The sequence below is a fragment of the Erinaceus europaeus genome, chromosome 4, assembly GCF_950295315.1.
Source record: "Erinaceus europaeus chromosome 4, mEriEur2.1, whole genome shotgun sequence".
In the NCBI taxonomy this organism is placed as follows: domain Eukaryota; kingdom Metazoa; phylum Chordata; class Mammalia; order Eulipotyphla; family Erinaceidae; genus Erinaceus; species Erinaceus europaeus.
Genome location: NC_080165.1, coordinates 7,651,981 through 7,780,403, shown reverse-complemented (window position 1 = coordinate 7,780,403; position 128,423 = coordinate 7,651,981). Strand labels below are relative to the sequence as shown.

At 41.7% G+C, this 128,423-nt stretch overlaps 1 protein-coding gene and 1 non-coding gene across 3 annotated transcripts; one reads left to right on the top strand and one right to left on the bottom strand.

Moving 5' to 3' along the window:
• The first annotated feature begins 14,793 nt into the window (after nucleotides 1-14,793).
• EPM2A (EPM2A glucan phosphatase, laforin) lies at nucleotides 14,794-116,100 on the top strand. 2 transcript variants are annotated; one of them, XM_007517845.3, is made up of 4 exons: nucleotides 14,798-15,155; nucleotides 41,980-42,154; nucleotides 101,528-101,769; nucleotides 115,124-116,100. In XM_007517845.3, the coding sequence occupies exons 1-4, from the start codon at nucleotides 14,867-14,869 to the stop codon at nucleotides 115,399-115,401; spliced, it is 984 nt and encodes a 327-aa protein (XP_007517907.2). In that variant the 5' UTR covers nucleotides 14,798-14,866; the 3' UTR covers nucleotides 115,402-116,100. The 2 variants fall into 2 exon arrangements, with proteins under 2 accessions (XP_060044706.1, XP_007517907.2); XM_060188723.1 differs by lacking the exon at nucleotides 101,528-101,769 and having other exon boundaries at nucleotides 14,794-15,155.
• On the bottom strand, nucleotides 87,006-87,114 carry LOC132538468 (U6 spliceosomal RNA). The gene has a single exon (XR_009549827.1). It is a non-coding gene; the product is annotated as a U6 spliceosomal RNA (small nuclear RNA).
• Nucleotides 116,101-128,423: the final 12,323 nt, after the last annotated feature.

Genomic DNA, 128,423 nt, shown 5'->3' with positions numbered 1-128,423 from the left:
ATAGTGTTGGCCACCCATGGAGGCAGGCATCTTGAGATCTTGACTAGGAGACCACGATGCCAGACCGTGTCATAGGCTGCTGTGAGATCAACAAAGACAGCACCCGTCTTTAAATTCTTCTGGAATCCATTTTCCACACAGTCACTCTGGGTTTGAAAAAAAAAAATGGAGCAAGTCCGAGAAGAGCAGGGACCATAATTAGAGCGGAGAGAATAGTCGCTGATTAGAGAGCTTCTCTTTACTTATTTATTAAAGAAAGGAAAATACTTGGGGAGATTTACACTTTCCGAGAACTTTCAGAAGGAGCTGCCTTTAGGACCTTTGTCATTTCTCTCAGTCATCCTTTTCTCTATCTCTTTATGTACAGTGAGCCCGAGTGTTAAGTAAATTTTATACCTTAGAAGTTAAATACAACTTGCCTCCCTCTGTCGCCTTCCTTGTGTTACCTTAGCATGTTATGTTGAGGATATCTCCCCTACTTCATTCTTGAGAAAGGAAAACAGAAAAAGAGAATACTTGGGGTGGGGGTGGGGGTGGGGGGAATACAGGTCCAAGAAGGATGACAGAGGACTTAGTAGGGGTTGTATTGTTATATGGAAAAGTGAGAAATGTTATGCATGTAGAAACTATTGTATTTTTTTAATATTTATTTTTATTTATTTATTTATTTATTTATTCCCTTTTGTTGCCCTTGTTGTTTTATTGTTGTAGTTATTATTGTCATTGTTACTGATGTCGTTGTTGTTGGATAGGACAGAGAGAAATAGAGAGAGGAGGGGAAGACAGAGAGGGGGGAAAGAAAGTTGGACACCTGCAAACCTGCTTCACCGCCTGTGAAGTGACTCCCCTGCAGGTGGGGAGCCGGGGGCTCGAACAAGGATCTTTATACCGGTCCTTGTGCTTTGCACCACCTGTGCTTAACCCGCTGTGTTACTGCCGGACTCCCTCAAACTATTGTATTTACTGTTGAATGTAAAACATTAATTCCCCAATAAAGAAAATTTAAAAAAGTAAAAGAGAATACAATAGAGAGTGTTTAACACTTTGGAAGTAGGGATTTCTTGAATGTCAAATTATATGCAGGCTGTTCCCTGCCTAGAATGTTAGGAAACCTTTTCTTTTTTTCTTTTTTCTTTTTATTTCTTTATTGGGGAACTAATTTTTACATTTGACAGTAAATACAAGTTTGTACATGCATAACGTTTCCTAGTTTTCCATATGACAATAGAAACCTTTTCTTTATTGATCTCAATCCCCTCTTACCACTATGCCATAGGGGGAAAGGGATTGGGAAAAGCTTTTATTATTATTTTTTTTGACATTTATTTAAAAGAGTATCCCAAGGCAATACACCATCTTGGAAAATCCAAGGAGAGTGAATCTTAAGCTACTGCTTATCATGGAGCCATTACCTTTGGAGAATAATTGGGGATATGCTGGAAGAATCTGTGTAATAAAAATGCTTCAGAGGCCAGGTGGTGGTGTGCGGGGTTCAGTGCACATGTCACAATGTGCAAGGACCCAGGTTTGAGACCCCAGGCCCCTACCTGCAGGCTGAAAGCTTTGCAAGTGATGAAGCTTCTCTCTCTCTCTCTCTCCCTCTCTATTTCCCTCTCCCCTCTCAATTTCTGGCTATCTCTATCCAATAAATAAATAAAGATAATAATAATAAAAAAGAAATGCTTACAAAATCAAAACACCACTGACATTAATTTTCATGAAGCAAATCACTTTCCTCCGTTATGCATGTGTCTCTTCTGGTGGGTTTGTCCAGCTGAGGTTACTACTTAGCCATTCAGGAAAGGGGTGAGGAGAAAGCATGCCAACAGTGACTGTGTGTTTTTCTCACACTTGTTTAGATTTAAGAAGCCTAGACTTATAGAGGAGATCACGTGCTTGAGAGCCTCAGAAAGAATCTTACTAGAGGCTCAATGTCCTCATCTATCAAATGAGGAAATTGTAATGTGGAGCTTCTTCTGGTTCCTAAAATCTTTAGTTCCTCAGCGGTGAAAGTGATTCAGTGGGAGAGTCAGGACTTAACACGCATGAAGTCTGTAGTTTGATCTTGGACACTGCATATGCCAAGGTGTTCTGTTGTTCTCTCGCTCTCTTTAAACATAAATATTTAATATTGGGAGTTGGACGGTGGCGCAGTGGGTTAAGCGCACATGGCGCAAAGCACAAGGACCGGTGTAAGGATCCCGGTTCGAGCCCCCGGCTCCCCAACTACAGGGGAGTCGCTTCATAGGTGGCGAAGCAGGTGTGCAGATGTCTGTCTTTCTCTCCCCCTATCTATCTTCCCTCCTCTCTCCATTTCTCTCTGTCTTATCCAACAACAATGACATCAATAATAACTACAACAATAAAACAAGGACAACAAATGGGAATAAATAAATATTAAAAAATTAAAAAAAATTAATATTAAAGAATCTGAAGTTCCAAATACAATAGTTATCTTTACTTTTAAAACTCAGAGCAGTGTGGTAGTGTTTGAATATCTGCTATGTCTACGTGATTGAATAATAACACAACTATGATGAGGACAGTTGTATTGTTATTCATTCTCCAGAAGGATTTCTAACTTGAATCATAGAATCAATTGCAACTCTACTTGGGACATGCAAATTTAATTTAAACCACACCTTCCTTCTTTCCAGTGAATTTAGTGACTGCAATGATTCTATCTGCACTGAACATCAATCAAAATTAAAAATTCTGAAAAAGCAACCCACTCCCAAGTGCTACTAAGTCATACTTTCTAAGAAGCATGCTTCTGCATACAAAGATATTTATTTTAAAAAGGCAAGCTCCGGTACCTACTCTAATACTTCAAAAAGGTTGATAACTGAATGAGATTATTAAGTGGATATTAACCTTGTCATGATTAATATTGTTTGTGTCTAGTGTATTCGCATACTGCTGATGGTATGAAGAAACAGCTGACAGTCATTTACAATGTGCTAATTTCTTCTTCTGTTGTAAAATTGTGTAATTCAACTGTGTATAAAATTGTGTAATTCAACTGTGTCTTTATGTTGAGCTCAAGTGCATTTTTAACAAGGCTGATATTGTTACTTTGGACATTAAGCACACAATTTCTCAGTTTTTGTCTATTTCTTTTTTTTATTGGATAGGACAGAGAGAAATGGAGAGAGGAGGGGAAGACAGAGGGGGAGAGAAAGACAGACACCCACAGACCTGCTTCACCGCCTGTGAAGCGAACCCCCTGCAGATAGGGAGCCAGGGGCTTGAACTGGTATCCTTGTGTGGGCCCTTGGGTGTCCTAGGTGTGTGATTAATCCAGTGTGTCACCACCTGCCCCCCCCTGTCTATTTCTTTCTTTCTTTTTTTAATAAAATTACCGTAACATGCTTGCTGTCAAAACATCATTTACACTATATATTGCAATACCTAAAACATACGAACTATGACTGGTGTATTAGTCTGTGCACAGTTAGGACAAAATCTAGGCCTGTCATATAATCATTCTTAAACAATTTAACTTTTATTTTTATTGAGTAATTATTTGTTTACTGAACATAGACAAAGAGAAATTGAGAGGAAAAGGGGAGACAGAAAGAGAGAGAGAGAGAGAAAGAGAGAGAGAGAGACCTGGAGAATTGATTCACTGCTTGTAAAGTTTTCCCCTTGCAGATGGGGGCCTGGGGCTTGAATTCAGGTCCTTATGCCTGGCAGTGAGTGCACTCAAGTGGCTATGTCACCGCCTAGCAACATCGCCCCACCAGATATTCGTCGGGATGCGGCATCATCTAAGTTCATTTTCCACATCTACGCTCGACCGGACCTGCCAATATACGCGGATATCTTCACCCACCCTGTCCAACGCTTGACGTCTCATCACCCAATCTGGTCCCCTACGCCTACACTGAACTTCTCTGTTCCAGACTCTTGGAAACAGAGCTGGCAGTCAGCTGAGGTAAAGAACAAACACCTCATCACAGACCCCTGCGAGCGTCAACCCGGCTTTGACCTAGCACGTTATGATCGGGCCCTCCTCAATCGCTATCGAACAGGCCATGGCCGGTGCGCCGCTATGTTCCATCGCTGGGGAGCCAGAGACGACCCGAACTGCCCCTGAGGCTCCAGACAGACTATGACCCACATAGTCAACGACTGCCACCTCTCCAGATTCAAAGGAGGTCTCGAAACTTTACATCAGGCTCAACCTGACGCTGTTGACTGGCTACGGAAGAAGGGCAAACGCTAGAAGAAGTACCCTCTGGTCATCTTCTCCTAACATTTCTCCCCTGCTGGAAGTACAGACCCAAGTCCTTTATAGGATGCAGAAGGTGGCTTCTGTAACTGCTTTTCCCCTGGACCTGGGCATTGGCAGGTCAATCCATACTCCCGGCCTGTCAAAACTTATCCCTTCTATCATTGCCAGTCTTCCTACTCTCTTTAGCATGTGGCAACTACTAACCTAGTTTCTATTTACATAAGTTAATTTATTCTGCACATTTTATGTAAAGTGAATAATCTATGTTTTATTTTGTGATTGGATCACATCACCTGTCCCTGGCAGAGAGAAGAAGACATACCTGTAGCAACCCAAGCTTCCCACTGTGGTGTCAGGACTTAAAACCTTGTACCTAACAAGGCAGGCACCCATCCAAGTAAGATCTCTTTCATAGGTGATTGACTTCTTTTACTTGGCAGAATGTTTTTAAAGATGAGCCATCACTTTTGGTCTTCCTTCCTTATTTTTAGTCAAAATAATATCCCATTGAGTGGGTCTACTACATTTTTCTGATTCTCCTTTCTTTTTTCTCAAACTCTTGGAAAATTTCTTTGGCAGTTTCTAATCATCCCTCTGATTACCATTATTTTTATTCCTAGGAGCTGAGTTAGCAAGTCTCTATCCTCTTTGAGAAAGGTGTTGACTCTCCTGTCTTTCACTTTACCCCAGACCTAGCAGATCTTTTTACATATGAAGGAAGTTCTAAACTGGTGTCTCTAATCTTAAGGTTCAGCCACCTGGCTTGGTCCTCTCCTTTGCCTAGGAACAGTCATTTGAGGTTACTGTATAACAGAACCCAGGCTTAATCCTAGCACTGTACTATTCTCTAATCTACTCTACCCTACCCTTCTCTACTCTACCCTACTCTTCTCTACTCTACTCTACCCTATCCTGCTCTACCCTTCTCTACTCTTCTCTACTCTACTCTACCCTATCCTGCTCTACCCTTCTCTACTCTACCCTTCTCTACTCTATCCTACTCTTCTCTACTCTACCCTACTCTACCCTATCCTGCTCTACTCTTCTTTACTCTACTCTACTCTTCTCTACTCTACCCTATCCTGCTCTACTCTCCTTTACTCTACTCTACTTTACTCTACTCTACTCTTCTGTACTCTACCCTATCCTGCTCTACTCTTCTTTACTCTACTTTACTCTTCTCTACTCTACCCTATCCTGCTCTACTCTTCTTTACTCTACTCTACTCTTCTCTACTCTACCCTACTCTGCTCTATCCTACCCTGTTTTTTTCTGCTCTATCCTACTCTTCTCTACTCTACCCTTCTCTACTCTACTCTTCCCTGCCTTGGCCTACTCTTCTCTTCTCTTCTCTTCTCTTCTCTTCTCTTCTCTTCTCTTCTCTTCTCTTCTCTTCTCTTCTCTCTCTTCTCTCTTCTCTTCTCTACTCTACTTTTCTCTACTCTATCCTACTCTTGTCTACTCTACCCTTCTCTACTCTACTCTGCCCTGCCCTGCCCTACTCTACTTTGCTCTGCCCTGCTCTACTCTACTCTACTCTTCTCTACTCTGCTTCTCCATTAAGATGAGTGGGATGTGGGGAAGTGTGGGTTTGGTAAGGCTGAGAGCAGAATGGAACATGCACACCATGGAAACCATGAAAACCAAGGGCCTGTCTCATAATCTTTTGAAAGGACACAGGCTTCCTAGTAATTTTGTACTTGGTACATTAAAAAAGGCCTATTATTACTTTTTAACTGTTTAAAAATTTATGGTTTATTTATTTATTGTTGACTAGAGACAGAGGGAAATTGAGCAGGGAGGAAAAGGTAAAAAGGTAGAGAGAGACTTTTGCAACCCAGCTTCACCACTCATGAAGCTTTCCCCCTGCAGGTGGGGACCAGGGGCTTGAACCCATATCCTTTCACACTGCAGTGTGTGTGCTAAACCAGGTGCGCCATCTCCTGGCCTCCCCCAAACACTTATTATCATTATTTTTTAATCTTTTTATTGAAGGGTTAAAGGTTTATTGTATGGTTATTGATACATGGGAACAATTTCTTACCTCACTCATATAGCTTTGCACAAAACACCCTCACCTCAAACTTAGGTCTTTTTCTAACCATCATGCACCAGGATTCCAGCATCCATCTACCCCTTGTTAATTTATTTTGATGCATTTCCCCCATTAAGTTGTGTGTGTATGTGATTAACAGTGGTTTACAAAACTTTAAGATTGCAGGGTATACTTTTACTCTATACTCATCACCCAAGTACAGTGCCCTCATCTTGTCTTAAATACAATTTGCCCAGAGTTCTTTGCTTTGGTGCAATATAGCACACCCAGTCCAAGTTTCACTGTGTGTTTTCCTTTTTCTGTCCTTGTTTCTAAAATTCCACTTATAAGTGAGATGATTTGTCCTTTTTTTTTTGGCTTATCTTAGTTAACATGGCTCATTCAAGTCCCCACCGAGATGAGGTAAAGAAGATGATTTCATTATTTTTAATGCAGCGACTTTTTCCATTTAGTGTTTTGGGCCTTTTGTTAAAAATTAGTTGTTTGTAGGTGTGGGGGATTATTTCTGAGTTTCAGTTCTATTCCACTGCTCTGTGTGTCTGTTTTGTTTCCAGGACCAGGCAGTTTTGATTACAGAAGCTCTATGGTTAGAGGTTGGGATGTATAATGCCTCTAGTCTCTCTCTCTCTCTCTTTTTTTTTTTACTCGAAATGTCTTGGCAATCCTAGGTATGTTTTGGTTCCAGAAAAACTTCTGTAGATTTTGTTCTATCCCTTTAATGAAATTTGATGGGATCCTGATATAGTATTAATTACAGAGAAGTAAACATGACACAACTGATGGTTGGTTGGTGATGAGGCCTCTTCTATGTCAGAATAGGGTGGGAAGTGGAATTACTGGAATCTCCAAAAGAAAAGAGGTTTTTTAATATGTATCAAAAAGGGCATACATGAATGCTGGACATAGTTGAGAAATGTAGAATTTTTTTGACAAAGTCTTGTCAAAACTCAAATCTTTTTATTATTCTAAATTCACAGTGGGATTTCAAATAGCCTAAGCTACAATTTGCTGAACAACACAGAGAAACAGCAACTCAATATGAAAACATTTCTTAGTTTCATTTGAATTCCCTCTAGAAGATTTTTTTAGGTTACAAAATTGGAAATAGTAGATATAGCACATTTAATTTTTAGAAAAAGTCTGAAAAATTAATAAACTCATACTTTAAATTTTTAAAAATATTTTTGTAAAAATTTTATTTATTTTCCCTTTTGTTGCCCTTGTTGTTGTTTTATTGTTGTTGTTATTGATGTCGTCGTTGGATAGTACAGAGAGAAATGGAGAGAGGAGGGGAAGACAGAGAGGGGGAGAGAAAGACAGACACCTGCAGACCTGCTTCACCGCCTGTGTGTGAAGCGACTCCCCTACAGGTGGGGAGCCGGGGCGCAAACCGGGATCTTTCTGCGGGTCCTTGCGCTTTGCACCACGTGTGCTTAACCCGCTGCGCTACCGCTGGACTCCCTAAAAACATACTTTTAATGGTTCAAACTACTTTGATAAAGTATAATTATGGTTAACATCGGAGCTTGTGTATCTATGTACATAATACTGTAAGGAAATATTTGCAATCTATCAATGATGAGTGAAAGATGGTGCTAGGAAACACAAAGGACAGGAGTTCTTTTAAAAAAATGTTTTAATATTTATTTACTTATTTATTTTCCCTTTTGTTGCTCTTGTTGTTTAACATTGTTGTGGCTATCGATGTCCTTATTGTTGGATAGGACAGAAAGAAGTGGAGAGAGGAGGGGAAGACGGAGAGGTGGGGAGAAAGACAGACACCTGCAGACCCACTTCACCGCCTGTGAAGCGACTCCCCTGCAGGTGGGGAGCTGGGGGCTCGAACCGGGATCCTTAAGCTGGTCCTTGCACTTTGCACCACGTGCACTTAACCCGCTGGGCCACCGCCGGACTCCCAGAGCACAGGAGATCTAACTGCCCCTGGTGGGGGGGGGGGTGGTGAGATAATTTTTATTAGAATTTAATCCTGGAATTCTTTATTTTTATTTATTTATTTATTTATTTATTTATTGGGGGATTAATGTTTTGCATTTGACATTAAATACAATAGTTTGTACATAACATTTCTCAGTTCCCCCCATAATAATACAAACCCCATTAGTTCCCCCACCCACCCCAAAGTCTTTTACTTTGGTGTAATACATCAACCAACTCCAGTTCAGGTTCTACTTGTTTTCTGTCTTCTGATCTTGTTTTTCAGCTTCTGCCTGAAAGTGAGATCATCCCATATTCATCCTTCTGTCTCTGACTTATTTCACTTAACATGATTTCTTCAAGCTCCAAGATCGACTGAAAATGGTGAGGTCACTGTTTTTAATAGCTGAGTAGTATTCCATTGTGTATACAGACCACAACTTGCTCAGCCACTCGTGTTGTTGGACACCTGGGCTGCTTCCAGGTTTTGGCTATTACAAATTGTGCTAAGAACATATGTGTACACAGATATTTTTGGATGGGTGTGTTGGGTTCCTTAGATAATCTTGGAACTCTTAAGTTACCACTTATTCTCCTAGAAATATTGTGGTGATATACTGGGTTGTCATTTAAGAAATGAAGTTCAATGTCAGCAAAGTGGTCTTTTAAGGTTTTTTTTTTTTTTTTTTAGAATTTTGTTACTCTATTGAGATGATTCTTGCTCTAAAAGTGACTGATAATTACAGCATTTAGAATCTGGCCTTGAATAGATTTCATTAAGATCTTTTTTAAAAAAATAAATAACCATGACCTTTGAAATGTAAAAAGAAATGGAAACAACTGACAAAACTCTTTACCTTGGCTTCTTCTATCTGTCTTCTCATTGTCAACAAGTTTTAAAAAAATTTTTATTAGTGATTTCATAATGATTAACAAGATTGTGAGACAACAGGGGTACAAGTCCACACAGTCCCACCACCAGAATTCTGTGTCTTTCCCTCCATTAGAAGCTTCCCTATTCTTTATCACCCTGGGAGTCTGGACCAGAATTCTCTTTGGGGTGCAGAAGGTGGAAGGTCTGGCTTCTTTAATTACTTCTCTACTGGACATGTGTTGATAGGTAGATCCACACCCCCAGCCTGTTTCTGTCTTTACCTAGTGGGGCAGGGGTCTGGGGAGGTGGAGATCCAGGACACACTGGTCATGTCATCTGCCCAGGGGAGTCAGGATGAGATCATAGTAGCATCTGCGACTTGGTGACTGAAAGATGGTTAAGATATAAAGCTGGAGAAATTGTTTAATAAACAGGAACCCAAAGGTAGGAATAGAGCAGATGAAGTTAGGGGTCTTTATGTGGGAAGAAGCTCAGAAGTCTATTTTAGGTATATTCTTTTTAAAAAATTAAAAAAAATATTTATTTATTCCCTTTTTGTTGCCCTTTTTTATTGTTGCAGTTATTATTGTTGTTGTTATTGATGTTTTCATTGTTGGATAGGACAGAGAGAAATGGAGAGAGGAGAAGACAGAGAGGGGGAGAGAAAGACATCTGTAGACCTGCTTCACTGCTTGTGAAGTGACTCCCCTGCAGGTGGGGAGCCAGGGGCTCGAACCGGGATCCTTATGCTGGTCCTTGTGCTTTGTGCCACCCGCACTTAACCCGCTGTGCTACCACCCGACTCCCTTTAGGTATATTCTAAGGGGCCTATGAAATTAGTAATTTCTGCCTGAACTTGATAGCTAATATGTAGGTGGACTAAAAATATTGTCTGGGAAAATGGTGTCAAAGTTGAGAATAGGACTAGAAAGTTGGATTAGGGCAGAGAGTAGCTCCCAGACATGAGGAAAATATATAAATAGCATTGACTGTTTACCCCATTGAACTGAACTAGGGCCCATATCTATTCCTATTTAGCACAGGAGCCTGTGTGACCTCTGAGTCCCTGTCAGTCTGAGCTCACAGTCCATGGTCACAGCTGGGAACATTCTAGGCTACTCTCATTCAGGACCTGTCTTCCTCAAGTGGCAGAGTAGGCTGACCAGCCTCCCTTCAGAGAATGGGGAATAAGACAAGTTTTTAAAGGCAGAAAAAAGAAAAAGCTGCTGATTTGTATATGAGGTATATGAGGTCGAATCTCTTCTAAATACCAAGACAGATCTTTACAATCTGATATAACACAGAACACATTAGGCTGTCACTAAGTGATCTGTCAACTTTATCCTGCACAATGATGAATTTAAGGAAATGATTACAGGAAGTTCATTTTTCACTAAGAGCTAGTGGAGAAAAGTTTATTAAGTTTCTTGAGGTTTGAATGCATTTCCTCACCAGGAAATCAAATCTATCAACTTACCTATCTTCTTATATCTTTAACTATAAACAGAATGGATGTCTTTTAGCACTGGCTCTGTCCCTTTCTAATGATGGACCATTTGCTATACATTTCTGTGTCAAGTTTCCCCAACATATCAGAATGGGCAAAATAATTAATAGTAGTTACCTTATAGGACTAATAAAAGATAGGAGGTAATATGAGTGTGGTAATTATGTGCTTGGCCCATAAGAACTCACAGGGTGTTGCCATTTTGATAGTTAATAAATGAGATAACTGACAGTCAAAGCATAGTATAGGATTTGAAATTTGTCCCTTTTTAAATATTTTGAGTGATAGATACAGAGAGAAAGATAACAGAGACCCGAGCACTGCTCAGTACTGCTTTATGGTAGTGCTATAGACTGAACCCGGGTCCTGAGTGTCAGGCATGAAAATCTTTTGTGTAACCATTATGCTGTCTCCCCAGGTCTGAAATTTGTCCTTTTATTATTATTTTGCCATTGCTTCCCTTTCAAATTGCATTTCATTTGGTGGATAATGTAGCCTATATTTAAATCCATCCCAGGCAATAAGCTATTTCCTTTTTTTTTTTTTTTTTGTTGGTGGGCTTAGAGGATTCCTTCCAGTAATTAGAATAATTCAACTTTACATTGCTAGGATGAAAGCTGTGTTCAACAGATACATTGTTTCAGCTTATGGTTCTTGTCTCCTGCACAGAATGAGCAGAACTCAGATTTTGACACTGGAAAAGCTGCCCCATTTTCCAATGCAGCCCTGAGAATGGTCTCTGGACCTCAGCCTTGAATATTGCCACTGAGCTGTCTCCTGAGCCCCGTTTTTTTTTTTTTCCCCTTCATTTCTTTTACTTACAGTTGGTGGAAATGAGAGACAGTGAAAGAGGAAAGACCCCTTAACACTGTTCCACCGTCCCTGGACCCACCTGGTTTCAGTTGATGGTGCTCTCAGGAGGTGTCAAGATCCCAACCCTGGCAGCCACGGGGAATAGAGCCATTGGCAAAGTACCCAACATAGGCAACCCTAGCAAAACACCAGGAGGCCCTGAACTCTTAGTTCCACAGACCTTGCAGTGGCCAGATGACTCTTCTGTTTCTAAAATTACTCTAGTAATATTTTGTAACCTCAACCTTGAACAAACTGACTCACATGCTATCGTGATTTAACATCTGTTTTACTACTGAATCATTTGTTTGGCCAGTTTTGCTAACTTCACACTTTTCTTTGTGTTTATTCTGAAGCTTAGCAACCAACCAACCATTTAGTGGAATATTAATATTTGAGAGTAAAATGTATTAAGTGTATTACTAGTTTGTTCATTGTTCCTTAGAGGGACTGTAAAATTCACATTTTTTCCTACTTCTTTCTCTTTCCCTTTAGATGCAGGAAAGGTTTTCAAATAATGGTAAATGGTTTTTACGTGTGTTTGTGAGAGATGAATATATGATGTGTTGGTAGATATACAAATACAATAATGTGATGATTTTACTAGAAAATGAAAAGTGAAAAATATATGTAAATAGGACAGCTGGGTTCCTTACTGGCAGCTGCAAAAATTTAAATACCTGGTGGGTGTAGATAGCATAAGGGTTATGCCAAGAGACTCTCATGTCTGAGGCTCCAAAGCCCTAGGTTCAATCCACACACCACTATAAACCAGAGCTGAGCAGTACTCTGGTAAAAAGTAAATAAATTAATTAAATGCCCTCCCCTGTGTAGATTATTTTTCTTTTCACCAAATAGCTATACTTCTGCATTTGATTAGCAAATGTCATAAGTTGAAAAAAAACAGTCATTCTTAGTGAAATCAAAATGTTTCATTTTTATGCCTTAAGTATGGATTCCTGCAGGGGAGTCGCTTCACAGGAGGTGAAGCAGGTCTGCAGGTGTCTGTCTTTCTCCCTCTCTGTCGTCCCCTCCTCTCTCCATTTCTCTCTGTCCTATCCAACAACGATGACATCAACAACAATGACATCAATAACAACAACAATAATAACTACAACAAGGGCAACAAAAGGGAATAAATAAATATTTTTAAAAAGTATGAATTCCACACATTTGTAAACAAAGAACAACAGTTTTACTGTGGAAAGAAGTTGAAAAGTATTTACTCCAAACTCATTTTACACATAGTGAGAATGCAATATTTTGGGGGAAAAAAAGAAAAAGAAGGAAAAAAACCATTGTCATTTCAGGCATCAAATTGGGCAAGTAATTTGAAAAGCAGGTAAGTGTTTTTGCATCTGCTGTAGGTTTTGAATGGTGCCTGCTCCAACAGTCACAGAACTTTTAGAGCTGGCTGGGTCTTTAACTATCACTACTTTGTATTATTAAAAAAAATCATTACTTTATAACCTCATTTTTTTACAGAACTTGAATCCCAGAGAAAATAAGCGACCTATTTCATGTCTAAAGCTCTCAACGTAAGTGGGTCCAGGTTATCTTCCCATCTTCATTTCTCTCTCTCTTTTAATATATATATATATTTTTTTAAAGAAAGTTTTTATTTATTTATTCCCTTCTGTTGCCCTTGTTGCTTTATTGTTGTAGTTATTGTTGTTGTTACTGATGTCATTGTTGCTGGAGAGGACAGAGAGAAATGGAGAGAGGAGGGGAAGACAGAGAGGGGGAGAGAAAGACAGACACCTGCAGACCTGCTTCACCGCCTGTGAAGTGACTCCCCTGCAGGTGAGGAGCCAGAGGCTGGAACCCGGATCCCCATGCTGGTCCTTGAGTTGTGCGCCACGTGCACTCAACCCGCTGCGCTACTGCCCAACTCCCCTCTTTTAATACTTTTTAAATTTGTTACTAATAACACAGAAAGACCCACACTGCTCAGCCTCCTGCAGAACCATGATGCTGTCTCCGCAGTCGGGGAGGCTGCTCTCTCTCTGCCATTCCTTTTATGATCCTCAGAAAGCTAAATCGGAGTCGTGTGAAAAGATGACTAGAAAATTGCAGGGCGTAGAGTATGTTTTCCTTTTTCTAAAAATAAAATAAAATAAAATAAACTTCATTTTATTTGCTAGAGAGACATTAGGAGGGGAGGAGGTGATAGAGAGGTAGACAGAACGACACCTGCAGACCCGCTTCACTGCTCATGAAGGTGGCGAGCCCCTGCAGGTGGCGAGCAGTGGCTGGAACCCAGGTCCTTGTGCATTTAACCAGGTGCACCACCCTCGCCTCGGGCCTCCTGGGCGCGCTTTCCTCCTCTTCCCGGCCCCGTTCACATTTTGCTTTCATCTCCACTGGAGGAGCTGGGGAATGCCAGAGAAAACAGTGGTGAGTCTGAAACAGAAAAGAGAAAAGAGAGAGAATGTGAAGGCAAAGAAAGAATGAACTAACCAGACTGTAGGGCGACCCCACCCAGACCCCCAGTGGTGTATTTTATCCTGACAGGTCATAAAGCTTCCAAGTCCTGAACCTCTTCCGCAGACACAGCTGTGCAGGGAAAGGTGACAGTGACGGAGACAACCAGACCCTGAGCAGTGAAGGTCCCCAGCCTCCGACCCTCACCGCCTCCGCTTCTGCGCTGAGCTGTCTGCTTGCAGGCAGCCTGCAGCCCCTGTAGGAAGAAGCTGCCCCTTCCCTTTGTTCAGGGCCCAGAGGCCCCCAAGAGCAGGAGCCATGGCCTGTTCAAGCCGGAGTTGCTCCTTGCTGAGAGCACAGGTCGCCTCTGAGCAGCCTGGGCCTGTCACAGTCTCTGGCTGGCCGGCCCTGGGCAGTGCAGCTGCGCTCAAGCAGATGGCCCTCCCCACCCCACCCTCTCCTCCCCGCCTCCATCGCCCCCTCCTCTAGCCCTCCTTACACCTCTGTCCTTCCCCACCCTCCTTCCCCCTCCCTTGTCCCTCTCCCTCCTCCACTTCCCCCCTTTCCCACCCTCTTCCCCCTCCCCCCTTCCCCACTCTCCTCCCTTCCCCCTCCTACCCCCTCCCTTCTCCCTCCTCCCCCTTCCCCGCCCTCCTTCCCTCCCCAAACCCTCCTGACCCCTCCCTTCTCCCTCTCCCTCCTCCCCTCCCTTCTTCCTCCTTCTGCTCTCCCTCCTCCCCTTCCCTCCTCCCTCCTCATCTGTTCACACTCCCTCCTTGCCCCTCCCTCCTCCCCCTCCCTCCTCCCCCTCCCTCCTCCTCCCTCCCACTCCTCCCCCCTGCTCCGCCCTTCTCCTTCCCCTTTCCCCCCCTCCTCCCAGTTGCTCACCGCCATTCCCGCCGCTTCCCGGCCGCCCGCCCCAGCCCCCCGGCCCCGACCCCGGCCCCGACCCCGACCCCGACCCCGACCCCCGGCCGGGCCATGCGGTTCCGCTTCGGCGTGGTGGTGCCGCCCGCGGCGGCCGGGGCGGAGCTGCTGGTCGTGGGGTCGCGGCCCGAGCTGGGGCGCTGGGAGCCGCGCGGGGCGGTGCGGCTGCGGCCGGCGGGGGCGGCGGGGCGGCGGGAGCCCGCGCTGTGGCTCGGGGAGGCGGAGCTGCGGCCGGAGCCCGGGGCCGGGGCCGGGGCCGGGGCCGAGGGGCAGCCCGGCCGGGTGGGCGCCTTCTGGTACAAGTTCCTGCAGAGGGAGCCGGGCGGAGCCGTCTCCTGGGAAGGTACTGGGCGCTCGGCGGGGCTTCTGCCGCCACCACCCCCACCCCGCTCGCTCCCGCCGCTGCTCCCACCCAGCTGCTTATTTTTTAAAAAAGATACACAGTTGATTTTTACTTATTTTTATATTTATTATAGGGTAGAGGCAGAGAGAGGTCAGCATTGGGAGGGGAGGGGGAGTAGAGAGAGACCGAGAGACTCCCGAAGCCCTGCTTCGCCACTCAGGAAAGCTTTCCTCCTGCAGGTGGGGGCCGGGGGCTTGAACCTGGGTCCTTACTCACTGTCACGTGTGCCCCTCAATTGGTTGGTCTTTGAGACGCTGAACTCTTCCCCAAGACCAGTACCCAAGTCTTTCCTCTCCTCTCCCTCCCCTTCCTTTTCTCCCTCCCTCCCTCCCTTCCTCCCTCCCCCTCCCTCCCTTCCTCCCTCCCCCCTTCTTTCTTTCCTACCTTCCTACCTTCCATTTTATTCATGTATTACTGGATACAGATAGAGAGGAACTGAGAGAGGAGGAGACAGGAAGACAGACACCTGCAGCCCGGCTTCACCACTCATGAAGCTTTCACCCTGCAGGTGGCCACCAGGGGCTTGAACCCAGGTCCTTGCGCACTGTAATGTGTGCACTTAACCAGGTGTACTACCGCCTGGGACCCTAGCTCTGATTTCTTAAACTATAAATGCATGCTTTTTATTTTAAAGGCAAATATACATGGTTTCTGCACTTTAAACTCCCTGCCTAGTTTCTGTTGTCTGTTGTCTAAGGATTTACCGCAATTTGTAAAGTACATTAAGCTGTATCTTGCGTCTTTCTGACTCTGTAAATATATTTCAGCATCACCATGATAGATGGCTTTCATTTTTCATTAGTGATTTAATGTTGATTTACAAAATGACAAGATAACAGGGGTAAAACTTCATACCATTCCCAACACCAGACTTCTGAGTCCCCAACCTCTCCACTGTAAACTACAGCAGTTCCCAAGGCTGCAGATACGGGTTACTATTTTCATATTTGTATATATTTCCCCCTTTTCTTTTTTCCTCTAGGGTTATCACTGGGGCTCAGTGCCAGCACTATGAATCCACTGCTCCTGGTGGCCATCCCCCCCACCCTATATTATTGGATAGGACAGAGAGAAATTGAGAGAGGAGGAGGAGGTAGAGAGGAAGAGAGAAAGACAGACACCTGTAGCCCTGCTTCACAGCTAGTGAAATGTCCTCCCTGTAGGTGGGGGGCGGGGGCTGAACTCAGATCCTTGTGTAGGTCCTTGCACTTAGTACTATGCATGTTTACCTGCGGTGCCACCTCCTGGCACCTGCCCCCCCCCCTTTTCCCCCTGCCTTCCCCATCTTCTCTTCCTGGCCAAGGCACACATGCACTGACTACTATATCAAAATGTCTCTTTTCCCTCTTCTCTCTCTGAGTCCTGATGGAATTGGAGTCCAGAGCCCCTTGGTCATTGCCTTATCATTTCTCCTCCACTGAGAGTATGGACCACAATTCTTTATGGTGTTCAGAAGGTGGGAGGTCCGGCTTCTGTAATTGCTTCTCTGCTGGACATGGATGTTGGCAGGTGGATCCACACCCCCAGCCTGTCTCTGTCTTTCCCTAGTGGGCCAGGGGTCTGGGGAGGGGAGGCTCCAGGACACATGGGTGAGGTTGTCTGCCCAGGGAAGTCAGGGTGGTATCTTGATAGTGTCCGCCAACTTGGTGGTGGAAAGGCTGGACAAGATGATTCATAAACAGGAACCAAAAAGTAGGAACGGAGCAGATGAGATAAGGATCTTAACACGGGAAGAAGCTGGGAAGTCCATTTTAGGCATGTTCCTAGGGGCCCAGAACTGTCAGAGTTTTTGCTTGAATTTGATACCTAACATGGAGTTGGACAAAAATATTGTCTGAGAAATGAGAGTAGCTCCTAATCTTGAAGAAAATTCGTGAATAAAATTAACTGTTTTTCCCATTCACTTGACCCAGGGCCCACGTCTATTTATATTCAGCACAGGAGCCTGTGTGACCTCTGAGTCTCTGTCAGACTGAGCTCACAGTCCATGGTCACAGCTGGGAACATTCTAGGCTTCACTCATTTCAGGACCCGTCTTCCCTGAGTGGCAGAATCCGCTGATCCAGCCTCCCTTTGGAGAATAGGGCTTTATAGTGAGGGAAAGTTTCTGGAGAGGCCCACTAGGGGCTTATGGTGACATCCCTGATGGAGGTGACCAGAGATAACGGAGAGAGGGCTCCATTAGAGCATTAATCTCATGATATTTGGGTGAGAATCCCTGGATTCCCAAATACTAGGGCCCCAGATGGTGGGGTTGTCTGGAATTGACCAAAAAGTCCATTATTAAGTGAGCCAGTCTCTTGCCCTTATCCAGCTTTTGTCATCCTTTTTTTTTTTTTTTTAATCTGATGAATTTAGACTTTCTCCCAGTTGCTAAAGTGTTGATTATCATTTGTTGTTCCCAACCAGAATTAGGTTTTTGTGGTCTGTTTTCTTGGGGTCTTTCTGTGGGACTGCTAAGCTAATTTTGGTCAAGTCTGATTGATTAGAGAATTATGATGCCCTCTTTAGGCATTCTATTGTGATTCCAGGCTTACTAGGTCTAAGTCTAATCATGGAGGGCTATTAATCACTTTTAATTTGAAGTATACAGTTGCCTCTTGCTTATGGATACACCAGCACCCTAAACTCTAGCCTGTATCTAGTATTTGTAACTTTGTTAAATGATGTGCCCTCTAACATGGATGTAGGAAGTTCCAGTTGTTAGGAAAGATCTCACCGGATTTGAGGAGTTGGGGGGTTGACACCTCAGGCTTGATATCTCTGGCTACAGTACACAGTAAGAATTCAGCAGTCGTATAATGTGGTGTGGCAGTACTAGGAGAGATTAGGTTGAGGTCAACAGAGGTGGTATGGTAGTAAGGAATCAGAGAGAGGAAATACAGAGACGTATGGGCATAGTCATAGTTTCTAGGACTAGGAGAAACAAGGATCTTCAAGAGAATGGGAAGGGTGTTCCTTGTAGTCTTCGAAAGAATTTAAAGTAGCAGTAGTTAATTATTATTATTACCAAGTTAGCTGGGGATTTGATTTCTATGAAAATCCGATGGTTAGTGTCTGCAGTAATATACTTGACCTCCCTTACTTTGTGCCCTTTAAGATATCTGGTCATCACAGTATCTTAGATAATGACAGGGCCAAATGGTTTTGTTATATCTGGCCTAAAGTTGTAGTTAACTTAAATGTTTAAAAAACTATGTATATATATATATATATATTTTTTTTTAATTATTTATTTTTGTTGCTATTATTTTTTTATTTAACCAGAGCACTGCTCAGCTCTGGCTTATGGTGGTGCAGGGATTGAACCTGGGACTTTGAACCCTCAGGCATGAGAGTCTCTTTGCATAACCATTATGCCATCTACCCCTGTTCTAGATAAATTGTTTTGCCTGAAAGATCCCCACCATGTTATCCCCTCAGCGCATTGCTAATTCAGTTAAAACCATTGCAACAGTTGCTAAGGATGCTTCTACCTTTCCCAGCATGCCTTTTGCCTCTCTCCACCCCCTTTCCTAGCCATTTCCATTTCCAACTTGCCACTTCCAGTTTTTTACCCTATAAAACCTGCTGCTATTCCAATTTTGCCCCTTTTTTCTCTTCCACATCCTGACCCAGAAGAGACCTAGAGAAGGGCTGGTGGGCATAGTGAGAGGCCTCCACTTTGCTAGCTCCACGTGGCCTAAACCACTGTGCTCACACCCAACTCGGGGCACCCACGGGAATAAAGAATTGTGTTCTTGCTCCGCCACGAGTTCCTGGTCTCTTCTCTCTATCCAGCGACACAACCCGACAGGTGGGGGTGGGAGGGTTTTCAGGTCCTGATGTAATGTGGAGGAGGACCCAGGCTGGGTGTGAAAATGTTTTCAGAAAACTAAGAAATTTTACACATGTACCAACAACTGGATTTACCGTAAACCATTAATCCCCCTAATAAAAATAAAAAAGAAACAGAACAGATTAAAAAATAAATAAATATAAAAAAAAAAACCAGAAAGAAGTCTTTCTAACAAGATGTGGAGAAAGAGAACGAACCCCCCTGTGCTGCTAATGGGATTGTGAACTGGTACAACCCCTGTGGAAAACAGCCTGGGTGGGAAATTCTCAGAACACTAGAAACGGACCTGCCTTATGAAGGAGCCTTGTTGGTGTAAGCCTTGGATAAGCCTGTAAGTGTTTTGAAAGCCTAACACTATCCTGGAGAAGGACCTAGGTTGCTATTGGGTATGGTGTGCAGATACCCCATCACGGAAAGATGAGAAATTGTGCTTTGTAACAACTGTCTTGTACATCATTATTTCCCTAATAAAACAATAAAAAGTAAGAAGACTTTAGTTGCATGGGTATTCTTCCCCCAAACCCTACTGGATCCCCTTCCCCTCATAACCTTTGTCAACCTTAGTTCTGCCCAAGTCCATGGTCTTCATTGGACTTGGCTTCTTTTCTGACTTTATTTCCCCTGCATGGATGAAGTCACTTTATATTTCTACTTCATGTAGAAATATACTTCCTATAGTATTTCTTGTAGGTCTGGTTTAGTGGTAATGAATTCCTTCAGCAGTTAAAACTGTTCCCACTTCAACCCTGAGTGATCACCTAGCAATGTGAAATCTTCTTAGGTGAAGGTCTTTTCCAATCAGAACTTTGAATACATCCTGTCGGTGTGTCCTAGCGTTTAGAATTTCTGTTGAGAAATAAGTTGGTAACCTTTTTTTTTTTTTCTTTGCCCCCAGGATTATCTCTGGGGCTCAGTGCACTACGAATCTACTGCTCCTGGCAACCATTTTTTCCCCGTTTTATTGGGTAGGACAGAGAGACATTGAAAAAGGAGGCGGAGATAGATACACACCTGCAGACCTGCTTCACCGCTCATGAATCGACCCCCCTGCAGGTGGGGAGTGGGGGCTCGACCAGGATCCTTGCATGGATCCTTGCATTCAGTACAGTGTGCACCACCGGCCGGCCCCCATTAATAGTCTTACACATTGTAGGTGACTGCTTTTCTCTTGAAACCTTCAGAACCATCTCTTTATCTTTGACCTTTGCCTTGTTAACTGTTCTGCCCTTTGGTGAACTTAAGTTTGGATTCATTTCTCTTGGACTTCTCTGAGCCTCCTGTATCTAGGGATTGATTTTGTTGTTGTTTCTTTTGTTTTTCAGTGTTGGGGCAAATCTCAGTTAAAATCTCTTCAGATATGAATTGCATCTTTTTGCCTATCTTCTCTTCCTTGCACCCCTAGGGCAGAAATGTTGTTCTGTAACTTTGTTTCTATCGCCTCTGTCCTCAGTGCTGGGTTGGGGTTTTTTCCCTCTTGGTATTAGTTCATCTGAACTCTAAACTAGTTTCTTTGAATGCTGTAGTTTTTGTGGTGGTGATGGTGGTGAGAGCAAATAGGGACTACGGGTCTACTACCATCCTGATTGGAAGTCCCGGGCTTACGAATGATGTTCTGAGTAGTGCTTGCTCTGTCTGATAGTCCTAGCTTGAAGATGGTATCTGTGGAGGAGAGGAGATTCTATTCAGCATACAGTGAATTCGATATGGGAGAGCAGTAATACTTGACATTTCTTCTTTTTTTAAAATTTTTTTATTGTCTTTACTTATTATTGGATAGAGACAGCCAGAAATTGAGAGCGAGGGAGGAGATAGAGAGGGAGAGTGACAGAGAGACACCTATAACCCTGTTTAACCACTCGCAAGGCTTTCCCTTCCCCCGCAGGTGGGGACTGGGGCCTCAAACCTGGGTCCTTGTGCATGGTAATGTGTGTGCTCAACCAGGTGTACGTACCATCACCTGGCACCATTTCTTCACATTTCAATGCCACTGAGATTTGGGGATTCTGTGATCCTTCATGATCAGATGCCTGTCCCACATTTACTAAATAACTCATGTCTGAGTGAACTTGAGCAAGGCACTCTGGTGTCTTAAACTGGAACAGTCATACCTTTTGCCTTCTCATTTAACATGTGATCCTGGACTACCAACTTTGTAGCATAGAGTGGAGAGGCAATTTTTTCTTGAAACAACATTTTTTTTTTTTTAGATTTTTATTTATTGATTCATGAGAAGTGATAGGAGAGAGAGAAAGAACCAGACATCACTCTGGTACATGTGCTGCCAGGGATTGAATTTAGGACCTCATGCTTGAGAGTCCAATGCCTTATCCACTGCGCCAACTCCCGGACCACCATTTTTCTTTTCTTAAATGTATTTGAAACATAAACCATTATTTTCAAATAAAAACACATATAACTGTTATGGATTAGAACAAATATCAGAGAAAAGAAAAATACAAAGATTACCATGATAGTACTGCTTCAAATTATGCTCCCAAGATGCCTTGGGTATGTCTGAGAAGTCTTGGTCATGTTTGAGACTCAAGTTTTTTTTTCTATGACTCAGTGTATAGACCAGAATAGTCAAACCTTTTATGGGAGCCAGTGTGTTGTGAGCAGGAATGGACTGGACTTAGGCTCTAGGTGCTTTACTTCTGCATAAACACAATATTCTGTCAAATGATTTAATCAAAAGGAGCCTAGGGATTAGCTAAAGATGTATTCCCCCCACCTTTTATTTATTTATTTTTTGGTATCTATCCCACTGGATTTTTTTTTTTAAGGAATAAAATATTTGAAACTACCTTGAAAATTATTGAACTCTGTTATTTCAATTAAAACACAATATAAAACTTCTTTAAAATCTTCAAATTTGTAGTGTTTGTCTCTATTATAATTCCACTGGGTGGCAGCATTTCACTAGCACTGTAATATAACTTTACAGTTTGTATTATAAAGAAAGTAATTACCATCTCAGCTTCTCCCAAACGTATCTGTCCCTTTTCCTATCCAAGGCACTCCCTAGCTCCCTACACAATTCTGAGAAAGTAGCCATTCATTTAAAAAAGTCATGACATAACTGTCAGGACTGTTTTTCTAAGATTTAACAATTTATTGAGAACTTCTATTGCATTTGGAAAGCTGGATTGGTTTTGCTTGTATGCGATCAAATTATTTTGATATAGGTAATAAAAATCAGTTGAAAGTCATGTACAAAAAATTTGCCACTGGATGTGTGTGTGTGTGTGTGTGTGTGTGTGTGTATACCTTAACCATTCTTTTCCCAATAAATCTATGTACACATTTGGTCAACTTTTGGCATATCTTATGTTCCAGATAAGAGACAATAATAGCTACTTTGAAAAATGAAGTAGGGGAGTCGGGCTGTAGCTCAGCGGGTTAAGCGCAGGTGGCGCAAAGCACAAGGACCAGCATAAGGATCCCGGTTCGAACCCCGGCTCCCCACCTACAGGGGAGTCGCTTCACAGGCGGTGAAGCAGGTCTGCAGGTGTCTATCTTTCTCTCCTCCTCTCTATCCTCCCCTCCTCTCTCCATTTCTCTCTGTCCTATCCAACAATGACAACAACAATAATAGCTACAACAATAAAACAACAAGGGCAACAAAAGGGAATAAATAAATAAAATAAAATATTAAAAAAAATTAAAAAAAGAAAAATGAAGTAGACCAAACGTTTACCAAATTTTGTGTAATTAGAGAAACCTTTATTATCATTACTATTATTTTTAGTTTATACATTTGCTAGAAAATCCCAGTTGTGCAAAATAAATCTTTGTTGACTTTTTTCAGGGAAACAAAAGACTGTTAAATCACATAGATGTGCAAGCTTGGTATGTAATGAAAATTTCATCGCTTTCCTTTCCTTATGGCAGTGATTATGAGCCTTAGCCCCTCTCTCCTAACACACAAAACCGTGATAAGCTCTATGTACTGCTCTATGTACTATGTACTCTATGTACTCTATGATAAGCTCTATGTACTGCGAAAGCATTTAGTTTTGTCCCTCCTTGGCAGGAGGTCCCCCCTTCAGACAGAAAAGGAAGGGTGGGGACAAGGACACCACAGCACAGAAGCTTTCCCCAGTATGGTGGGGGCTGGGCTCGAACTGGGGTCACACACATGACACAGCAGGAGCCCTACCAGTTGAGCTCTCTTCCCATCCCTCAAAATATTTTGGAGGAATTGATTCATAGCTTTTTCACTGATTCTCAGAGGAATCGGTAAATAATAGTGAAGAAGTGTAAACAAAATGCACAATAAATAAAATGTTAAAACTAAAATATATATATATATATATGTGTGTGTTATCTTACTATTATGTATTTTTGATGAGGGTTTAAAAATTGCTTTACAGTTCTCACCTTATCAACTATCAGTACTCATTTGTACAAAGAGAAAAGTGCAGGAAAGTAAAGAATTTTAGAAAATGTACACAAGTTTTTTTTTTTTTTTGCACAAAGCAGAAAGCAGCTGGCTGGTGAATAGATCTGTCCGATGAACAATGGACCCTGAAGTGGCCTCCTTGATAAACCAGCAAAAATACAAGGATGGGTGGGAGTTGTCTGACAAATCCTTCATTCTATTGAATGAATGTAATAGATCATTTTTGCTAGTTATTTATAAAATAGTTCTTTATGAGAGAGAAAGGTAGATGATAGATGATAGATATATGATAAATAGATGATAGCTAGATGATAGACAAGGGATAGATGATAAATAGGTGATAGATAGAAAGAAAGAAAGAAAAAGGAAGGGAGATCTGTAGGCAGGATAGAGAACTTCTCCAGCATATTTAATGTCTGTGACTGAATCCAGGCTACACACATGCCAGGAATGGACCCTCTGAATCTTCTCTCTGACTGTAGCTGCTAAGTCTAAATACTGATTTAGGCAGTATACTTATTCATTTGCTAATAAGAGAAAACTTATAAATATAGTTGTTATTTTGTTTGAGTGAGGCATATTCAACACATTAGCTTCTGAAGATAGGAACAAGCCAACAAGAAGAAAATGATAATCAATTATAGTACATAATAGATTACATTTAGTATTAACTTCTTATTGTTGGTTGTTCTCATATTTGGCAGGGAGTGTTCTGAGTCAGTACTTAGTGACAGAGAACATTTTTGCAGTACATGAGACTTTGGGTCAGTCCCCAGCACAATGTGGGAGCACCATGGACAGCTCCAAGGACCAATATGGTGGAACTCCTTATCTTTTCCTCTCCGTCTCTCTATCTCTAGCTCTCCCCCTCTCTTTTCCTCTCTTTAGCTGAAAAAAATATATAGAATGAAAATTTGGATCGAGCTGTCATTCAGTGGTATTATGCATATATATATATATATATATATATATATATATATATATATATTCCTAGATTTTTCCCTTTTGTGATACATATTAAAAAGGAGAGAATGAGAATTATACAGAGAGCATAACATAAAACTTGCCTTGATAAGACAATAAAGCCATCTGGACATAGACTTTTGTCTTTTGGGAGATGTTTGATTGCTGTTTCAATAAACCCTCACATAAATGGATAGGTAATTTGTGCAAAGGGGTTTAGGACATTAAATAGAGAAAGGAGAGTCCTTTTCAAAGAATATCACTGGGAAAGTTGGGTGATGATATTACAGAAGGATGAAACAGAACCACCACATGCATAAAAGTCAACTGAAAATTGTTAAAAAAAAAAACAAAAAAACCTGGGCGTTAGAATGGAAGCAATACAATTCATAGAACAAAACACTTGCAAAACAAGTCATGATGTTTACTTCAGAATTGTCTTTGGAGACTAGAGTCCAACAGCAAGGAAAACGAAAACAAACATAAACCAAAGAGATTTCATTAAACTGAAAAGCTTCTGCACAGCAAAAGCAGGTATCACCAAGACAAAAAGGCACCTTACTGAATGGGAAAAGATTTTTTAAATGCCATACATTAGACAAAGGGCTAATAGACAAAAATATATATATAAAGAACTCACAAAAAACTCAGCAACAATAAACAAATAAATAACCCCATTAAAATGGAGAGAGCATATGAGTGGACTCTTCACCATAAAAGATTTTCAGATGATCATCCATTTGAGAACCTGTCCAAAGTCACTATTAAGTTACCACCTAAGACCAGTGAGAATGTCATAAACAAAAAAGGACGGAAGCAGTGCTGGTGAAAGTAAAGTAAGAACAGAAACTTTCTACACTGTTGGTAGGAATATAGATTGACCCATCCTCTGTAGAAAATAGTTTGGAGACTCATTAAAATAAAAAAAAAATGAGCCTCTTACATGGTCTGGCATTTCTTCTAAATTTGTATCAAAATCATACAAAACATTTATCTGAAGAGATCTCTGCACAACTATGTTGATAGCAGCACTATCTTCAATTACCAAAATTTAGAAACAACCCAAATATTTAATAAAAGATGAGTGGCTAAGGAAATTGTGGCATATATACACAATGGAATACTACTCAGCTGTAAGAAAGTATGAAATCTTCCCTTTTTCTACAGCCTGGATGGAATTTGAAGGCATCATGTTAAGTGAAATAAGCCAGAGATAGACGGAGGAATATGGCATGAGCTCGCACTTGGGTGACATGTAGGAAGCAAGGAAGGGGAAAATACAGGATAAAGTTTGAATTTGTTATGATGTATTGCAGCAGATTCAAGGGCTTTTTAAAGGGGAGAGGAGGGAGTAGGTTGAAATGGGGCTGAAAACCAAGTGTCCTATGGAGGAGGAGGAAGAGTTAGTGGAAGGTGACATGTGCTGACCTTAGGAGACATGCAGCTGTACAGCTGTGACAACAGTCTGATAAATCATTTCCCTTAAAAGGAAAAATGATCTGAAAACAACAACAAATATGTCTTGAGAGCAATTTGAGGGAAAATACCTGGGAGTTTAATTTTGGCTTGGGGGAGAAATGAACATAATCCAGGTAGAGAGTGTTTAGGTAGAGATCTACTAGAATTTGTTAGCCAGGTGAGATGCTAGAAAACTCAGTGATATCTTTGAGGCATTTGAACCATTCTGTGGTTACTGCTTTTGTGGTCATGTCTGAAAGAAGTTAAGACAACTTACTTTTATTTAGTGGTATTCCTGTTTTTGCAATTCAGTGTAAAGATTTTCTTTTTTTACTACTCCAGAAGGACTGGAAGAGATAAGAGACTAGTAGCTCTGAGTTATTATGAAGTTGTTACTGAACACCGGTGTGTTGAGTCCTTTATCTGAATTATCTAATTAAATTCCCTCACAAAAAACCCAGTGAGGGAGATAGTCCTAAGAACACTTTTTCACAAAAGAAAAAAGGAAGGCACAGATTGTCTAAGGAAAATTTTAATCACTCTTTATAAACAACAGTGTATAACTTGTAGTGGATTAGCAATATGCATCTGGACCTCAAGCACGGAATTGCTACAATATACTGTCTTCTGCAGGAAGAGGAGTGAGGAGTGCTCTGTTGGCTCCATGAAACTTCCCTTTCCAATAGACTCTTCACTATCATTAGATGCCACAGGCAGCTAAAGAAAAATGGAAAATGAACCTGCAGTTAGGAGATGACTTCATATAAACTCCCCCCCCCCCCAGTGGAGCACTAAGGGAGGATGTCGAATTGTAGTGTGTGAAGTGAGGGTGTTTGGTGAAGATTGTAATAGAGAAAAGATCAGGTGGTCAGAGATGATGGTGGCATACAGTGCAAGGAAGCTGGGGAAGTCTGAGACTAGAACTAGAAGGAAAGCTTCTGTGTGATGACTTGTACCAAAGGTTGTACCAAAGCACAATCAAGACCTGGCCAAACAACCCGTTTTCTCTCTCTCTCTCTTGTTTCATTAAAATAATTTTTTTTTCATTTATAAAAGGGAAACACTGACTGGACTGTAGGATAAGAGTGGTACAACTCCACACAATTCCTACCACCAGAACTCCGTATCCCATCCCCTCCCCTGATAGCTTTCCTAGTCTTTATCCCTCTGAGAGTATGGACCCAGGGTTATTGTGGGATGCAGAAGGTGGAAGGTCTGGCTTCTATAATTGCTTCCCCACTGAATATGGGCGTTGACAGGTTGATCCATACTCCCAGCCTGTCACTCTCTTTCCCTAGTTAGGCAGGGTTCTGGGGAAGCGGAGCTCCAGAACACATTGGTGGGATTGTCTGTCTAGGAAAGTCTGGTTGGCATCATGCTGGCATCTGGAACCTGGTGGCTGAAAAGAGAGTTAACATACAAAGCCAAACAAATTGTTGACTAATCATGAACACAAAGGCTGGAATAGTGTAGAGGAAGAGTTGGGGGGGGGGTCTCCATTTTGTAGATAACTAGTAGGCATATTTCAGTTTGGAATATAACTGTCTTCTCTTTTTATAACCATTTTCAGGTTTTTAAAGTACATTAAAATGTTTTTAATTTCATTGTTCATTTCTTTTCTTTTAGTTCACATTATTAAAAAATCTTGGTTGAAGACATATTTCATGAGAAAAAAATGTAATTACTACGAGACTATTCAAATGTTTGTCTGCTAGGCTAGTTGGGTCAGAATGCACTAAGTGTAAGCAATTTCTCACCATTCTTCAGAGTTCCTGGGGTGAATATGATTATTCTGTATGTCTTACATCTATGTATTAGAAGCAGTTGAGATATGCTCGCAAGTAAGGACTTGCTTCTTAACTGTTGACTAAGTCACACAAACAGAGGTAACATGGTATTTTTTTTTATGTGAGTTGTGAAACATATCATACAAAGTAGCGAAATGTGGTTAGAAGCATTTGCTTTTGCGAGTCGGGTGGTAGTGAAGCGGGTTAAGTGCAGGTGGTGCAAAGTGCAAGGATGGGCGTAAGGATCCGGGTTCGAGCCCCCAGCTCCCCACCTACAGGGGGGTTGCTTCACAGGCAGTGAAGCAGGTCTGCAGGTGTCTGTCATTCTCTCCCCTTCTGTCTTCCCCTTCTCTCTCCATTTCTCTCTGTCCTCTCCAACAAGGATGACATTAATAATAGCAACAATAAAAAAGGGCAACAAAAGGGAAAATAAATAAGTATAAAAAAATAAATAAAAAGTGTTGTTAAAATTTCGGAGGCTCTTGCCGGGCGGGTTGGCTTCACGGGCGGGTAACAGAGACGCGGAGACAACGGCTGGGCAGGGAAGCTGTATTTCTTTATTCAGGAACAACGATTCATAAAGTAAGACAAACTAATCACCAAACAGAACTCTGCTGTCTCTTTGCAGTGGTACAAGCACTCTCTTACTCTGGAACTCAGGAACCCCGGAACTCTGTCACTCTGGAACTCAGAAACCCTCCGAACTCTCTTTCTTACTCTCAAACTCTGGAACCCTCTCTCTCTTCCTCTGCAACTCTGCAACTCTTCAACTCTCGAACTCTGAAACTCTTCCACTGTGGAACTCAGGAACCCTGGAACTCTGGCGGGGTTCCTAGGGGCGGGGCCAAGCGGGCCTGCGAAATTAACTGGACTGATCTAATTCTCTTGGCGGGGGAGAACTAGAACCCAATGTAAAGCATACAACAAAAAAGAAGCATTTGCATTGTACAGTGAGTGTAATATAGACCTAGACTGTATCTGTTTTTATTTGAATTTTATGCAGACTATTAAGCAGTAAAATTTCTTGGTGGTTCTGGAAGTGCAGTGAAGAGAGAGAGAAAAAAATAAACAGCCTTCCAATTTAACAGTGAAAATCTAGACACTACTACTATGGATTTGTTTAGATGGCAATAGGAAAATTAACATTAAAATTATTAGAACAATTTCAATAAAATGCATTAAACACATGAATAAGCATCTCTGCATGCGACATAGTGCAGTATACAGAAAGAGAACATTTTTATATGCTTATCTTTTGGTTTAATCCCTTGAGTTGTGGCATAATTATCTACTGAAATATTTGATCACTTCAAATCAGATTACCAGGTCTTTTGATTTCACTCTAGATTAGCATCACATTGAATGAATCACTGATAATTTGATCTTGTTGCTTTGAGTCAAGCCTGTTAAGACCAATATAAGACTCAGAGTTTCTCTGAAATTCTATGAGATGGAGTTCTGTTATTGCATTTAAAATATTTTTTCCAATTTCACAAATTTTTTATTTATAAAATGGAAATATCAACAAGACCATAGGATAAGAGAGGTGCAATTTCACAAATTCCCACCACCAGAATTCTACATATTTCTTCCCTTGCAAGCTATTCTTTATCCCTCTGGAGTATGGACCCAGGGTCATTATTGGGTGCAGAAGGTGGAAGGTCTGGCTTCTGTAATTGTTTCCCCGCTGAACATGGGCATTGGCAGGTCGATCCATACTCCCAACCTGTCTTTCTTTTTCCCTATTGGGGAAGGGCTCTGGGGAAGCAGAGCTCCAGGACACATTGGTGGGGTTGTCTGTTCAGGGAAGTCCAGTTGGCATCGTGATAGCATCTGGAACCTGGTGGCTGAAAAAGACTTAACATATAAAGCCAAATAAACTGTTGACTAATCATGAGCCTAAAGGCTAGAATATTGTAGATGAAGATTTGTGGTCTCCAAATTTTGGAAATAGCTAGTAGGTCTATTTTAGGTATATTCCAAAGGGCCCGTGATTTTATTAGTTTTTGCCTGAGCCTGACATCTGATATGCAGGTGGACCCAAGTTATTATCTGGGGAGATCATGTCATGGTTGAAAAAAAAGGCTACAAAGTTGGATTAGTGCAGAGAGTAGCTCCCAAATATGGGAAAAGTATATGAATATAGTTGACTGTAAACCCTGTCAATTTGATCTGGGGCCCATATTCAGCATAGGAGCCTATGTAACCTCTACATCCCTATAGGTCCAAACTTGCATTCTGTGGTCATGAGTAGGAACATTCCGAGTTGCCCCAATTTCAGGACCTATCTTCTTCAGGTGGTAGATAGAGCATGTTATCCAACTCCCCTTTGGAGGATGGAACATATTCTACTATTGTTGATCCACATTGAGGGCAAGGTCCTATGTGGACCCCCAAAGGGGCCCATTATGTTGTTCCTGATGGAGATGACCAGTGATAATGGAGAGAGGGATCTATTCAAGGTCCATCATATCTGTGTGGGAATCCCAGGACTCCCCGACTAGGGCCCCAACTGATGGGGTGTCCTGATAGTGACTAAAAAGTCACTAAAGTATGCCAGTCTCTTGCCCTTATTCAGCTTTTGTAGTCCTTACTTTGATAAGGTGAGCTTTGGAGTGAGTGAGAGAAGTGTAATAGGAAGTAGGTGAGAAGGGTATCTAGGTTTGAGTAGAAACTACTTCATTAGGCCCTTTAAAGTGTCTTTTTAGGTATTTCTACTTGGCTTGCTTCATTTATTGACTCACTGAAAACTGTTGTGCACTCTTGCTTTGAGGTATATATTTTGCCCTAATTTATGGATACATGTGAACATATGCTCTATCTCATGGGACCTGGTCTATATCTAAGTTTTGAGGCTTTGTTAGAAAGTGGAAAAGCTGAAATGGAATTAAGGAATCCTATGAGAAAGGAAAGGTTTCACCCTAGTAATGATGCTGAAGGGTTGACATTCCATCCCTGCTGTCTCTGGACACAGTTTGAAGTAAAGTATGCTGAGGTGGTACTTACTGCATTGAATATATATATATATATCACAGCTTCCTCAGCCATTCATCTGTTGTTGCACACCTGGGTTGCTTTCAGGTTTTTAGCTATTATAAATTGTGTTGCTATGAACATAGGTATACACATACCTTATTTGTTGGGCATTATGGAGTCCTTGGGGACTCTCCCTAGGAGAGGAATTACTGGGTCATATGGAAGGTCCATGTCTAGCCTTTTGAGAGCTCTCCAGACTGCTCTCTTGAGAGGTTGGACCAATTTACATTACCACCAGCAGTGCAGAAGGGTTTCTTTGTTCTCACAGACTCTCCAGCATTTGTTGCTGCTCCTTTTTGATGTATGCCATTCTCCCAGGGGTGAGGTGGTATCTCAATGTTGTCTTTATTTGCATTTCTCTGACAATTGGATTTGTATCATCAAGGACATCCTTGAGATTTAGGTGGGAAAGTGTTCCACCAATGTTTTCCTCTGTTTGATACTTTCTGGTCTAACATCCAGGTCTTTGATTCATTTGGAGTTGATTTTTGTTTCTGATGAGATAAAATGGTTCAGTTTCATTCTTTTGCATATTTCAACCCAGTTTTCCCAGCACCATTTATTGAAGAGAGCCTCCTTCTTCCATTTAATACTTTGTGCCCCTTTCTCAAACATTAGATGTCCATAGTTGTGGGGGACTAGTAGATCTTTTAAAGAAAAGAATGACTGAGTCTTCCCTTTCATATATTTTTTAATTTATTTATTGGGGAATTAATGTTTTACATTTGACAGTAAATACAATAGTTTGTACATACATAACATTTCCCAGTTTTCCATATAATAATACAACCCCTACTAGGTCCCCTGTCATCCTTTGGACCTGTATTCTCCACCCCCCCAGCCCCACTTTAGTGCAATATGCCAATTACGATTCAGGTTCTAGTTGTGTTTTCTCTTTTGATCTTGTTTTTCAACTTCTGCCTGAGAGTGAGATCATCCCATATTCATCCTTCTGATTCTTATTTATTTCACTTAACATGAATTTTTCAAGGACCATCTTCCTACTCTGTGCCTTTTTAATAGGTGAATTCAGACCATTGACATTTATTGATATCAAAGATTGAAGATATTTTAATGCCATTCTTGTAGAGTTTTAGAGTGTTCTGATATATGGCATATTTATGGTGGTATGACTATTTATAGGAGACCTTTCAGAACTTCTTTCAGGGAAGGCTGCAGACTACAGTAGTCTTGGTTGGAAGCCTGTCACATTGAGCACTCAATAGATATCTTGCCATTCTCTTCTGGCCTGTAGTGTTTGTGTGGAGAAGTCTGCTGCTAATCTTAGTGGTTTTCCTCTGTAGGTGACTCTTTGTTTTTTTCTTGCAGGCTTCAGGATCCTTTCTTATTTCTTTCCATTCTAAATATGATGTGTCTTGGTGTTTTTAAGTTAATTCTGTTTGGGACCCTCTGGGCTTCTTGAACCTTTGTCTTTTATGTTGTCCAGACTAGAGAAGTTCTCAGCTATTATGTCCTGAAGAATGCTTTCTTCCCCTCCCTCTCTTTCTTCCTCTGGTAAGCCAATAATCCACATATTGTTTCTTTTGAAGTCATCCCATAGGTCTCTGTTGTTGTTTTCAGTATCTCTTAATATCTTTTTGAGATCTCTTACTACTTTTTTAGTAGTCTCTAATTTGTCGTCGATCTTGCTAATTCTGTCTTCAGCCTCACTTATTCTATTCTATCTCCCTCTACTGTTTTCTGGAGTTCATCTATTTTGTTACCCTGTTCTGATAGTGTTTTAGCTTGTTCAGCTAGTTGTGTTCTTAGCTCAGCTATTTCAGCTTTCAGCTCTCTAATAACCTTGATATAATTAGTGTTTTCTTCCAGAGTCTCATTTGTTGTTTCTGCATTTCTTTTTTTTTAAATTTTTTAAAATATTTATTTTATTTATTTATTCCCTTTTGTTGTCCTTGTTGTTTTTTATTGTTGTAGTTATTGTTGTTGTCGTTGTTGGATAGGACAGAGAGAAATGGAGAGAGGAGGGGAAGACAGAGAGGAGGAGAGAAAGACACCTGCAGACCCACTTCACTGCCTGTGAAGCGACTCCCCTGCAGGTGGGGAGCCGGGGTTCGAACTGGGATCCTCACGCCGGTCCTTGTGCTTTGCACCACCTGCGCTTAACCTGCTGCACTACAGCCCGACTCCCTGTTTCTGCATTTCTGACAAGAATTCTTTCAAACTCTTTATTCACTCCTGTGATTATTTCCTTAACTATTGTTTGGATGTTGACCTCATGATTTTGTACTTCAACCTTTGGGGGCTTTTAGCTAGACTCTTGTCCTGGTTCTTTTCTCCAATAATTCTTGTTGGTTTAACCATTTTATACAGTATGTTATGAGGTCCTGCTGGGCTAGCTTCGTGGGCATTTCTTCCCAGGCACGTGCTTTCTGGGTTGGAGAGAACTCAACTGGAGCCAACCTGGGCTGCTGCTTACTCAGCAATGCGGGAGAGAGACCAGGAACTCGTGGCAGAGTGGGAACGCAATGCAATGCCGTTATTGATTAGGGACAACACTTATATATATATCTTTGAAGTGGCAAGTGGGAAAAGGAAATGGCTAGGAGAGGGGGTTGAGAAAAGAGTGCAAAGGTAGAAAGCTTTCATAGCAGCTGTTTCTTGAAGTTTCTAACCAGTGGGATTAACCAATAACTTGCAGGCAGGGTGGGTCTCAGGAAAAACAATGATTATGTAAATAGACCACAGCAGCAGAGCAGGGGGGCTGCCCAACAAGGTCCTTCTCTCAGTACTTTTCCAATTACTGATTATTCTTGCCTGTATTGACTTGTGTCTAAGTAAGGTACTTAAAGGGTTCACAGTTTTGGAAGTTAACAGTTGTTTCAATAATATTTTAATCCCTGATTTGGAGCTCAGTGACTTAAAAGATTTTTGTGCTTTTTCTTCCCTGTAGGCTATGGGAGCCTGAGGGCTTTTAAACTATAAGTAGGCTTCTTAGCTTAATCACTGACTTCTGAGCAAGAGATAAATCAGGGTGGGGCAGAGATAATATAGTAGTTATGCAAAGAGAATTTCACAGCCCCACTGCTAGGCCACTGAGGTATAGATATTTTCCTGAGTTTCCTCGTTAGTTAGTTCTCTGTCCCCTGGTGTCAGCACAGGGCTTCCGTACTGCTGCTCCGGATTCTGAGGTCAGTAGCGATGAAGATTCACAGTTGCATTTGGTGAGTCTTAGGGGAGTCCTTTCTTCCCTTCTGCTATCTTTTTGTTGGTCAAACAGACTGGATGTGTTATCTCAATTGGTAAACTGCTGGACTGTTACCAGCCACTTAATCTCTCCCTAGGCTCCTCTGTCCATGAGCCACATGTGTTTGCCCTCACCAGTGATTTGGTGGGTTCCTGAAGTCGTTCTAGTTGTGTCTTGTTGCCGTCCCAGATGATCTCCTTTGGTGTTCCTAGTTGACCTAGGTGAGGAGAGGAGAGAAACATAGCTGCTCCCTTTCATATTTTTTAAATTTTTTTATATTTATTTTATTTATTTATTCCCTTTTGTTGCCCTTGTTGTTTTATTGTTATAGTTATTATTGTTGTTGTCATTGTTGGATAGGACAGAGAGAAATGGAGAGAGGGAGGGGAAGACAGAGAGGAGGAGAGAAAGATAGACACCTGCAGACCTGCTTCACCGCATGTGAAGCGACTCCCCTGCAGGTGGGGAGCCGGGGTTCGAACCGGGATCCTTATGCCGGTCCTTGTGCTTTGCACCACCTGCGCTTAGCCCGCTGCACTACAGCCCGACTCCCCCCTCTCATATTTTTATCCACTTTTTTCCCCAATATCTTGACAGCCTCCACTTCACTCAGGTCTTTCTCTAGTCATTTGTTTTCCTTTCTGTATGGTTTTGTTATTCTAATTGAAAAATCAAAATGAGTATGTTTGTTCAACCAAGTGCTTTTTTTGAGGGACTAATAGAAGATTTTCATGAATTGTAATTGACAAAGGTAGAAAAGTCATGGGGAAAGTTGAAGTACCAAGAATCATGGAATAGAGGACTCAAGAAGGATAGGGACTTAATTAAAGATTGTCAAGTCATTAATTAAGTCTTTCTTAAGTTCTTCTGGGAGTTTTGTCTGAAAGATCCCCAATGGAGGTTGGGCAGCAAGTGCATCTAAGGCCTTAAGAATCACTCCCACTGTTCCTTTCTTATGCAATTCTCTGGCTTACCTTTGAGAGGAAGAACACATCAGACCCAGTCATTAAATATCTGCTAAGGAGTTTTGTTGATTATCTCATAGAACTTGAAACATGTGTGAGTAACTTGAGGTCTGATTACTCACAGGAATCTGTGCTATCAGATTTATTCTATACCAAAGGAACAAACTCACTGACTTGTAGCTCTAATTGTTTGTGGAGTGATGCCAGTCCCTGTTTGGGCACCATTTGCCTGTCCCAGTTAGGGGCACCAGTTGCCAGTCTAGCTTCACGGGTGGGAGACAGATGACCAGGGACTCATGGCTGAGCTGGGAAGCAGTATCTCATTTATTAATCAGATACATCGCCTTTTATGCATCTCTTCACCAGAAGTGACAAGGGAAAGGAAATGACTAGGAGAGGGGGTGGAGCAAAAAAAAAAGAGTGTGAGCAGAACATAGAAAGCTTCCATCTAACCAGTGGGGATTAAACCAATACCCTGCAGGCAGGGCGGGACCCAGGTAAAACAGTGATTATGTAAATAGACCACATCATAAGTAATACAGGTGAACCTAATGTGATGATCAAAACAGAAGGTCTTATAAGCAGAATTTAGAAGCAGACCAACAGAATGACTCTTTTTTCTCAGAAGGATTATGCAAGTGTGTATATGTTACAGATGCACAGAAAAGATGATGCTATCCCACATTTTGATTTGCTATTTACCATAGAAGTAGCAATCACCAGTCATGGTTTTCTATTGGAAAAAATACACACACACACACACACACTCTACTGAGCCAGATGGCTCATTCATAGAATCTGCCTGTCATATGATGTTTTATGGCCCTCTAAAGCCAGAATATTAGTAATATTTCCATATTTACTAATGAAAACTTTATTATCACTATGTCTAATGTTTGTTTCTACTTTTCCTTTCTAGCCTATTAACCCTCTCCCCATCCTCTCTTGAATCCTCTGTTCCATCATTTCTAGTAGTTCAACTGTCCTCATTAATTTTCTATCTTAGTTTTTTCATCTTAGTTTTTAAAATTATATCTTAGTTGCAATTCATGAAAATATTCTATTAGGGTATAAATTATTCCCTCAAAGAATCAGTTGGTTGAACAAAAATATTTTTTCTGTTTTGATTTTTCAATTAGAATAAAAAAAATCAAAAATGCCAAAGAGCTTGTAATGATTGTACTACATTTTTACAACTTGATGCACTAAGAGCTTCTGAGATAGTAACAGATGGAGCATGAGAGAGATCTGATTTGGGTGAATTGTTAGCTAAAATTAGAGATTAATGTGTTATGCTCAGAATTCATATTTAAAATATTTTATATAAATTAAAGACATAGGCTATTGGTTCGGGAGGTGGCACACTGGATAAAGCAGTGGACTCTCAAGCATGAGGTCCTGAGTTCAGTCCTGGGCAGCACATGTACCAGAGTGATGTCTGGCTCTTTCTCTCTCCTCCAATATTTATCATTAATAAATAAATAAAATCTTAAAAAAAGACATAGGTTAAATATACTGATCACTCTTAAGAATGTGAAATACACAAATACCTTATTTTATTGCAATTTATTATTATTTTTTAATTTTTATTTTCCCTTTTGTTGCCCTTGTTGCCTTTTTATTGTTGTTGTAGTTATTATTATTGTTGTTATTGATGTCATTGTTAGGACAGAGAGAAATGTAGAGAGGAAGGGAAGACAGAGAGGGAGGGACAGAGAAAGACAGACACCTGCAGACCTGCTTCACCACCTGTGAAGCGACTCCCCTGCAAGTGGGGAGCCCGGGGTTTGAACCCAGAGCCTTACACCAGTTCTTGCGCTTCGCAGGTGCACTTAACACGCTGCACTACTGCCTGACTCCCTATTGAAATTCATTTTATTGTACTTCAAAGTATGATTTTTTTCAGCTGAATGACAGCATTGATTTCTTTTATTTGTCTTTGAGGTAAACTTGTCTGACAAAGACTAAATGTTGAAAAGGACAATTTCATACTTCTTCAAAATATGTCCCTACAGTATATCCACTACCAAGTACCAATATCCCTTCACTACAGTCCACAGGGCCCCTTTGGTCACTGGAACAAGCCTCTATTTTTAAAAAATATTTATTTATTCCCTTTTGTTGCCCTTGTTGTTTTATTGTTGTAGTTATTACTGTTGTTATTGATGTCGTCGTTGTTGGATAGGACAGAGAGAAAAGGAGAGAGGAGGGGAAGACAGAGAAGGGGAGAGAAAGATAGACACCTGCAGACCTGCTTCACCACCTGTGAAGCGACTCCCTTGCAGGTGGGGAGCCGGGGACTCAAACCCTGATCCTTCCGCCGGTCCTTGGGCTTTGCGCCACCTGTGCTTAACCAGCTGCGCTACCGCGACTCCTGGAACAAACCTCTTTACCACTGCCCGTTGATAATCTCCATTCTGCAGTAAAAGTTCAAAGCTTTGTCTTCAGATACTTTTGTTTGTTTTCCATTGCTCTGATTCTTTATTTATCCCATCTTAATGAAATCAGCCTTGGTTTTTCCTTTTGCTAATATTCTCTAGTATTTCATGTAGGGCCAGTTTGGTTAGTTTTGCTTTAAGTTTGGTTTGTTTGGCAAGCTCTTCACTTCTTCAAATCTAAGTGATAAATCTACCTAGATGGATAGAGTGTTCTTTGGAAGGTTCTTTTTTGTTCAAAATTTTGAATATATGCCCCCAGTCCTTTTTGGCCCTTAGAGTTTCTTTCCACTGAGAAATCGGCTGATAGACATATTTAGAAATATTTTATTTACCTATTTTGATGAGAGAGATACAGTGAGAATAACACACACACACACACACACACACACACACAGATTGAGAGAGAGAGAGAGAGAGAGAGGAAGGATATCACAATACGTATGCTCAGTGCTGGTTTATGGTGGTACTGGGGACTGAACCTGGGACCTCAGGTCTTCAGGAGTAAACATCTTTTGCTTAACTATTATGCTGTCTCTCTAGTCCCAAAACTATCGTAGATGAATTTTGGGAATTTGTATGCTTATGAGAAGTTGATGCATTTCATCTGTTAACATGTTGTCAAATTTCTGTTTTTCTTATTGTTCATAGTGTTTTCTCATACACACACACACACACACACACACACACACATATTATGAAAGAATAGGGTAGAGAGAAAGAGTATAAAGAATTTTTTGATCACAAAGCTTTTCTTATTTTTGAAAATGCATTGCTAAGGAGTGAACCCAGGGCCCTGTGCATATATAATATCACTGAATGGCAGGAGTAAGACCTGCCTAGTCTTACTCCTCTTGTTTTTGGGAGAAAGGGACAGGTGAGACAGGTAAAGCAGATGAGAGAGACTAGGACCACCATTCATGGACTTTCTCAGATGCCATTTATGGTGCTCTAATGTGGTGCTACAACTCGAACCCGGGATTTTGTGCATAGTAAGTCATATGCCCTAGGGGCAACAGAAGCAATATCTTTTCTTTAAATTTTCATCCACTTCAATGCATGTTTTTTTTTTTTTTAATTTAACTTTTCCTCCTTGATTCATATTGCTTAGAGGTTTGCTGTTTAGTGTATGAATATTTGGGTTATTTAACTCTTATTTTTTCTAGTGTTGATTTCTAGTTTGATTCTGTTGGAGTCAGGGAAAACACTGGGATTCTTTTAAGAATTTGAAATTGTCTTTTAGTCTTTCATATGGTCTGTTTTGCTGTGTTCTCTTCACACTTGAAAGTGTTGTATATTTACTATTTTTGGTTGGTGTGTTCTATATTCACTTATTAGATTATTTTTATTTTAAGTTTGTTTTCCATTTATTTATTCCCTTTTGTTGCCCTTGTTTTATTGTTGTAGTTCTTATATTTGTTGTTATTGATGTCGTCGTTGTTGGGTAGGACAGAGAGAAATGGAAAGAGGGGGGAAGACAGAGAGGGGGAGAGAAAGTTAGAGACCTGCAGATCTGCTTCACCACCTGTGAACCGTCTCCCCTGCAGGTGGGAAGCTGGGGGCTCGAACCATAAGACTTAGGCCGGTGCTTGAGCTTAGCGCCACCTGCGCTTAACCCGCTGCACTACCATCTGACTCCCCACTTACTAGATTCTTTTGTTTGATGAGGTTACTGAGTTCTTTTACCTCTTGCTTATTTTCTCTTTATTCTACCAGTTGTTGAGATAGGTATTGTAATAATCAACTATTATTCCGAACTTGTCTATTTCTCCTTCTGTCAACTCTTTTGTATTTGGTATCTACATATTTAGAATTTTTACTATTTCTTCATAGACTGACACTTTTAATTATATAATTTCCTTCTCTGTTTAATCATAAATGTCTTCTCTGTGAGGCTAGTGTCCATGACATTCGAATAATAACTTTGTTTTCTTTTGATTAGCACTTTCATACCGTATCTTTTTCCATATATTTTTTCCCTATGTGCATGCTGCCTAGTGGCATTCTGGTCCATCACCGACCAGATGCAATGCTGTCCATAAATACAGAGCTTATCTTTGTAATGAGCCATACCGTGCAGCTTTATGGAATTATACTCCGTGACACAGGACGGCATAATCTCCTAGAGACAGGTGTCTCAGAATGTATCCCTGGTATTTTGTGGTACATATTGTAACTTGAAGTGAATTTCTTCTGGTAAGTAAAATGTTGGTTCATTTCTTTAAGAAGTTCCCTCTGACAATCTTTGTATCTGAGATTCTATGTTTACATTTAATGACACTATGGATATATTAGGATAAAATTTAATCACTTTAGTATTTGTTTCTGGCTGTTTCCTGTTATCTTTCCTGATTCTTTGTTGTCTGCCTTTTTTTTTTTGAAGATTTAAAAATTTTTTATTAATAAAATGGAAATGTTGACAAAACCATAGGATGAGAGGGGTACAACTCCACACAATTCCCACCACCAGAACTCTGTAACCCCTCCCTTCCCTTGATAGCTTTCCTATTCTTTATCCTACTGGGAGTATGGACCCAGGGTCATTGTGGGATACAGAAGGTGGAAGGTCTGGCTTCTGTCATTGCTTCCCTGGTGAACATGGATGTTGGCAGGTCGATCCATCCTCCCAGCATGTCTCTCTCTTTCCCTAGTGGGGCAGGGTTCTGGGGAGGTGGGGCTCCAGGACACATGGTGGGGTTGTCTGCCCAAGGAAGTCTGGTTGGTATCATGGTAGCATCTGGAACCTGGTGGCTAATAAAGAGTTAAGATATAAAGCAGAACAAATTGTTGACTAATCATGAACCTAAAGGCAAGAATATTGCAGATGAAGGTTTGGGATCTCTGTTTTGGAAAAAACTAGTAGGTCTGTTTTAGGTATATTCCAAGGGGTCCATGACCCTACTAGTTTTTGCCTGAGCCTGACATCTAATATGCAGGTGAACCCAAGTTGTTGTCTGGTGGAATGGTGTCATAGTTGGAAAAAGGACCAGAAAGCTGGATCAGGGAAGAGAGTAGCTCCCAAATGTGAGGTTGTCTGCCTTCTACTGGCACGATGGTTCATGCTTACATATTTTTTAGAACTTTGTTTTGATTTACCTATGCCTTATATGCATAACTTAGCAAGTTGGCTGATGTCATCATTTTGCTAGTTTGAATGAATTGAAGAAATCTTTCCTCCAGTTCCATCTTTGATAAGTGTGTCTTTGATAAGACACACTGCAATAAAATGTCTTAAATGTTTTCTTCATATGTATGTAGAATTAAAAGGAATAGAAGTATAATTCTTATTTTTAAGCTCAGATGGAGGTAAAGTTCACTGTATTTAATATATATATATATATATCCATTTTTTTCAATGGTCTTCCTTTCACTTCTTTTCTAGTTCATCCTTACATCTCTTACTACTTCCAAGTGACTTTACATTTTTCTTCTTTTCTCTCAGATAAGCAAAACCATATCTGGCTTCCTCCGGTGTTTTCCAGATTCGCTTCCCTTTCATTGATGGTATAAAAACAAGATTCCTTGTGCAAATGCTTTGGGCACTGGTGGAATGTGGGTACAGAACCTTCTGATACTTACTCTAACATTTATGCCTCTAGTAGTATGGACTGAAGTTCTTGGGGTGCAGAAGGTGGCAGTTCTGGCTTCTGTTATTGCTTCTTCACTGGATATGGGCGTTGGCATGTCTCCACACCCCCAGGCTGTTTCTGTCTTTCTCTAGGGGGGAAGTTATGCCAAATATATTTGAGTTAAATGATTTGTTAGAGCAGGAAACAAGTGGGTAAGCCTTTTCCTATTCATAATAAATGTGACATCCTTATATTTTGTTTATATATTTTTCTTACTGAGAGTATGTGGAGATTAGGTCATTTATGGAAAGGAAGGATTGTAACACGAGAACTGACAGAAGTAATATATGTTTTCTAATTTCCATAGAAATAAGGGCTATATGATATAATATAATTGATGCTGGGTAGCATTGTGACCTAGGCAAGTATGATTTTCAGCAACCACTTCTTCAATTTCTCTCTTTTGCTCCACTCCCTAGAAGGAGGGTCATGTGTTTTGGTGTTTGTCAAAAAGAAGACAGAGAACAGCATGAAGGTATCAGGTGCCTGAAAGGTTGGGGATAAAGGTCATCAAGTTACTAATAGCTCTGGACTTACTGGTTCCTTGAACTTGGGCAGGCGAATTAATCTCCATAAAGCTTACGAAACAGTATCAAGCACTGACTTACATACCAGTTAGACTGGATATGATAATTTGTTTTAATATTTATTATGCATTTACTGGTTGTTCAGGCTGATCCAAAAATACTTCATTATAGCTTTTAGTCATGACTTTGCCTAGCAGGATGATAAAAGAATATAATACAGGGACATTAATGGCTATAAATATCAACAGTTTATCCTGCGAAATGATTCATTGAATTTTTTTTTACGGCACCAGGAGTACCTAGAACTTCTCAAAGAGTTAATGTGCTTTTGGGAATGCCACTTTATTTATACTTTATTTAGACTGTTGTTCCTTTCACCCTAGTTTGTTCTTGGTCATACTGAAATGTGTAAACAACTTTAGATTTATTACCATTTTACTATTATTAATTTTGCACCAGTGCCTTTTGTGGCTTTTTAAGCAATACATTGATTGGATTTATTATTTCTCTCCATTCTAGGCAATGGGCCTCACGATGACCGCTGCTGTACTTATAATGAAAACAACTTGGTGGATGGTGTTTATTGTCTCCCGATAGGACACTGGATTGAGGCCACTGGGCACACCAATGAGATGAAACACACAACAGACTTCTATTTTAATATTGCAGGTCACCAAGCCATGCATTATTCAAGGTAAAAATAGTTCCATGTTTATAAGCAGAAAAGTAGGACACGGGGGTAGCATTAGGCTAATGGAAGTATTTACTGCCTCTGAAATTGCAGCTTCTCCCTTGGGAGGCCTGGATAAGCCTGCAGTAGTTTAAGGAGATAAATCATGGTGTGAGTTTTTCTAGCTCTAAATGGGAAAGACTCTTTTAATAGAATTCTCTCATTAAATATTAACCCTGGCATCAACATATTTTTACCAGCCAGTAGGTTTCCAGTCTTTGTATTTACATAGTGGATTGAAAACAGAAGCTTGACTAGGCATCCTAGATCACTGTGTGTGTCTTTTGTGATACTAACCAGCAGTGAGACAAACACGAGTGTCTGCTTATAAAGCCTTCTTCAGCTGATGTAAAAGTTACAGCCGGAAACTTGATTGAATGTGATCGTTTATTTTATGAATCCATTTATTTTAGTTATTATACTAATAATAACTAAGGCTGTAGGAAAATTCTGGTTATTAGTGAGGAAGGTAAATGAAAATGAGTAAAAACTCACTACACTTTCCTTCATTCCCTCATCAAAAGGAACTACTTTGAAACCCTTTGTCATTTTATTTATTTATTTATTTATTTATTTTTGGGTCCAGTTCTTAAAATAATATGAATATACTTTGGTAATGCACTAATGCAAACGTTACTGATTTCCATCAATGGAATTAAAGAAAAAAATTTTAGCAAGTACCTTTGTTAAAAAATTTTTTTTTGTGTGTGGGGGGATCGGGTGGGGGCACACCTGGTTGAGTGCACACATTACATTCAGTGTGCAAGGATCCGGGTTCAAGACCCTGGTCCCCACCTACAGGGGCAAAGCTTCATGAGTGGTGAAGCAGGGCTGCTGGTGTCTCTCTGTCTCTCTCATTTTCTTTTTTTTAAAATTTTTATAATATTTATTTATTTTCCCTTTTGTTGCCCTTGTTGTTTTTTATTGTTGTAGTTATTATTGTTGTTATTGATGTCGTGTTGTTGGATAGGACAGAGAGAAATGGAGAGAGGAGGGGAAGACAGAGAAGGGGAGAGAATGATAGACACCTGCAGACCTGCTTCACCACCTGTGAAGCGACTCCCCTACAGGTGGGGAGCTGGGGACTTGAACCGGGATCCTTATGCCGGTCCTTGCGCTTAGTACCATGTGTGCTTAACCCATTGCGCTACTGCCTGACTCCCCTCTCTCATTTTCTATCTCCCCCTCCCATCCCAATGTCTCTCCATCCTATCCAACAATAAGTAAACAATAAAAGTATTAATTTTTTAATCATTTTGGTGAGGTGGGGGGCTTATGGTTTACAGTGCATTCACTGATATACAGGTACAATTTCTCAGCTTTTTGTGAAAATTCCCTGTGGAACACTCTCCCACATAACCTACATCATTACACCAGGACCTCCAAGGTTCTCTTCTGCCTCTCCCCCATTCCCGTCTTCCCCAGCGTCCTTTCCTTTGATGTCATGCACCATGCCCAGTCCACATTTCACTCTTTGCCTTCCCTCTCTGTCCCTATTTATTAAGTCTTGTGTATAAGTGAGATCATTCTGTGTTTGTCTTCTTAACATTTTAATATGTCTTCAAATTCCATCCAAGATGAAGTAAAGGAGATTATTTCATAATTTCTATTAGCTGAGTAGTAGTCCCCATGTATAATAACCATTTTTATAATAACCATTTTTTTTCCAGTCATCTGTTGTTAGACAGCTGGGTTAGGACCACTGCCTCGAGTGGCAGGGCAGGATGACCCAGGCTCCCTTTGGAGACTGAGACAGTCCCTACCATCGCTACTTCCAGATTTTGACTCTTTACAGATTGTGCCACTGTTGGTCTGCTTCTAATTCTGCTTCTAACACCCCTTCTGTTTTGATCATCACGTTAGGTTCGTTTGCTTAACTCTGTGGTCTATTTACATAATCACTGCTTTACCTGAGACCTGCCCTGCCTACAGGGCATTGGTTTAATCCCCACTGGTTCACGCTTTTTCCCCACTCCCCTAGTCACATCCTGTTTTTCACCACTTAATCCCCATTGGTTAGTGCACTTTTTCCTTCTCCCCACCCCCTATTCTAGGTACTTCCTCTTCCTGACACTTCCACCTCAGGAGATATAAGGGACAGGATTTTCTAATGAATGGAGATTAGATAGATTGCACTGCATTCCTGCTCATCAATAAAGATTGAACTGCATTCCCAGCTCAGCCACGAGTTCCTGGTCATCTCTCTCCCGCCTGCGAAGCTAGCCCGGCAGTGCCACTATGAACATGGCTGTCTCTCTGTCTCCCCCCCCCCCCCCGACTCTCTTTCCAGAGCACTACTGAGCTTTGGTTTATGGTGGTCTAAGGCATTAAACCTGGGACCTTGGAGCCTCAGGCATCAGAATCTGTTTGTATAGCCATTATGCTATGTCCCACTCCCTCAGCTTTCTTCTGATATGTCTTTTTTAGGGAGTATATCTCCATCAGAGATATTGCTGTATCATTGAGTAGGTCTCTTTCTATCTATCTTTCTTTCTTTCTTCCTTCCTTCCTTCCTTCCTTCCTTCCTTCCTCTTTCTTTCTTTCTTTCTTTCTTTCTTTCTTTCTTTCTTTCTCTCTCTCTTCTTTCCTTCCTTTCTCCCTTTCTTTCTCTTACTTTTTTCTTTCTTTCTTTCTTTCTTTCTTAATTTTTATTGATTTAATGATGATTTACAATTGCATACAGTTCCCACTATCAGAGCTCCATGTCCTATACCCTCCATTGAAAACTTCCCTATTCTTTATCCCTTTGAGTGTATTGACCAAAATTCTTCTCTTCTTTTTTTCTTTTCTTCTTCTTTTTTTTTTTTTTTAGTTTTATTAGTGATTTAGTAATGATCAACAAGATTGTGGGATAAGAGGGATACAATTCCATACAATTCCCACCACCAGGGTTCCACATTCCATCCCTTCCATTGGAAGTTTCCTTATTCTTTTTTTTTGTTTCCTTATTCTTTATCCCTCTGGGAGTATGGACCAAAGATATTTATGGGGAGCAGAAGGTGGGAGTTTTGGCTTCTGTCATTGCTTCTCTTCTGGACATGGGTGTTGGCAGGTGGATCTATACCCTAGCCTGTTTCTATCTTTTCCTAGTGGGGCAGGGCTCTGGAGAAATGAGGTTCAGGGACACATGGGTGAGGTTGTCTGGCCAGGGGAGTCAGCATGCAATCCTAGCAGTGTTTGCAACTTGGTGGCTGAAAGGCAGTAAGATATAAAGCAGGACAAATTGTTCAATAAAAAGGAACCTAAATGTAGGAATAGAGCACATGAAATTAGGGGTCTTGGTGTGAGAAGAAGCTACAAAGTCTATTTTAGGTATGTTCCACAGGGCCCATGACTTCTCTATTTCTTCTGTTCTAAGATATCTCCAGACTGTTTTCCAGAAAGGTTGGACCAATTCACATTCCCACTAGCAGTCAGAAGTGTCCCTTTTTCTCCATTTCTGGCATGGAAGAAATTTAACTAACCTAATACTTGTTCTCTCTCCCCACTCCTAATCATTACCATGGCCACCTAAAAATTTGTCTTGTCGTTCTGGGAAGTTGCTCAGCAGTAGAATGTGGCCTTCTATTTTTTTTTTTCTCACTCATTTTATAATTAGTAATTTAATATTGATTTACAAAATTACATGTCAACAGGGTTATAATTCCATACCATTCCCACCACCAGAGTTCTGAATCCCAAATCCCTCCATGGCAAATCACTGTGATTCTCCCTAGGTTGCAGACATGAGTTAACCACCACCTCTACAACTGTCTGTCTACATTCATACACAATCGCCCCTTTTTTCTTCCTGATCCAGTCCTCTCTCTCCCTCCTAGCCACTCATGACACCATAACTACCTCCACATGTCCCTTTCTTTTCCCTCCTCTCTCTCTGGGTACTAATGGAGCTGCAGTTCTCATCTTCTTCAGCCTATCATTCCTCCCCTAGTGGGAGTATGGATCAAGGCTGTTTTTGGGGTGCAGAAGGTGGGAGGTCTGGCTTCTGTAATTGCTTCTCTGTTGGACATGGGCATTGGCACATTGATCCGTACCCCCAGCCTATTGCTGGGGTAGGGCTCTGGGGAGGTGAGGGTCTGGGATACATTGAGGTTATAAGCCCAGAGAAGTCAGGATGGAATCATGGAAGCATCTGCAACTTGGTGTCTGGAAGGTGGCAGGACATAAATTGAAACTACATGGTTAATGAACAAGTACCAAAAAGCAGGAACAGAGCAGATGAGTTTAGGGATCTTAGGGTAGAAGAAAGCTAGGAAGTCTGTTTTAGGCATGCTCCTAGAGGCCCACACTATGGTAGTTTTCCTTGAGTTTGATACTTAGGATGAAGTTGGATAAAAATATTGTTTTATTATTTTTGTTTATAATATTTATTTTAAAATGGTTTTAGAGTAGAGAAAAGGGCTATAAAGTTGGATTAGGGCAGTGAGAAAAATTTTGTGGATAGGATTAACTATTGGGAGTCAGGTGCTAGCTCAGCGGGTCAAGCGCATATCAAGGGAAGTGCAAGGACCAGCAAGGATCCCAGTTTGAGCCCCCAAGTCCCCACCTGTGTGTGTGTGTGTGTGGGGGGTTTGCTTCATGGGCAGTGAAGCAGGTCTGCAGGTGTCTGTCTTTCTCTCTCCCTCTCTGTCTCCCCCTCCTCTCTCGATTTCTCTCTGTCCTGTCCAACAACAACAACAGCAATGGCAACAATAAAAAACAACAACAAGGGCAACAAAACAGGAAAAGTGGCCTCTAGGGGCAGTGGATTCGTAGTGCAGGTACCAAGCTCCAGCAATAACCCTGAAGGCAAAAAAAAAAACAAAAAACTAACTCCGTCCACCTGACCCATGGCCCAAATATATATTTATATTTATCACCAGGGCCTGTGTAGCCTCTGAGTCCTTATTAGTCTCAGTTTGCAGCTCATGGTCACGGCTGGGAACAGTGCAGACTGCACTCATTTCAGGACCAGTTTTCTGTGAGTATCAGGGCAGGCTACCCCCACCTCCCTCCCTTCGGAGACTGGGGCAGTCAGTCCCTGCTGTTGCTTCTTTGCTGTGAGGACAAAGTCCTGGGAGGGCCCACAAGAGGTCTTATGATGCCGTTCCTGATGGAAGTGACCAGTGGGGTTTCCATTGCTTTTTACATTTAAAGGCTTTATAGGAATTGCAGTTAACTAGTAGACTTAAATACATATCTCATACTTTGTGGGTTTAAAATTTAAGACAGCTATCTAGCAGTTAAAATAGTCTGTAAATGTTATTTACTATAGAGGTACATGTTTGTAGCATAGATACTTTCTCATTTTTTTCAAAAAGTGCATTGCTTTAAAATACAATAATTACTAGGAACAGGGAGGAGGAGAAGAATGGGAGAAGATCTGACTTCACCACTGCGTTAGGGAACTAATGTTCTTTTTTGACACCAGGGTTATTGCTGGGGCTGGGGCTGATTGCCTGTACTACAAATCCACTGTTCCTGAGAGCCATCCCCCTCCCATTTTTTTCCCTATTTTTATTAGACAGGACAGAGGGAGATTGAGAGGAGGGGGAGACAGAAAGGGGAAGAGAAGGATAGACAACTGCAGGCCTGCTTCACCGCTCATGAAGCATCCTCCCTACAGGCGGGGAGTGGAGGCTCAAACCCGGGTCCCGCATGGTGGTGTGTGCGCTTAACCAGATGCACCTCCACCCATCCCCGGTAACTCATATTCTTCGTGGACTCAACTTTCTTACGAATTTGTTTGAGATCGTTTCCTTGCAGATGGTTTCAGTGCTGAGCATGAGGAAGAGAGGAACGAAGCAAGATTCATGATTTCATCAGCTGAGCAATTCTATGAACAGTTTCACTGTCTACTGAGATGGGGACGATTAAGAGATGAACATACAGAAGCAGGGGTTGAAATAAAACTTCTATTTTGAATTGATTACTTTCGAAGTGTACCTTAGGGGGCCGGGTGGGGGTGTACCTGGCTGAGCGCACATATTACAATCAGCAAAGACTCGTGTTGGAGCTCCCTGGTCTCCACCTGCAGGGGGAAATCTTTTCGAATGGTGAAGCAGGACTGCAGGTGTCTCTCTGTCTCCTTTTCTGTCTCCCTCTCTGCCGGGCTAGCCTGAGGGTGTTTCTTCCCTGGGAACATGCTCTCCGGGTTGGAGAGAATTCAACTGGAGCCAACCTAGTCTGCTAGGCTGCTGCTTACTCAGCGACACGGGAGAGGAACCAGGAACTCCTGTGGCTGAGCGGAACGCAATGCAATTCTGCCTTTATTCATCTGCCTTTATATCTTCAGAGGTGGAAGTGGTAGGTCAGAAGAGAATATACATAGGAGAGTGGGTGGAGAGAAGGAAAGGAGCATGAATTCCATCTAACCAGTGGGGATTAAACCAATGCCCTGCAGGCAGGGCGGGTCTCAGACAAAACAATGATTATGTAAATAGACCACAGCAAGGAATGCAACGGGCCTAGCATAATAACCAACATCTCTTCCCTTTTGATTTCTGGCTGTCTCTAACAAATGAATAAAGATAAAAAAAATTAAGAGAAAACTAGTGAAGTATACCATAGATTGCAGAAGGGAAATCATTTTAGCCTGGGAGGAGTTTTAAGGAGAGTTTGAGAACAGAGAAAGAACATGGGGGGGGGGTTACCCAGGTGGGTGATTTTCAGAGTGATGCATCTCTGTGAGGTCAACTAGCAAACAGTTGAAATGTGGGAGGAAGCAAAGAAAATCAGTGAAAATATGGAGTCCTTAGGGCCGAACAGTTTACAGGTGGAGGAGTGAAGGGCTCGAGCATAGAAAGAATGAGCCACTGTGGTGCTGATGGAGAATGTCCTTTCAGTAGGTCTTTTACGTTTACCCTGAACCATACTCCTTGAACCCTTTGGTACAGAAAGGAGTGTGTCTAGCCATAGGGACCTTCTTCTAGTGTTTATTCCACGCTACCTTTTATCACCTTCCTTGTGTCACTAAAGAATTTCATTAGATAGATGCAGAACTTCTTGAATTTATATCCTACTCTTCTCATTTATTTTTGAGTTTTGGGCACCACTGAGGCTCTAATAGTCCAGGATGACTTCTGCAGATGGAAAAAGGCAGGAGACATAGTAGGAGAAAGGGAAAGAAAGGTGTCACGACCCTGAAGCTGTCTCACTAGTGCAGTGGGAGCTGGGTTGGAACTGAGGTTACATGTATGACAAAGCAGGAGTGCTATGGAGGTGAGCTATCTTGTTGACCTTTCTATTTCTAACTTAATTTTTTTTCCCTTTTGTTGTCCTTGATGTTTATTGTTGTTGTTGGTATTACTGTTGTTGTTGTTGGATAGGACAGAGAGAAATGGAGAGAGGAAGGGAAGACAGAGAGAGGGAAAGACAGACACCTGTAGACCTGCTTCACCGCCTGTGAAGCAACTCCCCTGTAGGTGGGGAGCTGGGGCTTGAACGAGGATCCTGCAGCTGGTCCTTGTGCTTTCCACCATGTGCACTTAACCCGCAGTGCTACTGCCCGGCTCCCCCACCCATAAAAAAGAACATTTTTAAGAGCTTTAAAAAAGTTTTTTTTTTTGGGGGGAGTTGGGTGATAGCGTAGTGGGTTAAGTGCACGGGCATGGTGCAAAGCGCAAGGACCGGCCTAAGGATCCCGGTTGGAGTCCCGGCTCCCCACCTGCAGGGGAGTCGCTTCATAGGCAGTGAAGCAGGTCTGCAGGTGTCTGTCTTTCTCTCCCCCTCTCTGTCTTCCCCTCCTCTCTCCATTTCTCTCTGTCCTATCCAACAATGACAACAACAATAAAAAACAACAAGGGCAACAAAAGGGAAAATTAAAAAAAAGTTTTTTTTTTTTTTTAAAGAATATAGATTGAAGTATAGGTGAAAAAAAAATTTTTTTTTCTGGGACAGAATTGACACAAGCACTTGGTCCTTACCTGAAGGAAGGAAACTTCACCAGCAGTGAAATAGGTCTGCAGGTCTCTCTCTCTGTCTCTTGTCTCTCTCTCTCTCTCTTCCCTTTCCACCTTATTTTTTCTCTGTTTTACCAAATAAGACAAAGAGGAAAACATAGAGGGCCCAGATTTTGGTACACCAGCTTGAGAACACCTGTTACCATTTGCAAGGGCCTGGGTTCGACCCCCTCCCCCCAGTGCTCTTCTGTAGTGGGGAAGCACTGCTGCAGGCATCTCTCTTTGTCTCTTGTTCTCAGTCTCCCCCTTCCCCCTCAGTTTCTCTCTGTAGAATCCAATGAATGAATGAATGAATGAATGAATAAACAAATAAAATAATGTTTTAAAAGGAAAAGAAAGAAAAAATGCTTTTGGGAATAGTGGATTTGTTGTGCAGACGCCGAGTCTCAGTAATAAAAAAATTTTTTTAGCACCTCCTAGATTTATTCCTTTAAATATGGCAAGACTTAGTTTATTTTTCCAACTCAACTTTTCCCCTTAGTTTTGGTAACTGTATTTCTTTAAAAAATTTTTTTTTAGTATTTATTTTCCCTTTTGTTGCCCTTGTTGTTGTAGTTATTATTGTTGATGTCACCATTGTTGGATAGGACAGAGAGAAATGGAGAGAGGAGGGTAAGACAGAGAGGGAGAGAGAAAGACAGACACCTGCAGACCTGCTTCACTGCTTGTACAGCAACCCCCTTGTAGGCGGGGAGCCGGGGATTTGAACCGGTCCTTGTGCTTGGTACTATGTGTGCTTAACCGTGTCACTGCCCAGCTCCTATTTCTGTTTGAAGTTATAAAATGATTTATTTTAATGAGAGAGACTGAGAGAGATTTATCTATCATCTATCTCTCTCTATCTATCTACCTATCTACCTATCTACTTATCTACCTACCTACCTGTCTATATCATCTATCTATATCTATCATCTACTTATCTATCATCTGTCTATAAATCTATCTACCTATCTCACCTATCTATCTATCTTATCTGTCTATATATCTACTTATCAATCTGTATCTATCTATCTATCTACTTATCATCTCTCTATCAATCTATCTACCTATATATCAATCAATCAATCAATCAATCAATCTATCGAGTACTATTCAGATCTGGGTTATAGTTGTGCCGGGAATTGAGCCTGTGACCGTGGACTTCAAGCATGAGAAGGTGGTGTGCAGTCAGTGTGAGGTATCTTCCTGGCTCTGCATTTCCTTATTTTCTCTAAAGCAACTTAGTTTTGTATCTAAGTCTTTTAATTACTGAATTTTCAGGAAATTCAACTTGTTGTTATTCACCTTAGGAGGAAATTTATGTAAATAGGTATATAGCCTAGATACATTATGCATATATGCAACCAGATAAAATTATATAACACACATGTAATTTATATGTTTCTAATATGTAATAATGTAATATATAAAATATATAATATCTAGTACATAGGCATATAAGCATATATCTATATCTGTATATATTTCTGATAAAAATATCAAAGCCCAGGAATCTTTTCTAGTCTCTCCTTTGATAATACTATCATCAGACCAGTGAAAAGTAGGTTGAATTAAAAAGAGGACTATTTTCTACTCTTTCCTTTTAATTTCCTTTTTAAACCCTAGCTATAATTTACCTTCACTTGAAAAAGGAGAAGATACAATTAAAAATGCATAAAAATACATCTTGAAAAAAGAAAGAAGTGAAGAGAAATCAATGCATTTCATTATTAAACTGGAAAGATCTGAGTGCTGTTTGCTTACCACATTCATCTAATTATGTACACGGCTAAGAGACTTCGTAAATTCTTCTTGGCTGCCAAGATAAATGTGAATGTTTTATGTCTGAACACAGGAAACCTGGAGAGATCAGATTCACTAAATAATCTGTAACCACAAATGGTGACCCTTTGAGCATGGGAATGCAGTGTTGCCTCGAACTGTCTAATGATGGCCTCAGTAAGAAGGGGTCATTCACTATCTGTAGTCATAGGACTTTCAAAGATACAGATGCCTACGCTTCAGATTCTACATAGTCCACACATTTATCCATTCAATAAAAATTAGGTGGATGGAGGGCCAGTCGGTGGTGCACCTGGTTGAGTGCACATATTATAGTGTGCAAGGACCCTGGTTCAAGCCCCTGCTCCCCCATCTGCAGGGGGGAAAGCTTCATGAATGGTTGAAACGAGTCTGTAGGTCTCTCTTTTTCCCTCTCCCTTTCTATCACCCCTTCCCTCTCAATTTCTCTTTGCTTCTACTCAAAAATACATAAAATAAAATAAGATAAAATACAAAAAATTGATGTGGATTACTCTGGGTAGCCCTTGAATTCAGTACTGGACAATCAAAGTTGGAGATATGACAGTCAAAGAGGCTGGGAAGTGATACACCTGGCTAAGTGCACATAGTACTTTGTGCAGAGACTCATACAGGACCAGGGTTTGAGTCCCCACTCCCCACTTGTCAGGGGGAAAGCTTCACAAACAGTGAGGTAGGTCTGCAGGTGTCTTATCTTTCTCTCTCCTTCTCTATCACCCTCTTCTTTCTCAATTTCTCTCTGTCCTATCCAATAAAAAAGATGAGAGAGAAAAATGGTCACCAGGAGCAGTGAATTTGCAGTCTTGGCACTGAGCCCCCAGTGATAACCCTGGAAAAGAAAGAGAGAGAGAGATGGAGAGGGAGAGGGAGAGGGAGAGGGAGAGGGAGAGGGAGAGGGAGAGGGAGAGGGAGAGGGAGAGAGAGAGAGAGAGAGAGAGGGAGAGAGAGGACTCATACTCCTAAGGAACTCAAGCTTCATGGACTCAAGAACAGTTGCAATGTATCAAGATGATTACTCCATCAAAGTTACATATCCATTGCAATGAGAAACAGGAGAAAACTTCTCTACTTCATAGAGAGCGTTATGAGTAGAGCCTGAACAGGAATGTGTTTCTTCTTCCTTCTTCTTCTCCTCCTCCTCCTCCTCCTCCTTCTCCTCCTCCTCCTCCTCCTCCTTCTCCTCCTCCTCCTCCTTCTCCTCCTTCTTCGTGAAACTGTTGAGTGAGGGGAGTCCAGGTCAGAATAGTAGCAAGTACAGTTGTATGGAGGTTGAGACCCTAAGACACTTTTTTTAAAAAATAGGGCTTTATAAGACTATAAACTAATAGGAGTGTATATTAACACTATTCCCACCACCAAAGGTCTGTGTCTCTACCCCCATACCCCCACTTCTCCAGAGTGAAGCTGAAAACCTCCCCTCCTCTCCTCCCCCAGAGTTTTTTTTTTTTTTTTACTTTAGTGCCATACTCCAAACTCAGTCAAATTCTGCTTTGCATAAGACAATTTTTTAAGAGTACAAAGAGGTAACTTTAATCATTAACCTGCTGTTGCAACAGCAAGGACATAGAAATTAGGTCTATTCTGGTCACACTAGAACTTACTGTGGAGTAGACAGAGTGCTGCCCCCACTCACTGTTCACACCAGAGACCAGCTGGAAGACTGTCCCCACAGGGAGCCAGCGACGGCCCTTGAAAAACAAATTTCGTGAGTTGTTTCTTTGATGATTTCCTTTCTCTCTTTTCTTTCTGTAATTCTTTTTATTCAGATATTGCAATCCTGGTCTGAAACTTTTATATGTTCCATACCATTGTCATTTTTTCCCCCTTTCTTTCTTTCTTTTTTTTTAAATCTTCTTTCTAACAGATTTTATCTGCATTGGCATTCAGCAGTACTATTATTTTTATTTTTACATCCTGCCATTCTTTATTTTCTAGAATATTTCTCTCTCTCTCTCTCTCTCTCTCTCTCTCTCTCTTTTGGCCTCCAGGGTTATTGTTGGGGCTTGGTGCCTTCACTATGAACCCACTGCTCCTTGAGGTCATTTTTTTTCTATTTTATTGGATAGGACAGAGGAAAATTGAGAGAGTAAAGGGAGATAGAGAGGGGAAGAGAAAGAGACACCTGCAAACTTGCTTCACCACTTGGGAAGTGAGCCCCCTGCAGGTGAGAGTCGGGGGCTCGAACTAGGATCCTTGTGCAGGTCCTTGCACTTTGTACTATGTGCTCTAACCCGGTGCACCACTGTCAGGCCTCCATCTATGTAGGAACTCTTCATTTAATTCTCTGATTGTCTTCCAGTGTAGACTTTCTGACTGTTTTCCAGAAGACAAACCTTCACTTTTATCAGGAATGGGGAGGGAAAGTTTCTCAATTGATGAGGTTGGGGAAATGAACCTGAGAATCAGGCTGCTGCTGCTTTTTCTTCTTCCTCTTCCTCTCCCTCTCCCTCTCCCTCTCCCTCTCCCTCTCCCTCTCCCTCTCCTTCTCCTTCTCCTTCCCCTTCTTCTTCTTCTTCTTTTAATTTTCATTTATGAAATGGAAACACTGACAAGACTATAGGATAAGAGGGGTACAATTCCACATGATTCCCATCACTTGAACTTCGTATCCCATGTCCTCCCCTGATAGCTTCCCTATTCTTTATCCCTCTGGGAGTATGGACCCAGGGTCATTGTGGGATGCAGAAGGTGGAAGGTCTGGCTTCTGTAATTGCTTCCCCGCTGAACATGGGCATTGACAGGTGGATCCATACTCTCAGCCTGTGTCTCTCTTCCCTGGTCGGGTGGGGCTCTGGGGAGGTGGAGCTCCAGGACACATGGTGGGGTTGCCTGCCCTGGGAAGTCCAGTTGGCATCATGGTAGCATCTGGAACCTGATGGCTGAAAAAGAGTTAAGATATAGGCTCCTATGCTGAATATAGGCCCCAGGTCCAATCGATGTGGTTAACAGTCAACAATATTTATACCCTTTCCCACATTTGGGAGCTACTCTCTTCCCTGATCCCGTTTTCTAGCCCTTTTGCAGCCATGGCATCATCTCCCCAGACAATAACTTGGGTCCACCTGCATATTAGATGTCAGGCTCAGGCAAAAACTAGTGGTCATGGGCCTTTTGGAATATACCTAAAATAGACCTACTAGCTATTTCCAAAATGGAGACCCCAAATCTTCATCTACAATATTCCAGCCTGTAGGTTCATGAGTAGTCAACAATTTGTTCTTGCTGCTTCTTAAGCAAACCTGCAACTGGGTGTTTGTATTTCATTCATTCGCATCCAGAAGTACCCCGGAATACCAGCTTGGGAGACTGTTGGGGTCTCTACTGTGTAATTACAGTCTAGTCTCAGCTTTATTAAATCTACTGCTGGGTTTTGCTTTTTTCATGCCAAATTATCCCTTAGAAAGCCAATTGCTTTGCAGCTTTGTAACTGAGCAAGCAGAGATGATAAATATTGTTGAGAAATTCTAGTTACCACTCGTATTGTTAAAAACAGCAGCTTTGGTTGACATCTCTTGTTGTATATTAATGTTATGAAAGAGACTTTAATTTACACATGTTAGCTGAGGAGACAGAGAAACTCTAGTTTAAATAACTTTATAGTTGAGGAAAGAACTATAATTTAAATAGGGCTGGGAAGAAAAAGGAATTATATCTTACTGTAGAGAAAAGAACTATAGTTTAAGCATCTGTCACTACCGGGAAAGAACAGTAGTTAACCATTAAATGAAGTTACTTCCCTTTCAATGCACTGGCTCAGGGAATCCGGAATCCTGCACATAGATTGAGAAGACTGAAACTATCGGGCTGTTGGAAAAGTCATGATGTATTTGTGCAGAAATGTGTCGTGACTTTTCAGACAACCCAATATATAATTTGAGAGGACAAGGAGAGAGTGAGAGGGAAATTGAGTTTAGAAATGCTTTGAGTGGGAGTCGGGCTGTAGCGCAGCGGGTTAAGCGCAGGTGGCGCAAAGCACAAGGACCGGCATAAGGATCCCGGTTCGAACCCCGGCTCCTCACCTGCAGGGGAGTCACTTCACAGGTGGTGAAGCAGGTCTGCAGGTGTCTATCTCTCTCTCCTCCTCTCTGTCTTCCCTTCCTCTCTCCATTTCTCTCTGTCCTATCCAACAACAACAACATCAATAATAACTACAACAATAAAACAACAAGGGCAACAAAAGGGAATAAATAAATAAAATAAATATAAAAAAAATAAAAGTAAAAAAAAAAAAAGAAATGCTTTGAGTATGGTTCCTGCCCTGCCCCACCCAGGAGGGGAGAATTGATTTGAGAGAGAGTTCTCTTTCTCCCCATTGGCCAATGATCTTTTCTTCTTTATAATAAAGTTTTACTTTTAGTTTCTCTTACCAGTAGTTGTGTGCTATTGATTTTAAAAATATATTATTTTCTGACTTGTTTTTTTTCAGCTTCTGCAACTTTGTTGCAGTCTTCCCTCTTATTTTCTCTCTTTTGATCAGAGCACCACTCTGCTCTTGCTATTGGTAGTTACTGGGATTTAACCTGGGACCTCTCTCAATTTTTCTTTAAAGATATATTAATATTTTCTTTCTTTCTTTCTACCTTATTGTTATTTGACAGTACAGAAATTGAGAGGAGGGGGAGATAGAGGAGGAGAGAGAAAGACAGACACTTGCAGACCTGCTTCACCACCAGTGAAGTGTCCCCCTGGATGTGGGGAGTGGAGGCTCTAACCCAGATCCTCATGCATGCTGGTGATATGTGCGCTTAATAGAGTGGGCCATCGCCCTGCCCCCCTATTATTTTTTTTTGTGGGTATGTGCCTAATTGTTATGTCTCTTCATAAAAGGATTTGATGAAAGAGAAAAGTTGGATGTGTGCCTCTAATAAAATGAACGTGAGATCAATATTTAAAATCTATAGCATGAAAACTCTATAAAGAGGGGCCGGGTGGGAGCACAGCGGGTTAAGCACATGTGACACAAGTGCAAGGACTGGTGTAAGGATCCCGGTTCGAGCCCCTGGCTCCCCACCTGCAGGGGAGTTGCCTCACAGGCAGTGAAGCAGGTCTGCAGGTGTCTGTCTTTCTCTCCCCCTCTCTGTTTTCCCCTCCTCTCTCCATTTCTCTCTGTCCTATCCAACAAAAACAACAGCAATGACAGCAATAATAATGACAATAACAAGGGTAACAACAAGGGCAACAAAATGGGAAAAAATGGCCTCCAGGAGCAGTGGATTTGTAGTGCAGGCACTGAGCCCCAACAATAACCCTAGAGGCAAAAAACAAAAACAGAACTCTGTAAAGAGTAGTTCAGCAAGTCTTAAGTCCACTTTTACTTTCTTCTATTTAATTTGTATTCTGACCCAAGTATGCTTCTCTCATGCAACAATGAGGCTTTTATAATCAATATGCATTTTTATATTCATAGTATACTTGATACCAAATGATAACTCCCTCTTCAGTATGTTTTTAATAATACTAACAAAATTTTATTTTCAACATTTAGATATGCATTTACTCATTTCTAAGATAGAAAGAGAGGAAAGGAATAGAAAAGAATACTGTTCAGCTCTGACATATAGTGGTTCTGGGGATTGGTCCTGGAACCTCAGGCATGCCTGTATTGTTTTATTTTTAATTAATTATTGGGTAGAGACAGAGAAATTGAGAGAGGAAGAGTAGATAGGTAGAGAGAGACACCTGCAGCCCTGCTTCACCACTCATGAAGCTTCCCTCCTGCAGGTGGGATCAGGGTCTTGAACCTGGGTCCTTGTGCACTGTAGTGTGTGCACTTAACCAGGGGTGCCACAGCCTGGCCCCTGTACTTTAAAGCTGATATTCCTAGTCCTTCAGTAAATTTTTTATGTAAAAGAATTAATGTTGACTGTACAGACACAGCTCATTTAGTGAAACTTTAGTGGGTAGGGGTTGTAATTTCTGTATTTATTTTACCAGAGCTCTGCTCAGCTGTGCCTTATGTTGCTATGGGGGATTGAACATGAGACCTTGAGCCTCAGGTTTGACAGTCTTTTTACATAACCGTTATACTGTCCTCCCTGTCCTAATTTCTACATCTTGACAATGCTTATTGCCAGTTAGACAAGGTTTATGAGGTATAAACTAGACTTTATAAAACTCCATACTCTATACTCAGTTTCCCTCTCACTCCCTCATTGTCCTCTCAAATTATATATTGGGTTGTCTGAAAAGTCATGACACATTTCTGCACAGAAAAAAATACATCATGACTTTTCCAACAGCCTGATAGTTTCAGTCTTCTCAGTCTGTGTGCAGGACTCCGGATTCCCTGAGCCATGTATATACTTCATAGCCATTTTGACTTCTAAGGGAAAGCTATATAATAATTTCCAAAGCTCCCCAAATATGTTTCAAATGATAGAACAATAGTTTTGCATATTTGGGAGCCAGAGCATGGTAGTACACAAGACTTGCATGTAAGAATTACTGGGTTTGATCCCTGTCATAACCAATAGCCAAAGCTGAGTCATGCCCTGGTCAACAACAACAACAAAACAAAAGAACTTTTGCACATTTTAATGACTGTTTTGTCTGCCACAATGTCCTGAGTAATGAAGTTAATTCCTTTGGAGACAGAGGAAAAACCTTGGGTTCCAGCCCAGATCCTCATTTGCTGCTAGGTAACCTTAGGACATGCTCAGTGAATTCTGTATTTCACTTTCCCAGTCTGCAAAAGTAGCTGATTAAACTGGATGGAATTAATCAAGATATATATATTTAAATATAGTTTAGGTGACATTGTGTCAATATGTTGTCTTGATATTAGAGTCAACACTGTACCTATCAGCTTCTTTGGATTCAGATCAAGAGGCCAAGTGCCTGTAGCCCAATGCTAATTCTATATAATATATATATATATATATATATTTCTTTTTTCCTTATTGTAACCCAGAAGGTGCAATTTAGTCTAAATCATGCTGACAGAGGTATATTTTTGAAATACACATTTTGTAGCTAGCATACAAATAATATTTAATAACTGGTTACACATTCTTTATATAATAACATTTTATGTGACTCATTTATAATAACTTTTTTCTTTTACAAGAAATATCTTTTTGGATTCAATAGAGTATAGTCACAAGATTTTGTGTATACTATTACACTGCCTTTTTTCTAGGGTTCCCAGTCAAAACATTATCAGACAAAGGAAGAATCTAATTTCAAGTAAGAAGTAACTTCTAATTTTCAAAACATTGAAACCAAGATGACAGTTATTTATAACAGTGTCAGAACATAAATGGTCCAAGGGGCCCATGACTTTAGTAATTTTTACTTGAGACTGACAGCTAACATGCAGGTGGACTAAAAATATTGTCTGAGAAGATGATTTCAGAGTTTAGAATATGACTAGAAAGCTGGATTAAGGCTCGAGTATCTCCCAAACATGAGGAAAGTACACAAATACCATTAATTGTTTACCCCATCGATCTGCCCTCGGGCCCATATAATATATATATTCATGTTTGGCACAAGAGCCTGTGTAACCTGCATCCCTGCATAGGTCTGAGCTCACAGCCCCTGGCCACAGCTGGGAACATTCTAGGCTGCTCTCATTTCAGGACCTTCCTCGAGGGGCGGAGCAGGCTGACTAACCTCCCTTCAGAGAGTGGGGTAGTCACTACCACTGCTGCTCTACACTGAGGGCAAGAGGCCCACAGGAAGGCTTAGAATGATGCTCCAAATGGAAGTGACCAGTGGTGGTGGAGAGAGGAATCTATTAGAGATCTAGGCCAATCATATCTGTGGGGGAATCCAAGGATTAGGATCCCCTGACTAAGGCCCCAGGTGATGGGGTGGCCTGGTATCAGTCCAAAGGGACATCATTAAGTGATCCAGTCTCTTGCCCTTACTCTGCTTTTTCAGTCGTTTCTGTATCTGACAGACTTAGACTTTCTCATAGTTTTTATTTATTTACTTATTTTAAAATATATTTTTATTTACTATTGGATAAAGACAGAGAAATTGAGAAAGAAGGGGGAGATAGAGAGGGAGAGAGACAGAGAGACACCTGCAGCCCTGCTTCACCACTTGTGAAGCTTTCCCCCTGCAGGTGGGGACCAGGGGTTTGAACCTGGGTCCTTGCACACCGTAATGTGTGCGCTCAACCAGGTGCGCCACTGCCTATCCCCCATTTCTCCCAGTTTTTAAGGTACTGAGTGTCATTTGTTGTATACTAACCAGTATTAGGTTTATGGGGTCTGGCCTCAAGTTAGTGAGGAAATAGACCTGGGCTTAAGGAGGAGCTAAGTTAACCTCAAGTTTTATTGTATTTTATTTTTTTTGCATAATGATTATAATAGAGGTTGTCATAGGGGACATACCCACCTGAAGACCCTAATTTCATCTTGTCTATTCCTACTTTTGTGCGCTGCCCCGTCATGATCGCCAGGGAGCCTGACAGGGTCATCTCCTCTACCCCTGCATTCAGACTTCAAGGAAGTTGGACAAAAAAGACGAGAGTGGGACGATGTATTCTCCCCCCGTTACTGTTACAAATAATTATACTGTCACAATTGATTAATAGTGCTTTGGCAGTGCCTGGTGGGAATAGAGAGTCAGAAGTACCCCCTCTTCCTTACACAGGGGCATATTTGAAAGTTACATTATGAAAGTGGGGAAGGTGGGTCAACATAGACAGACAAAAGAAGTCATGTTATGACTTGCCCCTCGTAGAAAGAATGCGCTTAACCCACTGAGCTACCACCCGACCCCCACACATGCTCTTCTTTTTTTTTAATTTAAGAAAGGAGACATAAACAAAGCCATAGGATAAGAGGGGTACAGTTCCATATCCCATCCCCTCCCCTGATAGCTTTCCCATTTTTTATCCCTCTGGGAGTATGGACCCAGAGTCGTTGTGGGTTGCAGAAGGTAGAAGGTCTGGCTTCTGTAATTGCTTCCCCGCTGAACATGGACATTGAATGGTTGATCCATACTCCCAGCCTGTCTCTCTCTTTCCCTAGTAAGGTGGGTCTCTGGGGAAGTGGAGCTCCAGGACACATTGGTGGGGTTGTCTGTCCAGGGAAGTCTGGTCGGCATCGTGTTGGCATCTGGAACCTGGTGGCTGAAAAGAGAGTTAACATATAAAGCCAAACAAATTGTTGAACAGCCATGGACCTAAAGGCTGGAATAGTGCAGATAAAGTGTTGGGGAGTATTCCCTGCAGGCTCTTGTGTATTTCTGCTTTCAGGTATATATTTTTTACCTAGTTTATGGGCATGTGTGAACCTATGCTCTATCTCAGGGGACGGGGTCTATATATTGGTTTGGGGACTTTATTGGGGAGTGGACCACCTGGAATGGAATTAGAGAATACTATGAAAGGAAATGTCTCACCCTAGTGATGAAGCTGAAGGGTTGTCATTCTACACCTGTAGTCTCTGGACACAGTCTGAAGTGAAGCATGCTGGGGTGGCACTCGTTGCGTTGATTGGGTTGTGATCTGCGGATGCAATTATATTTGATTTGAATTGAGAGAAGCATGCAGGAAAGTACTCCGCACTCTAAGGTTCCAGGACTGGGGGAAATATAGGCTCTATAGTGGAAATGTGATGTTCCTGCTGTCTTAGGGTTCAAGGAGACAATGGACAGTTATTCTTATCATCACATTATTTGGTGATTGGGTTAACTTTGAAAAGTCCCTTTGTTAGGGTTTGGGGTATAATACCCAGCATCTTGTATATAACTGTGCTACTGGTTGCTTCTGTTCTCGCTGGTCTAGGCTTTTGAGAGAGTCAACATATCACAGACAGCCTATGTATTACAAAGACTCAGTCTGTGTTTTAAGAAATTCTAGGCATATGATTAATTTTTCCCCTCTCATATTAATTAAATAGTGGTTTATATGTCTACACTTTAATGGGAGTGTACATAAACACCATTCCCACCACCAAAAAACTGTGTCCCATCCCCCCCCCCCCACCCCGCTGCTGCGCCGGGAAGCCCAATGGCCACCCTCCCCTTCACCACAGGGTTTTTACTTTGGTGCCCTGCTCTTGATTTAATCAGATCCTGCTTTTAGTTTCCATCTCTGTTCTTCTTTCTCAACTTCTGTTGATGAGTGGGGACATCCCATACTCATCTTTATATTTCTGGCTTAGCTGACTTGACATAATTCCTTCAAGCTCTGTCCAAGATGGGTCAGAGAAGGTGGGTTCATTGTTCTTGATAGCTGCATAGTATTTCATTGTGTATATGTACCACAGCTTTCTCAGCCACTCATCTGTTGGGCACTTGGGTTCCTTCCAGGTTTTAGCTATTATGAATTGTGCTGCTATGAACATAGTTGTACACGTATCTTTTTGGTTGGGTGTTATGGAGTCCTTGGGGTATAACCCCAGGAGAGGAATTACTGGGTAATATGGAAGGTCCATGTGTAGCCTTGTGACAGTTCTCCAGACTGCTCTCCACAGAGGCTGGACCAGTTTACATTCCCACCAGCAGTGCAGAAGGGTTCCTGCTGGCTTTGTTTCCCTCCCCTCTATGTGTTACTGCTTTCTCCACATAAACACAGTGCCTCCAGTTTTCATGTAGTGAAGTGTTTCATCATCAGCTTCTGATGAAAACACGTATTTGGATACAAGCAAAAGGTAAAAAAAGAAAAGCAGTTTGATTCTATTTTTTAAAAATTTCACTGGTGCCTTAGTATTGATTTACAAAGATTACAGGGGTATAATTTTGCACAGGTTTGATTCTTGGCATTCCATATAACCAGGTGATTCTCCTGTATCTCTACAAAAAAGAAAATCCTTTGCTCTAATGACAGTTGGAATGCTGGTGAAAAAGCATTTAAGTTAGGATGGGGCGAGGTGGTGGCCCACCTGGCTAAGAGCACATGTTACAGTGTGCAAAGGCCAGATTCAAGGAAGCTTCAAGAGTGCTGAAGCAGGGCTGCAGCTGCCGGTCTCTTTCCTTCTCTATCTCCTCCCTCTTAATTTCTCTTTATCTCTGTCCAATAACAAAAATGAAAAAAAATAAAGAAAAAGAGCTCCTTCATTAGGGCTGGGCGGTGGTGCACCTGTTTACTTAAGTGCAAACACCCGCGGTTCGAGCCCTGGCTCTCCCCCTGCAGGGGGGGGATGCTTCACAAATAGTGAAGCAGGTCTGCAAGCATCTCTCTTTCTCTCCCACTCTATCGCTTACTCCTCTCTCAATTTCTCTCTGTCCTAATAAAATTTTTTTTTTTTTAAAAAGGCTGCTTGGAGTAATGGATTCATAGTGTCAGCAGTAACCTTGATGACAATAACAAACAAACAAGCCAACAAACAAAAACCATCCAAGTTGGACATAATAATGTTTCATGGTTACCTGTCATGAAAAAGTGAGAAGTTGACCCTCCAAAGTTAACAACCATACTGTTAACGATTGTTTGCCCTTATAAAATTATTCGGATAAAACTTTTGTTCTAAAATCTATGTATTATTTCCAGTGATACCAGAGGTTTGAAAATAGTGTCTATTCGGGGGTCGGGCGGTAGTGCAGCGGGTTGGGCGCAGGTGATGCAAAGTGGGAGGACCAGGGTAAGGATCTCCGTTCGAGCCCCCGGCTCCCCACCTGCAGGGGAGTCGCTTCACAAGCAGTGAAGCAGGTTTGCAGGTGTCTGTCTTTCTCTCCCCCTCTCTGTCTTCCCCTCCTCTCTATTTCTCTCTGTCCTATCCAACAATGAATGACATCAACAACGACAATAATAACCACAAGAAGGGCAACAAAAGGGGAAAAAATGGCCTCCAGGAGCAGTGGATTCATGGTGCAGGCACTGAGCCCCAGCAATAACCCTGGAGGCAAAAAAAAAAAAAGACAATAGGATCTATTCAATTCATTGTTTATAGCCATGATGAGTTTTTATTACCTCAGGTTTTATTTTTGTTGTTGTTTTCACTTCCAAAAGAAAACAAAGGCCAAGACTGTGAAAGTGACAAGTGAAAAGTGAAAGACTCAAACTGAGAAACGTCAGATTGCAGACTTGAGAATCTGCTACTCGCAAACCACCAGCTGTTTATACTTGCAAACCACCAGCTGTTTATACCTGCGGAGGCAAGGCTGTCCTTTAATACAGGATGTTCAAATGCTGGGTAAGACCAGATTAGTAAAGGGACTACATGCATGTTATCACAGAAGGTGGGAATACCCCTGGACAGATGACCCCACCAATGTGTCCTGGAGCCCTGCTTCCCCAGGGCCCTGCCCCTACTAGGGAAAGAGAGAGACAGGCTGGGAGTATGGATCCACCTGTCAACGCCCATGTTCAGCACGGAAGCAATTACAGAAGCCAGACCTTCCACCTTCTGCATCCCACAATGACCCTGGGTCCATACTCCCAGAGGGATAAAAAATAGGAAAGCCGTCAGGGGAGGGGATGGGATATGGAGACCTGGTGGTGGGAATTGTGTGGAGTTGTACCCCTCTTATCCTATGGCTTTGTCAATGTTTCCTTTTTATAAATAAAAAATAAATAGAAAAATAAAAAAAAGAAGGTGGGAATACGTACAGTTAACTGATTGTAGGACTGAATTTGGGTATTAGAACAGCAAGCTTAGAAATACCCTATTTTCCTTTCCTTTTTTCGTTTCCTCTTTCTCTCTCTCCTTCCCTCTCTCCCTTCCTCCCCCTCACACCACTCCTCACCTTTTTGTCATCTTTAGAACTTCATCATTCCAGGCTTAGCCCCCCCCCCCCCCCCCCCGCACGCCACAACACCCCAATATGGAGGCAGAAGGAGGAGGAGGAAGATATCATAGCTCCTTCACTGCAATGGGAGACAGGCTGGAACCTGGATCATGCACTTGGCAAAACAGTACATTATGCAAGTGAACTATTTTGCAGACCCCATACAACATTTTCTTTCTTTGAGACTTTTAGTAGTATTGATTACTTAGAAAACAAAAGCGAAACAAAGCAAGCAAACAAAAGCTGAATTTAGAAGTCTCATTTTGACTATGTACACTGTGTGCCTAGTAGTGTGTTAGGTTAGCAATTTTTCCATTTAAAGAATACTAAAAATATGTGTAATACTTCAGTCCTAAAAGAGATTGTATGTCTTGCATATTCAAGTAGGCATTTTTCAGGAGAGATGGAATGTCAGAGTCTCTCTCAGGCCTGAAGGAAGAATGCTTGAGAAATATTTCTGTCCTAGGCACGGCCACCATGATTAGGAATGAAATGAAGAATTGGAGAAAACTAGTCAAAGCGCAAACAGTCATTAAGCAACTCATTCACATTGCAGAGATGAGGAATGAGAAGCCCAAATTCAAAATTACTGATCCTGTGAAGTCCAGATTATGAAATAACTTTTATAAAACACAGGAATGTACCATTACCAGGTTTTGTCTATATTTTTTACATGTTTTTATGTGTTTCCAGTCTACTTCCCTCTCTGATCTCGCCTTTTTTTCCCCCTGCTGTCTTTTCCATCTGTGTCTTTGTAATGACCCCTTGCCACCTTTATCTTTTCCTCCCTTTATTAATGCCCTCCCCCCTTTTTATGTTCTTCTTGATACTTTATTACTCATCTCACAATATGGAGTTGAAGTCATCTCTGAACACAGATCTAAAACATTTTGTCCTCCTGTTTTTTCTCCTTTCTTCCTCCCCTCCCCTGTCCTCTCCTCCTGAGACTTGTCTGCCCCTCCTCTCCCCTCCCTCCCTCTCTTTAAGTCCTTCTTTCTTTTCAAGCATCACCCAAATTGTCACTGAAGGTTGGTGCCTGCATGATGACTCCACCTCTCCTGCCAGTCATTTTTACTTTCTTTCTTTCTTTCCTTCTTTCTTTCTTTCTTTCTTTCTTTCTTTCTTTCTTTCTTTCTCTCCTGATAGAGACAGAAATAGAGAGGGAGGGAGAAAGAGAAAAAGAGAGAGGAATATGCTCTCTTTCACTGTTCCTCCCTTCATGAAACACCCTACCCTTGTAGTTGGGGATCAGAGGCTTGAATCCAGCTTCTAGCATATGGCAGTGTGTCACCATCAGCTCCTGTACTTCTCTTCTTAATATGGCCATCAGATAGTTTTGACTTGTGTCCATCCATTCATCCATCCATCCATCCATCCATCCATCCATCCATCCATCCATCCATCCATCCACCCACTCATCCATCCATCCATTCATCCATCCATCCATCCATCCATCCACCCATTCATCCATTTATTCATCCATCCATCCATCCATTCATCCATCCATCCATTCATCCATTCAGCTGTTTCTGAGCAGCCACTTTCTCATCCTGTGGTGAAATGGAGGCGCCATGAGGCTGGAATATACGCGGATACCCTGGTATTCTGCTATGGCAGGAGAGTTTGCACCTAGGCCATATGCTTGACAGTACAAGCTGTGCACCTTCCGGGTGAACTGTCTTCCAGTCCCACAGAGTATTTTTAATTTTCTGATTATGAATAGAATTTGAATGGAAATGATGTGTACTTTCACCTTGAACTCAGTGGATTGAATCATAGCAGAGTATGACTTCAGCGAGCCATTTGCACTGTCTTGTAATGAAAATAATAGGCATCTGTTGGGATTTCTACTTTTGGAAATAAAACTAAGAAATGACTGAGTCTGTACCCAAACTCTTCTAGAGTTTTAGTTGTAATGAAAATGAAAAAAAAAATCTTAGGAGCAAAAATTCACCTATAGTGTTAGCAAATCAATTAAAACTATCAGTCTTCATTATAACTAATGAGCCAGTGATTTTTTTTCTCCCCTAATGAATTATTTATTTAATTATTATTTTTTTCACCATCCCCATCACCAAAGGTCTGTGTCACTATCCCCACCCCCATAGATAACACTAGACTTCTCCTACAGTCTGGGAACTAAGTTGACACTTAGCTTTTCTCACATTGGTAGAGTCAATTCTCTGTGTTCCCCATATGAGTTAAACCATCCTGCAGTTGTCCTTCACCTCTTTCCGGACTGGCTTCATTGAACGTCATCTTCTCTGATTCTATCCACTTCATCCCAAAGCCAATAATCTTTGATTTCATGCTATAGACCGCAGCACAGGTTGATCATTTAGTCGAACATAGCTGAATATCAAATGCAAAAGATAGCTTAAAGTATGACTGGCATTCCTGGATACAGGCAGGTAATACTTGCTACCCAACTCTGGTTTAAATTATTTTGTTACCTTTATGTCTTCACCTTACGTAAAGATATCTGTCTTTGGCTGCCTTCTTGCTTATTGGGAAGCATCCCAATATTAAGTATAGAATGCTCATAAAGGTAGTTTGTGTACTGAGAAAAGTTAAGAAAATGCAGGGCTCTAGCTGGTTGAAGGAGCAGATACAATTGTAGGGTACTAAGCTGGAGGGAGTTTGGGGCTGCTGGCTTAGGAGGGACTTGAAGGGGCCTGGGTGTCTGACTTCAGCAGCTTCTGGGAACTGAGACTATAAATCTTCATCTGTTTTCAGAGTGAAATGACAGTAATTTGATTGGGACATGAAATGAATCCTTAAAATGAACCTGAAAGCCTTAACCCAAGAAGTGCTCCATGTTCTCAGAATTCTGATAAGAGCTTTGGGCTAGCAGCCTCAAGTGCCAACTGACCAAACAAGTTGATACCACAAAAAAAAAAAAAATTTCATGAGGTAGAAAGTCAGCGTCAAGATCATGGTTAAAAGAAACTCGTGTAGAAAAGGGAATAAATGAAACAAGGGGGTAAGGGGGGATGGGGGAGAATGTAGAAGAGAAAAGATTAAAGGTAAAAAAAAAGTTAAATACATCTTCATGGTGAGAATAAATACTGCCATTTATATAGGTAGTATAACTTTTATATAAGAAGTTACAGGGCCCAGGTGGTGGCATGTCTGGCTAAGTGCATGTACTACCATACCCAGGTACAGGGACCCAGGTTCAAGCCCCAGGTCTCCATCTGCAGGAGGAAGGAAGGCTTCTTGAATGGTGCAGCATGACTGCGGGTGTCTGTCTGTCTCTCTTCCTCTCTACCTCCCCCTTCCTCTCAATTGCTCTCTGTTCTATCAAATAAAATAATAAAGTCAAAAAAAGATCCAGGAAGTCTACATCTCTAAGAAAATGATGGAACATATTCTTTTATTATTATAATTTCTCCTTCAAGTTGTTGTTGAGAGTAAACTTACTGCAGATTATAACTTTATAAAATGAATCATGTCTTAGTTCATTACTAACCATTAAAAAGACTCCTAGTTATTTCCTAAAGACATAAGCTGCTGACCATAAGAGCCAAATAGAATGTTTCACCCTTAGCAAGACATCAAATTATACCCATTTCTCATCTACTAGATTGCATAGAATTCATGATATGATGGTATCCTTATAGAGAAAGGGTTAGAGATTCATTTATTCCTTCTCTCTCATTTATTTTTTATTGATACCAGGGTTATTGCTGGGCCTCAGCACTACAGACCACCACTCCTAGTGGCCATTTTTTCCTTTATTTTAATTTTTTATAGTTTTTTTATATTAGATGGGACAGAGAGAAAATGAGGGGGGATGGGGAGATAGGGAAAGAGAGGCAAAGGATGGGGGTGTCTGAGGTTCTGATATGTGTGGTGGAAGAGGATCTAAATTGGGGGGGGGTGATAGTGGTGTGCAGACACCTAGCATGAGAAATGATGAATTTTACCCGTGTCTCCATAAGCTCCACAACCATACTGTGAACCATCAAGCCCCCCTCCCCAACATAATGAATTTTTCAAAAGGTCAGTTATACTTTGCTTTTATCCACAAAACACAGTATTTTAAATCTCTAATCATGGGAGTTGGGTGGTGGCACACCCGGTTAAGCACACCTATTACCAAGCACAAGGACCTGGGTTCAAGTTCCCACTCCCCACCTGCAGGGGGACACTTTACAAGCTTGTGAAGATTCCCTGTGCAGGTGCTCCCTTCAGGTGGTTGTAGTTATTGTTGTTGTTGAACCCAGGGCCTCATACATGGTGAAGTGTGTGCTGTCTCCTGGCCCACACACTTACTGCAGTCCATACCAGCCCTCACAAAGGTCACTGGCCAACACTTCTCATTTATGGCTGCAACTTCTTTCTGGACAACCTAAGCATTTCTTGCATAGTTTCACAAAGAGCAGACTCTTGGAAGTCTCAGCTTGGTTTCACTAGGGCTTCTCGCATGCACTTTTTCTCTCTGATGACTTTATTTTTGTTCTTTGTGGCCAGTCTTGCTCTAGGTACAAGTATATGCTAAGTCTTCTAATTGTTTTACAGTAACAGACTCTGGGGGGTTAGAGGTCTTCTTGACACATTTCAACTCACCTGTTTGATAGGTAGGACCTTCTCTGGTTGTCCTAAGCCTGCACTGGTCAGGACTATAGGACATCAGAAAATTCATCACATCAGTCTCTGTGAGTGAAGTGTTTTTTGTAATATATTTTTTCTTTTTAAAAAATATGTATTTATTTATTCCTTTTGTTGTAGTTATTATTGTTGTTGTTATTGATGTCATTGTTAGATAGGACAGAGAGAAATGGAGAGAGGAGAGAAAGACAGACACCTGCAGACCTGCTTTACCACCTGTGAAGCGATTCCCCTGCAGGTGGGGAGCCGGGGTTCGAACCGGGATCCTTCCACTTTGTACCACCTGCACTTATCCCACTGCGCTACCGTCCTACTCCCTATTTTTTCTTTTTATAAAACATTTTTTTTTAAAAAAAAGATCAACTTATAGTACAAGGAAAAAGAGGGAGGGAGCTATACCAGAGAAGAGAACCCAGGACCCCATGATGCAAGTCCTGCACTATACATGCTGACTTGTCCACCCCCCCCCGTCAATTGTTAAATTTTCAAATTCATTTCTGTTTATATAATGAAGTCATCAAAAAACTTGTGTTCTACATTGGTCTGTCAGAGTGTAAATGCCATTATTCTTTTTACTTTTGAAATGTACTCAGAACCATTTTGTTAGAAATGTCATCTGAAAGATTGTTTTGCACTAGGGAGGGAAGCGTTAGGACCATCAAGCGATTGCTTACCAAATCGCTTGTTTCTGTGGACTGGTGCACTTTGCATTTTGCACTAGTGTAGTTTTTGAGGCCATTTGTTTCATAAATTAAAAAACAATGAAGTTATGAGTTCTACTTGTTACAGATTACTTTCGAGAAATATTTGACATCACTGTCTTAGGAGCTTTCTTTGATGTTGGGATCTTATCCTATATACTTTTGTATTCCTAAATTCAACTTTAATCCCTGGATACTGAATCCACACTCCAAAACACCAGTAGTTCCTTAGATTTATTTTTTTGATTATAGGAGTTATACATACATAACTTTTTCATACTTAATAGCTAATTTGCTCTTTATCTACTGTGCACTATTATGATGATGCACTTAATATATACGCCTAGGGAATTGATTATATATAATGTGAAAGGACAGAACAGTAATAAATCACTAAGAAGGGCATTTTTTTCTTTTTTTTTTTCCCATTGATTTAATGATGATTGACAAGTTTGTTGTATAAGAGGAGTACAATTCCAAACAATTTCCCACAGCCAGAGTTCTGCATCCCATCCCCTATATTGGAAGCTTTTCTATTCTTTATTCCTCTGAGTGTAGACCCAGGGTCATTATGGGGTGCAGAAGGTGGGTGCTCTGGCTTCTGTAATTGCTTCTCCACTGGATATGGGTGTTGGCTGGTGGAGTCACACCCCCAGCCTGTTTCTGTCTTTCCCTAGTGGGGCAGGGTTCTGGGCAGGTGGGGCTCCAGGACACACTGGTGAGGTGTCTGCCCAGGGAAGTCAGGTATCATGGTAGCATCTGCAACTTGGTGGCTGAATATTATTAAGATATAAAGCAGAAAAACATTGCTTAAGAATCAGGAACCTAAAGGCAAGAATCTAGCAGGTAGGATTTGGGGGTCTCCGTTTTGGAAAAAACTAGTAGTTCTATTGTATAAGTATATTCCAAGGGGCCCAGCTAACTTGCAGGTAGGCTAAAAAGTATTGTCTGGGGACATGGTGTCAGAGTTGGGAATAGGACCAGAAAGCTGTATCAGGGCAGAGAGTAGCTCCCAAATATGGGAAAAGTCTATAAATATCATGAACTGTAAACCCCACCAGTTTGATCTGGGGCCGACATTCAGCACAGGAGCCTGTGTGACCCCTGCATCCTGGTCAGTCTGAGCTCACATCCTATGGTCACAGCTGGAACATTCGAGGCTGCCCTCATCTCAGCACCCGTCTTCCTGCGTGGCAGAGCAGGCTGACCCAGCTTCCCTTTGGAGAGCCGGCCAGTCCCTACCATTGTTGTTCCATCTTGAGGTCAAGGTCCTGGAGAGGAGCAAGGCCAGTTCTGCTTTCATTTCATGTCCTATATCACTGTTCGAAATAACAGGCTACTGGAACTTCTAAAAGCCTAGGTTTGCTCCAATGCCATTACAGTAAGCATGCCTGTTTGCCTGTGTGATCACACACACATATACCACCAGACCAAATAAACTCAATCATTTGGGCAGTGATAAAGCAGCTTACAAGGTGAGTAAGAATGTTTGTTACCTTCAAGGAGCTGACAGTCTAGAGCAAGAAATACATTTATTTATTTTTATTATTATTTTTTATTTAAGAAAGGATTAATTAACAAAACCATAGGGTAGGAGGGGTACAACTCCACACAATTCCCACCACCCAATCTCCATATCCCACCCCCTCCCCTGATAGCTTTCCCATTCTCTATCCCTCTGGGAGCATGGACCCAGGGTCATTGTGGGATGCAGAGAGTGGAAGGTCTGGCTTCTGTAATTGCTTCTCTGCTGGACATGGGCGTTGACTGGTCGGTCCATACTCCCAGTCTGCCTCTCTCTTTCCCTAGTAGGGTGGGTCTCTGGGGAAGCGGAGCTCCAGGACACATTGGTGGGGTCTTCAGTCTAGGGAAGCCTGGCCAGCATCCTGATGGCATCTGGAACCTGGTGACTGAAAAGAGAGTTAACATACGAAGCCAAACAAATTGTTGAGCAATCATGGACCCAAAGCTTGGAATAGTGGAGAGGAAGTGTTAGGGGGATACTCACTGCAAACTCTAGTGCACTTCTGCTTTCAGGTATATATTTTGCACTAGTTTATGGATACGTGTGAACATATGCTCTCCCTCACAGAAACTGGTGTATGTCTAGGTTTTGGGACTTTGTTAGAAAGTGAACCACCTGAGATGGAATTAGAGTATACTATGAAAGGAAAGGTCTCACCCGAGTAATGAAGCTGAAGGGTTGTCATTCCACACGTGAAGTCTCTGGACACAGTCTGAGCTGAAGCATGTTGAGGTGGCAATGTTGGTTAGGTTAGGTTGTGATCGGCGGATGCAATATTATTTGGTATGGATTGGGAGAGGCATACGGGAAAGTGGGCCCTATCCAAGGGTTCCAGGACTGGGGGAAGTAGGGGCTCTATAGTGGAGATGTGAGGTTCCTGCTGTCTTAGGGTTCAAAAATATATTTATTTAAAAATTTTAAAAAATATTTACTTATTTATTTACCCTTTTGTTGCCCTTCTTGTTTTTCATTGTTGTTGTAGTTATTATTGTTGTCCTTGTGCTTCGCGCCAGCGCCATGTGTGCTTAACCCGCTGTGCTACCCCCTGACTCCCAGGAAATAGATTTCTTAACACACACAATCACTGGTGTTGTAAAAGTCTACTTTATTTGAGTTAAGGATTCTGGAAATAGAAACATCATCCCAAAACATCAGTAACCTTAGATGAATAACATTGTTAACATAAAGGACAGGTGGACCCAAGTTATTGTTTGAGGAAATGATGTCATGGCTGGAAAGAGGACCAGAAAGCTGGGTCAGGGAAGAGAGTAGCTTCCAAATATGGGAAAGGTGTGTAAGTAAATTTATTATAACAGAGAGACATTGAGAGGGGAGAGGGAGACGGAACAGAGAGACTTCTGCAGCACTTGCATCACCACTCATGAAACAGCTCCTGCAGTGGTGGACCAAGAGTGGAAGACGGCTCTTCATGCGTGGAAACACATGCACTCTGCCTGGTGCCTAACCCACACCTATTTTTAATCTGTATTATATCTCAGTAGAAAGTTTCTTTTTCAAAAAAAATTTTATTTATAAAAAGGAAAGACTGACAAAAACCATAGGATAAGAGGGGTACAACTCCACACAGTTCCCACCACCAGAACTCCATATCCCCTCCCCTCCCCTGATAGCTTTCCTATTCTTTATCCCTCTGGGAGTATGGACCCAGGGTCATTGTGGGATGTAGAAGGTGGAAGGTCTGGCTTCTGTAATTGCAGTGGGAGCAACTTCTTTATATGGACCAACTGTATTAAGCCAGTAGTCTATCTTTAATATCAATGAGAAAAGAACAAATACATATATTTCCCCCATAGGCACACTGTACATTCAGAACAGTAAAACACAATATCTCCTCTGTGGCCCATTTAGTAAAAAAATAAATAAAGCCCCTAATTAAAAGACTATTTTTCCTCATATATTTTAGATAGAGACAGAGAGAAATTGAGAAAGGAGATAGAGAGAGGCACCTGCAATACTGCTTCACCTTTTGGGAAGCTTCGCCCTACAGGTGGGGGTGGGGCTTGAGCCGGGGTCCTTGTGCATGGTAACACCTGAACCCAACCAGGTGGGCCACTGACTGACATCTAACCCCCCAAATTATGAGTTATTTTATACAGCAGCTGAGTTGTTGAAGAGCATGGCTTCTGCAGGCATGCTGGGGGGGGTATGGATCGACCCATTGATGTCCATTTAATTCCTGGTGTTACTGGTGGGCAGGGAAGGTGGTTGACTAACATAGAACTTTTCTGTTTAGCAAGGGTACTCAGGAAAGGTTTACATTAGTACAAACAGGTGTTGTCTTGTATTTGTCAAGTCAGCTTCCTTTTGAGAATCTCAGATAAGTGGTCCAAATTACATCCAAGAGAAAAATTCGCGAAAGCATAATTACTTCTCATCAGGGTGCCACAAAGAATGAGAAGGAAAGTCCACTGGCAGTATATTGGAGTCTACTTAATCACTGTCATTTTCAAAAGCAGACGGAGGATTCCATACTTCAAGACAAATGGTATAGCTTTGGTGGTAAATGAGGCATATTTTCCAAATACGAAATTATGTTTCTTCTGATGCACATTTGACTGAGAAAAGCTGACGAGTCATTATAGCAGTGAACTATAGGAGAAGATAAGGTTTGCAGCTGCTATTGCAAACAGTGCATTTTGGTCTATTCTTCAACAGCTTCCTGTGTTTCTTTTCATATTAAATGAACCCTCTTCTTTATCTTCTTGGAAGATGGATTTCCTCAGGGTTGTTATTTCCGCAGGACACAGGCAGATTCATCATATCATCCTGCCTTTCCAGGCTCCCTTTCCTCCACCCCCGCCTAGGAGCTAGACTTGTGAAGAGTAGTAGGTGGTCAGCGTAGGTTGAAATAGTAAAGCTTTGGCAAGTGATAAGAACGCTTTTAGCACAGTGCTGAGGGCTTCCTAATCATTGGAATTTGAGGTACTGTATCTCTGCACTTAAAAGAAGTTGTGGGAGGGTCTACTTGTGGCTCTTCAGCAGAGCACTCAGGAGAGAGGACCTGGGCTCAAGCCTAGCAGCAGAGAGGACGCTTTACTGTTGGTGGAATGGTACCGCAGGTATCTCTCCTTCTTGCTATCTCTCCTCTCTCCTCATTTCTTGTCTCTTATGCTCTAAGGAAAAAGAGAAAAAAAGACCAGCAGGAATGTGGGAGAGTGCAGTCTCAGAGCCCCAGCAATTATCCGGATGGCAAACAAACATATAAGCTAACCAACCCCAGAAGATATTGTAAAACCGAAAAACTTTGGTTGAGGTTATCATGGAAAATCTAAGACTGGGGCTGGGTGGTGGTGCACCTGGTTGTGTGCACATGTTACAATGTGCTTGGACCTGGGTTTGAACCCCCAGTCCCCACCTGCAGGGGGAAAGCTTTGTGAGTGGTGCAGCAGGGCTGCAGGTGTCTCTCTGTCTCTCTCCCTCCCTATCTCTCCCTTCTCTTGACATCTGGTTGTTTCTATTTAACCTGCTGCACCAACGCCTGACTCCCCTGTGATTAGATTTTGACCTAATAAGCTCTGCAATCTAGCAGAATAGCCTAGAGAAGACACCATCAATTTTCTGATCAAATACTTATTACTTAGGTCTAGACATGCTACTGTCCTACCTACCTCTACATCACCTCCCTCAATCACTTTTTCTATTCACCTAACTACACAAAAGAAAGATGGGTCTCTTGATCTCTTCTGACAGAATCAGCATTCTTGTCACCTCTTGATAATCTTTAGAAGAAACACTGCATACAGCTGGCTGAGAGACTGATGTATTGGCAACAAATATATAACAGCTAATTGTCCCTCTGACAACCTTTCTTAGAATCATCAGACAAATAAATCTAGTAAAGCTTGAAGTTAACTTAGATCCCACTTAAGCCCTAGGTCTGTTTCCTCCCTAACTTTTGAGGCCATAAACCTATTACTGGTTTGGATACAACAAATGTCACTCTGCTGGTGCTCACGTGGAGTGGCTCCAACCAGGGGGTGCTGTGCAGATGTCCCCCAAGGCTCTGCCACTCTACACAGAGAGTTACGGTACCCTTAAGTGCTCTCCCCAAGGCTCTGCCACTTCCCACAGAGATATACGGTACTTTCAGGTGCTTTCCCCAACCAATCCTGTCCCAACACGTCACTCCTGGGTGTTGACCTAAAAAGCTGTCCTACTCTCTCTCCCCTCTCTCATTCTCTTGCCTGGTGGTGTGGTAGCAGGGACGGCCGTTTTTTCGGCTGGCTCCACATGGCCTGAACCACCCTTCTGACCCAACAATAAAGGATTGTGTTTCCTTTACCGCTCTGCTGTGTGCCGCCACTGCCGAGTGACAAGGGGGTAAGCTACTGACCCTCCCTCGCCAGCTCTAGGGTCTTCACGATCCAGAAAGGAGGCATCGGGGAGTATTCTGGTACAAACACTCATTTATTTGGAGAAGGGTACAGGTTTATAGAGAGAGTTAAATAAAGAACATTTTTCACATATGTCAGAAATTACAGGTTTCTTAAAGGTCAGCTTGCCCCCATGGCAGGGGGTTGGTATGACAAGAATGGATGCAATACATAAAGGTCAAGACAGTTTGTCTCCATGATGTGGTCAAGTTAAATATCCAAAGGTATTTGAGAGAAGCATAGGGGTTAAACCAGTAAGGTGAGGTAGAGAAAAGAAAAACAAAGCTTGATGTGAATCACAGATATCAAGGGACACAACAAAATAGAATATGGGGTTTTCACTGTTTGGTGTTGGGGGTATATGATAGAGGGTGTTCTCCTTTGTGACCAAAAGATGAAGTGGATGTGTGAACTTTGAGTGAACCCTAAAGCAGGCAGCCATTTGGCCTGCTGCTAGCAGGGGGAACTAAGTGTGACAGGCCTGTAGGTTTTCTGTGAGCTTGAGAGACTAACAAGGAGAAACTGAGTCTGGGAGACTTTTCCCTCTTGGCTCATCTCTATAAGGAGAGAGGCTAACAAGTGGGGTGTCTTTTCAGACCTCCATCCAAGGATGGGAGAGCTCCCCTAAGCTCTACCAAGCTTTCACATAGTCCCACAACACTCAACGTCTTAAGAACTAGGAGAAAGTCTAAGCTTGTCAGATAAAGAAAGAACTACAAAAGCAGGATAAGGGCAAGAGACTGGATCACTTAATGATGGCCTTTGGGGCCAATACCAGGCCTGCCCATCACCTGGGGCCCTAGTCGGGGAATCCTTGGGTTCCCCCATAAATATGATGGGCCTAGATCTCTAATATAGGTTCCTCTCTTCAGTATGACTGGTCACTTACATCAGGAAGATCCCCATAAGCCCTCTTGTGGGACTTTCCAGGACTTTTCCCTCACTGTAGAACAGCAATGGTAGGGACTTCCCCACTCTCAGAGGGGAGGCTGGGTTAACAGACTCTACCACTTGAGGAAGACGGGTCCTGAAATGAATTCAGCCTAGAATGTTCCCAACTGTGACCATGAACTGTGAGCTCAACAGGGATCTGAGGTTACACAGGCTCCTGTACTCAACATGAATATCTGTGGGCTTTCAGTCAGACTGATATAGTAAACAGTTAATTGTATTTATATACTTTCTTCAAGTTTGGGAGCTACTCTCTACCCTAATCTAGCATTTTAGCCCTATTTTCAACTCTGACACCATCTTCCCAGACAGTATTTTTGTTCACTTTCCTGTTAGCTATCAAGCTCAAGCAAATATTACTAAAGTCATGGGCCCATAAAATTCCTAACTTCTTTCCATCCCAAAAATCTCTATTCTCACCTCTTCTATTCCTACTCTTTGACATTTTTTCTTGCTTTATATTATACTGCAGCTAGCAAGTAGCAGATGCTACTATGATTTCATCCTGAACTCCTTGGGAAGACAACCTCACCAATGAGTCCCAGAACCCCACCTCTCTAGTGCCCTGCCCCACTGGGGAAAGATTGAAACAGGCTGGGGTTATGGATCCACCTGTCAACATCCATGTCCAGCAGAGAAGCAATTACAAAAGCCAGAAGCAAGAGAAGCAATTACAAAAGCCAAAACTCCCACCCCAAAAAGAATTTTGAACCCCAAAAAGAATTTTGGTCCATACTCCCAAATGGGAGAAGTGTTAGGGAAACATGACTAGAAGTTTCTGAACCCCAACTCCATCATGACCTTGAGAGGAACAAAGGAAGGACACTCAGAAGTAGTAAGAGGTATCAGTGTGACTTAGAAAGGAAGAAAAAGCAGGACCATAGAAAATTGGGCAACATATATGCAAATATAGATAGATGGTTATGGAAATAGTAGTCAACCTATATCTATGACCTAAGGAGAACTAGTGCAGTTTCCAGTGGAGGGAATAGGGACACAGAATTCTGGTGATGGAAACATTGTGGGACTATACCCTTTTTCTTAGGGTTTTGTAAATCAGTAATAAGTCACTAATAAAAATAAAAGTAAAGTTGCCACAAAATTCTGGAAGAACAAAAAGAAGAGTCTATTTCCCTGCCCCCAGAATTACACTTATTTTATCATAGTAATTCCAAAGGTATTTTGATAGCTTGGAGGTGATGTATAGACTTGGGGGCGGGGGCTGGTGGGAGAAACTGTTCTGCATCTATGCCAGTATCTTGAATTGAATCCTTTCAGTCACTGTCTGTTGCTTTCTGTGCCTTCTCTCCACCAACAACTCACTCACCATCTGTAATGCTCATGGACAACACATCCTGTCCAGGTAGATGAGGAGGCTTTACACCTGTAGCCATATCTCTTTACATCCCATGCTGGGGACTTTCTTTTCTCCAGTTAACTAGACCAAGGCAACAGAAATATCAATTCATAAAATGAAAGATGAGTGAATTTCTTTTTTTAATTTATTTTATTTTTTATTTATTTTATTTTTTATTTAAGAAAGGATTAATTAGCAAAACCATAGGGCAGGAGGGGTACAATTCCACACAATTCCCACCACCCAATCTCCATTTCCCACCCCCTCCCCTGATAGCTTTCCCATTCTCTATCCCTCTGGGAGCATGGACCCAGGGTCATTGTGGGATGCAGAGAGTAGAAGGTCTGGCTTCTGTAATTGTTTCCCCGCTGAACATGGGCGTTGACTGGTCGGTCCATACTCCCAGTCTGCCTCTCTCTTTCCCTAGTAGAGTGGGTCTCTGGGGAAGCTGAGCTCCAGGACACATTGGTGGGGTCTTCAGTCTAGGGAAGCCTGGCCAGCATTCTGATGACATCTGGAACCTGGTGACTGAAAAGAGAGTTAACATACGAAGCCAAACAAATTGTTGAGCAATCATGGACCCAAAGCTTGGAATAGTGGAGAGGAAGTGTTAGGGGGGTACTCACTGCAAACTCTAGTGTACTTCTGCTTTCAGGTATATATTTTGCAGTAGTTTACGGATACGTGTGAACATATGCTGTCTCTCACAGAAACTGGTGTAGAGTGAATTTCTATGAGCTAGAGATATGGACTTTCCACAATAGATCACACACCTATGGAGCAGTTGATAAACTCTCTATAAAGGGCTGGACAATACATTTTAGGCTTTGCGTATCAGATAGATCATACGGCATCTTCCCCAACTCTTTGATTATATGATAGAAGTGCATGGTCAGTATGTAAAAGCAAGTGAGGATGACAGTGTTCCATGAGAACATTGTTTCTAATTTTTTAAAATTATCTTTATTTGATAGAGACAACCAGAAATTGAGAGAAGGGAGGATATAGAGAGGGAGACAGAGAGACACCTGCAGCCCTGCAAGTGTGAACTAGGGACTTGAACCTGGGTCCTTGCACACTGTAATGTGTGTGCACAATGAGGCATGCTATCACCTGACCCCAAAACATTGTTTTCTTTTTGTGTATATATATATATATATATATATATATATATATATATATATATATATATATCCCTCTTTTTACTATTTTTTAATGGAGGGGTTAATGATTTATAGTGCATTTGTTGACACATGGGTACAGTCTCTCCTCTGTCTGAAAGTTCTCTGTGGAACACTCTGACCTACAACTTAGGTCTTTGCCCATCACTTGCAAGAGGACCCTAAGGTTTTGTTAGGCCCTCCTTTCCCTTCCTTCCCCAGAGTCCTTTGCTTTGGTGCAATACACCCCACCTAGTCTGAGTTTCATTTTGTGTTTACCTTTCTTTCCTCATTTCTTAAGTTTCACCTAAAAGTTAAAACATTATTTACAAAAACAAATGATGGACTGTATTCAGTCTTTGAGTCTAATTTTTCCGATTCTCTAAGACTTAGAAATGAAATCTTATCATTTTAGAGTTGGAATGTGGGACCACAACCTTCTTTACTTCTGTTGGTGCTGGGATTTTACTACTCTGAGTCTTTTTCTATTAATATTTTAAATTTGTTATTGGATAGAGACAGAGAGAAATTGAAAGGGGAGAGGGAAATAAAGAGGGAGAGAGACAGAGAGACACCTGCAGCCCTGCTTCACTACTGGTAAAACTCTCCCCCACCCCCCCGCAGGAGGGGACCAGGGACTAGAACCCGGGTCTTTGCACACTGTAATGTGTGCACTCAACCAGGTGCACCACCACCTGCCCTCCCTGATTCCTATTTTAGGTAGATAGATAGATGATAGATAGATAGATAGATAGATAGATAGATAGATAGATAGATGGATGTCGTTAAAATTCGGGGGCGCCAGCAGGCCGGGCTAGCTTCGTGGCTGTGAACAGAGACTCGAGGACACATGGCTGAGCTGAGAAGCTGCAGTTTAATCTTTATTCATGAGCGCGGGCAAATCATCACACCATGTGCTTCCCCATCATTCTCCTCCAGTGGCTGCTGCTGGGACTCTGGCCCTCCTTAGCATAGGGGGCGAGAAGAAAGAGGGGGCGAAACTAGCAGGGGCCAAACCAAATCTCTCAGAGGTAGGGGGAAGGGGACCAAACCAACATAAAGACCAACAGATAGAGAGAAGATAGATAGATAGATAGATAGATAGATAGATAGATAGATGATAAATAGATAGATAGATAGTTAGATAGATAGATTGACCAAGACCACAGCATTGAAGCCCCCAGTGTGTGGGGGCTGGAACCTGGATTATGTTCACAACAAACCAAGAACACTAGGCAAGGTACCATATGGGCCTTGTAACATCTGTATTCCTCTGTGAAATAAAAAGTGCTTCTTTATTTCCCTCAGTTTACACATTTACTACAAGAGGTCTAGAGGACTCTCTGTAATTTGTAAATGTTGGAATTGTGATTAATAACAAATCAATTAAATCCTGTTTGAGGGACTGCTTCATTTACCTTTATAAAGACAAGAATTACTCTTAATATTGAGTAACTATTTCTAATTTTCCCTTTTAAGATTCAGTTTTCCGTAACAAGTAGGTTTCCATTATAATTTTTTTTAAAAAAAATATCATTAGCTATCTTTAATTAAAGAATCTGATAAGCAATGTTCTATGAAGGGAAGATGGCCAATCTTTATCTCTAACTTTATGTTTATCTCAGGTTCTAACTTAGTGATTGTTAAGCCTCATTTGACCACTCAGAGTGCTTGGGAAAAAAATGTTGCTAGGTTTTATCTTATTTCCTAAGAAATCCTATTTTAATTGAGGATCTGGCACAAATATTTATAGATTCCTCCAGGAAATTCTAGCCTGTAGCTAAGGTTGTGCACCACTGCTTTGGAATCACACTTGTTTATCGCCTGCTAAATTTCTCCACTGGTATTGACAGCTAACATTCAGAATACCAAATTATGTAAAATGAAATGTATGGGTATTAACAGCTAACATTCAAAATACCAAATTACGTAAAATGAAATGTATGGGTATTAACAGCTAACATTCAAAATACCAAATTACGTAAAATGAAATGTATGGGTATTAACAGCTAACATTCAAAATACCAAATTACGTAAAATGAAATGTATGGGTATTAACAGCTAACATTCAAAATACCAAATTACATAAAATGAAATGTATGGCTATGGTCTATGGGTTATAATTAATACAGATGTGACCACATTCCAAGCATGAGTAAAGCTTTATTATTGCAGATAAATTGTACTGGTAGCTGTCATATTCCATCCATTTTATATGAGTGGGAACTTTCAATTAACACGCATGGCTGCAGAACCAAACTGATGAAAAAAAAATCCAGCAGTTTAGATAAAATCCATATGGTTCAAATAGAGGTTGGCTTTTTAGTTTTATATGGAAGTTTAGTGCCTGAGACTAAAGTGACAGAAACAAGTAATTTGGAGAAAATGCAATCCTCTTTGTAGTAGATTTTTGAAAAAAAAAGTGTATAGTAAAATTTTGAATATAAATGACCACATATAAGAACAAATGGACTAGAAATTACCAGGGGCTTGAGGCAGTCTCATTATTACTATTAACATTAAATCTGACTCCAAGTTTCCTAGCAGTTAAAGCAAAAAATGGAGACATGTTGAGTTATATTTCTATATTCTAGTTGAAAACGGTTTTCACATTTGTCTGCGGAGAAAATTATTATTTTGTACTAATCTTAACCAGTAATTTAATCCTTATGTCCTTAGGATACCCAGTTGAAAATATCTCCCTTATGGTTACACAGAAGTCATAAAAGTGCTGTTCACTTGATAGTAGAATGAACCATCATATACTATAATGAATCAAATATCTTGAAGACATTAATTTCTTTTTTAAATTTATTTAAGAAGGGATTAACAAAACCATAGGGTAGGAGGGGTACAACTCCACACAGTTCCCACCACCCAATCTCTATATCCCATCCCCTCCCCTGATAGCTTTCCCATTCTCTATCCCTCTGGGATCATGGACCCATGGTCATTGTGGGATGCAGAGAGTGGAAGGTCTGGCTTCTGTAATTGTTTCCCGCTGAACATGAATGTTGACTGGTCGGTCCATACTCCCAGTCTGCCTCTCTCTTTCCCTAGTAGGGTGGGTCTCTGGGGAAGCGGAGCTCCAGGACACATTGGTGGGGTCTTCAATCCAGGGAAGCCTGGCCAGCATCCTGGTGGCATCTGGAACTTGGTGACTGAAAAGAGAGTTAGCATATGAAGCCAAACAAATTGTTGAGCAATCATGGACCCAAAGCTTGGAATAGTGGAGAGGAAGTGTTAGGGGGATACTCACTGCAAACTCTAGTGTACTTCTGCTTTCAGGTATATATTTTGCAGTAGTTTATGGATACGTGTGAACATATGCTCTCTCTCACAGAAACTGGTGTATATCTAGGTTATGGGACTTTGTTAGAAAGTGAACCACCTGAGATGCAATTAGAGTATACTATGAAAGGAAAGGTCTCACCCGAGTAATGAAGCTGAAGGGTTGTCATTCCACACGTGAAGTCTCTGGACACAGTCTGAAGTGAAGCATGTTGAGGTGGCAATCGTTGCGTTGGTTAGGTTGTGATTGGCGGATGCAATATTATTTGATATGGATTGGGAGAGGCATATGGGAAAGTGGGCCCTATCCAAGGGTTCCAGGACTGGGGCAAGTAGAGGCTCCATAGTGGAGATGTGGGGTTCCTACTGTCTTAGGGTTCAAAAAGACAATCGATAGTTAATGTTATCATCACATTATTTGGTAATTGGGTTAACTTTGAAAAGTCCTTTTGTTAGGGTTTGCTGTATAGTACCCAGTATCTTGTATATAGCTGTGCTATTGGATGAAGACATTAATTTCTATAATTATTTTTTCACTCACTTATATATTGATTTGATTGCCTCTTTGTTTTTAAGTGCTAACTGTGCTTGATACATTGCCAAGTTTTGAGCCTATGGTGATTGATCTTTTAAAAATTTTTATTTATAAAAAGGAAACACTGACAAAAAACATAGGATAAGAGGGGTACAACTCCATACATTCCCACCACCAGAACTCCAAATCCCATGCCATCCCCTGATAGCTTTCCTATTCTTGATCCCTCTGGGAGTATGGACCCAGGGTCATTGAGGGTTGCAGAAGATGGAAGGTCTGGCTTCTGTAATTGCTTCCCCACTGAACATGGGCATTGACAGGTGGATCCATACTCCCAGCCTCTCTCTTTCCCTAGTGGGGTGGGGCTCTGGGGTGACTCATTTTTTTTTTTTTTAAGATTTACTTATTTATGGGAAAGATAGGAGGAGAGAGAAAGAACCAGATATCACTCTGGTATATGTGCTACTGGGGGTTGAACTCAGGGCCTCATGCCTGAGAGTTCCAACATTTTATCCACTGTGCCATCTCCTGGACCACTGGTGATTGATACTTTTTTTCTTCTCAATAAAACTACAGTGAATGTGTAAAATGATTAGTGAAACCACCATTCTATAGTGAGAGAGGCCAAAGTCTGAAATGAAGATGTGTAATTGTTTATATATACCTTTATTAAAGAAGTTAACTCCTTTAACAAAAAGTTAAGTGAGAATATGATGGTTCTCAGGCTCTAGTCAAGAAATCCTTGGATTTCCACACAGATATAATAGGCCTAGACCTCTAATAGATCCTTCTCTCCATGATCACTGGTTACTTGCATGAGGAATGTCTTGTGGGCCTCTCCAGGACCTTGCCCTCAGTGGAGAGCAGCAATGGGAGGCAGAATGTGTAGATTATATTAGTTAACGAAGCAGAGACAGTTTTTAGACTTCCTACTCCTTTAACCCTTTCGTCCACTTAAAGTGCCAGTGTTCTGGTTGTGTTATCCAAGTTCACTTTGAACTAACCCAGTTCTCACTATCCACAATGCTGACTGGATCTCAGGCAATCTCTATCCTGAAGGCCACCCCTCTCCCTGTATTCTTACAGTTGTACTTCTTGCCAAGCGCGTTTTGATATCATAGTCAAAATCATCTTTTTAAAACCTCTAAAACAAGTTGATGTAATTCCTTGATTTAAAAAATTTTTCATTGCTTTTATATTTTCCTGGTAGGTCAGTAAGGTGTGGCATCATTATCCTAATTGAGCTTTATTGCTTGGTTTGAAGATATTTATTTATTTAGGATACATGTAGAGAGAAACTGAGGGGGGAGGGAAGAGGGAGGGAGATAGAGAGGGAGGGAGGGAGAGAGAGAGAGAGACAGAGATGGAGTAACACCTGCAAGGAGGAGGCCGGTGGTGTACCTGGTTGAGCACACATACTACAATGTGCAAAGTCCCTTGTTCAAGCCTGGAGCCCCCACCTGCAGGAGGAAAGTTTTGCAAGTGGTGAAGCAGAGCTGCAGGTGTCTCTCTGGTCTCTCTCCCTCTCTATCATCCCCTTCCCTCTTGATTTCTGGCTGTCTCTATCCAATGAGTAAGTAAAGATATAAAAAATTTAAAAAGTAGAGAGAGACCAGCAGCATGGTCTCACTGCTTGTGAAGCTTCTCCCCATGCAGATGGACTGGGATCTTGAACCCAGGTCCTTGCCCACTGTAATGCATGCACTCTACTCGGAGGCCGTCCCTTCCTGACGGATCTTATTCCAGACTTTGACCTTGTCAGCATATGCCACGTCTCTAGGTTTCTCTCAGTTTTGTTTCCTTTTCTTCTTTCTTTCTTTTCTTTTGCCTACCAGCACCTTGCTTGTGTGTTACTCATTGTTCCCACAAGACTTTCCCGCTTTTAATTTCACATAGGCTAAGAGGGAGAAGGAAGGAGTCATAGGGAGTTTAGACATCAAGGCACCACCCGCCAGTCATGAAGCTTCCTCTGCTGTTAACTGAGGCACTCCTGCGGGGTGCATTCTATGCCGTGAACTGTCATCTGGCCCTCTCTCAGTCTTTAAAGCATTCCTCTTTATTTTTAAACCTTGAGAACATGGCATGTCTCTTCATATTTCCGATGCCAGGTCTCAGCTTTAATGCCATCCTTCCAGAAGGACCTTCCTGATAGGTTATCTGAAGTCTAGTGTTTCTCCGATTTCTGATTTTTATTCCCTATTTATGTCACCGATAGTAAATTAAAGGCTGCTTTTAGACATTTGTTTGACTATTGTCTACTGTACTCAAAGAATGTAGGATCATCAGTTCAGGGCATGTCTTTGTCTTACCCACTGTTGATTGTTAGAACCTGGAAAAAAAGTAGGTGAATAAATATTTTTTGAGCGCACAAGTTACCATGTACAAGGACCTGGGTTTAAGCTCATAGTCCCCACCTGCAGGAAGAAAGTTTTATGAGCGGTGAAGCAAGGTTGCAGGTGTCTCTTTTTCTGTCTTCCTCCCTATTTTCTCCTTCCCTCTCAACTTCTTTCTGTCTCTATCCAAATAAATAAATAAATAAATAAATTGAATAAATAAATAAATAAATAAATAAATAAATAAAATAAAGCAAATACAAAAGGTCACCTGTCTGAGCACACATATTACAACGCACAAGGACCCGGGTTTACTGTCCCAGGTGTCACTCTTTCTATTTCCCCCTACCCTCTCGATTTCTGGCTGTCTTTATCCCATAAATAAAGAGATCAAAAATTATTTTTTAAAAAAGCCCAAACCACAAAAACTTTTTATGTTAATTTTTATTCCTTGCTTATTCTATAGTAACCAATGTTATTCAAGTAAATAATTTTAAACAGATTCTTCCAATTTCACTATGTGAAAAAACATTAAATGTGACACTGTATTTTTTTCAAGGGATCCTCAGCATTTACAACAAAACTAACATGACTAGAGGGTGATTTACTAGAATCTTTTTCTTGGAATCTCTGTCCTGGTAACCAACCGAGACGGTTAGTACACTTATTTGCCTCACTTTTCTCTCCTGTGGGAAGAACTGGGTGGTGGCCTTGTTCAAGTCTGAGTGTGGGAGTCTTAACCATCTTGTCTCTTGCAGTGGATAATAAAAACAAGTAGAATGTGCTATATCCATAAAGCATTATTTTGAAGTGGAGTATATAAATGATGTGACAATTCAAATTATGGAACAAATAATTTTAAATATTTACACTTTCAGTGAAAATGGCTCTCAACCATTTTCATGAAGAGTGAGATTTAACAGATAACCTCAGAACAAGCCTGTCAGTAGGGAGCTGTGAATTCTTGTCCCAGCCTCTAGCCTGAATTGTGCTGGTCTAAAACATGTTACCTTGTGACCGACTTTAAGAACATGAAGTGTGCTAGTTGTCTTAGTTACCATTAATAATGAGTCACTACAGCATTTAAGTCATATTTTAGGGCTACAAATGCTTAAAAATAACATAGCTAAACTTTTTTTTTTGCACTCAAAGTTTTATGAAATTGTGAGTCTAAAGAGTGCATTTTTCAGGGAGTTGGGCGGTAGCGCAGCAGGTTAAGCGAATGTGGCACAAAGCACAAGGACCGGCGTAAGGATCTCTGTTCGAGCCCCCAGCCCCCCACCTGCAGGGGAGTTGCTTCACAGGTGGTAAAACAGGTCTGCAGGTGTCTGTCTTTCTCTCCCCTTCTCTGTCTTCCCCTCTTCTCTCCATTTCTTTGTCCTATCCAACAATGACATCAATAACTACAACAATAAAACAAGGGCAATAAAAGGGAATAAATATTTTTTTAAAAAGTGCTTTTTTTCACATTTTAGGTAATTCTCTGTCGAGGTGCTTTATTTGCAAGCCAATGCTTTGGCATATCATATATGTTTGGAGTGATTTACTAATTTTGCCTGTCATCTTTGAACAGGGGCCACGATCATTTTCTCTGTTTGATTCTGATTTGGGCATACGTGCTTCCAAAGTGAAGATCATGTGTACTTATTTTAGCCTTAAATGTCTAGTTTCCAGGGGCTTACATAACAAAGTGCCACTAACTGAGTGGCTTAAGTAACAGAAAATCACTGTCTCCTAGTTCCAGAGATTGTAAGTCTGAAACCGCAGGGCCGATTTGTTCTGAGGACTGTAAGGGAAAGGTGTATTAAAAGCCTCTCTTGATTCCTAGACGTCTGTCTTCTTCCAGTGTCTTCACTCAGGACACTGTCTTATTTCTGCATGTACCCATGTCCATCCACCACCCCTTCATGTAAGGATTTTGGTAATGTTAGACTAAACTCTGCCTTTGTGTATTTCATTTTATCTTGCCTCTGCAGAAATCCTGTTTCCAGAGAATGTTACATTCTGAGGTACTGGGGATCAGGACATAATTAACTTGTTCATATGGCATTCTATAATATAGAATATATTTGCTTTGTGTAACTGTAAACTACATCTACAAATAGGAGGAATTAATTATAGTCATAGAAATTAGCATATGCTTTCTATACACTATGATCTGTAACCCATATACAATCTAGAATAAAACTATTCAGCAAGACAAGCCAGACAAGGAAGACCAAAAAGCAAGTGATCTCACTTATAGGTAGAACTTAAGAACAAAGAACAGGAAGGGAATCATAAGGTGAAAGTTGAACTGGGTGTGGGGTATTGCACCAAAGCAAAGGACTCTGGGAATGGATGGAGAGGAACAGGAAGAGACACTGGGATCCTGTTGTGTTTCTTAGACGCCAATCAAAGGGAGATGAACTGTTGTGTCTATGTGTTAAAGATGATACTGAGGGCCCAGCAGTGGCACACCTGCTTAAGCACACACAGTACAGTGTGCAAGGATGCAGGTTCAAGCCCCTGGTCCCCACCTGCAGGGGAAAGCTTCACGAGTGGTGAAGCAGGGCTGCATGTGTCTCTCTATCTCTCTCCTTCTCTATCTCCCCTTCTCTCAATTTCTCTCTGTCTCTGTCCAATAGGATCTTTAAAAAAATCATCAACAAGACTATAATGGAAATCATTAACCCCACAGTGAACAATTAAAAAAAACCACCACGTTTTTAATAGAGAGGTAAATTTGTGTTACTCTGAACTAGAATATACCTTTGAATAGTTACTCAGCTGTAACTGGGCTATAAGAAGTCAGCCTTTGGGGTGCAAGCTTGGGATTAATAACACTTGACACTAGAGAATAGATTCTTAGCAGAAAGAACTGTATGTGTTAAGCTTGGAGCTAACTGGAGGTTGATTTTAATATTTCTCTTGCCTTCCACTAATGAGATAGAAATTACAGGAATGATAGATTTTTCTTTGCCCATTATTTAAAAAACCAGATCACAGTTTAACTTCATATTGAACTGTGCTTCACATATTAAATAAGGTAAATGCAGTGCAGCCACACAACTTAGGAAATATGCTGATGCTTTTTCCTTTGGTCTTAAATCCTTAGCTGGGCTTGTAAAAGAACCTTGGGATAATCTACTTTGTCTTCCCTTGCAACGATGTGTGACTGTGTAACTAGGAAGAGGAGGCTGCAATTCAGTATGTTTGTGGTCGCTTTGGAATATGACTGAAATATGCCTACTAGCTATCTACAAAACGGAGACCACCCCCCAACTCTTCATATGCAATATTCCAGCCTTTAGGTCCACAAGTAGTCAACAATTTGTTTGGCTTTGTATGTTAGCTCTCTATTCGGCCACCAGGTTCCAGATGCTAGCATGATGCCAACCAGACTTCCCTGGACAGACAACCCCACCAGTGTGTCCTGGAGCCCCGCTTCCCCACAGCCCTGCCCCACTAGGGAAAGAGAGAGACAGGCTGGGAATATGGATCGACCTGCCAACACCCATGTTCAGCAGGGAAGCAATTCCAGAAGCCAGACCTTTCACCTTCTACTATGACCCTGGGTCCATACTCCCAGAGGGATAAAGAACAGGAAAGCTGTCAGGGGAAGGGGTGGGATACGGAGTTCTGGTGGTGGGAATTGTGTGGAGTTGAGCCCCTTTTATTCTATGGTTTTGTCAGGGTTTCCTTTTTATAAATAAATAAAAAATAAGCAAGTTTAAGTTCACACATCAGTCCCATCACTCCCGTGTCTTTCCTGCCTTTTGTTTTTCCTATGAACAAAATAGAATAGATGGATGGAAGAACCTATGATGAGAAATCGATGGAACAGTTTTGTTTCCAGATTTTTGGTTCCTTTTTGTTGTATTTCTTCCTGCTGTCTCTTGTCAGGAATGCCTTGTGGTGTTCTGGAAAGTGCTTGGAGGCTCTTTCTGCCTGACGTCCTCATTATTACCAGTGAGGTCTCTTCTGATTGACAGCAGATATGTCGCAAGTGGACTCTTGATTCTTATGCTTCAGTAGCTGTTCTGCTTCCAGCCCTGGCCTGACAGGTTAAGCAAGCGGTGTAGTGTTGTGATGTGATCACCTGAAGCTGTAGCATCAAAGCCAGTGGAGTGAAATAAATTGATTTTGATTCACAGTCCCAGAAAGTAAGGTTCTAAAACATTCATTTCTCTCCTCATTCTTTTAGCTAAATGATATTACTAAGATGGAATTTATTTCTAAGATGGAATTTATTTAAATCCAATTTTGTTGAATTGTAGTGGCAATGGTGAAAGCCCAAGTCAATCATTTTTATACATAAAACATTATTAATGTATACAGTTGCATTAAATATTCTGTACGGCAGAGAAGTACACTTAGTTTTGACTTTTGAAAGAAGACTATGCATAAAAAACATAAATATATTTTTTCATCATACTCTTTTATAATAGACAGTTTTCCAGTCCTCATTCTATCTTAGAGTCTTATCTGCTCCTGAAACTATGTTTTGGAGAAAGCTAAGGACTTAAATTTACATGTACATGTATAGATTTGAGCAAGTCTGTCTCCTCTCACTACCACAGTGTTTACTGCTATTAAATGGTGTTGAAATCTATATCCTAACCTTATCTTATATTAGAACTTTCCTGGGGAGTCAGGAGGTAGCTCAGCGGGTTAAGCACAGGTGGCACAAAGTGCAAGGACCAGCATAAGGATCCCGGTTCGAGCCCCCGGCTCCCCACCTGCAGGGGAGTCGCTTCACAGGCAGTGAAGCAGGTCTGCAGGTGTCTGTCTTTCTCTCCCCCTCTCTGTCTTCCCCTCCTCTCTCCATTTCTCTCTGTCCTATTAACAACGACATCAATAACAACAATAATAACTACAACAACAATAAAAAGACAACAAGAGCAACAACAGGGAAAATAAATAAAAAAAGAACTTTCCAGGCTAGTGTTGCTAGAATATGCCTGTATATCAACATCTACTCTATGTAACCTGGTTATGTCTAGAGAAAAAAGCAATACACAGGTAGTACACCCAACTCCCAGAACCGGTTTATCACGATGTCTGGTGTAGACCCTGATAATAGTATTTTTTTTTTTTTATAAAAGCACATAATGTGACTTGAATGCGAAGCTAGGTTTTGAAACTTTTCTATAGTCAGAAAAATGATGACGCTAGATTGTTGGTCAAAAAGAGAAATACCATTTTAGGGAATGTAGCATTCCATTAGGGGAAGGTGAGAGAGTCTTATCCAGAATGAATGGTTTAGAATTCCACTTTCCCCCCCTTCTTCATTTTGTTTGTTTTTTTGTTCATGTGTGTAGGTGAGAGGGAATTAATGGTATACAGTAGATACAGTTTTGGGTACATGTGTAATATTTCTCAGTTTTCTTGAAGACACTCTGACTCCCAGCCTGAATCTTCCTCCACCATCAGGCCCCAGGTCCTGAAGATACCTTGCACACAGCCCCCATGAGTCCTTTACTTCGGTGCAATGCAATAACTCCAGTCCAAGTTCTACTCTGTGTTTCCCTTTTATGTTCTTAATCTCAGATTCTATCCCATAGTCAACCTTCTCTTTCTGCCTTATCTCACTTAAAATGAAGCTCTCTTGAGGCAAACTCCATCCAAGATGAGTGTAAGAAGGAGAATTTATCATTCTTAATAGCCAAGTAGTATACCACCACTTTCTCAACCACTCATTTGTTGTTGGACACCAAGTTTGCTTCCAGATTTTGGCTATTACGAATTGTGCAGCTATGAACATAGACATACACAGATCTTTTGGGATGGGTGTATTTGATTCCTTTGGATGTATCTCCAGGAGAGGAATTGCAGGGTCATAGGGGAGGTCCACTTCTAGCCTTCTGAGAGTTCTCCAGACTTCTCTTCATAGGGGATGGTCCAATTTACACATTCCCACCAGCAGGGCAGGAGGGTTCCTTTGTCCCCACAACCTCTCCAGCATTTGTTGATACTATCCTTTCTGATATATGACATCCTCACAGGAGTGAATAGGTATCTCATTGTTTGTATTTGCATTTATCTAACAATAACGTGGCACATTTTTTATCATGTCTTCTGGCTGTTTGAAGCTCCTCTTTAGTGAATGTTATTTTCATATCTTCTTTTCACTCTTGGATGGGGTCATTTGCTTCTTTGTAGCTTGGTTTGGCAAGCTCTTTATATATTTTGGTTATTGGCCTTTTGTATGATGTATGGCATGTGAATATCTTCTCCCATTCCATAAGGACTCTCTTTATTTGGGTGGTGGCTTCTTTTGCTTTGAGTAAGCTTTTTCAATTTGATGTAGTCCCATTGATTTTTTTTTTGTATTTGTTTTTTGTCTTCCTTATAATTGGACTTGAATCATTAAAGATGCCTATAAAAGTTAGGTGAAAAAAATTTTTCCAAAATTTTCCTCTAAGTATTTTGATAGTTTATGGTCTAATATCCAATTTTTTTTACATTTGGAGTTTACTTTTATGTGTAGTGAAATGTAGTGGTTTAGTTTTACTATTCTGCATAAGAAACTCTCTTTTTCTCATTTAATAGTTTGAGCCCTCTTGTAAAAAACTAGATGTCCGTAGGTATGGGGACTTATTTTTTGTGCTCTCAATTCTATTTCATTTGCCACTGTGTTTATTTTTGTTCTAGTACCAGAGTTTTGATTACAGTTGCCTGCCTCCAGTTCTGTTCTATTTTTCTCAAGATTGCTTTATGATTCTAGGTATTTTCTGGTTCCAGATAAATGTTTGTAATGTTTATTCTTTTCTCTTAAAAAATGATGGGACCTTGATGGGGATCAAATTAAACTTGTATGGCTCTGGGTAGAATATACATATTGATGATGCTAGTTCTCTCAATCCTTGAACATGGGATATCTTTCCACTTCTTTGTATCTTTTTCTATTTCCCTGAAGAGTGACTCATAATTTTCAGTATACACGTTTTTTTTTTTTTACTCCTTTTGTTGTTTGTTCTTAGATAATTTATTGTTTTTGCTGCTATAGTGAGTGGAACTGATTTGTGGATTTCTTTTTCTTCTAACTCAGTGTTTGCAGAAAGTAATGTCATCAACTCTTATATGTTAATTGTGTAGCCTGACACCTGATTATATTGTTTGATAATTTCCAGGAGCTTCCTGATGGATTCTCTAGGTCTTTCTGTGGGTACTATTATATCATCTGCAAAGAATGGCAGTTTGACTTTTCCTCCACTTTGTATCCTTATTGCCTGAATTCTTTGGCAAGAATTTCCAACACTATGTTGAATAGTAACGGTGATAGTGTGCGGTCCAGTTAGGATTTGACCTGTGTAGGAAATGCTTCCAGTTTCTCTCCACTGAGTGTGATGTTGGCTGTAGGTTGGCTGTATTTGGACTCAACAAGGTTAAGGACTTTTCCATCTATCCTAATTTTTTGTAGTGTTTTGATCATGAAGGGATGTTGGCTTTTGTCAAAGGCTTTCTCTGAGTCTTTTGAGATATTCATGTGACTTTTGGTTTTTATTTTATTGATGTGATGGATCTTAGTTATTGCTTTACATATACTGAACTAGCCTTGCATTTCTAAGCTAAGTCCTACTTGGTCATGATGTACAAAATTTTTAGTATATTGCTGTATCTGGCTGGATAGAATTTTGTTATATCCAGTTGGCTAGCATTTTTTGATACTTCTGTTTTATGTTGACTGTCAGTATCAGTTTGCTATAATGATTTCAGTTTGACCTTTCCAGATAATTTATATTAAATCTGACGGAAATCTCTGATATAGTTCATGCTGGAAAATAAGTTATTTATAGAATAATTCTCTGAAGGTTTTACAATGTAACTTACAAAATAATTTGAACCTATATTTTTTATTCCACCATTAAATCTTTATAATTTGGAATCTTTCATTAAAAGTGTCATGTGGGAGTTTTTGTTCTTTGTTTTTTATATTTCAAGAAGATTCTTTCCATCTTAAAATCTTGATTTAAAAAATTTATTTAATGTATTGCTGACACAAAGCGATCAGAACTAAAATGAGTTGAGTAAAACTTGATTTTTAATGGTGTTTAATCATTCTTATTTGAATGGTTAAGTAAAAGTTTAATTACTATTTTGAAAACATATTATGCTTTAAAAAAAAATCTCTAGTGTGTCTTGTAACTAGAAATACGTCACTTTTTATAGATGCAGACTGAAACAGAATGCACACAGAGGACACTTTAGCCACCTTATTAAGTAGAATTTATTGATTTGCATGGTTCTAACAAGTAGAGCCTTTTGTCTCTAAATCTCATGGAATGGTTTAACACAACATAAACATTTCTCTGTCTTTCAATGCAGTGCTTGTTTTCAGAATTTATCTTTAGTTATCTGTATCACAGGTTCAAAACATACTTATTAAACAATTAGAAATGATTTTATAGTCATTTCCATAAGTAGATTTTAACATCTAGTATTTCTAGAGGAATAATTACTTATGTTATCTGAAAAAGTCAGAAACGTCGGCTTCTGAGACTGTACATATGTATGAATGCATGCTTGCATCTACGACTGTAGATGTGCGTGTTCTACAGACTTATTTCCATTAGAAACTTGATGTAGGATATATATAGTGGCTGTTTTGCTCAGACTTGTTCTGAGTTTCTTAAGGCTTCTGGTTAGTTTAAATAAACTTGAAAAGTAGCTAAGAATAAGATGATAGGATAGATTTTTTTTTGTATTTTTTTCTTATTTCTTTATTTCCTTTTGTTGCCCTTGTTGTTTTATTGTTGTAGTTATTATTGATGTTGTTGTTGTTGGATAGGACAGAGAGAAATGGAGAGAGGAAGGGAAGACAGAGGGGGAGAGAAAGACAGACACCTGCAGACCTGCTTCACTGCTTGTGAAGCTTGTGAAGCCACTCCCCCGGATCCTTATGCAGGTCCTTGCCCTTAGTGCCATGTGCGCTTAACCCGCTGCACTACTGCCTGACTCCCGATAGAATTTTTTTTTAAAGCTAAACAGTGTCATTTTCATCTATTGACTGGTTTACCAGTTTTTTTCTTGAATGCTAAATTTTAATTTATAACAAATTTTAATTTATTTATAAAATAGAAATATTGACAAGACCATAGGATAAGAGGGGTTTTACTCTCTGCTTAGTGAGTGGGATTTTTTTTTTTTTAGATTCCACCTGAGGTGTATCAAACTACTTTTCTTTTCCTGTGTAACTTGTCTCATTTTTTTTTTTTTAGTATAATGTGCTCAAAATCCATCTCTGTTGTCACAAAATGGACACTGTCCTCTGGAATAAGAAGGGTATAATTCCATACAATTCCCATCACCAGAGTTCTATATCCCATCCACTCTATTGGAAGCTTCTCAATTCTTTACCTTCTGGGAGTATGGACCAAAGATCATTATGGGGTGAAGAAGGTGGGAGGTCTGGCTTCTGTAATTGCTTCTCTGCTGGACATGGACGTTGGCAGGTGGATCCATCCCCCCAGACTGTTTCTGTCTGTCCCTAGTGGGGAAGGGCTCTGGGGAGGTGTGGGGTTCCGGGACACAGTGGTGAGGCCGTCTGCCCAGGGAAGTCTGGATGGTGTCGTGGTAGCATCTGCAACTTGATGGCTGAAAAACATTAAGATGTAAAGCAGAACAGATTGTTTAGTAGTCAGGAACCTAAAGGTAGAAGTCTAGCAGATGAGATTTGGGGTCTTTGTGTTGGAAGAAGCTAGAGAGTCTATTTTAGGTATCCATGTTTCACTTATCTATATTCCATATATGAATGAAATTGTCTGGTAGCTGCCCTTCACTTTCTTACTTCATTACACATAATAACCTCTAAGTGCATCCATTTTGTCTCAGAGGACATCAATATAGTCTTTTAACTGCTGAGTAGTACTCCATTGGGTATATGATTTTTTTTTTTACTTATAAGACTCTGATGAGTTATTTTTATTCTGCTGTTAAAGGCTCCCCCCCCTCTTACTCTAGCAAAGTATTTCTCATAGGGTCCCCCCATATTTTAAACTTTTAGTCAGAAAAGAAAATGACAAGACACATACCAGAGAAGCATGTGGGTCATTCGGGCAAAGATGGCTGACCCATGCTATTTCTGTTTTTGCTCACTTGTAAAGCCCCACCTCCTCCTCCTTTCTAAGCCACTCATATATCCATTACAACTTCCAGGTGCTCTTCCTTTCTCCTTTCCCTCTCAGGTCAGGGAAACAGGACCTTACTTCCGCAGGTATTCTTCCAATTCTCTTCCCTCTCCGTAATGGGGGAGGGGGAAGAAGGTACCTGGTCACAAAAGTTCCAGGTCCCAGTTGAGCTGGGGTTCAGAATTCTCTGGTCATCTTCGCCTAGTATTTCCCTCTCTGGGGGCATGAACCACAATTCTTTTTGGTGTGCAGAATGGAGGCATTCTGGCTTCTATAACTGCTTCACCACTGAACATGGATGTTGGCAGGTGTATCCACACCCCCAGCCTGTTTCTATCTTTCCCTAGTGGGGCAGGGCTCTAAAGAGGTGAGGTTCTGGGACACATTGATGATGTCACCTGACCAGGGAGGTCAGGATAGGATCATAGTAACATCTGAAACTTGGTGGCTGAAAGATGGTTAAGACAAAAGGAAGAACAAAACTTTTTATAAACAGAGGACAAAGAGTAAGACTAGAGCCAATGAGAATAGGGAGCCTAGGGTGGAAAGAAGCTAGGATTTCTATTTTAGAGATGTTTCAAGGATCCCAGCACTTTAGTAATCTTGGCTTGAGCTTAACAGCTAACATGAAAATGGACTAGAAATATTATCTGGGAGGATGGTGTGAGAGTGGAGAATGGAATTACCACTTAAAATCATCATTGGAAGGTTCCCTAGTCTTTATCCCTCTGGGAGTATGGACCCAGGACCATTCAGGGCTGCAGAAGGTCTGGCTTCTGTAATTGCTTCTCTGCTGGACATGGGTGTTGGCAGGTGGGTCCATACCCCCAGCCTGTTTCTATCTTTCCGTAGTGGGGCAGGGCTCTGGGGAGGTGGGGCTCCGGACACACTGGACATTGGGTTAAGGCAGTTAATTATATATACATATATATATTTAACTGTTTACCCCATCGATCTCACTTGGAGCCCGTGTATCTTTGTATTTAGCACAGGGTCCTGTATGACCTCTGGGCCTCTGTTAGTCTGAGCTCACAGTCCATGGTCACATCTAGGGGCGTTCTAGGCTACACTTGTTATAGCTTCAATCCTCTTCAAGTAGGATGACCAGCCTCTCTACAGAGTGGGGCAATCCCTACTAGTGCTAGGTTGTAGTGAGAAGAAAGTCCTGGAGAGGCCCATGAAAGGGCCAGTGAAGACATTCTCATTGGAGTGACTAGTGATAGCAAACAGAGGGATTCCTGAGAGGTCTAGGACCACAGTGTCTATGGGGAAATGTGAGAATGCCCTGACTGGGACTCCTGCTGATAGGGTGTCTCATGTTGCCCAAAATGGCCATCACTAAGTCAATCAGACTCTTGCCCGTTCTGGTTTTTGAAGTCCCATTTATTTATATACCAGACCTTCCTTATCCATATACCTGTGGATTGACATTTTGGCTATTTATTTATTTATTTTCCCTTTTGTTGCCCCTTTTTTATTGTTGTTGTAGTTATTATTGTTGTTATTGATGTCATCCCTGTTGGATAGGACAGAGAGAAATGGAGAGAGGAGGGGAAGACAGAGAGGGGTAGAGAAAGACAGACACCTGCAGACCTGCTTCACCACCTGTGAAGCGACTCCCCTGCAGGTGGGGAGCCGGGGGCTCAAACCCGGATCCTTACTCTGGTCCTTGTGCTTTGCGCCATGTGCGCTTAACCCGCTGAGCTACCGCCCAACTCCTGACATTGAAGCTATTTCTGTAACTGACTACTGTGAATAATATTGTGATAAATAAGGGGAGCAGTTATCTCTTGAGGATTCTGTTTTTATTCCTTTGCTTTTCTTAGGCACAGCATGCCATGATGCTCCTTCCTGCTTCTAGGTTTCAGCACTATGGGAAAGCTATGGAAGCTTAGGATGCTTCTTTCAACCTGAACATAAAATGCTGCCCTGAACTTTTTGCTTCCTCGTTTGCATGTTCTTTCATCTAGTATGGGCTTCCTGCCCTATAACAGATACCACTTGTATCAGCTCACATAAATGTGAATGCATGCCCTCACAGCCGAGCATCTTGCTACTTGAAACTCTCAGTGTGTTGCAAGCTTCCACCACACATGACTTCTTCTCTTTCCTTATAAATACATTTTTGTTCCAAACCTGGTTGAGAAAGGCCCCCAGTGCCCCCTTCCTTGGCATACCTCTCTCCCCCAAAGGTGCCATCAATTCTGAAATGAAGCCCTTTTCTTTTTCCTCAGCCCAGAGTGGTACGTTTTATTTAAGTTCACAATATTTACTCATGAATTTCCTGCGGATTAGTTATTGGGAGCCTGTTTTCTATGTGAGCACATCAGAGGCTCAAAGATGACAAATAGCTTGGCTTAGCATCCTGTAATCATTACCAAATGTTTTGAAAATTAACTTTCCAAGGCAGCTGTCCTCCCAGATGGAGTTTAACATCCCAGGTGACTTCAGTCTTATAGCTGCTCCGTGTGCACTTGTTCTCTCCTAATCAGTGCAAAAGTGGGGGTGGGGGGTGGGGTGGGGTGGTTGCAGGATGTCTTAAACATACCACTGTCCTTGAGTCACTTCAGCTCACGTACTTGATAAAATAAGCCACTCGGCTATCTGGTTCAAGTAAAAAAAAGGTTTGTTCTTCGTGCTTGGAATAGGGATATTTGGGAACTGTGGCTGAGAACCAGTGATGTTTACCATTGTCATCTCACACTGTTACCTGAAGGCTCTGCAGTCAATCTGTGTAGTTCTAGGTAACACGATTCAAGCAAAGTTTGAAAACTGTTGCTGGTTCATTAGTTCCAGAAAGAGTCTAAACTTGTGAAATGACTTGTGAATAAGATAATATGCACCCCATGCAATAGGTTATACTTTTTTTTTAAATTAATGATGTAATACTGATTTACAAAATTATGAGACAACTAGGGTATATAATTCCACACAGTTCCCACCACTAGAGTTCAGTGTCCCCATTTCTTCCATTGGAAACTGCAGTAGTTCTCCAAAGATTACAGATATGGGTTGATTAGGATTTCTGTAACTATCCATATTTATATTCCTTCTCTTCCTTTCTAAGTCATACCCACACATATTGCTACTTCCAAATGCCCTTCTTTTTCCCCCTCTCCTTTCTGTTTTTAAAATTTATTTTATTTATTCCCTTTTGTTGCCCTTGTTGTTTTATTGTTGTAGTTATTATTGTTGTTGTCGTTGTTGGATAGGACAGAGAGAAATGGAGAGGGGAAGGGAAGACAGAGAGAGTGAGAGAAAGACAGACACCTGCAGACCTGCTTCACCGCCTGTGAAGCGACTCCCCTGCAGGTGGGGAGCCGGGGTTCCAACCGGGATCCTTATGCCGGTCCTTGTGCTTTGCGCCACCTGCGCTTAACCCGCTGCGCTACAGCCCGACTCCCTTCCCTCTCCTTTCTTTGTGTCTTGATGGAATTGGAGTTTAGAGCCCTCTGATTATCTTCCCCTAACATTTCTCTTCCTCTGGGATAAATGGATCAAACTTATTTTTAGGGTACAGAAGGTGGGAGTTTTAGCTTCTGTAATTGCTTCTTCCCTGGACATGGGCACTGGCAGGTCTACCCATCCCCCCAGCCTGGAGAGCTGAGGTTCTGGACACAGCGATGAATCTTCTGCCCAGGGAAGTCAGGGTGGAGTCATAGTAGCATCTGCATCTTGGTGCCTGAAAAACAGTAAGATATAAAGCAGGACAAAACAAAACAAAAAATAGGAACCAAAAGTAGGAATAGAACAGATGAGAAGAGGGATCTTAATGTGGAGAGAAACTAGGAAGTCTATTTTAGGTAGATTCCTAAGGGCCCATGACTTTAGTAGTTTTTGTTTGAGCTTTATATCTAACATTCCAGTAAGAAATATTATCTGTGTTCTGTGTGGAATAAGGGTCGCAGATCAAATCAATGGGGTTTACAGTTAACAATATTTATATACTTTCCCCATATTTGGGAGCTACTCTCTTCCTTGATCCAGCTTTCTAGTCCTTTTTCCAAGTATGACACCATCTCCCAGATAATAACCTGGATCCATCTGCATATTAGCTGGCAGGCTCAGGAAAAAAACTAGTAAAGTCACGGGCCCCTTGGAATATACCTAAAACAGACATACTAACTTTTTTTTTTCCACCATTGATACCCCAAATCTTCATCTGCAATGTTCTTGCCTTTAGGTTCATGATTAGTCAACAGTTTGTTCTGCTATATGTTAACTCTTTTTCAGCCACCAGATTCCAGATGCTATCATGATGCCAACCAGACTTCCCTGGGCAGATGACCCCACCATGTGTCCTGGAGCCCTGCTTCCCCAGACCTCTGCTCTAGTAGAGAAAGAGAGAGACAGGCTGGGAGTATGGATCCATCTGCAAATACCCATGCTCAGCAGAGAAGCAATTACAGAAACCTTCCACCTTCCACCTTCCACCCATAATGACCCTGGATCCATACTCCCAGAGGGATAAAGAATAGGAAAGCTATTAAAGGAGGGGATGGGATACGGAGTTCTGGTGGTGGAAATTGTGTGGAGTTATACCCCTCTTATCCTATGGTCTTGTCAATATTTCCATTTTATGAGTAAAAATTAAGAAAATATCATCTGAGAAGATGATGTTAGAGTTGAATATAGGGCTAGTATATATTTATACATTAAATTTGAATATTAATTTTGAAATATTTACATTTATGATTTTAAGTTTACCAGTTAAAAATCATACTATGTCTATTGATGTGTTGTTTTTTCAAAATGTTTTCTATTAAAAGTTTTAGGTGTTTCTTTCTGGTTACATGTATTACTAGATGTTTTATATTTTTAAAATTATTTTTGAATGAGTTACCCACAATACGCAATGTCTTCTTGACTATTAGTATAGTGAAAATATGTTTGATTTTTACATGTCATTATCCTGATATTTCAATCTTAGTAATTTTATTTATTATTATTATTTTAATATTTATTTATGTATTCCCTTTTGTTGCCCTTGTTGTTTTTTATTGTTGTAGTTATTGATGTCATTGTTGTTGGATAGGACAGAGAGAAGTGGAGAGAGGAGGGGCAGACAGAGAGGGGGAGAGAAAGACAGACACCTGCAGACCTGCTTCATCACTTGTAAAGTGACCCCCCTGCAGGTGGGGAGCCGGGGGCTCAAACTGGGATCCTTATGCCAGTCCTTGTACTTTGTGCCACCTGTGCTTAACCTGCTGCGCTACCGCCTGACTCCCAAAAGTGATTGTTTATTTGATATTCAATGTCTCATGCCATTTTAATTTTTATTTATTTGTTTGTTGATTTAATAATGATCAATAAGATAAAACAAGGATAAGAAGGGGTACAATTCCACACTGTTCCCACCACCAGCTTTCTGCATCCCATCTCCTCCATTGGAAGCTTCCCTAATCTTTATCCCTCTGGGAGCATAGACCAAAATTCTTTATGGGGAGCAGAAGGTGGGAGGTCTGGCTTCTGTAATTGCTTCTCCACTGGATATGGATGTTGGCAGGTGGATGCACACCCCCAGCCTGCTTCTGTCTTTCCCTAGTGGGGCAGGGCTCTGGGGAGGGGAGGCTCCAGGACACACTGGTGGGGTCATCTGCCCAGGGAATTGTGTGGATTAACTTTACCTAATGTTGAACCACATAAGTATTTGTGGAATAAACAGGACTTGCTAGACTTCACTTTCTTGTGTATTTGAAGTGCTACAACTCTTGTGGCGTTAGTGAAGCGATTGTTTGCTTCCCCTAAAACTAAAACTCTGGTGTTTCTGCTTCCCTTTCAACAATAACACACATGTTTGTATTACTAGTTCAGCTTTATTTTTCTGGGCTATTCTGAAAGTTCAATTTTCATTTTAATGCTACATATTTTATGAAAGTCTTCAGATTTCAAATCATAATATCAACACTAACAGTTCAGTTCATGTGTTCTCATTAGAATTCTACCAAATATCTGGCTGGGCAGCTGTCCTCGCCAAGTGGAACATGTAACCATCAAATTGAAACATGAATTGGGGATTACAGCTGTGATGAATTTCCAGACTGAATGGGACATTGTACAGAATTCTTCAGGCTGCAATCGCTACCAAGAGCCCATGACTCCAGACACCATGACTAGATTGTATAAGGATGAAGGCATAGCCTACATCTGGATGCCAACACCAGACATGAGCACTGAAGGTAGGTACCAAAAAAATCTTTGTGAGTTCACTATGAATGTGTTTAAGAGAAGCTCTTACTGTCTGCCTGTCGATCATCTATCTATCATCCCTTATGTTTTTAAAAAAAAAAATATATAAAGGAAACACTGACAAAAACCATAGGATAAGAGGGGTACAACTCCACACAATTACCACCACCAGAAATCCGTATCCCATCCCCTCCCCTGACAGCTTTCCTATTCTTTATCCCTCTGGGAGTATGGACCCAGGGTCATTGTGGGAGCAGAAGGTGGAAGGTCTGGCTTCTGTAATTGCTTCCCTGCTGAACATGGGTGTTGGTAGGTCAATCTATACGCCCAGCCTGCCTCTCTTATTCCCTAGTAGGGTGGGGCTCTTGGGAAGTGGGGCTCCAGGACACATTGTTGGGCCTGTCTTCCCAGGGAAGTCTGTTGGCATCATGGTAGCATCTGGAACCTGATGGCTGAAAGAAGAGCTAACATATAAAGCCAAACAAATTGTTGACTATCCATGAATGTAAAGGCTGGAAAAGTTCATATGAAGAGTTGGGGGGGGGGGGTCTCTGTTTTGTAGATAGTTAGTAGGCCTATTTTAGTTATATTCCAAAGGGCCCATGACTATACTATTTTTTTTTCTTTCCTGATCCTGACATCTGATATGCAGGTTTATCTAAGTTATTGTTTTGGGAGATGATGTCATGGCTGGAGAAAGGACCAGAAAGCTGGATCAGGGAAGAGAGTAGCTCCCAAATATGGGAAAGGGGTATAAATATTGACTGTAAACTGCATCAATTTAATGTGATCTGGGGCCCAAAATCATCTTAGAAGCCTATGTGACCTCTGCATCCCTGTAGATCTGAGCTCACATTCTGTGGTCATGAGTAGGAATGTTCCAAGCTGCCCCAATTTCAGGACCCATCTTCCTTAGGTGGAACATAGAGTATGTTGTCCAGCCTTCCTTTGGAGGGTGGAACATTCCCTACCGTTGTTGATCTACATTGAGGGTTAGGTCCTATGAGGGCCCACAAAGGGGTCTCTTTTGTTGTTCCTGATGGAGATGACCAGTGACAATGGAGAGAGGGACCTATTCGAGATTTAGACCTCTATCATCCTTCTGTCAATCATCTATCCTCATCTACTTGCTTGCTTAACTTTCACTTTTTAAGTCTATTTAAAATCTCATTAGTAATTTACAAAATTATAAGATATTATAAGATGTCAGGGGGTATAATTCTACACTATTCCCAGCACCAGATTTCTATTTTCCTCCAGTGGAAACGGTTATAGTTCTCCTAAGGCTGTAGATACGGGCTGAGTACATATCTCTACATCTATATACGTATATTATGTTTTTCCATTTTTATTCACTTCTTTGGGCCCTGATTCACTTCCTTTCTTTTTTTAAATTTTATTTATTTTCCCTTTTTGTTGCCCTTATTGTTTTTTATTGTTGTTGTAGTTGCTGTTGATGTCGTCGTTGTTAGACAGGACAGAGAGAAATGGAGAGAGGAGGGGAAGATAGAGAGGGGGAGAGAAAGATAGACACCTGCAGACCTGCTTCACCACCTGTGAAGCGACTCCCCTGCAGGTGGGGAGCTGGGGGCCCGATCTGGGATCCTTATGCCAGCCCTCCCAGTGCATCTGCACAGGGAGGGCAGGATGGGATTGTAGTAGTTTCTGCAACTTGGTGGTTGAAAGCCTGCTTAATTGCTTAATTTTCTATAATCAAAGGACTTAAATTTGAATGACATATAATGAAATGAATAAAATATTTACTGATAATCTCTCTCTCTATAAATATCTTCTGACAACTTATCTTGGATTCTGCTTAAAATGCCTCCTTTGATTTGCTTAGCCATTAAGCATAGTTCTTTTTTTAATAATTTTTTTTTTTTTATGCAGCAGCCCTGCTTCACCACTTGTGAAGCTTTCCCCTTGCAAGTGGGGACCAGGGGTTTGAACCTGGGTCTTTGCGCACTTCTTCTTCTAGCGTTTGCCCTTCTTCCGTAGCCAGTCAACAGCATCAGGTTGAGCCTGATGTAAAGTTTCGAGACCTCCTTTGAATCTGGAGAGGTGGCAGTCATTGACTATGTGGGTCATAGTGTGTCTGTAGCCGCAGGGGCAGTTGGGGTCGTCTCTGGCTCCCCAGCGATGGAACATAGCGGCGCACTGGCCATGGCCTGTTCGATAGCGATTGAGGAGGGCCCAGTCATAACGTGCTAGGTCAAAGCCGGGTTGACGCTTGCAGGGGTCTGTGATGAGGTGTTTGTTCTTGACCTCGGCTGACTGCCAACTCTGTTTCCAAGAGTCTGGAACAGAGAAGTTCAGTGTAGGCGTAGGGGACCAGATTGGGTGAAGAGACGTCAAGCGTTGGACAGGGTGGGCGAAGATCTCTGCGTATATTGGCAGGTCCGGTCGAGCGTAGACGTGGGAAATGAACTTAGATGATGCCGCATCCCGGGCAATGTTGCTAAGAACTGGCAGCCATGGAACCGGGGTGGAACGGATGGTTCCAGAAATTATCCTCATGGAGGAATATAATTTGGAATCGACCAAGTGGACATGGGGGCTACGGAACCATCCTGGGGCACAGTATTCTGCAGTGGAATAGCATAATGCCAGAGAGGATGATGGTAGTGTGGAAGCGCTCACGCCCCATGAGGAGCTGGCCAGTCTTGCAATGATGTGATTCCTCGCGCCCACCTTTGCTGCAGTTTTTATGAGATGTTCGTGAAATGACAGAGTGCGATCAAGAGTAACGCCAAGATAGACTGGCTGGGCTTCATGCCGGATTCTCGTATCACCAAGCTGCACATTAAGCTCACGCGAGGCCGAGGCATGGTGTAGATGGAAAACAGATGATACAATTTTTGCAGTGCTAGGGATTAGTCGCCATTTTTTACAGTAATCAGATATCAGAGACATGTGTTTCGTGAGTGTTTCCTTGAGGATGTCGAACTTGGATGCCTGAGTTGCACAGCAGATGTCATCGGCGTAGATGAACTTCCTTGAAGAAGTTTCTGGGAGGTCATTGATGTAAATATTAAATAGCGTAGGAGCCAGAACAGAGCCCTGGGGGAGGCCACTTGAGACAAGTCTCCATCTGCTAGACTTGTCACCCAGATGCACCCGGAATCTTCTGTTTTGGAATCTTCTTGTCACCCAGATGTACCCGGAATCTTCTGTAATGTGTGCACTTAACCAGATGCACCTCTGTCTGTCTGTCTATCTATCTATCTATCATCTATTACTGAACAACTAACCTGCCTAGCTACCTATTATCTTCTGAGATGAGATGAAATCGGGCGTGTTCAGGGTGACGTGGCCATAGGCTATGTGCCTGCCATGGGTGAAGTATCTGCATTAGGCTGCACCGTGAGGTCACAGTGGTCCAGAAAAGCAGCAACAGCAGAGCCGAGCACCCGAGTGGGACGGTCGCTTAGCACGCAGCACTTACATGTCAGAAAAGCAGCAACAGCCCCTCTCCACATGGAGCATATAACAAATGCAGGGCAGACAGGTACTAATAACTGCAGACACATGCAAAATCATAATAATTTTCTCTATTAGAAAGATGACAGAAACATTGCTGTGAGAGCATGCACAGGTAAATCGGCCTAGGACAGGCGTAGAGAATATTTTCTTGGGAAATAATGTATGAGCTAAGATCTGAAGAGAGGACTGGGAGGAAGTAATGGTGGAAAATAGCCTCGGACACACCGGGACCTGCTTGAGAGTGTTGTGGGGACTGAAAGACATGAAAGCTAGTGCCCTTGCAGACCAGAGAATGGGGGAGGATGGAGAAGGACTTTGCCTTCCACCCTGGGAGATGCCAGGTCCTCACTGCACTTTGGAGAATGGCTTAGGGACTAAGAGATCCGGGGCAATCAGGACATTCTTGAAACCACTAAAGTTAGTGAAGCTTGGAGCTGAGTAGCCATAGTGAAACTTTGCTTATTATGCTAGCACTAACTGAGCATATATTTGCAAAGAGGATTGCACGGTGACAGTCCTAGACAACAGAGACAAATAACGCAGCCTCGCTCCAATGTTAAGGGATAGTTAGTTACACAAGTTCAGAACTAAGTTAAGTACAGAGAAGACTATGGTAGCAACAATTCAAGTACTTTAGAAAGATCACCTTAGGAGAGGAGTTGTGTTGTTGTTTTCTTTTGAGGACACAGGACTTCACAGACACTGTTTGACTGCTTGAGGTCAGGTTTTCACAAAGAGGGGAGAGAGAGAGAGGGAGGGAGAGGGAATGGAAGAGAGAGAGGGAGAGGCAGAGAGAGGGAGAGAGGGAGAGAGAGGGAGAGAGAGGAGAGAGAGAGAGAGGGGGGGGAGAGGGAGAGAGAGAGGGGGAGAGGGAGAGAGAAAGAGGGGGAGAGAGGGGGGAGGGAGAGAGAGAGAGGGAGAGAGAGGGAGAGGAAGAGAGAGAGAGAGGGAGAGGGGGGAGAGAGAGGGGGAGAGAGAGAGGGAGAGAGAGAGGGAGAGGGAGAGAGAAAGAGGGGGAGAGAGGGGGGGAGGGAGAGAGAGAGGGAGAGAGAGGGAGAGAGAGGAGAGACGGAGAGGGGGGGAGAGGGAGAGAGAGGAGAGAGGGAGAGGGGGGAGAGAGAGGGGGGGAGAGAGAGGGAGAGGGAGAGAGAGAGAGATTAGGGATGGAAATAGAAGCAAGCACCCCACAGTACTGGAGCTCTCACCTGGGCCACGGCATCCTGCCACTGGATTTTTGGCCACTTGTGGGACAAGGCATGCGCCTTACCTGATGAGCTATCTCTGGGCCCTGGAGGCAGAGACTGTGGAGGCTGCCTAAGTGTTGGCATGACAGATCACTACGGAGAAAGGAAGGGAATTCAAAGTAGACTAAGCAGTAGACCAAGGTGCAGAGGCATAGAGGGCAGAGAGTTGTAGAGGGGTAAAGTAATTGCTGTGGAGTAAGATTCTGGTAGAGGAAGAAGAAGATGCTGGAAGTCAGAGAACCCAGTTGCACTAGTAGTAGCAAGCAGTTGTCAGCAGGGGGAAGCAGAGAGCTGTAGAAAGCTCAGCTCCAAGGATTTCAGTGAATGGCTATTCTGGAGGAAAGAAAATGCCAGAGATGACGAACATGGAGGTACTTAAAATTTTTTTAAAATTGATTTAATTATGAATGAAAAGTCCATTGGATAAGAGGTACAATTCCACACAGTTCCCATGACCAGAATTCTCCATCCCAACCCCTCCATTGGAAGCTTTCCTGTTCCTTTTGTGAGGGTGGACCCAGGATCATTATGGGAAACAGGAGGTGGGAGTTCTGGCTTCTGTAATTTCTTCTCTGCTGGACATGGATGTTGGCAGGTAGATCCACACCCCCAGCCTGTCTCTGTCTTTCCCTAGTGGGGCAGGGCTCTGCAGAGGCGAGGCTCCAGGACACAGTGGTGAGGTCGTCTGCCCAGGGAAGTCAGGATGGTGTCATGGAAGCATCTGCAACTTGGTGGCTGAAAGGAACTAAGATATGAAGCAGAACAGATTGTTTAATAATCAGGAATATAAAAGTGAGACTATAGCAGATAAGATTTGAGGTCTCCATTTCGGAAAAAGCTAGTGGGCTATTTAAGGTATATTCCAAGGGGCCCATGATTTTACCAGTTCTTGCTTGAGAACAACAGCTAATTAACAGGTAGACTAAAGGTATTATCTGGGGAGGTGGTGTCAGGGTTGGAAAAAGGACTAGAAAGCTGGATCAGGGAGGAGAGTAGCTCCCTAATATGGGAAAGGGGTATAAACATTGTTGACCATAAATGCCATCACTTGATCTGGGGCCCATCTTCAGCACAGGAGCCGGTGTGACCTCTGCATCCCTGTAGGTCCAGGCTCCTGCTCTGTGGTCACAACCAGGAACATTCTAGGCTGTGCTCACTGTGGGACCTGGGACCTGTCTTCCTCTAGGGGCAGAGCATGCTGACCCAGTCTCCCTTCAGAGAGCCGGGCTGTCCCTACCATTGTTGTTCTACATGAAGGGACAAGGAGACAATTTTGTCAGCATCCTTGTTTTTTCAGAAGTCTCCGTTACACATCAAATACTCCTTTCAGAAACATCATGGTGCCCTCGTTTAATTCTCACAGGACCCTGGGCAGCTGAAACCATCTTAGATTTGCAGAGAAAGACTGAGGTCCAAAGAAAACAAGGTTATACAGCAGAAAGTGAGAGTGCCTACATCTCAGTGCACAGGGACTCAGAACGTTTCTGCAGACCCCATGCTAGGAAGCATCTCTCCACATAGTCACACAGCTGCGGCAAGCATGTTTCTGAACACCATCTCATTTTCGCTCTCCCAGAATCCATGGTCACATGGAGTAAGACAGAATTCTAAGTTGCTGGGGAGGTATCGTGTCTCGCCAGAGTCAGGAGTTCAGGATGTGAGAGGGGGTAGAGAACTTGGGGAATCACAGACAGGATGTATAGGTCTAGCCCACTATTTGGAGGAAATAGCTTGGTAACTGTCCATCGTGACACTTTCCCAAATAAACTCCATTTAGACATAAGAACTCTGCCTTTTCTCAAGGATGGGAGGAAAAAAAAAAGATTTTATTGGCAGCGAAAAGCTTAGTTGAATCTCCATGATCTCCTTTTCAGCCTTGTTTCTCTGCTTTCAGAATCAGAAAGATTGTTAGGATAGAATGCCTGAGGCTTCCAGAGGATCTTCTGATATTTGCTTTCTTTGCTATTTATTTATTTATTTATTTATTTATTTATTTAGATTGATTTACTTCTACTGACGTAACATTGCATTATAACACTGCATTAAAGGAGTCGAGTGGTAGCCCAGCAGGTTAAGCACAAGTGGCGCAAAGCACAAGGACCAGTGTAAGAATCCCGGTTCGAGCCCCCGGCTCCCCACCTGCAGGGAAGTCGCTTCACAGGCGGTGATCAGGTCTGCAGGTGTCTGTCTTTCTCTCCTCCTCTCTGTCTGCCCCTCCTCTCTCCATTTCTCTCTGTCTTATCTAACAATGACGATAACAAGAACAATAATAACTACAACAACAATAAAAAAACAAGGGCAACAAAAGAGAAAAGAAATAAGTTTAAAAAAAATAAAAAAAGAAACACTGTATTAAAAAAAATTCTACCACTTACAAAAAACATGGATGAATCCTTGAGGAAATAAGCCAGATGGGGAAACACAAACACCATGTGACTTTCACTTGTTGGATTCAGATCTTATAGCATTTGTATCCCTTTGTGGTTAGATGAAAGGAGGCTCAGAAAGTTGAGGCGCAAAGAATGTTGTAAGGATCCCAGTTCGAGCCCCGGCTCCCCACCTGCAGGGCAGTCGCTTCACAGGCGGTGAAGCAGGTCTGCAGGTGTCTGTCTTTCTCTCCCCCTCTCTGTCTTCCCCTCCTCTCTCCATGTCTCTCTGTCCTATCCAACAAGGACTACAACAACAAAGCAATAAGGGCAACAAAAGGGAATAAATAAGTAAATATTAAAAAAAAAGTAAGAGAAAAGAAAGGAAGTTGAAGTAACTGTAGTAATGCTCCCTTTCCACCTCACACACTGATGGCCAAGGTCCTCAGGATTAGTCAGTAGTGGGCTTCATGCACCTACAAACTAGTAGGTGAGTAGTAGGTACATGAAGAAAATCGCTCTTCCCAAGGAGCCACTGGGGTTGCGTGGAATCACTGTTCAGGGTTATAATGGCGGGGCATCTTTCTCTTCCAAGAAATTCGATAACATGAATAACAACAAAATAAGAGCTGCCACTAGGGGGAAAACAAAAAACAAGAACAGGAAGTGGAAGCTGTCAAACTAACCAAAGGATGTAAATGCTTCAGCAGTGTCCCAGGAGAGTTGTCAAACATCTACCGACCGTTCCTGATAAACAGAGCAAGTTTAGACCCACAGTCAGTCCTTGTGACTCCCAATATCGGCACTGTGAGCACACAGGTGAATATGATCAGAACTCTAGAGAACAGGCCTGTGGGGAAGCCTCTGAGTTGTAGCGTCATGCAGTCAGATGGCAGCCCAGGAAGAAGGCCTTTGTCAGGCCTGACTGGCTCCTCTGGTTGTCACAGACCTGCCAGAGCCAATCTTGCTATGTACGGATCCTCACGCTGGCACGTTGTTTTGTCACATATGCTGAAGTCAAGTCCTCTAGGTTTCTTCTCTCTCCTCTCTCTCTCTCTCTCCTTCCCTCTCTCTTTCTCTCTCCCCCCTTCTCTCTCTCCCTCCCTCTCTCTCTCTCTACCTCTTCCTCTCCCCCTTTCTCTCCCTCTCTCTCTGCCTCTCTCTTTCCCTCTCTCCCTTTTTTCTCTCTCTCCCTCTCTGTCCCTCTCTCCCTTTTCTCTCTCTCTCCCTCTCTCTCTATCTCTCCCTGTCTCCCTATCTCCCTTTTTTCTCTCTCCCTCTCTTGTCTCTCTCTGTCTCTCCCTCTCTCTCTGTCTCTCCCTGTCTCCCTCTCTCTCTGTCTCTCCCTGTCTCCCTCTCTCTCTGTCTCTCTCTCCCTCTCTTTTTAATTCTGATAGTGTCTTTTACCTGGTAAACAAAGATCTCCCAAACATAGCACTCTCCTGGAAGAACAGGACAAATCTGCTCACTAAGGTTCCCTTATCCTTCCTTCATACAGATGCACAGATTGTGTTCTGCCCTCTGTCCGCTCAGCGCCACTGATGACAAATGTCTGTCCTTGCCCAGAGTCCTCAGCTGCCCCGTGCTGTCAGACTCTCGGCTGTTTGCTCAGAATTCAGTCCTGTCTCTTGCACAGACTTTGACCTTCGTCACAGGACACCCGGGCTTAAGCTCAGAGGTGCCACTGAATAGCTCTGTCATGTAGTACAAATAAGTCTCTACGTTTGCAAAATGAGCATAATAATTTCTGCCTTAGGAAGGGTAACAAGATGGGGCCAGGCGGTCGTGCACCTGGTTAAGCACTCACATCTCAGTGCACAAGGACTGGAGTTCAAGCCCCTGGTCCCTACCTGCAGGGGGAAAGCTTCACACTGCAGGACTGCAGGTGTCTCTCTGTCTCTCTCCCCCACCCCTCTCAATTTTCCTCTCATTTTTTTCTTTGAACTGTACTACAAGAGAAAAGTTTCTCTTTTAATAAATATATTTAAAACAACAACAACAATTCAGAAAGACAGCAATAGAATGAGATAGTTGGCATGGAAGTGCTTGGCAAAAAAAAAGTCACAGCGTTGGAACTGGGTTATTATGGGTTCTGAGTCCTAGGTTTTAGCCAAAGGACTTTCTAGATCGCATGACTTTTATCTGTATCACACTGCAAAAATGCACAGGAAGAGAAATTCCATAAAGTCGTACTGAGCCCTGACATTTCATTACTCCTGGAGCAAGAAAGACAATGCTTATGTATGTTAGAAAGGCTAGAAGTTGTGGTAGGGGTGAGTTATTGCAGAGTCAATCAGAGTTAGACTTCAGGCATCTGTGGGGTCCCCCCTCCCTACATGCAGTTTCTAACTTCTCTCTGGCTGCCCAGCGGTCCTTGTCTTCTCTCCTCTGGCTTACACAGCCTGCTCCCGGGAAGCCTTTAACCACCCAGGATGGATTGATCAGCTTGATGAGGTGTGGACCAAAAGTTACATTAGGGAGTTGAATCATGTGTGAGACCAAATTGATGTTATTGGATTTAGTTTATTTTCCTTTTATTTGTGCACTTAATGGCTGCCTATTGGATATCCACTAGGAGCAGAGAACCATTAAATTCCAAAGTCAGAATCATAGATTTTTTTTTTGTTCTATTTGTACAAGGTTTAACCAAACTGTCCACATTTAAAATTTGTTGTCCTTTTTAATATAATTTAAAAAATATTTATTTATTTATTCCCTTCTGTTGCCCTTGTTGTTTTATTGTTGTAGTTATTATTGTTGTCATTGATGTTGTTGTTGTTGGATAGGACAGAGAGAAATAGAGAGAGGAGGCGACGACAGAGAGGGAGAGAGAAAGACACATTTAAAATTTGGAATAGTTTACATCAAATGATGTGTCTTTTTCATTCCTTTAGGAAATGTTGATTTTAGAACAGAAGTTTTATCAAATTTAATTTTATATGAAACCTAAAGATAAAAAAATTACTGACTTTGTTTTAAAAGTCCTGATTCTGGGTACCTTGTTTTTATCCTTTAGTGGGTTATGTCATAGCTCAGACCTTCTGAAACAGATTCTCAAGTAGACAGACAAAGATCTTTAGGCACAGTGCCCCTCCAGCATGGAGCAGAGATGTGAGGCACCCAGGAGTTTGAGGTGCAGGAGTTTTAAGATGCAGCCTGGCCAGGTTCACGGTTTGTAGAAAGCTTATTGGAGAAATCACGCCGATAGCAAGCAGGACTTTGCAGAGGACAGTTAGGACTATATAGTAGTACAATGGTTAGGACCAGAGGCTCTGGAGTTCTACTGGCTGGGCTTGATTCATCATGAGTGTAGAACTTTGGCCAAAGTTCTATGATACCTCCACCCCCTCAGATGTGAATTGAAGGTAATAATGACAACTTGAGTTGTAAAGTCAAGTAAAACAGTGTTCTGATAGGCTAGGGGTGTGGATCGACCTGCCAATGCCCATGTGCAATGGAGAATCAATGACAGAAACCAGACCTTCCACCTTCTGAGCCCCAAAAGAATTTTGATCTGTACACCCAGTAGGGGAGACATGACAGGGGGAAGATGACCAGAGGGCTCTGAATCCCAATTCCATCAGGACTCAGAGAGAGAGAGAGAGAAAGAGAGAAGAGGGGGAAAAGGAGAGACATTTGGTTGTAGTAATTGGTGTAGGTGTGACTTGGAAAGGAAGAGAAGATGTGACCATGGGGGGGGGGAAGGGGGGCAAACATATATAAATATGGATAGATAATTTTATAAATAATAGTTAAGCCACATCTGTGACTTTAAGAGAACTTCTCTATGGAGGGATTAGAATGGAGGGATTGGGGATCCAGAACTCTGGTGAGAGTTCTACCCTGTTATCTTCTAAGTTTGTAAATCATTATTATTATTATCATTATTTGCCTCCAGGGTTTTTGCTTGGGCTCGGCCTGCACCATAAATCCACTGCTCCTGGAGGCTATATTTTTCCCTTTTGTTGCCCTTGTTTTTTCATCATTGTTGTGGTTATTATTATTGTTGTTGTTGATGCCATTGTTGTTGGATAGGACAAAGAGAAATGGAGAGAGGAGGGGAAGACAGAGGCGGAGAGAAAGACAGACACTTGCAGACCTGCTTCACCACTTGTGGATCGACTCCCCTGCAGGTGGGGAGCCGGGAGCTCGAACCGGGATCCTTAAGCTGGTCCTTGCGCTTTGTGCCACATGTGCTTAACCCTCTGTGCTACCGCCCGACCCCCAAGTCACAATCTTATTGGCCAAATGATAAATAATATAGATTGAGTGAGATTGACTCCTTTAAGCAATCTGAACGAGTTCTGTGTTTTACATTTATCTGGAATCCTGTTGAGTTCAAGCAAACTAAGAATCTTTCTGAAGTTCTCTAAACCTCTGCTCCACCTTTACACACCCTACTGGCAGAGATAAAAATCCATCCTTCTGAAGCTGGGACTGGATTTTTCTTTCGAGGGAAATTTTCACCCATGCAGAAGTTATTCAGAGGAGCAGCAAAAAATCAAGAGGTGGTTCAGAGCTGACCCACTGCCTCTGTAATGCTCTATTTTACTATTATTATGAGAATTTCAAAGTCTCGCCTTTTCCTTCAAAATTTTGTAAGAAGCAAAATCCAATACCCCTCCCCCCCACTTCCCCAATGTCACTATGATTCATGGAGATTCAGAAGAATTATTGTTTTTTTACTTTTCATTTATTTAGTTAGTTTTTGCAATGGATTCACTTATTTTAACGTTATTGGTGATTTCATATTGATCCACAGAACTAGATGACAGAGGTCTAATTCTGCATCTTTCCCAAACCCAGGATCCTGTTTCCTATCCCTCTATTAGAAGCTACAGCAGTCCTTCCAAGGTCACATATAGGGGTTGACTATTATTTCTATAACGATCTGCCTATATTTATATGTATTTGTCCCTTTTTTTCCCCTACGTCCCTGCCTTCTTTTATTCTTTTTTTTTTTCTCCAAGGTTACTGCTTGGGCTCAGTGCCTGCACCTTGAATCCACTGCTCCTGGAGGCTATTTTTCCCCTTTTTGTTGTCCTTGTTGTTTTATGGTTGTAGTGGTTATTATTATTGTTGTTATTGATGTTGTTGTTAGATAGGGCAGAGAGAAATGGAGAGAGGAGGGGAAGACAGAGAGGGGGAGAGAAAGACAAACATCTGCAGACCTGCTTCACTACCTGTGCAGCGACTCCCCTGCAGGTGGGGAGCCGGGGCCTCAAACTTGGATCATTATTCCGGTCCTTGCACTTTGTGCCACATGCGTGTGCTTAACCCACTGCACTACCGCCCGACCCCCCTTGTGTTGATTTATCCGGGCTGGCTTCATGGACGGGTAACAGAGACGACCAGAGACACACGGCTGGGCTGAGAACGCAGTTTAATCTTTATTCACGAACGGGCAAATCACCACACTATGTGCTTTTTCTCCATCATCCTCTCTCCCCAGCTGCTGCTGGGACTCTGCCCGTCCTTAGCATAGGGGGCAGGGAGAAAGCGGGGCACGAAACTAGCAAGGGGCAAAACAATTCTTCTCAGAGGTCGGGGGGAAGGGAACATACCAACAATTCCCCCTTCTGTTTTTAACTAAATGACCACAGTATCAGGGGTGTGGGGTGAACAGAAACCTATATCATACAAGCATTTTCAAAAAGGAAACTGGCACAAACATGGAGAAACATGTAAGCAAGTAACAAGAACCAGTGTGCTGCCAAGGGAGGGCCTGAGGGGGCCATTTTTTTGCCTCTGTGGGCAAAACTTTATCAGCTTAAAAAAAAAATTTCCTGCCTCTGGGGGGCGTACTTGCCTCGACGGGCATTTTATAGCATGGGGGCGGGGAACGGCCTAGAGTCCCAAAGGCAACTGGCTGCAGTCAGTGTTTGAGAAATATAGCAGCACTTTTGCACTTTTGTGCAAAGTGTCTAAGGGCACCTGACCACCACCACAACAACACCCTTGCTTTCTTTTCTAAGTCACACGTACACCTGTGACTACTTCCAAATGTCCTTTTCCCCTCTTCTCTCTCCGAGTCCCCATGGAGTTGGAGTTCAGAGCCCTCTGGTCATCTTTCCCCAATACTTCTCCCCCTCTGGGCGTATGAACCAGAATTCCTTTTGGGGGGCAGAAGGTGGGAGATTTAAGCCAGAAGAACGTTTATTAGTGACAATAATAATGGAAGTTTCATGATTCCTCTGTGTGTGTGTGTGTGTGTGTGTGTGTGTGTGTGTGTTGTGTTTTCTCAACCCCAGGCCGAATTCAGATGCTGCCCCAGGCAGTCTGTCTCCTCCACTCGCTGCTGGAAAATGGGCACACGGTTTATGTCCACTGCAACGCCGGTGTGGGCCGCTCCACTGCTGCTGTGTGTGGCTGGCTCTCTTATGTGCTGGGCTGGAAGCTCAGGAAGGTGCAGTACTTCGTTATGGCCAAAAGACCGGCCGTGTACATCGATGAAGACGCCTTAGCCCGGGCAGAAGAAGATTTTTTCCAGAAGTTTGGAAAGGTTCGTTCATCCATATGCAACATATAGGTGGGTGGTCTGCCCCCTCATGCCCACCACCCTCTTCCTGGATTTCCTTAGAAGGCACTGAAAAGATTGTGTGGCCCGTGGAGCTGACTTTCTGTTACACTTGGACTGAGCTGTGTCTTTGGAAAATTTGAGGCAGGGAACTGTGACAACAAGAAACGCTGAGCATGTAGACCTTGCAGTGTTGTCCTTGCAATGTTGTTTTACCACCACGCAAGAGAAGCAGCGTGTGTCCTCAGGCAGAGCGCTCCTGTCCCCTTTGCTTTATGGACGCTGCCTTAGCTGTGGGCTGCATTCACAGCTGTGCTTTGTTGCTTCACTACAGATTGGCATGCAAACAGAGAGGGAGGTGAATTTCTTCACCTGTGCTCATACACGGATGCACATCTGCCAAACTGAAATGAAGTCATAAAAAAAGAGAGATGTCAATTGTCAGAGAAAGAAGTAGGGTAGAAACCTGGATTCTGACCAGAGCTCCCACCTAAAAAGAATTTTGGTCCATATGGCCAGAGGGGGATAAAGGAAAAGGAAGCTTCCAATGGAGAAGCTGGGACACGGAGCTCTGGTGGTGGGAACTGTGTGGAATTGTCCCCCCTGTGATCTTACAATCTTGTTAATCATCATTAAACCACTATTAAAAAAAAAACTTGACTCTGACAAAGAAAGTGTTCAATATTACCAGAAAATAAAGACTTTAAAACTGTGCTTTTGTCTTTTTTTTCACTGTTATTGCTCTTATTCCAAAGTATCAATCACTCCCATATGTTCCTACAACCCTCTATGATGCCCTAAGTCAAGCTATTATTTATCTATTTGTTTTAATTGATGTTTAACGAGCAAGAATAGCTTTCCAGAGGTCTCTGTGCCAGTCAAGAACAGTTTATAACACATTTATTTGACTCAGTGCTTTGGTTTTCAGGCATACTGTGGTGAATTTGATTTTGCTCTCAGAGTAAGTTCAATATTTCTGTAGAAGTCCCCACAATGAGAAAGGAAACAGTGCTCTGATCATGTGCCATGAAAATTAGAACAACAGTTAAATTGTGTAGAACCTCATTTAAAACACGATAGACTATCTCAAGGTCAAGGCAGCCAAAGCTGTATGTACTTCTGAGATAATAGTGTATTATCAAAAGGCCCCCCCCAAACCAAATTCATACGTTCTTCTCCCACAGTACAGAGATAAATCTGGTTCAGTCTTCAATTTTACAATGCACAGTTCTGTTTCTCCAAAACATGCAGATTTTCACCATGGGGTCAAAAGAATATACACAAATGAACAAGACAGTGCTTTCAGAAAACCTGCAACTTCAAAAAATCCTCATGTTCCATCAGCTGCAATGTGGGATTGAACTATGAATAATTTGCTAGAGGAAGGTGCTTCTTCTTCTGTCCTAAGTGTTTCGCAACTAAAAATATTTTATGAGAGCTGGGCAGTAGTGCAGTGGGTTAAGCGCACATGGTACAAAGTGCAAGGACTGGCATAAGGATCCTGGTCCGAGCCCCCGGCTCCCCACCTGCAGGGGAGTCGCTTCACAGGGGCTTCACAAGCAGGTCTGCAGGTGTCTGTCTTTCTCTCCCCCTCTCTGTCTTCACCTCCTCTCTCCATTTCTCTCTGTCCTGTCCAACAATGATGACATCAAAAACAACAATAATAACTACAACAACAATAAAAAAAGCAAGGGCAACAAAAGGGATAATAAATAAATTAATATAAAAAATTTAAAATATATATTTTATTTGTTTATTGGATAGAGAGAGACCGAGAGAAATCAATAGAGTAGGAGGGAATAGAGAGGAAGAAAGAAAAAGAGACACCCCCTCCCCCCCGCAGCACTGCTTTACTCTTGGGAAACTTTCCCTCTGTAAGTGAGAACTGAGTGCTTGATCCTGGATCCTTGAGCATTGTAACACCTGCGCCATATTGGCTTGGCCACCACCCTACCCAGTTTCACTGTCTTATACAGTTTAATATTCACAATATCCTTTAAAGGAGAATTCATTCTCTCCATTATTTAGATGAGGAAACTAGCACTCTGAGAGACTAAGTCAACTCGTCAATGTCAAAGGGTGAGTAAATAAAGGAGATACAAAAAAGAGTTGAAAAGTCCATATCTTTTCCAATTAACTACATTTGTCCTTTACCTTCTGGCTCCTTATCTTCCACAATTACCTATAGGTAGATAGATAGATAGATAGATAGATAGATAGATAGATAGATAGATAGGTGGTAGGTGGAAGAGACTGATTTAGGAAGTATAGTGGACACAAAGACCATGAAGTAAGCTCTAGCAGACTTTAGAGGAGGGAGTGAGTGATCTCATGATGCTCTAATTCAGGGGAGATATTTGAATTGGGTATAAAAGGTCAGACAGGAATAAAGTTCCTCTGCAATTTTAAGTTAAATTTATAGATAAGGTATGAAAACTGTGCAGTTTCTCTTTTCTGAAGATAGTTAGAGATAACTCATTATTGTTTTCAGGCAACCTATTTACAGTCCGAGTGTTATACATAACATTTTATCTCACAAGTGGAATATTTCCAAATACTTATGCTTATGTGTGAATTTCCTCCATATCTAAGAAGTCCAGTGTGAATTTCCATTTAAAAAAGACTTTTGGGGTAGAAATTCCTCTTTTCATTGTGTTAACAAAAAAAAAAGTAGGGCTAGTGAAGAATATTTTAGAATAATCATTTTCATTCCTAATGAATGGAGTGTCTACTGTACTTCAAAATCACCCAGAATTTTTGCTAAATAAAGACATTAAAATGACTTCTGTATACAGGACCTTTTGAAAATATTTGTTTAGTCCACAAATCAGAACAAATTGTGCTTCCTTATTTATTAAGGAGGCAGCCAGCTTCATGAAATGGTTTCTTCCTTGTCACTGTTACTTTCTCATTAACTGACTAAGTCAAAAGTGAAGACATCACAAAGAATTGAGGATCAAAATTTCAGGAGTGTCACCGAAAATCAAAGCAGATAATGCCTTATTAGCTCCTTGTCACTGACATGAACAAAACTTTCCAGTCACAGACTTCTTAAAGAATATCATAAAATCATACTCACTGTAAAACAGTGTCTAAATGAATGCTTTCCCTTAGACTTGAACAGTCTTTTGATTGTTGGTATGCTTCTAAATTCTGCTTCTAAAACCCCTTCTGTTGCATTGCTTGAAGCCATGGTCTATTTACACAATCATTGTTTTCATTGGTTTAGTCTCCATTGGTTCTAGCGCAATTTTCCTTCTCCCTCCCCCCATCCTACGTACTTCCTCTTCCTGACACTTCCGCCTCAGGAGATATAAAAGACAGGGCTTTCTATTGAAGAGAGATTAGAAGAGATTAGATTGTTGAAGTGCATCCCCGCTCATCAATAAAGATTGAACTGTGTTCCCAGCTCAGCCATGAGTCCCTGGTCGTCTGTCTCCCACCTATGAAGCTAGCCAGCCCGTCATTTGATTTTTTTAATAATTTCTTTTATTGGGGGATTTTTGGTTTATAGTAAACAATAGTAAAATACAATAGTTGGTACATGCATAACATCTCCTAGTTTTCCACATAACAATACAACCTCCACTAGGCCCTCCTCTCCCATCATGTGCTAGGACCTGAACCATCCCCCACCAATACCACCAGAGTCTTTTACTTTGGTGCAATACACCAACTCCAGTCCAAGTTCTGTTTAGTTTTCTCTTCTGATCGTGTTTTTCAACTTCTGTCTATGAATGAGATCCTCCCATATTCATCCTTTTGTTTCTGACTTATCTCACTTTACATAATATCTTTGAGCTCCATTCAAGATGGGGTATTGAAGTCACCATGAACCTGAGACATTGAAGCCTCAAGAGTAAGAGTCTCTACATGACCATTATGCACATCTCTCAGTTTTAAATCTTGATTTTATACTCGTGTAGAATCCCATTCCTCTCCTTCCCCTCCCCAATGTTCTTGGTCAATATCAGGATGTAGAGGAAAACCACTTGGTTTATTCTAAGAAATTATGATGAGAAATTGTTGGTATGCTTCTAATTCTGCTTCTAAAAACCCCTTCTGTTTCATTGGTTTAATATCCCCTGCTTAACACTGTATTCTATTTACATCACCACTGTATTCTATTTACATAACCACTGCAGGGCATTGGTTTAATCCCCACTGGTTCATGATGTGTTTTTGCTCTGCCCCCTCTCGTAGTACACCCTGATTTGCACCAGTCACTTTTTGCTCCACCCTCTCTATGTCACATCCTGTTTACACCCTACTTGGCAAGTATATTAGTTTAGTTTGGCTTGGATTGCACTGCGTTCTACATGAATAAAGAGATACTGCATACAGCCCAGCCATGAGTCCCTGGTCATCTGTCTCCGCCTGCGAAGCCAGCCCAACATAATGGCACCCGAACAGGGACTGGCACCGACGTGGGACCTAACCCGCCCATCCCCCAGATAAGTAAACCTGGCTACCCATCCACCATGGGTTGCCTTTCTACTTATGAAGAGGTTTGCCAAAGCCTCTACTGTTTCATCATGAGACAGTTACTCTGTCTCTGGAACATTTTGCTCTGGGCCACGCTTTGGATCCCTGACCAGGAACTTTGGTTTCTTGTGACCCTAATCATAGAGCTTGGGAGATGCATGGAGATTTCTCCTTGGACTTTCTGGATTCCCTGTCCCATGTTTCCTGAGGAGAAGGACTACATTTTGCTCCGGGCCACAATTTGGTTCTTTATGACCGTGATAGTAGACCTTGGGATATGCATGGAGATTTCCCCTGGGACTTTCTGGACTTCTTCTCACATGTGTCCCATGGAGAAGGGCTACTCTAATTTGAGGAGCATTCTTGAGTACCCTGGAAGTCCCCAAGAATGGAGACATGTGGTTAGTTCTACTCTCCTGATTGGATTCTTTCTTCGATGGGAAGACACTTTTAAAAATGGGTGCCTGAAGCAATCCAGCAGGAACAGTCAGAAGCACCCTAAATGGAATTTCGAGGAGCTTTTTGGACTAAGGCGCCCTCTGGAGACTCATGATGCTACATGGTGAGATCTGTTTCATGAGAGTGATTTAAATGACTGAATTTTTGTATGACATTGACTTAAAAAAAATGCTGGGCGCAGCCATGATTTCTAGAGACATCCAGAAACAATTCAAAAAATAGTTTTTTCCTCCTTTGATTTCTTTTTTATGTCTTGGCATAAATCTGAAACGTTTAATCCTGAAAACAGTATGAGTTATGGGCGGGGCAGATAGTGCAATGATTATGTTAATGATCTCATGCCTGAGGCTTCTAACCGTGGTTCTTCTGTTTACCTTTCCACATTTTATTGAGTTTAAACTGTTTAAACAACCTTAAAATCATACTAGAAAAGACTTCCAATTATAAAGGAGTTATCAATTATAGTAAACTTCTAATCTGGTACAAGTTTTGTTTGACAAGTAAGTGAATTTCAACTGTCAAGTCTTCATATGAAAAAGCATCTACTCAAATGGAATTCCTGGAAATCCATTTGGACCCCTGTTCTCTGACATTGCCTACAAGATGGAATGACTACAACACACCCCCGAAAACCAATGATGTGACCTGGCATGACCTGAAGAAACAGATTCACAGACTCCAAAGCTCACTCTCTACAGAAAAGCAGAATTCTGGTGGCTGACATTCCTCATTGAGACAGACGTGCAGCATTTCATCCCGTGGCATTTTCTTCCGTGGTCAGCTACTTTGTACTGATACTTCCATCGGACTTACTGGTACACCTCTTGGACACTTTACATAACTTTACAGCAGTTTCCCTTTACGCTGCTGGGTTTCACAAAGACTGACTGCAGCCAGCTGCCTTGGGACTTTATAGGCCATGTACCTTCGCCTCCACGCTCTGCCCACAGAGACAGGAAATCCCCCCCTCCTTACTAGGTCACGCCCACAGAGGCAGAAAACGCCCTTTTGAGGCAATGGATGCCCCCAGAGGCAAAAAACGCCCTTTCGCCTGCTAGGCCTTGCCCTTTGAGGCAGAAAACGCCCCCTCAGGCCTCCCCTTGGCATCACACTGGTTCCTGCTGCTCTCCTATTTTGTTCCTCCATGTCATATGCCAGTTCTTTTGAAAACGCCTGTATGATATAGGTTTCTGTTCACCCCACACTCCTGATACTATGGCCATTAGTTAAAAAGAAAGGGGGAATTGTTGGCATGCTTCTAATTCTGCTTCTAAAAACCCCTTCTGTTTCATTTGTTTAATATCCCCTGCTTAACACTGTATTCTATTTACATCACCACTGTATTCTATTTACATAACCACTGCAGGGCATTGGTTTAATCCCCACTGGTTCATGATGTGTTTTTGCTCTGCCCCCTCTCGTAGTGCACCCTGATTTGCACCAGTCACTTTTCGCTCCACCCTCTCTATGTCACAGCCTGTTTACACCCTACTTGGCAAGTATATTAATTTAGTTTAGTTTAGTTTGGCTTGGATTGTGCTGCATTCTACATGAATGAACAGATACTGCGTATCACCCATCCATGAGTCCCGGGTCGTCTGTCTCCCGTCAGTGAAGCTCAGCCAGATAAGAAATCATGACTAGGACTTTGGAACCTTTAGTGAAGTTAAATATTTGAAGACAAATTAGATAAGAAATGAGAACTAGCCAAAAATAATAAAAAAGTCTGGTTGACCAAAAATTAAAACTGAAAATATTCTTAGAGATAAACTAATCCACTTCTCTTATTTTACAGAAGAGCAAACTAAGATTCAGAGACATAAAATAATTCTTCAGATGAAAAGTTTTTAAACTGTGGATTAGGGGGTTGTTGGTGTTGCACTTGCTTGAACGTACACTTACCATGCGCAAGGACCTTGTACACATCCCCAGTCCCCACCTGCAGGGGGAAAACATTGTGAATGGTGAAGCAGTGTTGCAGGTGTCTCTCTGTTTCTTTCTTTCTCTATTACCCCCTTCCCTCTAGATTTCTGTCTGTGACTCTAACCAATAAATAAATTAAGATAACAGAACAAAATAAAAAAAACCTGAAATTGTGGGTCAGATGGACAGGATAAGTTAGAGAGGACAGGAGATTAATTGTGTCATTGAAGAGATGTAGAATTCATGAAAGCAGAGAGTTGTCCATGAAAAAAAAAATGACTTACTAGCTCCTTCCAATATGAAGACCTCAAATTTCATCTGCTAGACTTTTACCTGTAGGTTCCTGTTTTATATCTCAGTGCTTTTCAGTCACCAAATTGCAGATGCTACCATGAAGCCAACCTGACTTCCCTGGGCAGATGATCTCACCAATGTGTCCTGGAACTTTGCCTCCTCCAGAGCCCTGCCCCACTATGGAAAGACAGAAACAGGCTGGGGGTATGCAGCCACCTGCCAATACTCATGTCCAGTGGAGAAGCAATTACAGAAGCCAGACCTTCCACCTTCTGCTCCACATGAAGATCTTTGGTCCAATATTCTCAGAGGGATAAAGAATAGAGAACGTTCTGGTGGATGGGAATGTATATGGAAATCTGGTGGTGGGAATTGTATTTCTCTTATACACAATCTTGTCAACCATTATTAAATCACTAATAAGAAATTAAAAGATTGATGGAGTGGCTAGATGGTGGTGCACCTGATTGAGTGTACATGTTATAATGCACAAGGACCCCCCCAATCCTCACCCACAGAAGGAAAGCTTTGTGATTGGTGAAGCAGGGCTACAGGTGTCTCTCTGTCTTTCATTTCTATCACCCCCTTTTCTCTTGATTTATGGCTGTCTCTAGCCAATAAATTAAGATAATAGAAAAATTTTAAATTAATAGAAATTAGAGTTAAGTGGAAAAAATTATAAAAATTAGAAAAGACACAGAACAACGATGTTTCCAAAAGGAAAAAAAAAAAAAGATCAGGTGTTTTATAGAGACAATAGGAGGAATGAGAAGGTAGGGATAGCTATAGAAACCTAGTCGGGTGGTTGTGCAGCAGGTTAAGCACATGTGGTGCAAAGCACAGGGGCCAACATAAGGATCCCGTTCAAGCCCCCCAGCTCCCCACCTGCAGGGGAGTCACTTCACAGGCAGTGAAGCAGGTCTGCAGGTGTCTGTCTTTCTCCCTCTCTGTCTTCCCCTCCTCTCTCCATTTCTCTCTGTTCTATCCACTACAACGACATAAACAACAACAACAACAATAATAACTACAATAAAAAACAAGAGCAACAAAAGAGAATAAATAAATATAAAAAATTAAAAAAAATAAAAATTACCCCAGGTTAGAGACAAGGTTATGTTCTCAGGATAAACACTGATGCAAAGGACCTATTTGCCTGTTGTTAGTATAAGACTACAGTAGGAAAAGGACCAATTCTATGGAACACACTGACCAAACTGATATAACTGCTAGGAAAAAAGAGCACCCCTGGGATCTTGGGTGGTGATGTACTTGGTTGAGTGCCCACATTCCCATGTGCAGGGACCTAGGTCTAAGCCCCCAGTGTCCACCTATAGGCAGAAACTTTCCAAGTGGTAAAGTCTTCCTGTAGTTCTCTCTCTCTCTCTCTCTCTAGCACCATCTTCTCCCTTCCTCCATCCCTCCCAATTTCTCTTTCTCTATCAAAAAGAAAAAAGGGGGAAAAATGGCAGCCAGGAGTGGTGGATTCATAGTGTAGGCATTGGAGTTCCTGGGATAATTTTGGTGGAAAAACAAAATAATACAACCTCTGTCCGAAGATGAGAGGAGACTGATGAAGATACCTTTTCTTATACCAGTAGTAATGGGAGAAATCATGGGGGCAAAAGGTAAAACACTTTGGTTTTTAGAATTTATTTCTTACACCATCATTCCAGCAGCTTTTACACTAAAAATTAGTTAATAGAAATCTTTTTCTTTTTTAAAGTGTTTTTACACTTCCTTAATTTCCAATCCTAAATCAATCTTGACTCTCTATCAATCTATCATATGATTCTATCATGAAAATTTCTCACCCTTCCTGTCAAAATATTGTTATCTATAGACTGTGTATGCTCCAGTTTTTCCATTAATAACTGGCTAGAACCAACCTAACCTTGAGATTGGACTTCCAGATACACACATTCATGTTGAAGTGATAGCTCACTGGGTGGGGTTCATACTTTGTCATGTGTGGAGTCTAGATTCCAGAATTCACAGCATATGGGAGCGCTCTGGTACTCTGGGGTCTCTTTCTCTCTTTGTCTCTGTCTAAATAAAGAAATCACCTGTAAGTAATGAGATTATACATACTTGGGTACCATCTCTGGAAAAAATAAAAGAGAAAGAAATCACACCCATACTCCTAACTTGTGGGGTTAATTGTGAAAGCATGGTAGAGCATAGGGGAACTACCATCATACAGATGGAGGTCTGAAAAGATACCCCACCTGTCAGCCTCTCCCTTTCAGGGGTTGAGCATGGAGGGAAAAGCTTTCCTGACTCAGTTTCTTATTGTCAGTCTCCCAAGCATCACAAGAACCTACACACCCTAACACTTAACTCATTTCCTTGTTATCAACCAAATAGTTGCCTGCTTAAAGTTCACTATAGTTCACCTGCTTTGTTCACACATATTCCATATATCAACATTGTGCCTTGACCAAAAGGCCCTTCTTTCTAATTCCTTAACACTCTTCTCCACTGTGGTCTAACTCCTCTATCTTATCTTTCTGCCTTCAAGGCTTCTCTTTGTCTGCTTCTCTCTTGCCACTAATCACTCCGGAACTCCCTTTTACCACTATCAATTCTCTTCATTCCTTAGAACTTTCACCATGAAGGCTCTGACCTTCAAAACTCATCATTATTGCCATATGTGAAAAATGTCCTTTGTTCCCTTCTGCTACTTAAAGTCTGCCTCTGTACAATAAATGGATCATTTGTGACTAAAAGGTCTTCTGGTCTGTTCCTGTTGTTAGCCACTCGAGTTAACACGAGAGGCCAGTACTACGGCTCAGCTCTGCTGTGAGGCCCCCCATGCGAGTACCAGCACTAACTATTCTTTGCTTTAATGATTTTGTATCCTCAACTTCTTCCCCTGTCCATTTTCCTCTTACTGTGTGGCCCAGATGATCCTATAAAAAAAGCACATCAGCTCCTCTCATTTCTGCACTCAGATCATCCGGCGATGTCCCACGTCACTCAGTAAAGCCAGAAATGTGGAGAGACCTACACAGCTAACCTGTATGTGTGTCTGTGGTCACCTCTCCCATCTCCTTTTTTTTCTTCTTTTTTTAAAGTTATTTTTTTTAAACTTTTTATTATATTTATTTATTTATTGGATAGAGACAGTCAGAAATCAGGAAGAAGGGGGAAACAGAGAGGGAAAGAGACACAAAGACACCTGCAACCCTGCTTCATCACTTGCAAAGCTTCCCCCTGCAGGTGGGGACCAGGAGCTCGAACCTGGATTCTTGCGCACAGTAACGTGCACTCAACCAGGTGCACCACCACTGAGCCCCTCCCATCACCCTCTATCTCATGCTGCTCTGGCTACACCAGTCCTCTCATCCTCATCCTTCTCATCCTTCCTTCCTCCATCACTTCCTCCCTTTTTTCCTTTTTTTTTTTTTTTTTGGTCTCCAAGGTTATCACTGGGGCTGAATGTTGGTATGCATGAGACCCCTTCTGTTTCATTTGGTTAAATCCCCCCTGCTTAACACTATTCTATTTACATAACCACTTCATTCTATTTACATAACAACTGTTAACAAGTCCCACCCTCCCTCCAGGGCATTTGTGGTTCAGTGATAGGATTCTCGCCTAATCTGCCCCCTCTTTGTCACACTCTGATTTTCACCAGTCACTTTTCTCTCCACCCTCTCTATGTCACATCCTGTTTCCACCTTACTTGGCAAGTATATATAAAGACAGCATTGTGAGTTTTACGGTACTGTACTTTGAGTTTAACTTAGCTCGTCTTAGATTGTGCTGCGTCCTGCATGAATAAAGAGATACTGCCTACAGCTCAACCATGAGTCCCTGGTCGTCTGTTACCCACCCGTGAAGCCAGCCCGGTAAAAACAACATAACCCGTCAAAAACAACAGCTGAATACCAGCACTAGGGATCCACAGCTCCTGATAGCCATTTTTTTTCATTTTATTGGATAGGACAGAGAGTAATTGAGAGGGGTGGGGAAAGTTGAGAGGGGGAGAGAAAGACAGACACCTGCATACCTGCTTCACCACCAGTGAAGCAACCCCTCTGCAGGTGGGGGGGGGGCTGAGGGCTTGAACTAGGATTTTTGAGTGGGCCCTTGTGCTTGGTACTATGATCATTTAACCAGGTACCCCACCACCTGGACTCCTGGACCAATCTTCTTTGAGTCTTCCAGGAAGTAGAGACACTAAGCACTTTGACTTGCTGTTATCTCTGCCTGGGCTGCTCTTTTGCCAAGTGCACAGATGACTCACTCCTGCTAGTTCTCTGTGGAATGATGCATCTCTGGGTTACCCTGTTAGAAACTGCCATACTCAACTCCAGTCTGCTCTTCCCTCATGCTTGGCTTTAGTTCTCTTCTTGGAACCTCTTCATGGTCACTATATTGTGTGCTTTGCTTTTTATTTATTAATTTAGGCTTATTTTCTGCATTCTCACGAAAATGTAAAATTCCTAAAGAAAAAAAGCTAACTTTGTTTTTCTTTCCGTGTATGTGATGTACTTAGAATGCATATAATCGAGGCTGATGTATATTCCCATGGGGAAAAGGCAAGAACAGCTAGTTTCTGTCAAGGGCACATATGCTCCCTGTAGTTTCCTCTAAGTTCTTTATGTATATCAGTTATATAATCTCCCTTAACATGCCTTGAGGTAGATATTATTATCATTCTTGTTATTTCATAGGAAAGCTGTCGGACTAGCTTCGCGAGTGGAGACAGATGACCAGGGACTCATGGCTGGGTTGTACGCAGTATCTCTTTATTCATGCAGAACACAGCGCAATCTAAACCAAGCTATGCTAAAACTAAACTAACTGAAAACTCACAAACCTGTCCTTATAGATACTTGCCAAGTAGGGTGTAAACAGGATGTGATGTAGAGAGGGTGGAGCGAAAAGGGAGTGGTGGAAAATCAGGGTGTGACAAGGAGAGGGGGCGGAGCAGGTGAGAATTCTACCACAGAACCACCAATGCCCTGGAGGGAGGGCGGTGCTTAGTGATTTATGTAAATAGACTGCAGTTTTGAGTGGGATCAAACCAATGCCATACAGGCATGCTGGTGCTTAGTTAAGCAGGATTAGAGACAGAAGCCGGGGGAGCTGGCATACTACCCAACAGAAAGCTAGAGGTTCCACCCAGGAGGGAACACAGTGAGCAGAAAATTCAGTTTGCAGGTAGGAGGCCCAGAATGTGAGTCCCTACATTGAATATCCCAGAGTGTTGTGATTTCCACGGCCTGGGATGATAAAAAGGATTATGGGGGAAATGGGCAAAAACAAATATAGACAGTTATAGAAATAATAGTCAACCCAATGGAGTCAGCCGGTAGCACAGCGGGTTGGGTACACATGGCCCATAGTGCAAGGACTGGAGGAAGGATTACAGTTTGAGCCCCCGGCTCCCCACCTGCAGGGGGATCTCTTCACAAGCAGTGAAGCAGGTCTGCAGGTGTCTGCCTTTCTCTTCCCCTCTCTGTCTTCCCCTCTTCTCTCCATTTCTCTCTGTCCTATTCAACAATGACAACATCGATTAAAAACAACAGTAATAACTACTACAACAACAAAAAAACCAAGGGCAACAAAAGGGAAAATAAATAAATAAATAAAAATTAAAAAGAAAATAATAGTCAGCCCAAATCTACAATCTTGGGAAAACTGCTGTAGCTTCCAATAGAATGATTTGGGATCCGGAACTCTGGTGGTGGGAATGGTGTGGAATTATACACCCTGTTATCTTATAATTTTGTAAATAGATATTAAGTCACTAATAAAATTAAAATAGAAAAAGAAAGAAAAGGAGGACTCATACACACAATGACTGATAGTTACTAAAGAGTCATGATTAAAGTATGCCAGTCTCTTGTCCTTATTCAATTTTT

Bases quoted from the DNA above. Each gene is read 5' to 3' on its own strand.
- EPM2A (XM_007517845.3), top strand. From the start codon at position 14,867: ATGCGGTTCCGCTTCGGCGTGGTGGTGCCGCCCGCGGCGGCCGGGGCG. The intron at 42,155-101,527 runs GTAAAAATAGTT...TGTTCTCATTAG, and splicing joins CAAGCCATGCATTATTCAAG to AATTCTACCAAATATCTGGC. The intron at 101,770-115,123 runs GTAGGTACCAAA...TCTCAACCCCAG, and splicing joins ACCAGACATGAGCACTGAAG to GCCGAATTCAGATGCTGCCC.